At 49.0% G+C, this 143,790-nt stretch overlaps 1 protein-coding gene across 2 annotated transcripts; it reads left to right on the top strand.

Annotated features, from left to right (window-relative positions):
- Positions 1 to 4,261: 4,261 nt before the first annotated feature.
- SELENOI (selenoprotein I) lies at positions 4,262 to 64,485 on the top strand (the record flags this gene model as incomplete). 2 transcript variants are annotated; one of them, XM_084622360.1, is made up of 11 exons in its annotated part: positions 4,262 to 4,485; positions 33,269 to 33,339; positions 40,105 to 40,173; positions 40,528 to 40,636; positions 47,636 to 47,710; positions 48,261 to 48,523; positions 49,984 to 50,092; positions 51,545 to 51,593; positions 52,684 to 52,864; positions 53,811 to 53,993; positions 58,059 to 58,124. In XM_084622360.1, the coding sequence occupies exons 1-11, from the start codon at positions 4,389 to 4,391 to the stop codon at positions 58,122 to 58,124; spliced, it is 1,272 nt and encodes a 423-aa protein (XP_084478486.1). In that variant the 5' UTR covers positions 4,262 to 4,388. The 2 variants fall into 2 exon arrangements, with proteins under 2 accessions (XP_084478486.1, XP_084478487.1); XM_084622361.1 differs by lacking the exon at positions 33,269 to 33,339 and having other exon boundaries at positions 4,263 to 4,445; positions 58,059 to 64,485.
- Positions 64,486 to 143,790: the final 79,305 nt, after the last annotated feature.

The raw sequence follows: 143,790 nt of genomic DNA on the forward strand, positions 1-143,790 counted from the left end.
GCATTACCCTAGGGAAAGCACATTGCAGTGATCTAGATAGAGGTCACAACGGTCCAGATGATCACGGTCAGGTCTGAATCTGAGAGGAACAGCCAGCAAAAAATGAAGAAAGCCTCTGGCCATTGCCACTGTATGGGAGTCCAGAACAGACAAAAACCTAGGAGAAACCCAAGACCTCAGACTACTTTGACAATAGATAGGGCAGGGCCCTCAGCCGAGGGAGCAGGCTCAGGCTTTGGCAGTTCCACAAACTGCTTCCTCTTGCCAAACAGCATTGCTTCCCTTTTATCTGAGCCGATGCCAGCGTGTTTCCAGCCAGGTCCGCTTCTCTGCCGGACATTGACAAGGCAGGGAATTGGTCCCAGCCCAGATCCTGGGGAAGGAGCCGTAGAGCTGCATGTCCACCGAATAAGCACTGCAATATTTTATTTCATTTTCAGCCTTTTCCCAAAAATGTCTAATTGCCTTTTAGAGAGACAAGGTGGGTGAGGTGTTGTCTTCTGTTGGGCCAACTTTGGATGGTGAACAAGACAAGCTTTCGAGTTCTTCTTCAGGCAGTTGCCTTTTGTTAATGAGGTTCACGGGCCATTTATCAAGGTAAGCAGATGCTACAAGAAAATGGGAAAACGTTATGTAATGAGTGGTGATCATGTACCCACGTGTAAATCAGGAGTAAGTCCACTGAAGTAAATGAAGTTACACGGATGTAAAACAGCATGAGCGGGAGGAGAATCAAGCTCCTTTGGACAGGTATAAATCCGGAGTAACTCCACTGAGTTTGATTTACACAGTCGATCTGAGTTGACTGTACCCCACTGTATTGTCCCGGGAAAGGGACAAAGCCCAGAGGAGGAGGGGCTGGAGGGAGTTTCAGTTTGGGGCTGGCTGGGACATGGAGTGAAGTGCAGATGTGGTTGTCTGGCTCACTGCCCCCCAAAATGGACCCAGCTGAGGGGTCCTGTTCTCTGCACCTGCAAACTCTGTTTTAGATCATGTTCTTGTCGTCTAATAAACCTCTGTTTTACTGGCTGGCTGAGAGTCACGTCTGACTGCAGAGTTGGGGTGCTGGACCCTCTGGCTTCCCCAGGACCCTGCCTGGGCGGACTCACTGGGGGAAGTGCACGGAGGGGCAGAGGATGCTGAATGCTCCGAGGTCAGACCCAGGAAGGTGGAAGTTGTGTGAGCTGTGTGTCCTGCAGACAGGCTGCTCACAGAAAGGAGACTTCCCCAGAGTCCTGCCTGGCTTCGTGGGGAGCAGTTCCAGAGCATCGCCCAGGGACTCCGTGACAGGGGTGTGTTGCATGTGGTCTCTATGGGGAAGCTAAGCTGAAGATGTGTTGTACGTTTCGTCATGGAAGTGCTGAAGTCCATGGTTGTTCTGATGTAACCTGAAGGCAAGCTCCCCAGTTGTGGCCTAGCTGCTGGGAAAACTCACTTTCCATTTCTCAGAAGTGCATCGCCTGTTGAATCGTTGGCCTCTCCTGTGACTGTAAACAGTAACAATGATGGAATTTGTGCTGTGGACATTAATAAAGGGGTGGTACCCAGGAGACCTGGTAAGAGACTGGTTTTCACTTTCTTGGCCCCAGTCACCTGACAGAGTAGAGGCCAGCTCAGGTCACAGCCAGGTCAGTTCACTTGTGTATCAGTATAGATCAAAGCGATTGTTAAATGTATGAGTGCATTTGGCATTTAAACTGTATTAGCATAGATCAAAGCAATTGTTATATGTCTAAGTGTGTATTCAGATGTTTAAACTTCATGAAAACTAGTGGAATGTTATTTGTATTGTTTTCAGTAACGGTTCCTGTTGTAATCTAACAGCAAACATTGACATTATGTACCCCCCTGTATCTAAAAGGCCCCTCAAACGACAAAGAAGCCTTGTGAAATGCAAATGAAGAACTTTAGTGGTCAGGTTGCGTGGTGATAGGTTGTCAAAAGACTCCAAATTCCTTCCTCACTTTCCCTCACCAAAGGAAAAGCTCACGTGGGTAGAGACCCTGTCAACTTGTTTCCTGTCAGAAGAAGCTTTAAATGTGGATACCAGGAAAGATCTTTTTTCTCTGGACTGTTTTGGACTCTGACAGGGAAGTGTACCAGATGCAAAGTGGAGATCCCCAGAGAGTATCTGGGTTCCCTGAAAAGATTTTTGGAAAACTGGCAGTTTATTACATCTCTGCCACCATTTGGAATTACAAACTGTGATGCACCTATTAATATATTTCACCTGCTTTAACCTCTCAATAACTCTCATTTATTTTTCTTTTTTTAACTAATAAACTTTTAGTTAGTGTATTAGAGAATTGGCTGCCACTGTTGTCTTTCATGTAAAATCTGATTAGTAGCAATTAATCTGGGGTAAATGACTAGTCTCTTAGCACTAGCAGCAACCTGATGTGGTGTGATTTTTGGTTTGAGTTACCTTTTATTACACAGTCCAGTTTGTCTGGATGGCAAGATAGACTGGAGAGTCTGAGAAGACTATCTGTGATTCCATGGTGAGATTGTTACAGTGATCCAGGAGTTCATATTTTTCATGGGCGTGGTGAAATCTAAGCATAGTACACACCACCAGTTTGGGGTGTCTGCCCTGTTTTCTGCCAGTGGAACCTGAGAGAGGCATTCACAGTTGTGAGCCACTCCATCGAGCATGACACATAATTTGTTAGTCTCTAAGGTGCCACAAGTACTCCTTTTCTTTTTGCAAACAGTTAATACCTTTGTCATGTGGCAGGGGTCAGCATCCAATGGCTGTAGTTACAGACACCTACACTCCGACCATTGGAGTGAGACATCCCAATATAACCCACTAGCCAGCCACCAGATGAGAAAAAGTTTTAATCATTATCAACCCGGATTAGATTTGCACCGGTGACTCATAAGTGATAAACCCTATTATCTCATTAGTCTTCCTCTTAGCCCCTAGGACTTGCTATCTGATACAGCCTTTGAGAATGCCTGGTGCAACCACCCTGTTACCAAAGGTAACGATCACTGTCTATTTTTGAGCAATGTAGAACTGTGAGTGATGGATAGCAGCAGTTTACCGTGTTAGATCCTTTGAACTGAAGACTGCTTTACATTGACCAACAACCCCGACAGGTCATTTCACCAGCAGGAATCACCAGAGCACACGGACACACCCTTGTTTCCTTGGCCAAGCTGTCTGCAGCAGGGATTGTGGGGCGATGGTATACTGCCCCTACACCAGTCAGCAATTCCTCTACAGAAGGGAAAGGAGTACTTGCGGCACCTTAGAGACTAACAAATTTATTAGAGCATAAGCTTTCGTGAGCTACAGTTAGTCTCTAAGGTACCACAAGTACTCCTTTTCCTTTTACAGATAGAGACTAATACGGCTGCTACTCTGAAACCTGTCATTTTACAGAAGGGGAATCCTTAGCTGGGTTTATGGCTGCTTGGTGCGGGCCATAGTGGGTCTGACATCAAAGCACACAGAGGGAGCGTGAAGCGCAGCATGCAGCTGGCTCTCCCCAGCCTTGCAACGAGTGGGGATTTTGTTACTACCGTGGAGCTGCTGGGCCCAGTCCCACATCCAGGCTTTCCAGCCTCAGATGCGGTAAAGTGGCGTTGTCACCGATACCCGTGTCATTTTACAACCTCTGATTTACAAACGGCTACTTCCCCTCAAGGATTTATCTGTAAGGTCTCTAGGTCCAGTTGGCTCCCGCCGGCAGCCACGGCACCTCTGTGGCTGCAGCCTACGCGGACAGACCATCATAGAATATCAGGGTGGGAAGGGACCTCAGGAGGTCATCTCGTCCAACCCCCTGCTCAAAGCAGGGCCAATCCCCAATTTTTGCCCCATATCCCTAAATGGCCCCCTCAAGGATTGAACTCACAACCCTGGGTTTAGCAGGCCAAAGCTCAAACCACCGAGCTATCCCTCCCCCAGCCAAGCAGGGTCCCAGGCGCACAGCCCCCGGGCGCTACAGCACTGCAAGTCTCAGGGCTGGCCACAGGGGACCCCCACCACCCTTTCGCTAGGGTGCCTGGGATTCTGCCCCCATTGGCCCCCTTGCACCAAGGAGCTCCCTTCTCCCCCTGTAGGGGGCAGCCTTGCCAGGCCCCAGGGTGACCCTGCGTCAGGGCCACCTGCTGCATAGCTGGGAGGTGCCACGTGATCACAGGCAGGGCCTGCCCCTGCCTGTCCCAAGATGGCGGCAGCGGGAGGGCCGACGCGGTGACGTCAGCAGGCACGCCAGGTGGGCTGATGCCGAGCCCGGGGAGGGCCTGAGCGTGATTCGGGAGGCGGCTACGGCAGCCGGCGGGGGACAAGTCAGGTCCGCTCCGCGCCGCGCCGCCAGTCCCCTCGCGGCTGCTGCTGTCAGACCGGCCGCTTCCTCGCTCGCCCCGCCGCCGCCATGGCCGGCTACGAGTACGTGACCCCCGAGCAGCTGGCCGGCTTCGACAAGTACAAGGTGCCTGAGGGCTGGAGGGGGCGTGCGGGGAGCCCCGGAGGTGATGGGGGGGTCCGTGTGGGGAGCCCTGGGGGGGGGTTCATGGGGCGGGGAGCCCTGGGGGGGGGTTCATGGGGCGGGGGAGTCCGTGTGGGGAGTCCTGGGGGGGGTTCATGGGGCGGGGGGGTCCGTGTGGGGAGTCCTGGGGGGGGTTCATGGGGCGGGGGGGTCAGTGGGGAGCCCTGGGGCGGGGGGGTCCGTGTGGGGAGCCCTGGGGGGGTTCATGGGGCGGGGGGGGTCCGTGTGGGGAGCCCTGGGGGGGTTCATGGGGCGGGGAGCCCTGGGGGGGTTCATGGGGCGGGGAGCCCTGGGGGGGGGTTCATGGGGCGGGGGGGGTCCGTGTGGAGGGTTCATGGGGCGGGGGGGTCCGTGTGGGGAGCCCTGGGGGGGTTCATGGGGCGGGGAGCCCTGGGGCGGGGGGGTCCGTGTGGGGAGCCCGGGGGGGGTTCATGGCGGGGGGGTCCGTGTGGGGAGCCCGGGGGGGTTCATAGGGCGGGGGGGTCCGTGTGGGGAGCCCTGGGGGGTTCATGGGGCGGGGGGGTCAGTGGGGGGGTTCATGGGGCGGGGGGGTCCGTGGGGGGAGCCCTGGGGGGGATTCATGGGGCGGGGGGGTCCGTGTGGGGAGCCCTGGGGGGGTTCATGGGGCGGGGGGGTCCGTGTGGAGGGTTCATGGGGCGGGGGGGTCCGTGTGGGGAGCCCTGGGGGGGTTCATGGGGCGGGGGGGTCCGTGTGGAGGGTTCATGGGGCGGGGGGGTCCGTGTGGGGAGCCCTGGGGGGGTTCATGGGGCGGGGGGGTCCGTGTGGGGAGCCCTGGGGGGGGTTCATGGGGCGGGGGGGTCCGTGTGGAGGGTTCATGGGGCGGGGGGGTCCGTGTGGGGAGCCCTGGGGGGGATTCATGGGGCGGGGGGGTCCGTGTGGGGAGCCCTGGGGGGGTTCATGGGGCGGGGGGGTCCGTGTGGAGGGTTCATGGGGCGGGGGGGTCCGTGGGGGGAGCCCTGGGCGGGGACGGAGGGGGGGGTCCGTGTGGGGAGCCCTGGGGGGGGTTCATGGGGCGGGGGGGTCCGTGTGGAGGGTTCATGGGGCGGGGGGGTCCGTGTGGGGAGCCCTGGGGGGGGATTCATGGGGCGGGGGGGTCCGTGTGGGGAGCCCTGGGGGGGTTCATGGGGCGGGGGGGTCCGTGTGGAGGGTTCATGGGGCGGGGGGGTCCGTGGGGGGAGCCCCGGGCGGGGACGGAGGGGGGGGGGCTTTCACGAGGCAAGGCGCCTCAGGCGGCGGCCCGGCCCCTCCCCCCGCCGACGCACCCCGGGGCGCCGTGACAGGCGGGAGGCGCCCCGGGCACGCGCGCGGTGGGGGGCGTCGGTGCCTGCCGCGTGCACGGCGCCTTCCCCGCGCGCGGCTCGCGCCCCGCCCCGCCCGGCTCCTGCGGCTGCCGCCGGGGATCCGGGACGGCCCCGGGCGCGGGGCGGCGCGGCCGCGTGGAGCCGGCTGGAGCCGGCGCGGGGGGAGGTGCGATCCTCCGTCCGATCCGGGGGGCACGTGCCTCTGCATGAAGCCGGCCAAGTGTAATAGCCGCGGCCGGCTCCTTCGGCGTCCCCTGAAGGGCTCTTCCCATGTCCAACGTCGAGGGTGTGATTAAGGCATAACGGAGCCCCTGGGAAAAGCTTTCACCTTGATCGTGGTCGGGGCTGCTTTGCTCCTTTTAAACGGGTGTGGGTTTTTTGTTTTGTTTTTTGTTTTTTTTTAAAAAAAAGCTTTTGCTGCCTGACCCTCACTTTCTATGCAGTCTTTTCCCAGGCTGAGAAAATCCTTCTCTGCCTAATCCAGGGGTTTGCAAACCGGCGGTTGGGACCCATCAAGGGGTCCCAAGGTTATTACATGGGGGGGTCGCGAGCAGTCAGCCTCCACCCCAAACCCCACTTTGCCTCCAACATGTATAATGGTGTTAAATATATAAAAGCGTGCTTTTAATTTATAAGGGTGGGTCGCACTAGGAGGCTTGCTCTGTGAAAGGGGTCACCAGTACAAAAGTTTGAGAACTGCTGGTCTAATCAGACTCATTTGGGCAGCAGCAGCTTTTGTAACATGACTGAGTCAACTAGGGATGACACAGGATGGGGTTCTCGCACTATGTTCTGAATACAGCGGGTGTCTACACCTGGCTGTTTGTGTTCCAGTGTTGCTGACTGGGCTTGTGGCTTCCCACAGTAGGAGTGTGCTGTCAGCTTGGTGCATGGGGTCCGTTAATGGGAGTTGTGGGACTAGAGCTGTGTTCGGCTGCAAATACCTTTATGGCTTCAACCATGTTAAATACGTGGGTGCACGTTGCTGTTTATCGTGCAAAACTGATGGATGTTCTTATACAGAAGCTGATCCTCTGCTGTAGATAATACAGCTTAAAATGTATGGGAACAATGAGTAAGTCTACATCGATGAAACCTATTTAAGGAAATGATTGTAAATACAAGTAGACTTTTTGGGGGTATCCAAATTTCAGGTTACAGAAGCGGATGTTGTACCAAAACTTGTGGTCCCTTTTATAATGTTTTAGGGACACTTGAAATAAGAATCATATTAAAATAATATTTTCTTTATCTGTGGTACTAATAAAACTTCACTCAGATCAAAATAACTTTTAAAATTGGATTTTTTTTTTTATAATTGATATTCATGCCCCGGCTCCCCCCATCAATAGTGAAACTAGACTTGTTAACTTCACCTTCTGCTTAGTTTCGCTGTCTGTGCTCCTGTACTAGCATGGTATTATACCCCATTTAGGTTTTTTCATACAGCACTTATCACCATGGTATCTGAGCACCTTCAGGAGTTAAATCTAGTGATTAATACCAGTCAAGTGGGGTTCCTCTGTTCCTCACACAAGGGGAATGATTGTGTATGGATGCCTTTCCAAACCCATGGCACGTCAGGTTAATAGAAAAGCAAGGGGGAGGAACTGTGCTTTGTGCATGGGCTGGAAATGGTGGATAAGGGAGTGAGTGCCACAGTCTTGGGCCATCCCTCGTGAGAGCCAGGTCTCCTGAGCAAACCAGCAGCAGAGGACTCTTGTGCCCAAAGACCAGAATTGCTCTACGTATTGTAGGTACTTACATGGCTTCCATTATCCTAGCAATTGCTTATTTATTCTCACCATACCACGTGGAGAGAGGAGTGTTCTTATCCCCATTTTACAGATTAGGAACTGGGATAGACTGGTTTAAATCACTTGGTTTAAAAAAAAAAATCAAGTCCTGTTCAGGCTTTGAAAATTTGTGTTAATGCAACTTTATATTAAAATTTATTTGTTACATTTTAAATTGCTGTTTAAAAAAATGCCCCAGTGGTAGGGTATCTTCCTTGAATCTTCTAAAGCTGATATAGGCAAAAACCACATGATTGAAAATGTAGCCCGTGATCCTGCAAATACTTATTTAAGCAGACATGTAGCATTAATCATATGAATAGTCTCTGACTTCCTTGGGACTGCGCTCATGCATAAGTGTTTGCAGCTGAAGGGGCTAAAATTGTATCTTTATCTTAATTCCTCAGGTCTCCCGTTCCTATAGATTATGTCCCACAACCTTGAAATGTGCTTGTCTTTATAACACTCCTCTGAGGTAGGGCAATGGAGGGTAAAATGGAGATAATGATTCACTTCCCCAGGTTTGGAAGTTGGTGGCTGAAAACCAACTGGAAAACTGCATAGAACAGATGGCTACCTTTTTTTGCTGTTCTCTCCCAACTCTCCTGGCCAATGCTGTCTGTTGAGAGAGCAAATTCTTGGGTGGATATGGTGCCCACCTCAGTGATGCAGACAGTGGGACCTCAGTCTTGATTGGGCCTTTGGACACTACAGCAACTCTAATCACAGTAAATTTGAGTGGAGGTGGCAGGAGAAACGTGGCCTACTTTTTTTTAATCTTATTTCTAACTTCTGATTCTGCATATGTATCTCAGCATCCCATCTTGTGACACGTGTCGGTGTGCAAATTATTTCTGCTACTGAAAGGATGGAGGTTTGGAATCCAAAGTAAAGATTTCTTGTTCAAGGTCATGTGCAAGCCCAATGCTAATTTTACTGCATGTAAAATTCTATGAAGTACAGCCCTGTATTATTAAAGATGGCAAAGAAACCTGAAAAGTCTGAAGGATATAATATGGGGTCTGCTCAAGCACACTCATTTATTGCCTCCAGCATCCAGAGCACTATCTTGAAGGATGTATTCTGTTTAAAACTTTCTGCCATTGAAAGGAGAATAGTTGTGTAGGTACGATTCTCCAGAGGTACACAAGCTTACCAGCAAACAGTTGTTTAACCATAAGCATTGTTGTACGGGGCCATAGGCATACTTGGTGCTTCACAGTGATTGTAGACAAGGGCTCTGCCATGAGGTACTTAGTCTGGTTCCCTCCAATATTTTAGGGACGTATACAATGGGTGCAGGCTAAGAAGTGGTCTCAATGTGTACTCCAAATAGGGTGGATAGGTAAGAAAACACAAACAAATTACTACTTCAGGTCTTCGTGTTGGAGAGGCTTGAAGGAAACCCAGCCCTTCCTGCAATAACGTATTCACTACTTAGTTACAGTAATGCTGATCTCTTATATAATGCATGTTTTTCATCCATAGGCCTCAAAGCACTTTACACAGGCAGTTGGTATACTTGTTCCCATTTTACAGATGGGGAAATTGGGCAAGTCATTTCCCTGCGCTTCAAGGTCTCCCAGCAAAGAAATGGCAGAGCTGGAAATTGAACCTGAGTCGTCTGAGTCCCAGTCCTGTGCTCTGCCCAGGAGAGGGGAAAAAACGACCCAAGCCCTCTTCTTGTCAGCAAAGAAGGAAGTGAGAAATATTGTAACTTTTTACTCGTGGGAGCTACTTCGATATTGCAGTGATGGGGCCATATAAGTACCTAGACAGGGAATGCTGGTCGCTGGCAGGCTCAAAAATGAAAGCATACTGAGGAGTTCACCCCTATCATTTTGGGGTGTAATCTTGGTAATTTTTAATAAGCCAAAAGCAAAAGCTGGTTCTTAAAAAATGCCACAGTGGGTGGCTTTTTATAGCATAACTATTGGGTCATAAAATCTCCATCTTTAGCTTGCTTTTCTCTTGGAATTATCAATGACAAGTAGCTTTCTATTCATTCTCCTTCTACAGTCACTTCTTTCCTTATTCTTGAGACAAACAAAATAGTGCTGTGAATAAAGCATCCTAAGATTCAAAGTCTCACTATTAGTTATGTGAAAGCTTCATTCTGTTGTCTTGTAACACAGGTACCTTGGTTTTAGTTGATTTGTAAAGATGCAAAGTCCTGCTGGTTGTTAGTTTCTATGACTCCAAGCCTCCAGCTTGCAAAGAGCTTGCAGATTCCTGATCTGTGATCTTCAGCTTAGGCTCTAGAAGAACACTAACACGGCTGCTACTCTGAAACCTGCTTATTTCAGTTAGTCTGTATCCGCAAAAAGAACAGGAGTACTTGTGGCACCTTAGAGACTAACAAATGTATTTGAGCATAAGCTTTCATGGGCTACAGCCCACTTTATCGGATGCATAGAATGGAACATACAGTAAGAAGATATATATAAACACACACGCGCACACACACACAAAACATGAAAAGACGGAGTAAGAGGCGAATTAAGATGAGCTATTGTCAGCAGGAGAAAAAAACTTTTGAAGTGATAATCAAGATGGGCCATTTAGACAGTTGACAAGAAGGTGTGAGGATACTTAACATGGGGAAATAGATTCAATATGTGTAATGACCCAGCCACTCCCAGTCTCTATTCAAACCCAAGTTAATGGTATCTAGTTTGCATATTAATTCAAGCTCAGCAGTTTCTCCTTGGAGTCTGTTTCTGAAGCTTTTCTGTTGCAAAATTGCCACCTTTAAATCTGTTACTGAGTGGCCAGAGAGGTTGAAGTGTTCTCCTACGGGTTTTTGAATGTTATGATTCCTGATGTCAGATTTGTGTCCATTTATTCTTTTGCATAGAGACTGTCTGGTTTGGCCAATGTACATGGCAGAGGGGCATTGGTGGCACATGATGGCATATAGTACATTGGTAGATGTGCAGGTGAACAAGCCCCTGATGGCATGGCTAATGTGATTAGGTCCTATGATGGTGTCACTTGAATAAATATGTGGATAGAGTTGGCATTGGGTTTTGTTGCAAGGATAGGTTCCTGGGTTAGTGTTTTTGTTGTGTGGCTGCTGGAGAGTATTTGCTTCAGGTTGGGGGACTGTCTGTAAGCGAGGACTGGTCTGTCTCCCAAGATCTGTGAGAGTGAGGGATCATTTTTCAGGATAGGTTGTAGATCTTTGATGATGCGTTGGAGAGGTTTGTGTTGGGGGCTGAAGGTGACAGCTAGTGGCGTTCTGTTATTTTTTTTTGTTGGGCCTGTCCTGTAGAAGGTGGCTTCTGGGTACTCTTTTGGCTCTGTCAGTCTGTTTTTTCACTTCAGCAGGTGGGTATTGTAGTTTTAAGAATGCTTGATAGAGATCCTGTAAGTATTTGTCTCTGTCTGAGGGGTTGGAGCAAATGCGGTTGTATCGCAGAGCTTGGCTGTAGACAATGGATTGTGTGGTGTGTCCTGGATGGAAACTGGAGGCATGTAGGTAGGCATAGCAGTCAGTAGGTTTCCGGTGTAGGGTGGTGTTTATGTGACCATCGCTTATTAGCACAGTGGTGTCCAGGAAATGGACCCCTTGTGTGGATTGGTCTAGGCTGAGGTTGATGGTGGGATGGAAACTGTTGAAATCATGGTGGAATTCCTCAAGGGCTTCTTTTCCATGGGCCCAGATGTAATAAGCAGGAAGTTCTGCATGTACAGATGCTGCAGGCAGAATTAGATATTATGCATCAGGAAGTGCTGATTTTTCTGGAATCTCCCAGTTGCCATATGGCATATGGAGACTCAGTACTATCCTCCCACTGAGGATCTGTTATAAACAGGAAGGTAATACTGAGATCTGGGCAGGAGGCATTGTCTATCTTAAGCATTTCTAATGTGCTTATTATGATATCTGCTTGTTACATACAGTAACAATGAATTTGCCCATAAGAGAGCGTATTCATAGTCTTTCTTTGCTGCAGCTGGTGTTACTTAAATTCCTCCATCTTCTGCTTCTCATTCCTCCCCCTCCCCCATGAGAAATAAGTGTTCTTTAAAGCATATTATTGGGGAAGGGTGGAGAAAAAGGGGTTGGGGGGGTGTATCTTGCTTCATGCTTTGAAAATAAATGGGCCTGATCTCATTCTGGTTTGGTCTGGTTAGGAGCTGCAGTCAAAGGATCTCTGCAGAGCTTCACTCTGAGCAGATTCATCTGCAGCAGTATTCCTGTCAAGCACAATTGTCTTGTGGTATGAAACTGTGAGGTGGCTCACCAGAACAGAGGCTTTACCCCAACCAAGTCTTCACAGATTAGACACAAGGTATGGTTGGAAAGCATGGCATGGTTAGAATTTATTTAGACTTTATTTTTAAGACCTAATTAAAAACATTGGCCTGATCAAAACCACCCAGTGCAGAGAGAGCCATATCTTAGGCTGCACCCATGTGCTAAATTGATCTTGCATGTGAATATGCTATAGGCAGCTGTGGAACATCTGCATTACCTTGGTAGTATTGAGTAAGTTGACTTGTGTTGAATTTTCTAGCTACAGCACCTCTACTGTGACACAGTGCACCAGGTACTAGACGTCCAAATATTCTGTTGATTTTTTAATAGCATGTTAATGGGTGACAGTAGCAAAAATGATGTGGTTGAAGTCCAGAGATTAAAGGGTGCTGGGTGGATGTGGCAAACTGCTCCTAGAGGCCTATTACTATATTGGACAAATCAAGTGGTGGTTGCAACCCTTTTTGTCATTACACTTCACACTTTCTAGGTTCTTCTGGTCTCCAGAGTGCTTTTTAGATATTTTCTGGCTTTCTTTCCACGCAACCTTGGGCTGCTGATTTCTTAGCGTTGGCTTCAGAATGTGCTCTATTCCAGTCCTGAGCACTCCAGAATTCTCTAGGAGTCTGTAGACTAAAAATAATGTGTTCTCCATCATGTAGAATGCTGCTGTCATGAATTAATTGAAAGTGTCTGTGGCACACTCTCAGCTGCTGTTTCTGAAAACACAAGCTCCTCAGAAAATTAGGATTTGCTTTTCAGAATACTGATAGGGCTTAGTGTGCATTACTGACTGACTACAAGGTCTCATTTTTAAAAATTATCCCCCCAAAAGTTAAAAATTACTTCTTTATTTCTCCAACTCAGAGGACTTTCCAGTGCTTTTCAGTTGGTGCTAACAACTTGCATATCAGGTTTGAAGCCAAAGCAGTTGAATGGCCAGTTCCTACCACTCCCACGAAAATAGTCTGCATTCTTTTTCATTCTCCCTCAAGATGGAAGCTGTGGGTGTGTGGAGAAGGGGAAGCTTTGGCAGGATGTTCTTGAATCTCAAAGAGTGAGTTTAGTTAATCTCTGGAAAAATGGTGTAAGCATTTTAAAATACTGCAGTGTTGTTTTTTAAAGCGGAGTGGGGCATACCACCATTGTGATTAACAGGATTTTGTAACGAATGCTGTCAGACCTTTACAGCATTACTAATGGTCCTGCCTGTTACGACGATTGTAGGATAGAGTGACTAGTATCTGCCAACGCACATTATTTTTCTTATGTCCTTGTTGAAGGTCTAAACCTGTTTCCTAATAGATCTGCTGTGACATGTGCTACAGTATCTGTTACAGTCTTGTCGGACAGTGCAAGGTAGCTTTCTGAAATTTAGCCTGGGATAGCACGTTGCTCTCTGCTCCTTTTGGGTACCAAGTTTTTGAAATACCTGTCCAGTGTCTTCAACATGGCCCTATTGAACAGTGAACTTCCACAGCAGGCCAAATGACTGGCCTATTACAGATATGCTATACCTCCAGGGTGGGAAAAGGGTTGATGGCTACTTTCTAATCTAAGCAGTGAAGTGAGGTTAGGAGTTTTGGATTACTCTCCAGAAAAATTTCCAGAACACATTCGGCAGAGGCATATGCAGCTTACCTACTCGTTCAGTCCAGGTCTCTAACCTATTTGTGCCTTTAAGGGACAGCTGAGATCTTGCTAACAGTTTGCTGGTAGCTTATACCATTAAAGGCAAGCAGCTGGGTCTTGTGCATTGTGTTCTAAGCTATTCAAGTCTGAGCTGTCTCCAGCATGCCTAAGAACAAGGTCGCTTGGTGGCTTCTCATTGAATGTTGCTGCCAAACTGCATGTCTCCATTCATCTCTCTAAAAGGACATCTGGATGCTTGTAGACCTCTCGCTCTACTTGATTAGCGTTAGCTCTTGATAAGGCACTTCTCCATTTGGCTAAACCCTGACACTTTATACTCTAGTGGATCCTTCATTGCTTTCTAGAAGAACTGTCAAACCTTTTCCTCCAACTTCCGTACGAGAAAGTAACTCTTGCATTTCAAGATGTTTTAACTGTGGTTGGAGCTTTGCAGTATTTACTGTCATAGCAACAGATTGTCAGCGTGATTACAAAGGAGAGGTTACTGCTCTGTGCAGTACTAATCAAACTAAACAGATATGTTCATTGTAAAACTACCAACCTGTCATTTTCACGGCTACCAAATGACCTGTCTGTCCTGTGTAGTCATTTAGTATGGGCGACTTGGATTGTTTGTAACTGCATGGACCATGGCTAAGGTAGCAAATAGAATGACTGTCAGGGCTTGTCTACATTACCAGCTGGATCGACAGGCAGTGATTGATCCAGTGGGGGTTGATTTATCTTGTCTAGTCTAGACACAATAAATCAACCGCCGAGTGCTCTCCTGACCCTGGTACTCCACCAGGGCGAGAGATGCAGGCGGAGTTGACGGGGGAGCGTTGAAGACACCGCAGTAAGTAGATCTAAGTACGTTGAATTCAGCTATGTTATTCACGTAGCTGAAGTTGCGTAACTTAGATCAATTTCTCTTCTCTCCCCGCCCCTTCCCCCTCGGCCAGTGTAGACAAGGCCTCAGATTGCTGTTGCTGACTGTAATGGGTGTGTAGGTAGGCCTACACAAGAGAGGACAATTTACTGTTCGTGCTGAGAGCTTTACAGGGAAGATGGCCAAAGATGTTTCTGAACTCTCTGTAATTTACAGATGTAACTCACAGCACCTGGTATCCAGCGCGTGATTTAGATCTTTCTGTGCCAACAATTGGTATCACTCTATCTGTAGTAATGTTCTGGGGCTGAAGACTGCAGCCTTCTCTGTCCTTGTTCTTGGGCAGCTAACTACCCTGTTCCTTGTTTTTCATTTGATCGACCAGATAATTTTTGCCCCCCTCATAAATCGGAGTTCTGATTTTGGGTGACCTGAATTGATTGTGAAAAATCCTCTACTAGTGAGTGGGTAGCTTTCCCTTGCTAGAGTTGGTAGCTAAGCCACCAACTTCTGCAGAATATAAACTTTCATCTGATTAAATTATAACTAGCCCTAATGGCTGTGACGTTAACCTCTGGTGTAATTACACTGTTGTAGTTCTACTGGCATAACTCCCAATGTAGACGTTCTTATTCCAGAATTAGTGCTTCTTACTGGTTTAGTTTAAGTTGCTAAGAATGTTCACACAGGGATTTATGCTGGTATACCTCGTGGTCTGCTAATACAAATAACAATAGCATGCTGTAAATGATATGTGAGGCTGGTATAAGTGTACAGATAACCTTTTCTGTTTAGACAAGCTCTGAGCATGAAGAAAGTTGGTTCTGCCAAGGAGAGGCACTGGAGCCACAAGCAGCAGCAGTGTGAAATCAGGACATCTGGTCAGTTTTTCTGCTGCTATTTAGAAACCTGTGGGCAGCTGTGAAGCTGTCAAGAATAGTCCATTTCACACTAGTGCTCCTTAGGGATGCTGCGTGGAGCTATGGAATTAGGCACAGCAGTTATTCACAGGGTACTGAGGGAGAGGGGTGGAAACTACCCCCCATGTCTGCAGCAGCCGTTCAGACACCTTCATAATCACGTTCATAACCGGAGGATATGAAAGAGGATGCCTCCAAGTAGAGTCCATGCCAAAATCCTTATGCCCTCCCCAGTAGGTGTTTGGGGGGCAGGGTGAAAGCTGGGCTACTCAGCAGAGTCTTGCCCTAGCATCTCCCTGTTGGAGCCCCCACCTTCTTCATTTTACATTTCTGCCTCTGGGCTAGTAGGTTGGGTCCTCCGGCTGTTAGGTGTCTGGTAAATCTTCAAGCCCCACGCATGACGTGCATCTTGTAGAGTGTGTCTGCATTGCTCTGAAAGGGTGAAGGGCTAGCATGAGTTGTGTGCTTGTCATGAGCACTTCCTCTAGCCTATATGCAAGAGACATAAAACAGGGCTGGCTTTGTTTGTCTCTCGCTTTCAGAGCTGGCATTTAGATTCTTGTCGATTTGGGGTTTTGGGAGCTTCTATTGAAGAGGTTAGGTGACGTTCATAATTTAAACAGAAGGATAAACGGGTGAGAGAGTATCCATGTTGGTAGAAGACACACCCTCCTGTCACAGAGGAGCCTTCCTAGCATGGGGTAGCCTTCCAGCTACTTAAGAACTGATGGACTCAGAAGGGAGATCATTTGCTTCTCCTCCAGGAGGAGAATGGATTTAGCATGGCCCTCAGAGTAACAAAGGTATACAATCTTCACTGCAGAGTTTATGCAGGTTGGCTTAGCTCAGGTGTAAGCGGCTGTAGTCGAGTGTGTCCACTCCACTGCATCCATGCTAGTGCTTTACTGGGTTGTGTGAGGCGGTAGGACTTCTGGGGGGATATCCCAAGGTTCTAAGCACTACAGAAACCTGAGCTGCTCTGACTCCTTCTCAATGAATTGTGGGAGAACTTGACTGTCCTTTTGAGCACCCAGGGAGCAGGAGAGATGGAACAATTGGACGGCATTAGCAGGATTTACCAACCCTAGTGTAAGCAATGCTTGGGCTTTAGCCTATATCCCAGTATTTGCTGGCTAGGCAGCCCCACCATGCTCCAGTGAGACATCTGTGTGTGTGGATGGGAGCTGGGCTAGGGGCAACACCCAGAAAGGAGTCAGAGTTAACTTTGCAGCAAAGATATAGCCCTAAAGGGATGCTGGAAAAATGATTGCCACACTTGCAAAAGAATATTTTTTCAATTGTTATTTTATCCAAGGCTAGCAGCTCATGAAGAGTGGGTCTCCTCCTGTACACTCCCTCTGCTGCATAGTTGTTAGTGCATGAGATGCTCTGATCTCATGAAGTGTCCTTCCTCTCATAAGGCATTTAAGTCAGGAAATTACTGTAAGGAATTGGCCCTGTCAGCTTCACATGGAGGTTCCCAGAGGGATGCATTGTAATAGGGAAAATGACCTGTGTTCTGTTGACAGGTACGAGAAATTAGCACTCTGATCACCACACATGTTGAGTTTTTCTGATGGGATTAAAACTACGACAACAGCCTGTGGCTGTTTTGTATCTCTGCTACAATAAATCCCATTATCAATGTTCTCTGCTGACTAGCACTTGGTGCTTGGCTTGCTGGGACTGTTTGAAAAACTACTTCAGCTCATTATAGAAATCTAATTATTGTTTCCAGTCCCTGGCTCAGAAAATGGTTACACAATTAGGCCTTGCCCAGTTGACTTGGCTCAATGTACCACTATACTGTTTTGCTTTTTAGGAGTCTCAAGACTTTGCTTTGTGTAGGATACTTGTAAAGAATGCTGTTTAACTGTTATTTTCCCACACCTCTGCTAATGGAGAATGACTCAGAGTGAGCTGTAGCAGGGCTGGGAGGGGTGAACACACACAGTACAGCCCCAGCCTTGTCTGTACAACAGCATCTCTCTCCTTCAGATAAAGGCATTGCTTGAATTACAAGAGAATCTTCCTGCAGTTCCTGGCTCCTGCTGAAATCTTTCCTTGTGTTTGCTTTGGTAGATTTGTTTAAAAGAAGGTTCTGACTGTTTCCTCTTTGCATAATATAATGAGCTTCTCTTCTCTCATGTGGAATAATCAAGTGTTTTTTTTCTGGTTTTAAAAAAGAATTGACTCTGTGCAGAGGGTGTACTCAGTACTGTACTGTCCCTGCCCATAAGAGCTAATTAAGGCCTTGTCTACAGGGGAAGTTCGATCTAAGCTACACAATTTGGGTTACGTGAATAGTGTAACTCAAATTGACATAGCTTAGATCTACTCTACCGTGGGGTCCACACTACTCAATGTCAACGGGAGATGCTCTCCCACCAACTCCCCCCTATTCCTCTTGATCCGGTGGAGTGCAGGAGTCGACCAGAGAGTGAGCTGCGGTTGATTTAGCAGGTCTTCACTAGACCTGCTAAATCAACTACCGATGCATTGATCGCTGCTCATGATCCCCCAGTAAGTGTAGACATGCCCAAACAGTTCAGTATGTACTGGGAGACTCAGAGGAAAGTCGTGACTTACGGCATCTCCTCTTTCGCCTCTGTCTCTCTTTCCTTCAGCGTTTAAAAACTCTACCCCTGCTAACTGGAGTTGCAGCTAACAAGGGATGTGAAGGGTAACAAGAAGGGTTTCTACAAATATGTTAGCAACAAGAAAAAGGTCAGGGAAAGTGTGGGCCTCTTACTGAATGGGGGAGGCAACCTAGTGACCAGCTTTTTCCACATCAATGAAGTACTTGATGCTTTTTTTGCCTCAGTCTTCACAGACAAGGTCCCAGACTGCTGCACTGGGCAGCACAGTATGGGGAGGAGATGAGCAGCCCTCAGTGGTGAAAGAACAGGTTAAGGACTGTTTAGAAAAGCTGGACATACAGAAGTCCATGGGGCTGAATGCAATGCATCAGAGGGTGCTGAGGGAGTTGGCTGTTGTGATTGCAGAGCCATTGGCCATTATCTCTGAAAACTCATGGCGACCTGGGAAGGTCCCGGATGATTGCCTAGCTTTAAAAAAGGGAAGAAGGAGAATCCAGGGGAACTACAGACCAGTCAGCCTCACCTCAGTCCCTGGAAAAATCATGGAGCAGCTTCTTAAGGAAGCCATTTTGAAGCACTTGGAGAAGAGGGAGGTGATCAGGAACAGTCAGCATGGATTCACCAAGGGCAAGTCATGCCTGACCAACCTGATTGCCTTCTATGATGAGATAACTGGCTCTGTGGATATGGGGAAAACGGTGGACATGATATATCTTGACTTTAGCAAAGCTTTTGATACGGTCTCCGACAGTACTCTTACCGGCAAGTTAAAGAAGTATGGATTGGATGAATGGACTATAAGGTGGATAGAAAGCTGGTTAGATCATTGGGCTCAATGGGTAGTGATCAACGGCTCGATGTCTAGTTGGCAGCTGGTATCAAGCAGAGTGCCCCAGGGGTTGGTCTTAGTGCCGGTTTTGTTCAACATCTTCATTAATGACCTGGCTGATGGGATGGATTGCACCCTCAGCAAGTTTGCAGATGACACTAAGCTGGGGGAGAGGTTGATACGCTGGAGGGTAAGGATAGAGTCCAGAGTGACCTAGACAAATTATAGAGGATTGGGCCAAAAGAAATCTGCTGAGGTTCAACAAGGACAAGTGCAGAGTGCTGCACTTAGGACGGAAGAATCCCATGCACCGCTACAGACTAGGGACCGAATAGCTCGGTAGCAGTTCTGCAGAAAAGGACCTGGGGGTTACAGTGGACGAGAAGCTGGATAGGAGTCAGCAGTGTGCCCTTGTTGCCAAGAAGGCTAATGGCATATTGGGCTGTATTATTAGGAGCGTTGCCAGCAGATCAAGGGAAGTGATTATTCCTCTCTATTTGGCACTGGTGAGGCCACATCTGGAGTATTGCATCCAGTTTTGGGTCCCCCACTACAGAAAGGATGTGGACAAATTGGAGAGAGTCCAGCGGAGGGCAACGAAAATTATCAGGGGGCTAGGGCACATGAATTATGAGGAGAGGCTGAGGGAACTAGGCTTATTTAGTCTGCAGAAGAGAAGAGTGAGGGGGGATTTGATAGCAGCCTTCAGTACCTGAAGGGGGTTCCAAAGAGGATGGAGCTCGGCTGGTCTCAGTTGTGGCAGATGACAGAACAAGGAGCAATGGTCTCAAGTTGCAGTGGGGGAGGTCTAGGTTGGATATTAGGAAAAACTTTTTCACTAGGAGGGTGGTGAAGCACTGGAATGGGTTACCTAGGGAGGTGGTGGGATTTCTATCCTTAGAGGATTTTAAGGCCTGGCTTGCCAAAGCCCTGGCTGGGATGATTTAGTTGGGCTTTGAGCAGGGGGTTGGACTAGATGACCTCCTGAGGTCTTTTCCAACCCTAATCTTCTATGATTCTGTGCTATCCTGACATGCACAACTCCTTGTTCAGGCCTTAATCATCTCCCTCCTCAGCTATTACAGTCTCTTTCTCTTGGGTCTTGCTAAAACACTCTTGCTTCAACAGTGTCATTCACTTCCCCTTGCCCTTTTGTTTCTTATTTTTCTACACATCAAGTTCAGGCTTCTAATTCGTTCTTTCAGGGTACCCCATTTTGCAGCCCTTGCCTCCATCTCTGACCTGGTCTCATTTCATGTTCTTCCCTCATCCCCACACCCTGCAGGACCCACTCTAACAGTTGTGCTAACCTCTGTGCCCCTTTTGTAGCCTTCTGTCTGAGACATCTCTTGTTCTTATTCCATGCTTCTTCCTGTGCAGGATATGTTTTCTGAAATCTGTCAGTTTTCCACCTCTGCCTCATTCAGATGGCTACTAAAACCATAATTCTGCAGCATCACCAATACAAATATTTGCATTAAATATATATTGAGGAGGGAACAGCAAGCCATCAAAACACATAAATTTGTTAGTCTCTAAGTTGCCACAAGTACTCCTTTTCTTTTTGCGAATACAGACTAACACGGCTGCTACTCTGAAACCTACCTAATATGAGTTACTGAGACCATCTTTCTTTCATTCCCCTATGTCCCCTGCTGAGGTCTGATTATACCCCTGCCTGGCTGTTATGTTCATCACTTAGACTGTAAGCATCCTGGGGCTGGGACCAGTCATATACACTTTCTATAATGTGTCCAGCACGCATGAGGATGCCACAAAATAATTAAAACTAATGCTTAAGGATGGTGTGTGGCTTTTTTTGGGGGGGGGGTAAACTATTATTTCAAAGCACGAAATTATTTGGGCCATCTTGATTATCACTACAAAATTTTTTTTTCTCCTGCTGATAATAGCTCATCTTAATTAGCCTCTTACTCCACCTTTTCATGTTTTGTGTGTGTGTGTGTATTTATTTATTTATTTGGGCATAAGCTTCCGGGGGCTACAGCACACTTCATCGGATGCATAGAATGCAATATTGCAATGTAATATTCTTACTATATGTTCCATTCTATGCATCCGATGAAGTGGGCTGTAACCCCTGGAAGCTTATGCCCAAATAAATTTGTTAGTCTCTAAGGTGCCCCAAGTACTCTTCATTCTTTTAGTTTATAAATAGTTATAATAAAACCCCCCAACTTTTGATGTTTTTATCCTGTTTTTTTTTTTAAAAAAAAAAGATTTGTGATACATGCCCCAGGGAATCCTGATCCCAGACAGAAACTCTGAGGCCATAGTTAGTTTATTCCAGATTGCTTCTGTACAAAGGACTAAGGAGAAAACATTTTAGTTTAAGATTGGGATGAATCAAGAGGATGCAGCTGCATTTTACAAGTGCCTGTAAATCCAATTTACAGGTAAAGTAAACCAGCTAGCAGAGCCACGCCAAGACAAACAAGCCCATTTGCTCCATGTCCACATGGAAGTGGTGAGTTGGAAGCAACTTAGTACTTGTGCTTTTAAAGCTGGTACTTATTAACTTGGCCTTGTTTTCCCCTTTGCGCACTTTTTGTGCCATCAAAAAATAAGTTTACCACTTATCAATGATCTGCATCTCTTGTTCACCAGGGAAGGACTTACCAGTTCTGCTTCAACGTGAGTAGCACAGCACTGATAGTCCCTCATGAGTGTGATCTCCCAGCAGAGAGCACTGCGTGCAGGGAGGTTATTTTGGTGCGGGAGAGGGGAAGAAAGGCAACAGACTGGAAAGTAATAGTGTCTCCAGCCTGCCTGTCAGTGGCACAGCTTAGCCCTGCTGTGTCAAACCACCTTCCTTCTCTCCCCCCCCCCCCCGCCCCAACCTATTTTAAACAAAGTACCTACTGAATGGTGTTGAAGTGCCTTGCAACATGGGACACCTTGAAGAAGAATTTTAGGATAAATGCACCACAAAACCAGTGAAATCCCTGAGATACATCAACGATCTTTTCGTTCTCTGGACAGACGACTTAAACTCCCTCACAGATTTCTACCACTACATCCACCACCTGATCTGGTGGGTAGTGTAGACATACCCTTAGACACAGCTGCTTGTAAACTTATTTTAACCCACCTGCTAAAATAATGTAATTTTGTTTTAATCTCCACTTTGTAACAAGGTTCCATTGGGGCTTCTTTACTAACATTTATAATGCTCTGCCTCTGCTAATAAATGTCCAACATGCAATTTTGGAGGTACACCTCTATGAAAGAGTTAATGCCTTCAAGTACAGACTGCATTCTCCAGTTCCTGTTTAGAGGAGAAGGAAATATACTAAACTTTGTGAATTTATCTCAAATGGGCTTTGGGAATTAACTAATGACCAGTAAATAAGTGGAAAATTGTTTCTCTGAGGCACCATTGTTTTACCTCTGAATACTGATTTTCTCCTTCAGTGGGAAGTGGTTCAGAGCAGTGTTGTGAATATACTCTGTTCTAAGGAAAAGTTCCGTTTGTTCTTGCTGCTAGAAAATTGGCTTTGAGGTGAGGATTTTTTTCATAAGTAAAGTTATTAATGGTACCGCTAACCTTTTCCTGGTGATGCAGGTTTGTGAAGTTAGGGGACGTAATATTCAGATTAGATGTAAATGGGGAAGGAATAGCTTGGGCAGAACTACTTCACATTATTGGCAATATAATCACTAGTCTTGTGATTATCAGAATGCATTATCTGAGGTGTGGCCTACACTACGTGGTTAGGTTGACATAAGGCAGATTATGTTGGCCTAACTATGTCAGTGTACACACTACAGCCTTGCTCCCACAGATAAGTGCCCTACTCCCCAGAGGTGCAGGGGCTTATGGCGGTGTAGTTAGGGGGACGCAGTGCCCATGTAGATCCTGCATGCCTTACATCTGCTGTTGGCGGTCTTGTCAAGTTCAGGGCTCTGCTGGAGCCCTGAAATTGACAAGAAAGTCTAGCTCACCAACTAGGCTGCTGCTAGGGACCCCAGCTTCACGCTCCCCAGTGGGAGCCCTGCTGCACTGAGGCTCCCGTTTTTAAAAAACAAACACACACACAAAAACAGGTAACATACAGTCCAGTTTTCAAAGACAGTCTCTAATTCTGGGTGCCCAGCTTCAGACACTTAGGGTCTGATCTCTGGGGATACTAAACACCACAGCTCCATTTGAAGCCACGGGGAGCTACAGATGCTTACCACCTTTGAAAACCAGGCTCCTTCCCTCCCCCTTGTTTGCTGCGGGGAGCCCCTCACTAGTTGGTGGAAACGCTCTGGTGAGGACGTGTACCACTATCAGAATGAGGGTAGTCTGGACGTAAGCCACTGCCATAATTACTGTGGTGGCTGTAAATTGACCTAACATAGGTTGATTTGAGGTGGTAGTGTAGATATGCCCCAGAGTGACTTGTAACTGAATTCCTTCAGAGCAGCATTGGTTTTCTAGACATGGAAGCCATCCATAGAATCTGGACTATAAATCTCTATATCTTCCTACTCAAATACACAATCAGCTCCTCCTGAGATGTCCCTGTTGTGTGACGAAAAGAAGTGCTGTATGAGCCCTTCACTTCTCATTGTGAGCTAAAAACAGCAGTCAGTTAGGAATCCTGTACAGAGCTTGTTCTTGGCAGCTGAAACGCTGTCCATTGTCCTGTTAGCATGTGTTAAGTCAGTGAATGTGGGTTAGAGCATTTCACAAAAGGAAAAACACTACATCACTTGGGGACGTGGTTCAGCTTTTCCTCAGGTGCTTGTGAGCTGAGTTGATTCCTGGGATTTTGAAAATTTAGTTGTCTTCCTGTGTCAAATTGGAAGAATAACTTCTGATACTGTTTGTAACATAAGTGGCCCAGATGGGGTAATTTTTAAAAAACCACTTGAGACCAATAATTCTTTGACTTTTATTGTGCAAGTAATGAACATTGATAGGTGCTGACACACAATTTAAATGCACACTGACTTGCCTTGAAATGACTGAATTCTTCATCTTTAAAAACTTCTCCCTTCCTCTCTGAAGAAACTTTAAAGTTATAGGCTACCAATAAAAGTGGTGATTTCAAGTGTGCATTACCTTGAATGCACCTTCAAGGTGCATTATCTTGAAACTGGCCCAATGGTCCCTAATTCATTTGGTGGTGTGTCTGTACAGTCCAATTTAGGTTGTAGGCCCTTCAGGAAGGAATAGTCTTCCTCAGTATTGTAAGTGATCCCATTGCAGGTATTACTGTTTATTGTAGAAGTCTCACTTAAGCTAAATTGATAGCAGATACTCTTAAACTGATTTTAAGAATGTCTGTCCAAAGGAGTTGCACCAGTTTCAATTGGTTTCTAAATTGATTTAGTTTAATCAGTACAATGTTTGTGTCTAGACGAGGCCTAAGTATCTGTGTCTCATTCCTGCTCAGAGTAATGGCCTGATCACCAGAGATCCTCACTGGCACATCCAGCAGGCCTGCAAAACTGAGCCAAGTAGTAAAAAGCTCTTATCCCAGGGCTTGGATATTATAGTACCTTAGAAATCCTAAAATAGATTCCTTGCCTTCCCAGCCACGACTGTCCTATAATGCATCCGATGAAGTGAGCTGTAGCTCACGAAAGCTTATGCTCAAATAAATTTGTTAGTCTCTAAGGTGTCACAAGTCCTCCTTTTCTTTTTGCGAATACAGACTAGCACGGCTGCTACTCTGAAACCTGTCCTATAAGAATCTGCTGTATGTATGGGCAGGTGTACCTGATTTACAAACCATTAACCCCATCTTGTTAAATCTGGTTTGAAAAAAAGAAATTGTACCTGCAGAGTTGTCCACAACATTTGCACTAACCTGTTGAGGATTGGGGCAAGTTTTTTTTTCTTTTTCTTCAAAAGGGCCTTAACTTTGCAGAGCAAGCAATGGTAAGTGAGAAGGTGGTGGCAGCCATACAACAATTAAATATTGTAAGCACTCTGCTTTGTCTTGTATTGACAGGCTCACTCTCGGAATGTTTCTTCTTGAGAGAGAGAGAGAGAGAGAGAGCACTCCAGATTCTCTTTTAGGCTGGCTACTGTAGCATTTTTGGGAAATCTACCAACAGTGGGAGCACTAGTGTAGAAACAGGTAGGGTTAGAGGACTGTGTAGGGTTAGAGGATTGAGACCGTGCTGTGTCTACATTGTCGCTACCACCAGTAGGGCTGTGCTGGGGTAGATATCCCCCCAAAATGCTAGAGTATCAAAGGCCCTATTGTTCTTTTCCCTTTTGGTATGCTGCTGGAAGAAAGTGAAATGAACCAATGGTTGTGGTAAGTTCCACCATGGTGTGTGCATTGCAGGCATTGCAATGGAGTGGCAAGGAGAGACAAACTCAGAATGGGCAGTTTTAATATGAAAAGCGATTCTGTAAAAATGTCACTGAATTGCATTTTTGTTCTGATTTATAGTTTACTGTGATACAAATTTTATTTTATTTTTTTTAACTGCTAATCCTGGAAACACAGCCCGGGATCTTAGAGTCCTGCAGGCTCTTCCTTTTCATGAATACCTGTAACAAAAGGTGGCTGAGCCAAATTATGTTCTCATCGACACCTTTGCAGCCCCTCTGCCTTTTGTGGGTTTGCACAGGGGTAGCGGATTGGAACTTAGTCAATTCTGATGCACAAGAAGAAGCTGAATTATATTCCTTCTCTTAGCTGTGTTGGGTCTGCAGGACTAACAGGAGTGTAAAGCAGTGAAAACTTTAATTGCTAAGATCAGTCAAGATGATGGAATATATGCAGGAAGCAAACCTGTTCAGTCAAACGTTGAGTTTTAGCTTTGAACTCCACTTGAAAGTAGTAGTTTCCCAATCCATTTTTAGTTCCATGTAGACTTTCAAAGATAATGTTCCTATAAGTTGGATCAGTGGTTCTCAGTCAGGGGTACGCATACTCTGTGGGTACGCAGAGGTCTTCCAGGGGTACATCAACTCATCTAGATTTTGCCTAGTTTTACAACAGGCTACACAAAAAGCACTAGCAAAGTCAATACAAACTGAAATTTCATGTAGACAGTGATTTGTTTGTTTGAAATGTAAGTACAATATTTATATTACAATTGATTTATAATTATATGGTAAAAATGAGAAAGTAACCAATTTTTTAGTAGTAGTGTGCTGTGACGCTTCTGTATTTTTGTCTGATTTTGTAAGCAAATAGTTTTTAAGTGAGGTGAAACTTGGGGTCTGCAAGAGAAATCAGACTCCTGAAAGAGGTACAGTAGTCTGGAAAGGTTGAGAGCCACTGTGTTAGATTATTAGTGAAGCTACTATAACGCAAAAGAGTACAAGTGTATGAACTGTGGAACAGGAGTGAGTTGGTGCTTTTACCAAAGCAAGGCCTTCCCTTTGTTTCTTAATGTAAGAACAATCTGTAGTTTGTAAAACTCTCCTTGCTCTAGTATGTGAAATACGTATTTCTGTACAGGTAGAGCTAGGGTCAGCTGGTTTGTCTGTGACATTCTATTTCTATGCCACTTTTGTGTGCAACAATTATAAATAGATGAGAGTTTTGGTGTCGTTTCACTGGTGCTTCACATTGTGGGCCCAGTCTACAGCTTCACTGCTTGTGGGAGGGCTACATTCAGTTAAGATGCCTGCAGAATCAGTATGCAGCTCATAGGTGTCTGATGTAAACACTACTTCTGCTGCACAAAACATGCCTCCCCTCTCTGACATACAATGGCAAAACGTAATTGGCTAGTGTGTATGAGATGCAGTATCTCCTGTTTTCAGTCAGGGCGAGTCTCAGTGGATAGTTTGAAGGATAAATTAATGGGTATTAGAGTAGCAGCCATGTTAGTCTGTATCTGCAAAAAGAAAAGGAGGACTGTTGGCACCTTAGAGAGGAACAAATTTATTTGAGCATAAGCTTTCGTGAGCTACAGCTCACTTCATCGGATGCATTCAGTGGAAAATACAGTGGGGAGATCTATATACACAGAGAATGTGAAACAATGCGTGTTACCATACACACTGTAAGGAGAGTGATCAGGTAAGGTGAGCTATTACCAGCAGGAGGGGGGGGGGGAAGACCTTTTGTAGTGATAATCAAGGTGGGCCATTTCCAGCAGTTGACAAATTGCTGCTTCATAGGTGGGCTGCATTTCAGTCATTAGTGCAGTGATTATACCAACTACAGGAATCTAAAAATGCCTCTCTAATCTCCATGGTAATTATTAGGTTTTGTGACTGTTTTGAGTATTAATGTGCAGAAGGATCCAATTGCATGAAAGGTGCTATATTAAAACAGAATCACGATTACAAATATTTGTATGCTTGGAGTGAGAGTTTGCTGTGTGCGTGAGCTACTTGCCTTATATTTTACCCACCACTCATTTGCCCTGCCCTTGAAAGATGCTGGTGAACCATTGTCATAACTGGTGCTACTCATAATCTACAGAGCAGTACTTTGAAAGAGCAGGACTCTGAGGAGTGTAATTTGTGTTTGTTGCATATTAGTTTTTTGCACGTGGGCCCGGTGGTGTTGGAGGTCCTACTAACTTCCATCAAGAAGTAGCAGGATTGAAGTGACGGAATAGCAAGATTTTTAACAAGAGAAGAAGCTGGAATCTGAATCTTTTGGGCCTTAACAATTCTAAGAAAAAAATGGTGCTGGATTTAAACCTGCCACTCTTCATTTGCTTCACCGGTTATCAGGAGACACTGGAGCCAAGGAAGGCGATGCCTGAGACAGGCTGGCCAGATTACCCAATTGGAATACTTTTGTCAGTTAAGAATTATGTGCTAAACTGTAAGACGAAACGGTCTACTCTGGGATTGCAAAAGAAACGGGTTTAAATCTATGTGCCAGAAGAGCATGCTGTGTACTGTAGCTGTGTTCCAGATGTATCTTCCCAACGGCCCGCTTTCATTCAGAGTAGCTTGCAGTATGGAGTTAAGGTTACTTGTAAGCCATGAATTGTGGCGTCTGCTCCCTAGAGGTCCATCTGACTTTATGAATGGGGGGTAGCTCTTAAGTCTTCATCCTGGTGGAGATGTTAATTTACCAGAATGATATCTCAGTGCTTGGAAATGTGATCTCCAAAAAGCAACTTTACACACGCAGCCTGGCCTGGAGGCCTGATGATGTGAGTTCTTCCAGCCAAGAAAGATTGGATGAGGGCTCCTTCAAGCCATGGCTACTCACTCAACTAGACAAATTGTGTGCAGGTCGTTTACCTGGATCATCTGGTCCCTCCTAGTATCTGCCTGTGGCACATAATAATTTAGCGACCCGTAGGCTATAATACTTTGGTCTAACTTTGCTTGTTGGGTTTAGTGTGCGGGTGCTGGGTGGCATTAGTGGCCTGTGATCTATGGGCAGTCAGATGAGATGAACTGTTGGTCCCTTCTAAGTAGCTTATAACATGTGTTAGGGAGGTTGTCAGTGTGCCGAGACTAGCGCGTAGGCATTGCTGTAAATTTCCCACAGTGAGGAGAAGGAAGTCGTGTGTCAAAACACAGGCCTGGAATCCAGGAGTTCTGGGTTCTGTTCCCAGCTTGCAAACTGACTTCCTGTGTGACTTAGGGCAGGTTTGCTTATCACTGCTAGTTTCCCTGTCTGGAAAATGGAGATAATATTTGCCCCACCACTAGGGCTTTGAGATTTCATTGAAACTTGTAAAACACTTTGGGATCCTTTGGCTAAAAGGTGGCAGAGAAGTGTATGTAGTTGAAGCTGTCTAGAAAATTTTTCTACCTAGGGTGTGTCTCTTTTTGTCCCAAACTGTTTAGTTGCTTTCTAATTCCAAGTGGTTATGGGGATAATGAGATTGTTTGAATCTCTGTCTCCTTCTCTCCCCCCCGCCATCAGTTTAAATCTCATTCTCTCTTAAACCACTTGGAATTCCATGCTTTAAAATTACAGTAAGATGGGTGCTGAAACTCCTAGTAGTATAAGGAGATGAGATTTATGTTAGGGGGCTATTCCTTCACCCATTTACTTCCCTGGTCCTCCTTGCATGAACAGAGAGCAACAATACCCGAAGTCCAAAGATGCAAACAATTTGATGTTTATTGGGGTGAACTTCCAGCAAGCATGATTCCAATTTCCTTCCTTAGTGTCCCCCTTCCCAGCTCTGACACCACAGAGCCTTACACCTGTGTCCCTGTTTCCATTCCCCCCCCTTAGCAAAACATGATTCCATTTCCCTAACCCCATTCCCTGTTCCCATTTCCCCCACCCACACACCTATTTCCTGATTGACTGCAGACTATATAGTAAAACTTGAGTTCTGCTTAGCTATACCTTAACCAATCATTTTACTGAAATTTAACTAACCAATCCTAACATATTGTAACATGATTATTTAACCAATTATATCCCACCACCTTAATTAGTTTACACCCAGCAAAATTAATTATACAGCAAACAGAAACAATCACAGAACCAGACAGATTATGCAGGCAAACAATAGGGAAATGGGGACTACAGCGATAGAACAACAAAGATATTCTATTGTAAGGAGAGTGGTCAGTTTGGATGAGCTATTACCAGCAGGAGAGTGAGTTTGTGTGTGTGTGTGTGTGGGTGGGGGGGGGAACCTGGATTTGTGCTGGAAATGGCCCACCTTGATTTTCATACACATTGTAAGGAGAGTGATCACTTTAGATAAGCTATTACCAGCAGGAGAGTGGGATGGGAGGAGGTATTGTTTCATGGTCTCTGTGTATATAATGTCTTCTGCAGTTTCCCCAGTATGCATCCGATGAAGTGAGCTGTAGCTCACGAAAGCTGATACTCAAATAAATTAGTTAGCCTCTAAGGTGCCACAAGTACTCCTTTTCTTTTTTCGAATACAACTAACACGGCTGTTACTCTGAAAGAAATGAGGATTTCACATCCCAGCTATTGATAAGTGAGTTCTTGCCAGACAGGATGCTATCAAACTAAATTTCCTTTTACATCTTCTAGGCACTTCCCTTTCTCTGGAGGTGATAGGCATTATCAGGACAGGATTGTATCCTAACAGCCCAATAGCACCTTATTTCAATGTGACTAGTTTGGAATGGGAGGTGACCATTTGCTTCCCAGCTTATGGCTGCCTCTGCTGCTTAGCCAAAGGCCTTAGCCTAAGCACAGGGCCTCAGACTGTCACAGGGAGAGAAGGCCCTTACACCGACAGACAGTGATTTTGATTCTTTCTTTTATACCTCTAGAACTAGCCAAGTGAGAAGAATACACCTACATTCTTAGAGGCTGGGTCTTTACAGACAGGCCTGAATATCTATATCCGAACAATTTAAACCATCAGAGTTTAAGATTTTAATGCTGTGGCACAACTTTGCGAATTGTCTGGGGTCGTTGATAGCTATGGGCTTGGGGAAGTAAATACAGTATATCAGTTTGCTGAAAGCCACAGCTGTGTCCATCACAGAATGCAGAATAATCTGTCGTTGGGGTATGCAGCAACAATATTAAAGAAAAATAAATAGAAAATGGGATATTGAAATCTCCAAATAAAGAACTGGAGTCAGCTCTTATTTTAACATACTTTACATAGAAATAAATTATAATAGACAAGGTAGATGGATTTTCGCCCACCTGTTTGAGAAGGATCGTTTTCCAGTCTAATATTAAGGCCCTTTCTGCCTTCTCAGATTCCTGTTCTGTTAATCCTGGTATTTGCTCCCTCTCTTACAAGAGGCTTATGTAGGTTTGATTTGCGCCTCTTGTCACAAACTACCTTATTCGGGTGCACAAGCACGTTATCCCAAAACAAGTTTGTCTGGGCATGCCAGCATCTAATGAAAGAATAATTCTATTAGTTTTAGAGTAACAGCCGTGTTAGTCTGTATTCGGAAAAAGAAAAGGAGTACTTGTGGCACCTTAGAGACTAACCAATTTATTTGAGCATGAGCTTTCGTGAGCTACAGCTCACTTCATCGGATGCATACCGTGGAAACTGCAGAAGACATTATATACACACAGAGACCATGAAACAATACCTCCTCACACTCCACTGTCCTGCTGGTAATAGCTTATCTAAAGTGATCATCAAGTTGGGCCATTTCCAGCACAAATCCAGGTTTTCTCACCCTCCGCCCCCCCACACACAAACTCACTCTCCTGCTGGTAATAGCCCATCCAAGGTGACAACTCTCTTCACAATGTGTATGATAGTCAAGGTGGGCCATTTCCTGCACAAATCCCGGTTCTCTCACTCCCTCACCCCCCTCCAAAAACCACACACACAAACTCACTCTCCTGCTGGTAATAACTTATCCAAAGAGACCACTCTCCCTACAATGTGCATGATAATCAAGGTGGGCCATTTCCAGCACAAATCCAGGTTTTCTCACCCCTCCCACCCCCATACACACACAAACTCACTCTCCTGCTGGTAATAGCTTAATGGCATAACTTTACATTAACATATGCTCTGACGAATTCTGCATCTTTTCATAGACAGGTTAGTGTAAGACTTCTCATGGGTTGTCTGAGTCTCATCGCTGCAGAGTGCTGGGAGCATGGAAGAGACTGTATTATTTCGAAGCCATATCTGACACTTTGGTGTCTTGTCTCTGCCTCAGTTACTTCCAGTGATTCCCTGTCATCATCTTGTCCTTCATAACCTCCGCTTGTGTGTTCCTAGACTGTGTTCTCTCCTTGTGGAATACATTTTAATCAGGGAGTGAAAATAAATATCTTCTCCTGGTCAATAACTTGTGGGCTGGAGGTTCGAGACTGTCTTGTTTTGATGTCTGTAGCTGCCTTCTCTTTTCCTTGTTCCCCTCTATTTCTAAAAAGAAGGCAAATGGACATGGCTATTGTCTTCATTTGCAAATGCAGTAAAAGAGATCACTTAGAGTGGATGGCTTTTAGAAAGTGACTTTTCTTTGGTTGTAGTTGGAGAGGGGAGCTTTCCTTCGGGAGGGGGTAATTACCAGATGTGCTTGGTGTGTCCTGGGGGCACTTCACCGGGACGAAGCACATGGAATTATGAGCGGAACAATGAAATGACAGCCAAGTCACGCACTCTTCAGCACTAAGTAAGTCAGCCTAGGCATTTATATCCTCTGAATTTTTTCTTGGGATTGTATCAAAACGTCAACTTGGAGGAAGGACTTTATACAGGATAATCTTTGTACCTTTGTGCTGGATAATAGTTCTGTTTATGAGGTAGAGAGCAGATAATGTGCACTGTTATTTAGAATTAGATAGTGTCTGGCTTACTGATTTGTAAAGGAAGCATTTCCAGAGGATTTGAAAATTCCACTGGCCCCAGGAGAGTAGGGATTTTTCTAAAGAGAATACTAGCAACCTCTGCAGAACCTAAGCTTTAATTAAAGTTAAGTACACTTGAGGACCATGTCTCCTCATGTCCAAGCACTATCCTGCACTGATTAAAGAAGTGAGCATTGGGTGCTTTCACTGTGCTTGTTTCATTTCTGGAACTGTGCAGATTTCAACTCCAAAAGAAATGAGTCAGACCTTAGATATCTGGGTTTCAGGCAATTCATGACATCCCTGTCTTCAGGTAGCCTCTGTTAGAAGCTGCTGGGGTGAAGCCAGGTGGAAGCCATGGTGTCTGACCACAGCACACACAATTATTTCTCTTCATAAATCCTGCAGCCTCATAAAACTTCTTTCTCATGTGCCTGGGGTGAGTAGATGGGGTCTTGTTTAGACTGACATGGAAAACAATAGTTCTTGATCATGATGGTGGACGTGGAAGAGTGGCTTTTGTGCCTTTGCTTGTGTGGGACATTATCAGTGCCTGTCAAGTGAGAATTTCTGCTCCATTTATAATTCCTGGTTCTATGCCAACTTTGGTGTTGGCACACTTGGCTTTTTACAGTGTGCTGCACCAATAATAGCCTAAGGAAATTGAAGGGTTTGGTTCTTATACACTGTAGACCCATGGGGAAAGAATTGTAAATGTAGCCCATCTATACTGACTGCCTTCACACAGGTTTCCTTGTTGTATGTCTGGCTGAATACTAATACTGCACAGTACCTTATTTATGTTAACCCAGGCCAAGATTTTCAAGACCTACTAGTGTCTTGAGAGTGCAATTTGAGACACATTTAAGGGGCCTAATTTTCAGGGAGAGGGTGTTGTAAGATGTCTCAATTTGTGCATTAAGAAGTTCTAGTCAACTTTAAAAATCGTGTCCCTCTGCCTAGGAATTACCCTGCAGTAAACGGCTGATCTTTTACTAAGAGGACAGAAGCTACCCAGTGAATTGCTATTTAATGTATAATTTTTATATCCTCTGCATGGTTGTAATGAATGCACTGTCCAGTTGCCTAGAGCTCAGGGTCCTAACTATTGGGTGCCATATGACATTTTCTCTGTTTCCTCTGTTCTTTCGGACTGCAACACATAAGCTAGATCTGTTCATTGTTCTGAGACAGATTATAGGTGTGGTATTTTTTGTTGAGGGTTTTTTTTTTTTTTTTTTTTGACAACTGGTACAACTTCTAGCAAGTATACCCATATCCCTCCCCCCCCCCCCCCCCCCCGTTTTTTGCAATGTCATATTTCTCTTCGTAGATATATGGCAGTCTCTAATACATCAACCAGAAGAACAATCCAGTCTTGTACAAGTCCTGTCACTGAAGGAGGTAACTTTGTTTTAGATTTAAGGCATGTCTGTGGTCTTAACAGATCTAAAACTGCTTTGTTTAGACTACGTTCTTTTTGGGACAGGGCTGTGTCAGTATTTTAACTTACCGCTCCAAGCACATCATCAGCACTCAAATAGTTGTATACTAATAACTAATCTACTAAATGCTCAACATCTTGGCCTCCAATCTCTCACTACTGGGGGAATTTTGCGCTACTGCGCGTGCGTGTATGTAATGAGCCCTGCAGTTTTCTAATTTATTGGGCAGAAAAAAGCTTCTGGCCAAATGTTGCTTGCAGTTCCGCCTTTTGCCCACCAGAGAGCGCTGTGGCGCAAGAACAGCAGTAGCTCCCTGTCACTGAGGGAAGAGGGAGAGCTGCCTTCGCAGCAGGTGTCAGGCCAGGTCAGCAGACAGGGGCTGGGGTGATGGGTATGGGTGGGTGGGTGTGCGTGTGTCAGACAGGGGCTCACAGACACATGGGGGTAGGGGTGCAGAGCTACATAGGGACAGGGCAGTGGCTGGTTGAGGGCACAGACACACATGGGAGCAGGGGCAGATGTGCTTGTTTGAATGGGAGAGGCTAGGGGTCAGCCAGGGTCTGCATGGGGGAAGCTCTACTGTGGCTAATTTTCACACTTCCAGCTCGAGTGTAGACATATATCCCAAGTGTTTGTACAGTGCCTAGCACACCAGGGTCCTGGTCTGTGAAAGGGGTTCCTGGGTGCTATTGCAATACAAATAGTAATAATTATTCACTTTGCCTGTGGATGAGACACAATGAACTTCCACTCATGTCCCCCCACTTGTCGGCCATAATCAGGAGAGAGCAGGATTCTGTGTAGGAACTTGAAACTAATATTCATAGAAGCAAACCCCACAGGGCTAGAAGGGATTGCAAAGGTTATCTAGTCCGACACCACCACCCCCCCCCGGCTAACATGCAGGATTTGTTGTGTCTAAACCATCCAAGGCAGATGCTCTCCAGCCTCCTTCTGAAAACCTCCAGCGAAGAAGCTTCCACAGCCTCCCAAGGCGTCTGCTCCGTTGTCCTACTGTTCTTACAGTGAGGAAGCTTTTCCTGACATTTACTCTAAATCTGCCATGCTGAAGTTTGAACCCACTGCCTCTTGTCCTGCCCTCTGTGGCAAAAGAACAATTTTTCTCCATCTTTCTTATGGCAGCCTGTCAAATATCTGAAGACCACTATCATGCCTCCCCCCCCCCCATCTCCTCTTTTCCAAACTAAACATACCCCACTTCCTTCAGCCTTTGCTCATACGGCTTGTGTTCCATCCCTTTGATCATCTTTGTCGCTCACCTCTGGGTCCTTTCCAGTTTCTTCAACCTTTCCATACAGCGGTCACCAAAATTGGACACAGTCCTCCAGCTAAGGCCGAATCCGCATCCAGCAGAGGGGTGATGTATGTGCTGCTCCAGTAGCTTCCCAGCTGTCGCGCTCAGGCTGCCTGGCCTGTACTCCCCCAGCTCCTCCTCTTCCCCTTTTTGAAGACGGGCACCGTGTTAGCCCTTTTCCAGTATTCCGGGGCCTCACCTGCACGTAAGGGAATCATCCAGCGATCCATCCCCTGTCGCCCATTCCCATTCTGGCAGACAGAGGCTAGGGACACCATCCCTGCCCATCCCGGCTAATTGCCGTTGATGGGCCTATCCTCCATGAATTTATCTAGTTCTTTTTTGAACCCTGGTATGGTCTTGGCCTTCACAACCTCCTCTGGCAAGGAGTTCCACAGGTTGACCATTCGTTGTGTGAGGAAATACTTCCTTTTGTTTGTTTTAAACTAGCTGCCTATTCATTTCATTTGGTGACCCCTACCTAGTTCTTGGGTTTATGGGAAGGAGTAAATAATGCTGCTTTATTTACTTTCTCTACACCAGTCGTGATTTATAGATGTCTATCCTATCCCCCCTTAATAGTCTCTTTTCAAAGCTGAAAAGTCCCAGTCTTATCTCTCCATGTGGAAGCTGTTCCATACCCCTAATCATTTTTGTGGCCCTTTTCTGAGCCTTTTCCAATTCCAATAGATCTTTTTTGAGATGAGGTGACCACATCTGCACACAGTATTCAAGATGTGGGTGTACCATGGATTTATATAGAGGCAATATGCAGTGTTCCCTCTAATTTTTCCCATCCACGTACGGAATGAATTTTATGTGCACCAATAGGGAGTCCTATTGTTGCACATAACAAAATTCATGTGGTGCTGGGGGGAGGGGGGGCGGTGAGGGAGCTTAGGGCTAGGGCAGAGGGTTGGGGTGCAGGGGTGTGAAGGCCCCAGCTGGGGGTGTGGGCTCTGGGGTGGGGTCAGGGATGAGGGGCTCAGAGCTGGGGCAGAGGGTTGTGTTACCAGATTTGTCCATTACTTTGGGGTATGCTCCTTCATTAGGGTTACTGTTCTGGGGGAAGGGGGGGGGGGTCTGTACTTCTATCCATGTACTGCTTGTGTCACTTGTGTTCTCACATGGAGCTCTAATTCTCCCTTCTGCAAGTTCCCTCCCAATGGAGCTATCCTGCAGGACCGGTTCCCCAGGGCTAGGTTCCTCCAGCCCCAGTGTCAGACCAACACACACATTAACAGAGCACGTCTGAGAGGACCAGGTTAATCAGCGCTCCCAAGCTGATCCCTTATACGTCCCTGAACTCAGCAGACTGGGTTGAACAGCACTTCCAAGCTGCCACCCTCATACGTCCTAGGTTCAGCACATCCCTATCCCTACTTTCATGTTACAATTGTTCTAGTAATAACCCACTCAATGAGCAAACCCCTCAGGATTTTTGGGTACTGCAGGGATCTTTGCTTAGCTGCAGAGCAAATGGGGAAGCCAAAAAACACACATGGGGTGCGGGGGAGAGAGAAGCAACCAGCTTAACCATGAAAGTTATTTATTGCCAAGTAAACCATACAAGGGGAGCCAAACAAAACAGTTAAATTTAAGTTAGATTTAATATTATGATTACAAAAGTCAGGTTTAGAAAACTATAACTGATCACACAAGTCAGGGTCAGAAGGCTATACCTAGAGAGAGAGAGATAAGTTCTCACCACTCCATGAAGCTTGAATCGATCGGGTTCCCAGGTGGTGGTGGTGGTGGTTGAGGGTCCGGAGTGCTGGAGACAGGCAGAGCCCCCAGCACGATCAGTCAGGAGAAGATGAAGTCCCAATGGAACTGATGCAGATTTTGGATCCAGGCATCAGAACACTTACTTGAGCATGGGTAGGGGTTTTTGTAGGAAAGAACAATGGTTCAAGGGAGAACACCAGATTAGTTTGTGGGTAAACTGATGGCTCAAGGGAGTATACCAATGTTGTTTTGTTCAGGCTAGACAATAGGAGCTGATCATTCCTGGCTATGGGCGGTGTTCCTTCTAGGGAGCTCACAATGCAATTAGGCAGCTTTAGTATTTTGGATACCAATAAAGGATTTATTACTAGAATTGATAACTACTGAGCTGGGCAGGCTGGGTTCATTAAGCTTTGGAGCAGAGATTCCCCATCATGCAGTGCTTTTCTGGTCGCAAAGTTCAGTGCGGTTCTTGCCTTGGAATCTCTGTTCTCCATTCTGTATGCTAATGGAGATGCCTCCCTGTCCCATCTTTGATGCAAATGAGGCTAGGGGAGTTTCCTTAATCCCGTCACCCTTGTCCTGAGGGGTTTAGGTATGTCTTCCACTGCCTTTTCATTGATTTTTTTTGTAAGGCTTTCTTCTGATTGGCTTTGGTTCAAGCAGGGGGTGGGGGAGGTCTTTTGTGAGTCAGACTGGCTGGATACTGTGCCCTGGTTCCCCAAGAACACACAGCTGATAAGTAACAGTTGAGTACAAGGGGTGGGGGCTCCATCTGAGGGTGTGGGCTCTGAGGTGGGGCCAGGGATGAGGGGCTCAGGGCTCGGGCAGAGGATTGGGTGCAGGGGGTGAGGGCTCCAGCTGAGGGTATGGGCTCTGGCATGGGCTCAGAGGCTCAGGGCTGGGACAGAGGATTGGGTGCAGGGGTGCGGGCTCTGGGGTGGGGTCAGGGATGAGAGGTTGGGGGTGCAGGAGGGTGCTCCGGGGCTATGGTGGGAAGAGAGGTCTCTCTCCCTGCAGCAGCACCTGGGCTGGGGGGGAGAGGCGCCTCTCCCTTCTGCGGGAGCTCTGGGGCTGCAGGATAGGCACCCTTTCCCCAGCCCCAGCCGGTCCAGGCTGTGGGAGGGCCGCCCTGGCCACGCTTGGGTCTGGGCCGGGCTGCGCTGCCCTGGTCGCGGCTAGGTCTGGGCTGCCCTGGGGTCATGTCGCCCTGCCCCGGCCGCATCTGGGTCCAGGCTGCTCTGGGGTCAGGCCACACTGCGCCGGCAGATCCATGCTGCAGGCTGTGTTGGGGCTGGGGGAGGGGCACCCCAACTGCGGCACGTGCCTGGGCGGGTTCCCTGCGCGCCGGCGTGGCACTACACAGGCTGCTGTGTGGCCATGCTGTTCCCTGCACCCATTAGGGTACCCCATCTTTTCCCAGTCCGTAGGGCTCCAGGCAAAAAGCACCTACCCTTACCCAATTCGTGGGGTGAAGGGCCACATGTACAAATGGGTAGGGCTTAGGGTGTAACTAACCTGGTCAATTTAAGTACCCACGCCCTTTCCCAATACGTAGGGCTCCGGGTGTATACTGCTTCTGGGGGTGTGCAGGACCTTGTACCAGTGAAAGAGCCTTACACAGTAATGTACTATGTAACCTCTATTTATTAACACTCACCAAAAACAGACTGTACATGCTGCACATACAGTGCTCACCGCTCCCAATAAGACAGATGAACTTTTCTTGATGGCCAGTCAGGATCAGGTCCATCTGGGGGACTCCAGTTTCTGCACGGTGTCATTGGCAGAGTGTTGAGGTCTGGCCGCTCTGATCTTTGGGGCTGTGTCCTGGAGTTGGTTCCCAAAGAACTTCCTTTTGGACCCCAGTTTATGTAGAGAAATTTGAGTTCTTTTTAGCTGTACCTTAACCAATCATTATACTAAAATTTTACTCACCAATCCTATCCCACCACCTTAACTAATTTACACCTAGCAAAATTAATTATGTAACAGACCGAAACAATTAAAGAACCAGACAGAGACCATATGGATAAACAATAGGGAAGTGGGGACCATAATGACAAAACAATAAAGAAATGAGGATTTCACAAGCACAACTATTGATAAGTGGTTTCCTGCCAGACAGAATGCCATCAAACCAAGTTTTCTTTAACCATCTTAAGATCTGTTTCTTTATCTGGTGATCTTGGGGGCCATTAGGACGGGGTCTCCTTCTTAACAGCCTGATATTACATTGTTCTAATGTAATTTAGATGGAATGTGAGGATGTGACTTTCTGCTACAGATTTTTTTTAAATCTGGCTGCATACTAAGGCCTTAGGCTTTAGGCCTTACAATATGGTTGCAGACAAAGGCTTTATCCTTACAGCACAGCTTATAGGGAACTTAGGCAACATGATATTTTCTGTCTCATTATTTATCCCTTTCTTAATGATTCCAAACATTCTGTTCACTTTTTTTGGCTGCCGCTGCACATTGATTGGATGTTTTCAGAGAACTATTCACAATGACGCCAAGATCTCCTCCTTGAGGGGTAACAGTTAACTTAGATCCCCATCATTTTTATGTATATAGTTGGGATTGCTTTCCAATATGCATTTCTTTGCATTTATCAGCGTTGAATTTCATCTGTCATTTTGTTGCCCAGTCACCCAGTTTTGCGAGAGCCTTTTGTAGCTCTTCAGTCTGCTTTGGACTTAACTATCGCCATTCTGAAAACTGACCGTTTATTCCTACCCTTTGTTTCCTATCTTTTAGTCAGTTACGGACCAATGAGAGGGCCTTCCCTCTTATCCTATGACAGCTTACTTTGCTTAAGAGCCTTTGGTGAGGGACGTTGTCAAAGGCTTTCTGAACATCTAAGTACACTATCCACTGGATCACCCTTGTCCACATGCTTGCTGACCCCTTCAAAGAATTCTAGTAGACTGGTGAGGCATGATTTCCCTTTACAAAAGCCATGTTAACTCTTCCTTACAAATCATGTTCATCTATGTGTCTGATAATTCTGTTCTTTACTATAGTTTGAACCAGTTTGCCTGGTACTGAAGTACTGGGACTGTCATCCATGAGTTTGCAAATATTATTGCCAATGGCTTCGAGATTTCTTCAGCTAATTCCTTCCACACCTTGGAATGAATAGCATCAGGCCCTGCTGACTTGATTTCATTTAAATTAGTTAGAAGAAATCTCTGACGTGTTCTGTACTTATTCTGATCTGCATCCCTTCCCCTTTATTGTCTATGCCGCTAGTCGTCCGGTCACGTTATTTTTCATGTTATATTCATGGGGTTTTTTTGCAAAGGCGTCTTTAGGGGCCAGAGGGGTTGAGGTTTTGAAAATAAATTCAGTAGTCAGACTTTTCCTGAAATATGATAACTTCTGGGCAGGAGTTCCATGAGCATGGAGACTGCAGTGTTCCCAGCAAAGGTGGCAGAGTTTGCTTCAGATTTTCCCATTATCTTTAAAATGTTACTTTCCTATAGAGCAGGGAAACTATGACATCCTTCTCGGGTATGACATACGGTGACTTGTTATCTGACACGCAGCACTGTGAGAACCCCAGAACCAGGGGATGCTTGATCTCTTTGAGATAATTTGATAGTGTCTAGTCAGTATGTTTATAGGAGACCTGCTGGAGCATTCATTTAACCATATTTCTCTTCCTCTCCTTCACAGTACAGTGCGGTGGACAGCAATCCTCTCTCTCTCTATGTTATGCACCCGTTCTGGAATACTGTCGTGAAGGTGAGAATTCCTGCTGGTCATGTGGTTCTGTGCTGGAAGTAGAAGTGCTAATTTTCTGTCATGGCATAATCTCTTAGACAGGACTGCCTTTTGGTTGAAACAAACTCTGCTTTGTTAATTCCATGACAAATGCCAACCTTCGTCCTTCAAGAAGGACAATAACTGTGAGCGCGATTGCATATTGCATAACCGTCTAAAACTTTATGCTGCAGAATCATAAATGTCAAAAGCCTCTTATCACTGTCTAACACCAGTAAGTCATAACCTCCTCTCTGATGTAGTTAAAAGCAATGTGTAGTGCCTATTGCGTGCGCTAATGTGATTCCTTGTGTGTATTTTTGCCGCTTTCCATAGATTTTCCCTACATGGTTGGCTCCAAATCTGATAACATTTTCTGGCTTCCTGTTGCTTGTCTTCAACTTCTTCCTCATGGCATACTTTGACCCTGATTTTTATGCTTCCGGTAAGACTGCTTTTTTTTAAGTGTACATTTTAGAGCATGTGAGTAATAAAAGATCGGATTCTCATGTCTTCCTATACCATAGTTTTGCAATTTCATGTGCTGACTGATATGGCTTGCTTATCTACTGCTCTGGAGTGTTCTTTGGTTTTGAAATATCTATGTGGCAAGAAGTCAAGGACAGAAATCGCTGGGTGATACTACACTAACGCAACCAAAATGTGACTCAATCCTTCCAGTTTTGTGTGAGGGAATAGCCAATGTTAAAACCAAACCCCAAAATTTGAGTTCTTTGTACCTTTTAAAGTCAAGATGAACTTTGACACACACAGTCAAAAAAATATAAAACAACCCAAACAAACTCCCTTATGTTATTTATAGCCTCGAGGAAGAACAATAATACATTTGGGTGCCAATAACCTGCCTTGCTGATAAAATACCAATTTTAGGTTGCTGGCCTGCTTGTCTTTGTCCAGTTCATTTATTTTTACAGTGCTGTGTGTGCACCAGTGCTATATAACTAATCGTGTTCTTTAAAAAGGTAAAATTTGCCACTGGTACCTGTTTTTTGTTGGATTTAGAGTAATCTAAATTGGATTTAAATACACCCAAACACTACATGCTACATGTGTGTACCTTTATCTCCCTCTTCTGATGGATGACAGTTCAGTCTTTTCACAGTCTGTTACAGTCCTCCTTGTCATCATGCTAAAGGATGGGCAAGCAGACTTTATATCTGGGCTAGTAAATTTATATGGCAGTCTTGAAAGGCTGTTTTGACATTAAGGGCTGATCTGCACTGAAAACTTACATCAGCACAGGTACATCTCTCAGGTGTGTGAAAAATCCACACCTCTGGAGAAACGTAGCTATTCTGACTTAACCCCTGATGTAGAGGGGGCCAGGCTGATGGAAGGAAGAATTCTTCCCTTGACCTAGCTACCGCCTCTTGGGGAGGTGGCTTAACTACAGTGAGAGGAGAACTCTCTCCCATCGTAGTACTGAGCATCTACGCTGGAGTGCTGCAGCGGCACCCCGCTGCGCTCTGACGTGTAGACCAAGCCGACGTTTCTTTTGTCTGCATTTGTTCAAGAGAGAATCTAAAATGATTTGCTTTCTGGAAGTCTTTGTAGTATACCCCATAATCTCTACGGCAGGGCTTGCCTGTGTCTGTCCGGCATCCCATGTTGGAATGGCTCTTCCTAAACATCCGACTAAATACTTGATGAGAGAAAAGGCATAAGAAAGGAATAAGAAGGTCTGTAACCAAAAAAAAAAAGGAAGAAGTTTGGCCCTTTATCACTTGCCCTTGCACCTTTGTCTTGTCATAGATCTGGGTGTTGGCTCTAAAGCTGTGCAAATAATGAGGCTTAACAAACTGTGTGTTGTTCTGGGCACTTTTGTAACTTTAATAGTGTTCGAAGGCACAGAAGTGAAGGCTATGAGAATCTCCCCTTTGAAGGATGTGCAATCTCCCTTGAAGTGTTTTTGTCTTCCTATCCTGTAACAACCTTGCACTTGGCTTAAGTAAATGTAAAATGCTACCATTTTGATTTGGTGGTAGTGTTTTGCATCCGCATTGTACTAGGGTAAATGACTAGACACGTGCTGGGTCAGAGAATTGGACCCTGAATTAATACTGAACATTATTCATCTGAGGTCTAATTTGTGTGCCCAGTTACGTGCCATCATATAATCCCTTCTCATGGCTAATCTCGTGTAAAGAACAAAATGAGATGGCTGTTATTGATGACAGCAAATGTAATGTCTCTTCAGATTTTGTTTCACGTGTCAGCTAGCTAGGATCTTGTTGGAAAAAGCAATAGCTGTAATGGGTCAATCACCAAAATCCAGCTGGAGATCTGAGAAGCGCTAGTGAAGCTGCAATTATTAGCAGCTGAGAGGGAATTCTGCACATTTTGTTCCTTGGAGCAACTGGCAAATTTCACTAGCAAGAATACTTCTGTGCTGTAGTAATCATACACCGCCCTGGAAAGCTACAAATTTAAAAATGAATAACTCTTTTAAGATGGGGGCGCAATTCCCTGTTTCAACATTTGTCCAATCGCAGGTTCATGTTGGCTGCTTATGCAGGGAAGATACGTTGTGGTGTCCTCCATCTAGGAGAGCTAGTTATGTCAAGCTGTTGACTGCCCGAAAGGGCTTGGGGGCACAAAGTGCTGAACTAGCCTTTCATCTTGAAGACATGTACAAATGTTTGTGGTTTGCAAGTGAAATGAGCTCAGTGATCTCATCCCACTCCACAGAATTCTGTTAACGTTACTGCTGTACCGTTATTCTGTCCCCAGTAGGGAGTCAGCTGAATTTCAGAAAGGTCTGGTACTCGCCAAAAAACTCCTGTAACACTGGATTGCTAGGAGGAGGCGGTGCCAAACCATGGTACCTTTGGCATGGCCATCATCTTTCCTCTTCCCAGTGGATAGTTGTGACCGTAGGCAATAGAAGGTCTGCTTCCTTCTGCTCCCTTCTTCCAGCACTGCCCTCACTGCTCCCCTTTGTCTAATGGACTTTTGTATCAGACCTTCCTGCTTCCGTCATTGCAGTTTCCTTTCTCCCTCAGAGACTGAAGTCATGAAACGTGGCAGGCAGCAGGTTTGTCTCATTCCTCGGTCTTATGATCTGTTTTTCATAGTACCCGTGAATCATACAATCCAATGGAGAAGCCCCATCAGATCGTCCCGTCCATTTCCCTACTAGAGCAGGCTTGTCCTCTGCAGGACGTTCTCAAAGTGTTCAGGCCTAAAGTTCCAAAGGATGGGGTTTGCATCATCTCACTTGAGAAACTAGTGCATCGCCTGGGCATGATTCTTATGACTGGATCTTGTGCTCTGTGCTGAGAGACAGGCAGAACACCCCACAATCCAACCCTTTGGTCTGTAAGAGCAGTAGAAGTAGGTCAGGGTGTGAACCCACCAGGGGAAAGTTCTCGAGTTCCAAAGCTTCAGTCTCTGATTTATTTTCAGGATTTCATCAACTGCTATGACCAGTGAGGGAGGGAAGCTTCAAGCAATGTGCATGTGGCAGGATATGGTCTGTTGTAGATGACCAGATACACTGTCTCTTCTGCCTGGGCATCAGACATGCTAATGCTCTCAGCATATGTCCTTCCTGAATGGGTTTTTCCTTTAAATTACTCCAGGCCGGCCATAGGCCAGATTTATAGGGAAGGGTCTGTAAGTCAACCCCTGGATCATGTTGTTGAACGTCTCCTAACACCTTTTCACCTTTCTTATGTCTGTTCGGTAATGCAGTTCCTATAACTGATTTGCTGTACTGATTTGCCACTATCCACAAACTGTGACTCTTAATACAAACAAACAAGAACTCTCAGCAAAAGAGCTGCCAGAATTAGGTCTCTAAGACCAGAGTGTATAAGTCCACTTCTAGTTTTTTAGAAACTAATTAGTCATTTTATTAAAGTCATTCTTGACAGAATCAGTATAATTTCCGAAATATCATTGGAGAAAAAATGGAAAGAACACTTATGGCTTTGTATTGCAATTCCCATAAACCAGATATTTGATCTGCAGTGTTTCTTCTCATAATATGCAGCAGTAGCAAGTTTAAATTGGAGAAAAATAATATCTGTTAAGTTCACTATCCGTGTTAATATCCTGCTGAAATGAACGTTTAAATGTTTACTGGATCTGATATTTAGCTCCAGTCAAATGGGATTTCCAGGTATTTGGCCAAATACTAATAATACGTGGCACTTATGTATTGCTTTACATATTCAGAATACTTTTTGGATATTAATCACCAGATTACAGGGACAAAGAGAGACAGTGGTAGCAGGGCCCTAACTTATTCAGGAAGTGGTATATTGCTGCAGACAGGAGAATCAGGTGGACGGGGAGGGTGGTGTGGGTACCCCTACAACCTTATCTCAGATTTCATCTCTCCTGTCCTTGGCCAGAAACCATGCCCTGCAGGTGGAAGGCTGGTTGCTACCTCAGCTGTCTGTCTAGCACACATATAAAGCCAAATGCCAGCCTGAGCTGGTGGTGTTGGTCAGGATTTAGGTGCACTGGCAGAATGTGCGGTGTATGATAAACTTACACTGAGCTTGCTTCTAACTCTTGGTTTTCATCAGTGGCACTGATGGAGGTTGGGCATCACTTGAGGTCTAAATCACCAGAGGGTAAAATTCTGGCCCTATTGAAGGCAATGGCAAAGCTTCCATTGACTTTTTACCAAGATTTCACCCAGAATTTTTAGGGGAAATGGGCACATCCTACTTGGGCATGGTGTGGAAGAATGTCGTCCCTACTCTAGCTGCGGACTCTGGAGAGCATTGTGCTCCCTATGGAGTAACGTTCCATGTTGCAGGCGTGACTAACTGTTTAACGAGTTCTTAGAGATTAATAACCATAACTGCAACCCCCTGATCGTCTTACTGCTTAGAAAGTATGTCAGTCTGGTGTCCCCAGTTTGGAGTGAGGAGAACGGGTATACTTTAAGTGTAATCTCTGTTCATCCAGCAATTTAAACTATTTACAGGAAGCAGACTTTAAAATGCTCTTGCTATGATACCCCTAGAAAAAGTGTCCGGCATGTTTTAGGGCTGTGACTCATGGGGTAAGGTGAAGATTTTGTAATGGGTATTTTTAGTAGAAGTCATGGACAGGTCGCAGGCAATAAACACAAATTCATGGAAGTCCGTGACCTGTCCCCGGCTTTTACTAAATACCTGGGGAAGGAGTTCTAACAGGGATGTCAGCTGCTGCTCCAGCCCTGCCACTGTTTCTGCAGCAAGGGCCAACCACAGCTGCTCCAGCCCAGCACCTGGGGGGGGCTGCTCTGGTGGGGGCTGAAGTCATGGAATTCCATTAAAGTCAGAATCTGACACAATCCTATCGTTACTCAAGGGGTTTTGAAAAGTCCTTACTGGTCCTCTGTCATCCTAGTGAGGAGGGATAGCTCAGTGGTTTGAGCATTGGCCTGCTAAATCCAGGGTTGTGAGTTCAATGCTTGAGGGGGCCATTTAGCGATCTGAGGCAAAAAAAAATTGGGGATTGGTCCTGCTTTGAGCAGGGGGTTGGACTAGATGACCTCCTGAGGACCCTTCCAACCCTGATATTCTCTGATTCTATGATTTCGGCTGGGGAAAAGATAGTGAAAGTAAGGAACAGCGTACCTGGTGTGGAGGATATATATTGTCTGTCCAATGACTCCATATGTAAGAACAGCCTACCTTCTTTAGTTCCTAGAGGTATACATTTACATTGAGGTTAAATATAAATGTATACATCTAGGAACAAAGAATATAGGCCATACTTACAGCATGGGAGACTCTATCCTGGGAAGCAATGACTCTGAAAAAAGATGGGGGGGGGGGGGTTGTGCTGGATAATCCACTGAATTTGAGCTTCCACTGGGGCCAAAAGACCCTGGGAGGCATAAACGGGAATCTTGAGTTACAGCAGAGAGGTTATTTTAGCTCTGTATCTGGCCCTGGTGTGACTGCTGCTGGAATCCTGTGTCCAGTCCTGGTATCCACCGTCCAAGAAGGATGTTGATTGATTAAAGAGGGTTCAGAGAAGAGCCATGAGAACGATTAAAGGATTGGAAAAGCTGTCTTATAATGATAGACTCAAGGAGCTCAATCTATTGGACAAAGAGAAAGTTAAGGGGCAACTTGATTACAGTCTATATGAGTATCTACATGGGGAACAAATATTTTAATCATGGGCTCTTCAGTCTAGCAGAGAAATGTCTAACACGATCCAATGGCTGGAAGTCGAAGCTCAGCAAATTCAGACTGGAAATAAGGCCTAATTTTTTAACAGTGAGAGTAATTAACCATTAGAACAGTTTACCAAGAGCTGTGGTGAATTCTCACTGGCAATTTTTAAGTCAAGTTTGGATCTTTTTCTAAAAGCTCTACTCTAGGAATTATTTTGGGGCAGTTCTCTGGCCTGTGTTATACAGGAGGTCAGACTAGATGATCACAATGCTTCCTTCTGGCCTTGGAATCTATGAATCTGTGCATCCCCCCTGTTTTCAGGCAGTCCTGTCTCAGAATAGAATCATGCTTTGCAGCTGTTTTTGCTCAATTTTGTCATCAGTAAGTAAGCAGTTGGGAACTTCTATCTTTGCCCACCTCTGTTTCCATGACAGGAAAGCATCTTCGCTTTCAGTGACAGGATCGTGATTCCATGGCACGCGGCTCATGAACTCACCCTGTCCTGTCATCGCTCTTAACTTCTGTGACTGCAACCTGCCACAAAATAAATACGTTAAAAATGAAAGCTCCCCCATGTGGAGACAGAATTTCATCTTGCCCACAATGGTTTTCTCACAGCACAAAGATCTGGAACTCTTGCTCTGTGTCCCCCGTAAGGGTGAATGTGGGGGGGTGCAGAAGGCAACAAAGCCATCCTAGCAGTGAAATCCAGGATCATGGTGTACCGTAACTAGGTACTTTAAGTATCAGAGGGGTAGCCATGTTAGTCTAACTTTAAAGTTAGGTACTTTTAACTTTCATCCCAGGAAATGCAGATCTGTCTAATTACAATCTAGAATTTATCCTGTGCTCTAAAGTCTTCGACTTAAAATAGCGCATGAGTAAACATTTCAAAAGTGCCTAAGTTCCATTGAAAATGTTGCACGTTTTAGGGTGTGGGGAAAGGAGGCAGATGCTGTATTTGAGTGTGTGAAACTTGAGTGTGTGCCCAGATCTTTGACAAATTCAGCAAAAAGCGTGATCTTCAGGATCTACTGGATGCCTTGCGGAAAGAAGCGTAAGATAATGCTGGTAGGAACTGAGCAGGCGAAGGCTGATGTGATGCATCTCCTTTTGGTAGTAGAAGCACATTGAAAGAATTTAAAGGAGCCTCCTCATGACAGTGAGATGACCCACAGATTTGGATGGAATCTTGTTGCAATTAATTGCTAAAACGATTCTTGTTGAAAGCATCTCTTGTACCAAAGCATAACCTGCTGATGTGTCTGTACTCATCTTCTTTCCAATCTCGACAGCACCTGATCGTGAGCATGTTCCGAATCGAGTGTGGATCATGGTGGGTCTCCTCAACTTCGTGGCATATACACTTGGTAAGACTTAAGATTCTCATGATGTGTCTTGGATTTCTAATGTGCCTATCATCATAATGACTTTAATTAGTCAAGTGAACTGTTGTCATAGTTCTGTGTTTCCCAACCCCTTCCCTTCAGGCCCCCCCCCGCCCCCTCCCCCCAAAAAAAGGGACCAAAACTCTGATTCTGGGTAACTCCTCAGTTCCCTGCCACCCCTTGCTCTGGGGTGTTGTGAATGACGTATCGCTGGCTGAGATGCCTCTGGAAACTGCCACTCGTTCCAGGGAGGAACGTAAAAGTAGATGTCTCTTCCTATCAGAACTGACTTTATGGGGTTACTTGTGAAATATTGAATGCAGATTGTTGTTAAATATTTAACATAGACTCTTCCGAAGTCTTTTGTGTTTTTTATTTATTTATTCAGTCTGTGCACCCCCAGGGACAGTGCTGGATCCTGAAGCTGGTTGCTGACTTCTCAGCAGTGCACAAATTATCTGGCTGCTGCAGAGGAGTCCCTCGCTTTGCATGGGGATGTTTAACTTTGCCTCTCTGTGCACTTCCCTTCCAGATGGTGTTGATGGGAAGCAAGCGCGCCGAACGAACTCCAGCACTCCCTTGGGGGAGCTCTTTGACCATGGCCTGGACAGCTGGGCCTGCATGTTCTTCGTAGTGACCGTTTACTCCACCTTTGGGCGGGGATCCAATGGTGTCAGCGTCTTCATTCTCTATCTGCTCTTATGGGTGGTTTTGTTTTCCTTCATCCTCTCCCATTGGGAGAAATATAACACAGGGATTCTCTTCCTGCCCTGGGGATATGACATCAGCCAGGTGGTAAGTAGCCCTTCTGCCTCTTGATTTCAAAATACTAGTTTAGAAAACAGTGGGCAAGCTTTGGTGAATTGCCAGAACTATTTGCGTAGTGTGTGTAGGGGCCTGTGCTGCCCTGGCATCTTTCCCTTGGTGACCTCTGTCCAGGTAGTCATAAAGTGCCCGTCGCCAGACCTAAACCTAACCATATTCTGACTTCTTCAGGGGGGAGAACTTTCTGGCAGAGGACAGAGAGCTTGGTTGCAGGGTGCAATAGTGGGAACTGTATCATCAGTGCTGGTTTATGAAGCTCTGATTCAGCAAAGCAGACTGTTCACATGATTAAAGTAAGGTTTAATGAATCAAGGAACAAGGGAGGAAGTTATAATGAAACTTTTACTGCATAATTAGATTGGGACAGATCTAATTTCTCTTTAGCAGAGAGGTGATGTGTGTGACAAGTATCTTTATGTTGCCATAGGTTTTTGCATTAGCAGGAAATGAAATGTCTTTAAAAATTGGATACTAATAATTGTTGGTTGTCCAAAACTGACGGGGCCTGGGATTCTGTTGGGGCACTAGTGTAACAGTACCGACTTAGCGGTTTATACTTGTGTGCGATTGAATCGGGTCCAGTGGTTGTAGAAGCACTGATTGCCACGAGTTCAGGTATCTACTGAATCGTTGTACAACACTAGAAATTCCCTTGAAAGCTGCCCCTTCTGTCAGGAAAATCATGGTTTCTCTAGTCCTTTGCAATCAGTCATCCTCTGGCCTGTGTCTCCAGTTTCTCCTAACCTGGCACTAATCCATGGTGCATTTTCCTGATCATGCATCAAACAATTCTAAGATACCATTGTTTGGTTTGCTACAGGAGGCGGTTAGACATGGGTCTGGCGGCTGGTGCTGGGGTGCTGTTGAAGTACAACCATCCTCTGTTTGTGCTGGTCAATCCAGTAGTGGGGTGGGGCTATCCCCAGGTGCATGTGCAAACCCCATTGGCTGCAGATAGCTCGGGCAGGGGGGCAGGGCAGGGCATCACAGGCCCCTCTCCTTGCTATCCACTTTCCGGACTGGCCTTAAAACTCACAGTGACCAAGCAGCCTTTGCCTCACCCCAGGTCTCATTGACCTCCCTTTCCAGACTAGCAAAGAGGCTTCCTTGGTCATGTTGCCGGAAGCAGAGGTAGGGCTGGTTCCTGACATGCAGTCAGCGTAGGCACCTGGGAATGGGGGCATATGTTTGGGGCCCCAAGTAGTTCCGAAAGCTGCACTCGGGTACTGGGGTTGCATCTGACCTGGAGATACAGGCTTCGTCTTGTTTTAAAGCTAAAGCTGGGTAGTGAAAATCTGATTGGAAAGCAACGCTAGCAGCTCCTGGAGCTGCCTGGTGAGGAATGGTCACCCCGCCAAAAGCACATTTGGTCTGACCCGTCTTTCCAGCTGCTAATACTTGTCTGCGCTCTCTCTGCATTTCCTTTTCAGACCATTTCAGTTGTCTACATAGTGACAGCGATTGTGGGAGTTGAGGCCTGGTATGCACCTTTCCTGTTTAATTTCTTATATAGAGACCTATTCACTGCAATGATTATTGGTAAGAAGCTCCATGTTGAAGCCTATTTTTAACCACCTCCTCTTTACCAATAGCCAGTGTTTCACTTTAAAAACCCGTCCACATCTGTTTATATTTTTAGCAAAGAGAAACTTAGTAAAATATCTCTGTAGAAAACTTGCCTCAACGAGTCTTGATCTAGATTGAAAGCAACAAAATGCACAGGGTCTGATGCTAAGCCAGTTCTCACCAAAACCTCAATGGGACAAGTCGCCATGGGCTGCCTCTAACTTATATACAATAGAGAAGATTGCAGCCAACTTCCTCCTTTAATACAAACAAAGCTCCAGGAGGGAGGTGGTCCCAGTATGCAATGCTCCATGCTGCTTAGCTTAGTATGGAAGTAATACATGCTAGGACTTGTTTCCAATCTGCACCCTCTTACTAAACATCAAGGGTGGCTGTGAACGGCTCTGCGGCTGCAGTCTGTCCACCCCCTGAGCTAGATAATAGGTCTGTATTTAGAAGCCTCAGCCACTCTGGCATCTATCTAGCTGTTGCAGTAGATTGGTCTGTAGTTCCGCAAGAATGAGTCGAGCCTCGAGTGTGAGAAGATATAAATCTACAGCATTATTCTTCTCCACAGAGTTGTGTGTCAAACTTCCCCTTCACGTCAGCCTGAGAGCTGAAAAGCGTTCAGGTTGGCTGGCCCGGAAGGAATTGGGTGGCTTTACTGCTGTCTTGTTTTGAATGTATTTGTTTCACCCTTTGGAAAGAAAAGTAATTTGGTACCACTAGCCTTCAAAAGATGCCTTCTGAGGCAGCTTTCCTGCTGGGAGGTCATGGGCGAACTTCAGCTTTATTCTATTTAATCTCTTAGCTGCTGACCACCCTGGCAGCTTTCAAAGTGCGTTGGGGTTTCATGGAACTTTGGCCCTTCAGGGAGGTCCATGAAAGTTAGTCAAATGACTAAAGCTTTTGTTAATGGCAGTTCTCCATGTCCTAAATGGTGCTCATTAAATATAGGTAGTTTTTGTTTACATCTATCCTTATAATAACCTTACTGTGTCTGAAATATGTCCTCGCATGAAAAAGTGAAACCATTGATGATGCTTTCTCTGCTGCCCACTAGGTGTCTTGTTGGGAATTATGGTCAAAACGCAGATAAATATGTTTTCACTAAAATAAATGGTTATTTCCATAAATGCATTTATTGGCACTTCACTAACCAAGGCAGTGCTTTTCCTGAAGAGCTGAGTCAAATATACAAATCATGTTAGTGGCCATTAAAAAAATCTGAGCAGCAGTGGGGTGACAGTGGGTTTAAGTAAGCCTTTTAGCTACTGTAATGTTGCAAATGACTGTTAAAAAAAAAATAATAAAAAAATGCATGATGGTTAGGAGACTGTCACCACCAATGCTTATAAAGGAGTTTGGGGATTGCGTTGGACTCTGAATTACTACGCTGCCTGAACTTAGATCTTTCTCTTTCAGGGTGTGCGCTCACAGTGACTCTGCCTATGAGTTTGATTAACTTTTACAAGTAAGTTTTCCAAAAATCATGTGAACTAACTAATTCTGTAGGGTTTGAGGCACCGCATGGGATGATCCTCTTCTGCTAGGCGTTAGCCATGCAGAATACTACAGAAGGAAGTAGATGGAGAGCACGTTGTATTGGTGGCCCAGCACTGCCCAGGCTGTAATAGGAGAGCCAGGACTGGGTGTAGCTTTCTGTAAACTAGACTCCTTATAAACTTTCCTTACCTTCACTGGCAGCTTCCCTGGAGCCCCAAAGGCACTCCTGATTAAGATGGAGAAGCTGTTAAGTTGCCGCCCTTATGAATACACTAATACAACTTGCTGTGAGCACAGGTCCCTGCATGCAGGCCAAGCAGCTCAGATCAAGTGGAAGCAGTTCATTTTGGGATCTCTGGTCTCTGCTGCTGTATTAGCGGCATGTCTAGCTCTATAGTCAGAGAAGAACAGGGCAACCTGGGAAGTCGCCCCTTGGGGGATTGAGTTAGGGGGTGGATTCCAAAATGCAATCCTCCCCGCTCCCCACACTTTACTTATTTTAATAACAAAATCCTGCATTTCCCATACAGATTTCCTGATTTGCAGACGTTAACAGGTGACCCTGATAATGGCTGCTTTGAATATTGAACTAGCCATGAATCGCCTGGCATAAATCTGGATGATCTGATTCTTTGATCAACCTACTCTGACGATATAGCCTCTTACCGGCTCTGCAAGAAGGAAGTTGTGCAGGAAACCTTGTCTTTCTCATCTGAATTGTTTCCTGAACCCAGGCCCAGTGTCGTAGTCTGAACTCCATTTGGGAGCCCCTGTTCTCCCCTTTGTTACCAGCTCCCTAAAAGCTGCATCTGAGATTGGCCAGTTATTACTTCCATTTTGAAATCCATCGCCCATTTTCTCATACAACAGCTAAATTCCTACTGCTGGGCTCTGCTCAGCCTGTTGCATGCCTTACTCCACTTCAGGAAAGGTGCCCAAGGCTAGTTGGGCACTTACCTGGATTGGAGAGCTCCCTGAGGAAGGCTTGTGCCTGCCTCTGTTAGAAGCTGTGGCTTCCAAGAGTTTGACGTAAGATTTGTGTTCCTTTTGCCTTTCAGGGCCTATAAAAGTAACACTCTGAAGCACAGGTCAATGTATGAAATCATGCTGCCGTTCTTCTCGCCAGCATTGCTGTTCATTCTGTGCATGATCTGGATCTTCATGTCACCATCAGACATCCTGGAGGTCCATCCCAGGCTCTTCTACTTCATGGTTGGAACAGCCTTCGCCAACATTTCAGTAAGAGTGCTGTTTCTCCGCTAAAATGCATGTGAACGGGGGTCGCTGATTTGAATTAACACAATGGTGAGGCCTAGCAGTTTGTCAGGCAACATTGTATGAACTATCCAGTCTGCTCATGAGGTGGAAAGGCAAGTCACAAACCCAGAATGAAAATGCCAGGAATTGTGGATTGGATCCATTATAAGGGCAGGCACTGAAGTGGGCAGGAGAGAAACGCGGACTCCTTTAGAGGTGAAAAACGTTCCCTATAAACCAGATCTGACTTTTCCCAAACCAGAGAAATCCCAGCATGTGCTTTTTTTACCCCTCCCTGATACTAGATAACAATACACTTAACTGAGTTCCTGCTCTCTCAGCTTTAACATGGCCACTCGCAAGGTTCTTGGTGAAATTGGTTCAGCTGTGTGTTGTCACATCTGCCTGCGTACGTGAAAGCCCCCTGCCCTCATCCCCCCCAAATCATGACTACTGTTAAGCTGTGGAATCCGTGTCTTGCATGACAAACGGGCCGCCGTAGTGGTGGTGTTTAGGAAGACGTGCAGCTTTATTCATAGATCTGTCACTACCCTCGGACTGTGCCCAGAAGCAGGGCTTTCTGTCTTTCTCACTCTGCAGAGTTTTTTACTAACTTTCCAGATAAGTTTGGTCAGATTTGACCAGAATGGGCCAGTCAATGCAAATCAATCCTTGTGATGGTCTGCTCTTGATGTGGACTTCTCTGGTTATATGCACAAGAGGAATTCATGTCAAAATGGAAACTTTCTCAGTATTTGGGAAACTTTAGAGCAGATGATTGTCCATGATTTAATAAATATCGTTCTAGATAAGTACATGGCCCTCATTGCCATATTCTGAGTGAGTGATTCATGGGTTACAGAGGCTCGCGTTGGAAGGAAACCAAAGCATATCTAACAAACTTCTTTCCCCCTCCTGCCCCCACCAGTGCCAGTTGATCGTGTGTCAGATGAGTAGTACCCGGTGCCAGCCTCTCAACTGGATGCTGCTGCCATTAGCCCTGGTCATCTTTGTGGTGATCTCTGGAGTTGCACCCCATTGGGAAAATCATCTTCTATACCTACTGACTGCTCTCATTACCCTGGCGCACATCCACTATGGAGTAGGAGTGGTAAGTCTGCCTTTGGGCTTGGGGTTTCACTGTAGCGGCTCTGCTTGTAGAATTTACTGTGTTCCATTGCTGTTCAGTTTTGCAGGGGGTGTCGCATTTAAACCCTGGAATACTAGGTGGAATACCTCTGATCCAAAAGCATTTGCCAGGCAGATTGAGGCATTTATATAAAATGTGAAAGGAAGCTAAATAGGTGGCATCTGAAAGCTCTTATTTTGTATACCAGGAACCGACAGCCTGGCTGCAGCAGAAATTCTTCTAGTCGTTTAATTTAAAGACTGGGTCTGATCCAAACCCTGGATCCACATCCTGTTTTAGATCACAGTTTGCAGCTTAAAACATAGGAACCATACACTGGTGAAACATGGATTTAATGCTCCCAAATTCCAATGTAGTTACGGTTCTATTGGTCAGAAAAATGCCAAGATCATAGAATCATAGAATATCAGGGTTGGAAGGGACCCCAGAAGGTCATCTAGTCCAACCCCCTGCTCGAAGCAGGACCAATTCCCAGTTAAATCATCCCAGCCAGGGCTTTGTCAAGCCTGACCTTAAAAACCTCTAAGGAAGGAGATTCTACCACCTCCCTAGGTAACGCATTCCAGTGTTTCACCACCCTCTTAGTGAAAAAGTTTTTCCTAATATCCAATCTAAACCGCCCCCACTGCAACTTGAGACCATTACTCCTCGTTCTGTCATCTGCTACCATTGAGAACAGTCTAGAGCCATCCTCTTCGGAACCCCCTTTCAGGTAGTTGAAAGCAGCTATCAAATCCCCCCTCATTCTTCTCTTCTGCAGGCTAAACAATCCCAGCTCCCTCAGCCTCTCCTCATAACTCATGTGTCCCAGTCCCATAATCATTTTTGTTGTCAGAATGGGATCCAGAGACTGGGTTGGGCAAATCTCTAATTTTAAATAAATTATTCGGGGACTTAGCTAGGTACCATTCGCTTCCTAACATTTCACCTTACTTAGAACTTATTTTCTGTAGGCTGCAGCTGCTGGTGGGTAGCACATGACTGTACACTCGAATCAGTCTGACCCTGACTCCGGTAGGGGGCACTGCTTGGGCGGACAGCCTTAATGTGTTAACCCGAACACAGTGTTTCTGCCCTGTATACAGATTTATAATCTTTCCCATAGGTGTTAGCTGATTTTTTTCATACTGCGCCTTTTAAATATTGCTTTCAGATGCCCCAGGCATACTGTAGCTAGAACTCTGTCTGAAGTGCAGTGGTTATGTCTGGCTAACTAAAGAGTGAACAAAATTACTAAAGAACCTGAATCACTGATGTAGAACCTGCCATATTTCAAGCTTCTGGGAGGAGTTCATCTGCTGGGGAGAATCTGGGAAGGGAGAGCACCGTGGAATAGTCTCCCCTGTATACAGATGCCTTCAGGGATCAAGGAAGCACTGTAGCCAACTGTGGGAGACTGGCACTGTGTGAAGGAATTGGCAGGACACAGAACATCTAGGCAGTGGGAGTGCTGCTCAGTGGGAAAAGCCCAGTTGGGTTGTCCTAGGTCAACTGAACAGGAAAATGACCAGCTCGGCAGCCAGAGTGGGAACCCAAGCACTTGTTGCTTCAGGCCAGCTCAAAAATATGTACGCTAGCTGCTTACAAGATACGGGTTTGACGCAGGACTCAGTGGGTGACGTTCTTGGGCCTGTTACGCAGGAGGTTGGACTGATGGTCGTCATGGTCTCCTCTCGCCTTATACTCTATGAAAACCCCACCCATTTGAACCCCTTTGTAAGACACACGAGTGGGTGAGAGTGAGCCTGCAGTTTCTCCTCCTGAGTTGCGGGTGAGCAGGCCTTGGGTGATGTGGTTGCTTAGCTGCCATGCTGTATGTGTTGGTCGTTTCCTGCCAGCCGTATGAATGGCTTTAAAAACAACTCTGAAATTTCACAAAAAGAAAATTTGTTAGTCTCTAAGGTGCCACAAGTACTCCTTTTCTTTTTGCGGATACAGACTAACACGGCTGCTACTCTGAAATCTGAAATTTCAGCCAGCCTAATGACTTGACATAGCTCTCTGCATAATCACATCAAAAAGCAAATTTCCTGAATGCAGCCTTTAAGTCTGACGTGGCTTTCCGCTGTCTGTCGAGAGGAAACGAGCCCTTTCTGCCTTTTGAAGGTCACTGCGAGAGGAGGCTTCTCAAGGATAATTAAAAGCGGGTCTCCAAATCTCAGACATACTGTCTCTTGGCACAGTTACATACCAATGTCCTGTTTTTACTGTCATCTGGTGGGAGTGGCGAGGCAGGACAGTCTAGTGCCGGCACTGTTATGAGAGGGTGCTGTGTAGCTGCTTTCTGACTACCGCGCTCTGGAAGCGAGCTAGCCTCTGCTCTTTGTTTTTGCAGTTCATGTGTGACTAGTATTCAACTGAGTGACTTACATATGCCCTTGTTACTTTTTTAGCTAAAGGGGGCGCGGGGGGAGGGATAGCTCAGTGGTTTGAGCATTGGCCTGCTAAACCCATGGTTGAGAGTTCAATCCTTGAGGGGGCCATTTAGGGATCTGGGGCAAAAATTGGGGATTGGTCCTGCTTTGAGCAGGGGGTTGGACTAGATGTCCTCCTGAGGTCCCTTCCAACCCTGAGCTTCTATGATTCTATTCTACGATTCTATGAGCATCGGCTTCACAGCTCACAACAGGCCAGACGCATTCAAGAACAAGTGCATGTTCAGTGAGGAAAGGCAGTAAACTTAAAAACTGATCAAAGGAAATGCATTTGGTGTGCAATGTGCAATTAGCCTTAGAACTCACTGCCACAAGATACCATTTGAGACCAAGAGTGTAAGATTCCATAAAAAAGTGTAATGAAACTATCCAGCTACTTTGGGTAGGCTACAAATCTCTTGGTAAGGTGTAGAAACCTTAATGCTTCAGGGCTAAAACCAGCCACTAACAGGTGAGGAGGGTTAGGGCACAAATTTCCTTTGGAGAAGCCTGCCCAGAACTGATCCCCTTGGGGGTTTCTTGCGCTTGCCTCTGGTCATAGAATCATAGAATATCAGGGTTGGAAGGGACCTCAGGAGGTCATCTAGTCCAACCCCCTGCTCAAAGCAGGACCAATCCCCAATTAAATCAAATTGGTCGCCGTGCAGCAAAGCACAGCACTGCATTAGATGGACTGTTGGGAATTGCCAGACCAGAGAAGTATTTGATTAGTCACAACCTCTTAGACGGTCAAATGCTGGACCCCACAGTGCAAACCCCAGTGGCATGCTTTGAAGGAGCGTCAGTCTTCCCCCCATCTGGTGGAGTGCAGAGTTGGTGCAGCTGCTCCACCCCAGTCTGGACTAGTGGCTTGTGGGCTCTGTGTACCAGAGGCTTTGGCCTGGAGGGAGCCTGCCGGCATTATCACAATCCATCCTGTCAGTGGAGAGAGGGGTATTTCAGAGAAGTACTCCAGTTCGCGAAGTGTCCTGAGTGGCAGGCCTGGCCATGCACAGCAGGAACATGGTGTTCCTGTGAGACAGGTCTCGTGCACCCATGTGGGGTGATTCGGCCTTTTTAGCTGCACATGCGGCTTGCTTGGTCTGTCGTGTGGTGCATACGGTGATGTCTACACTGCAGTGAAACACTGGCAGCTGGCACGTCATCAGAGTCAGCTGATCCAGGCTCACGGGGGTTGGCCTGTGGGGCTATGAAATTGCAGTGTAGATGTTCAGAGTCTCTGAGACCCTCCCTCCTTCGTGGGGTCCAGGCTACAATGTGAGCCCAGAAGTCTACACCACAGTTTTACAGCCCCACAGCCCAACCCCTGCAAGCCAGAGTCAGTTTACCACTGTTTAAGCCCCAGTTTAGGGGCTTCTGTAAGGGAGTGACTAATAGCCCTGGCTGGGGATGAGCATAGTATGGGCAGGTACTATGCATCCTTCCCATACATACAGCACTCTGCCAAATCCCTATGGTCCTGGGCCCGAATGCTGAGCTGCTCCGTTTGTCCCCTGGATTGTTTGAGGCAGAGGTGGAAGGCATGTTGGCGGATGTATTGCTTGCAGTTGATGTCTGTCTCTCTCTCTCTCTCTCTCTCTCTTTCTCCCAGGTAAGCCAGCTGAGCAAACATTTCAACATCCGGCCTTTCTCGCTAAAGAAGCCCAGTACGGATTGACTGGAAGTAGAAGAAGAAAAAAGCAGCCTGCAGTCTGCACAAGTACTGTAAATACCTGCTGGAAATAGCCTGAACTTCAACCATCACCACAGACCTACATCGATCTTCTGGACAGACGCTGGGGCTGGTACTGGGGCTAGATCCCCAACTGCCATTGAGAAAACACATACCGCCCTATGGTGAAACCAGATGAGGGGAGTAGCCTTTCCAATTATTCCTGTATATTAGACTAGCTGAACACCCTCAAGCCCCAACTCTGCACTGGTAGAGCTGGTTTGGGAACATGGATGGCATCGCTCAGAACGCAGAGCGCCTAAACCTGTCATGGTCACCAAAAATAGTCTGGCAGCTGAGTTAGTAGCAGTGGCCTCAACACATCTGTAACGGAGACGTTTGAGCTGCAGGGTCGGTGAGGAACGTCTTCGTCGCACACGCGGCTGTCTAGTGTTAGACCCTGTCAGATGACCTTTCTCCCTTGATGCTAGAGCAGTTCCCCGGCGTGCAAGCACACGTCCATTCATGCAAAATGTTTGTTTAGAAGCTTCAAATGATATTCCACTAGGATGATTTGGAAATTGAGGGGTTTGACTAAGTGGTTAAGGCAGCTTTCCCCCCCATCCCCCATTTTTCCAGCTGTGGGTAACTGGGACCATATCTTGACAGTATCCTTCTTGTTAACCATACATTGGCCACATGCATTCTTTAATCACGAGTCCATGAAGGGAACTTGAGCTCTCAGGAGCAATGTTATTTTGGGGTGGAGGGTGGCTTATAATCACCTGCAAGAGCTAAAATAGCAGATGGCCAAATTCTCCCTTCTGATAAATCAGTGCAACCTCATTTAATGCAAGAGGGTTGGCTTGCAGGGGAAAGGGGGGTCATTACATGCTACATGGAGCTTGTCTCATTTCAGACTTGCGGTATGAACTACAAGTTGTGTGCACGTCCCTCTGAAGGGTGGGACGATCTCTATATACGCAGTCTCTCCGCTCCAGATAACTGCATTGTGGCGCATCCCACAGTTTGGAAAAGCACCTGAATAGTTCTTACAACAGCTGACATGCATATACACTTGTGGATATTTTATTTGGGGAAAAGTAGAGGTGATTTTTTTTTAATATATTCTCATTTAATTTAGGTCACACCTGTCCCGATGACTAGGCAACACATCTCATCCAGTGAGATCTTTCTGTTTACCATCTGTTAAGCCGTTTGTGTTCAGTGGTTTTATTTTTTTAATTCATTTAATTGAGTGGTGGTGAAGACTGAGTGCTGATTTTTCTTTTCTGTTCCTTGTATTTAATGAAGATTTGTGCTTGAATGAAGAGTGCAACCTAAACCCAGGCTCTGGACAGGCTGCACTCGGAAGCGAGCAAGCACAACGAATGTTCATATATAATGTATTGTGGGAACAAATTCATTCATACCTGGGGAGTAATATCTTGGTCATGGTGTATTCCTTCTGTGGGTGAAAAGTCTCCTGCACTAGGAAAACGTAACTGTAATTACTATTTAACGCTTTTCTTTTGTAAGTTTAAATCATTGTCATGCAAGTTGTATGAAACAAAACATCCAGAAGTCAGTTCACAGCATTTCTTGTAAATAGGTTGGTTTTAATTTGAATTCGAATTCTCACTGTGGTGTCCTGTACAAGATCATAAGTGACGGGTAGAGGTACACCCTGCAAGACACATGGGGGAGAATTTAATTTCAAGTGGGAAAATATCATCACTGCTTCCATCTCCAGGTGTTCCCATCATGTGTTTTGGCTGTGGGGGCGATTGGACTAACCACGTTTTAGTTGTTTTGTTAGTGTGTCATGACTGTATGTCAGGAACCGGAGGAAGGTGTTCATCTGGGAGAGGAAAAAACCTTTTATTCCCCCCTCGGAGTTTATTAAATAAGTAGCTTACTCTCTCTTATATATATAATACTGACATTGTACAGAAAAAGCTTAGGTGTACAGAGGAATTGGGTTGTGCTTGAAGTTTTGACACTCGTAACTGTTGAATTCAATATATAATTATGGGCAAATTAACTTAACTTGTAGTTCACAAGAAACATTAAGAATTTGAAACCAGCCGTTGAAAATGGGGCGCACAGTTTAACTATCTGTGGAACATTTTCCTACTGCAAAATCCACCTTTGTGGCAGCGATGTTGATGAGCTTGGGTTTTTCCGTTTGCATGCTGATGGATCATGGAATACTTGGGCCAGTTCCCCATGACTAGTCACGCGAAGACATTTCAGGGTCCCAAGCATGAAGCTGAATGTGATGCATTTCCTTTTATCGCAGGTGCCATTTCCTCTCCCCATCCCCACTCCCCCGGCAGCACTGCTGTGTTCGGACTTGGGTGGCATGAACATTGCGAGTGTTCAGACTGCAGTGGCTGCTCAGTTCCCTAATGCTCTCTTCCTCTGGCTGCAGAGTAGTACATTGAACTGTTCCTTTAGGTCGCGCATGGAAACAAACCCTGCAAAAAACACCCTGTCAGTTGTGTGGAGGCTGGCAGCTAGAGCAGGACTTGCAATCTAAACGCCTTCATGCATTTTATTGACATGTTCTTAGGCAGGATGTCTCAAAACCTGGAGCTGCCTTTTATGTGCACAGGCTTATCTTTGGGGAGTCATGGAATTTGGTGCCTTAACTTATTGCATGTTGGGGCTAGCAAATCATCTACTATCAAGGTGTGCTAGAAACAAGTTTTTGCTGCTCGAGTTCAGGCAGATGAGGGCAGGATGAACTCTAACCTGTCCGATTCTGCTCTCTGGGCACGTTCTGCCCCCCAACACAATAAACGGTTTTCATTTGCGCAGTTTTTATCTGAATGTAGTGACTGATGCGCTTGATGTCATGGATTCTGGGGAATTACATGTTCGATCAGAAACAGACAAAATCACAGTCACCCCACCAAAAGTGTGTGTGTGAGGGAGCAAATCTTTTGGGTTGGTTTATTTTTAAAGAAAACTGTTGTTTTCTCCTAATTCAGTCATTAAAGATAAACTCGTTCTCTAGTGAAGGGCTGGATTTGGTCATCCTTGTTCCAATCTCTGAAATACTCAGTGAGGTAAATTGTACCTTAGCCTGGGATATTGGCGGGAAGAGCTGAGACTTGGGGAATAACACCTCGAGGCTGCCCATGTGCCCGAGTCAGGCAGTGTACATAAGTGGCTTCAAAATGGACTGTTCCATGTCTTAACTCGGTTTGTCTTTAAATCTCCACAAGCCGGTTGCCATAATGTCCTGCTCCTGTTCCTGTGCTAGAGACTAGCCGGAGCACTGAAAATAGACCAGTGGCTTGCTGAAGACACTTGGACCCATCGCGTTCCTGCAATTAGGGGTCTTTGGTTGAAGTAAGTGTTGGAAGCCTTGGGAGCGGACACAAATGCCATCGCGTGGCTTCTTCCACTCAGGGAAAACGGTTCGTTACACATGCAGCTTCATTTCCATGCTGTTGTCTTGAGCGTGTGGAATGCAGGCTTGCACTTTGCCCCAAGCCTGCAGTCCCGTCCTGCCCAAATCCCATGCAAAGTTTTCTGCCAACCCCCAGAGTTCACCCTCATGACTGTAAAATCTGGCTCATGGGACATGCATTTAGCTGGGGTGCGTACGTGCAGGTTTAACAGCTCTCTGAAGTCACTGGTATGTTAATGAAAGTAGCTGTTGTGGTCCAAGTTAGCGTCCCTCACAAGCATTTCTGTTGCAGTTGGTCCATTGGGTGCAAACAATAGGGAAAGCAGGAACTGCAGTGTTGAGATTGTACCTGGCCTTCCCATGCCTGTTGTGCCCTGTATGGTGGCTGATCTGTGAATTTATCATGCTCGCTGCCTGATCTAGGGTACTGATGGGGAATCAGTCAACACAGAATCTCATGGCTTTTTTTGAAATGGATGACTAATGTAATTCATGCAGTTTGGGGGGGTTTGGTCACTATGGCAAAAATATTCAGATCTTGGGTTTCCAGAGTTAGGCTCCTGCAGTCCATACTGAAGTTCCTAGATAGAACTGGCCTCTAAAAATCCGGTGTCTTCTGTCTGGGCTCCTAAGCCTTAGCCCCCAGATGAGAATGTTTTGGCCTGTTGTGACTTTCCAAAGTGACCCATCAGATTTGTTGTATCTTTATAAATGTTGCATTTTTGGAAGCTGTGGCCCAGTGGAATTTTCCTACATGCTGAGGACTGGTCTACGCTACTGCTTAAGTTGATGTAACTTACATCGCTCAGGGGTGCGCAAAAGACACCCCCACCCCCGTGAGCAACACCAGTGACATCGACTTAAGCGCTGACCACTCTGGCGCTGTCAGTAGGAGACACTCTCCCGTCGGCATAGTGGGTCTTCCCCAGACGCGCTACAGCAGCTCGGCTGCATCGGTGTAGCCTCGTAACGTAGACTTGCCCTTCAAAGATACACTCAGCACTGCCGCTTCCTAGGCACGTACCTTGAACAGCTGTGAAGCTCTTGTGGTGAACAGTGGCATAAAAAAACAACTTGGATTTAGGTGATTTGGTTTGTTTGTAAAGGAGACCTGCTCCTCTTTCCTTGTGCTGCAGCACTGGGATGATGGTAAATCATCTGCCTGCTGAAAGCCACTGGAGAACCTTTCTCTGCCATGGGTGGTGTTCGTTTTATGTGGTGTGCCCGCTCACTGGGGGCATCTTGGGCTGGTGGGCTGAGATCAGCTGGGCTGTCTTAGAGCTTGTTTGCGCTTTGCTGAAATGCAGCTGGACAGCAAACCAGACAAGGGCTGTAGTAGCCAAGGGAAGCCTTTGCTAGTACCCTGCTTGCCTCATGTACCCAGTCTACCTCACAGCATTGTATTGGAGGTGGCAGCAGGCCGGGGCTGCGGCGACCGTGGTTTGTGTGTGCTGACTTGGAGCATGGTTGCCACAGAAGTTTGTTTAACCTCTTTGCTGCTGACCAAGGTCTTGATTAAATCAGAAAAATCCACCAGTGCAGCGGGACTTGTCAGTGCCACCTGTCTCCTGTCTTATGGCAGCAGCGAAAAAACGTAACAGAACAGGGAGGTATCACTTCGCATCACGTTCTTAGCAGACCTGTGTCCCAGAGGAAAGCTGTTTGCTACCTGTACCTCAGCCAGCCACCATCCTGGCGTCTTACGGAACATGCTCCAGGAATAAAGATCTATTAATAGGTAGTGCTAGTCGTTACTAACCCGTTAATTGTTCGGGTGCATTTGGTTTGGAGTGATGGTCTCGTTTCCAGATATAAATCTGCCTCATTCGCTCCATTCTGCCAGGACCTATTTGTTATTACTTGACAGCTGGTCAGACTGGTCCAGTGTGACATGCTTTTTGGGCAGCAAGAAGTTCTTTCTGACACCGCATCCCCTGCCAGGGCAGCCTTTAACTGAGTGCAGAGTCAACTAAACCGAATGGTGTGCTTTGGGGGCAGGTGGGCGGGAAGCCCGAGCTGAAAGTGCTCTGGAAGGGGACTCTGTAACAATGACGTTGTGGGCTCCGTGTTTGTATCTCCCAGGCTTCTAGATCAAATGGATCTTCTACCTGCCAGCCCTGCTCATTCAATCTGAGAGTCGAGCTGGGCTCTTCCCGGCTCATCCCCAGCAATGGAGACAGTGCAGGTCACACCCTATCCTCAGTTACGCCCATACAACGGAAGGCAAAGCAGAGCAGAATCCTCCTCGTTCGGGCTCTGCAGGGCTAATGGCGTTGGAATGGAAAAGGCTCACGCTAGTAGCTGTGGGTGGGATTTTCCAAAGTATCTGACTTTCATTGGGACTTGTCACTTAGGTGCAGGTCTGTTGAGTAAGAAGGGGGCATCTTAATTGACTCTTAGCATACAACTGCCTGCTCCTGCTCCCTTCACTCTTTGGGCTAAGGGGGAAGTAACCCCCATGACACTCCTCACCGCCCCGCCTACAGAAACAAACACTTCTGGGGCAAGTAACTGTAATGTGGACCCATCGTGCTTCCTGAGCCTGGCCCTGTGTGACTGGGGCCTGCTATCACTGCTCAGAGCGCCTCTGCGTGCCCTTTCACTGCAGTGAGTGGGTCTGCCAGCACATCCTGTCACATCCCACCCAGGTGAGCCCATAGCCTGGCCGGGACCAGTCACCGCTAAGCAGACTGATTGTACAGAGCTTTAACTAAACAGCAAAATACAGTATCAATATTGTCTTGTCAATGCAGAATTCTGCCAAACCTGCGTTTCTCATCAGGATCCGTGTCTGTCTCTCCCTCCCTCTCGTTGGGAGCTTAGAGTACTGCCGTGGATTTGAATGCCAACCTGTTAAAGGCGGTTGCTGATAAATATTTATTGTAAAAAATAAATAAATATTGAAAATAAAACTTCAGTAAAGAATAAAATTTTCCAAGCCTTTTAGTGGTTTTCTCGTCTGTTTTTGCTGGTTTCAGTAGAACCCGTTGTCCAATTGCCTTGAGAGAGGCGGTCTCATCCTTTTAACTGTAGAATCGGCTTGAGGGTCGTTCAGTCTGGTTGGGTCAGATCATGCACCCTCCGTGGGAGATGCTTCGTTGGGGCTGGCACAACATCAGACAGCCGGCGGAGGTTCCTAGGTGCACGTCTCCAGTGCATGCACGCCCTTGGAAGTGACCAAAGGAGCCAGCTGTCAAGTAACCGAACACACAGACACACACAGAAAACATGGGCCCAGCCCCCCGAAGCTCTCAATGAACCAATTCCACAGCGTGCTGTCCAGATGGAAGAAAGCGTTGCATGCTCCCAACTCATGATTTTGACTTGCGGCATATGCAGTCCAATGGTTCCATTCAGAAGGTGGGCGCCTTAGGCATGTCTCCAGCAAGTGCACGGAAACATCACACTTGTGAGAGCCTCAAAGGTGGTGGTGATGCAGTGCAACACGCTGCACGAAGCCTAGTTCTAGTGCAGTCCAGCTGCTATAAAATCCTGCAGTTCAAAAGTCAATTGCCCTAAAATTCCCCCAACCTCCCAGAACTTTAGCTGAAGAATGTGAGTCCTGTCCAGCTAGCTCGTATTACATGACCATTAAAGGTTCCCTAAAACACCCACGGCCGGTAAAGAAATGTATCCCTCTGTTGTGGGGGGAGACTGAGCCACAGAGGGTAAGGGACTTGCCCAGCTGTGTCACAGCAAGTCTAGGGTGAGATGAGAGCAGAATCCAGGAGTCCTGACTTGCCTCACTAATAACCCAATTACGCTGCTGCTTCTACATTCCCCATGTATGAGGCAAATTCTTCCTTTCCCGTCGCACGCATTACACCAGAGGAGAATGAATCCGCCCGCTGGATTTTCCTTCACCCTCGCTAATGTTTACTGTCAGAAAGCAGGCTTCCCCTCCTCCCCTCTGGGAACAAGAGCCAGGCTTGGGAGCAGACCTGACTGCCCCAGTTTGCTGAGTTCCAAACAGTGCCAGCAATAATCGGACTTGCCGTAATTAGAGATGCAAATGACTTTGTGCCTCGAGCACAGTCACCTGCAAAACTGGGTCTTAGCCCAAAGCCATTCACTCTTTACTGCTGCTGTTCTCTGCTTTTTCTACCCAGCTTCAGATCCTTTTCTCTTCCACCCTCCTGGCCTTGGCACTCCCCTCTGCACTGGCTTCCAGTTTGGGGTTCCGCCCTGATATTCAGAATGCTGTGAGCCACCGTACCCGTGCTGGGAGCCCGGCGGCCATGGAGCTCCTGACCCCAAGGAGATCCCCCAGAATGGGAGCTGGGCCTGGCCTGGGGGGAAGGAGAACCATGTCCCGTGAGAGGGGCGTTGATACCCTGCTCCCAGCCCCCTCGTGGCCAGGTTTTCCCGGCCACTGGCAGTGAAGCCTGATATTTTAAGCTGAAGTTCATGGTTGTATGTTAACTAGGTAATTTGCATAACACATCGGTGCAGGAGCAGCGAGCAACCCCAAGAGGTGGAGCACGGCTCGCTCCCTGGCTGCCACTATCAGCCACCAGCCGTGGTCTCTTCGGCTCCCCTGCCGGCAGGGGCAGGGTGTGGGTCCAAGGCGAGGGGCAGCAGCTCATCCAGGGCAGCTGCGGTGTTTCGGTGCAGAGGGCAAAGAGGCCTGGACCCAGGCCCATAACCAGCCACCCGCTCTGTGGAAGGAGCAGCTGGTGCAAACCAGGGAACAGAGCTGAGCGGTGGGGCCTAGTGCATAGAGAAATGGGCGACGGAAGACCTAGGTTCTGTTCCTAGGGTTGCCAACTATCTAACCGCACAAACCCAAACACCCTTGCCCTGGCCCTTCCCTCAGGCCAGGCCCTTTCTGTGAGGCCCCATCCCCAGCTTCCTCAGTCACTCGCTCTCTCCCACCCTCACTCACTTTCGCTGGGCTGGAGTGAGGGAGGGGGCTGCGGGCTGAGCCTGGGGCACGGGGTTTGGGGGCAGGGGTTGGGGTTGGGGTGCAGGAAGGGGTATGGGAGGGGGTTTGGGTGCAGGAGGGGCCTCAGGGCTGGGGCAGGGGGTTGGGGTGCAGGAAGGAGTGAGGGGTGCGGGCTCTGGCTGAGCAGTGTTTATCTCAGGCAGCTCCCGGAAGCGACCAGCTGGCTCGTAGGCTCAGCGGTGGCCATGGGGGCTCTGCGTGCTGCCCCTGCCTGCAGGCACCGCCCCCACAGCTCCCATTGGCCGTGGTTCCCGGCCAGCGGAAGCTGCGGAGTCCGTGCTTGGGGCGGGGGCAGCGTGTGGAGTTCCCTGGCTGCCCCTGTGCCTAGGAACCAGAGGGCTGTACCGGTCGCTTCTGGGAGCCATGCTGAGCCAGGGCAGGAATGGAGCCTGCATTAGCCCCTGGAACTTTTAGCCACCTATTAAAATCTCCCGGCTTGCTTTCAATAGCCACCGGGAGATCGAGGCCGATTCCGGGAGGCTCCTGCCAATCCAGGAGGGTTGGCAACCCTGTGACTGTTCCTGGCTCCCGCACTGACCTGCTGGCTGACCTTGGGCATGGAGGGCCACTCTCTGTGCCTCAGTTTCCCCATATGTATAATGGGAGTAATGATCCTGACCTCCTTTGTAAAGTGCTCTGAGAGCTATGGATGAAAATCCATGTGCAGCCAGGGGCTGAACACAGACCTCCCTGCAGCTGCTCTGAGCAGAGCTGGCGGAGGGGCAAACAAATGCCCTCCTCTCCTGCGAGCAACTAACTCCGCTCGGCGGCGGTGGCCCCACTCTGCCCAGGGCTGGCCTGAGGAGTGCGGGGAGGGCCAGTGCAAACAGAGGGTACAGCCACATGCTCCCTGCCCAGGGCTCCTTGCAGTAGGAGAAGTGCGCCCCTGGTGCTTGCCCTGGGAACTGCGTGGACGCTGACTGCTTCGCAAAGCTGCTGGGTTTTGTGGCCGTTTGGGTGAGTCTGAGTGCGGGGTGCTGCTGTTTCCTGTGAGAGGTGATGTGCAGGTACCTCGGGCGTTGTATGGTCCGTGACAGGGCAGTGCATGGACAAAAGCTGGCGTCGCACGGGGGCTGTGGAGGGGCAATGCACGAGCAGAGGGTGTCTGGCGTCGCACGGGGGCTGTGGCGCGGCAATGCACGAGCAGAGGGTGTCTGGCGTCGCACGGGGGCTGTGGAGGGGCAATGCACGAGCAGAGGGTGTCTGGCGTCGCACGGGGGCTGTGGCGCGGCAATGCACGAGCAGAGGGTGTCTGGCGTCGCACGGGGGCTGTGGAGCGGCAATGCACGAGCAGAGGGTGTCTGGCGTCGCCCGGGGGCTGTGGCGCGGCAATGCACGAGCAGAGGGTGTCTGGCGTCGCACGGGGGCTGTGGAGCGGCAATGCACGAGCAGAGGGTGTCTGGCGTCGCACGGGGGCTGTGGAGCGGCAATGCACGAGCAGAGGGTGTCTGGCGTCGCACGGGGGCTGTGGAGGGGCAATGCACGAGCAGAGGGTGTCTGGCGTCGCACGGGGGCTGTGGAGGGGCAATGCACGAGCAGAGGGTGTCTGGCGTCGCACGGGGGCTGTGGAGGGGCAATGCACGAGCAGAGGGTGTCTGGCGTCGCACGGGGGCTGTGGAGGGGCTTTGCACGAGCAGAGGGTGTCTGGCGTCGCACGGGGGCTGTGGAGGGGCAATGCACGAGCAGAGGGTGTCTGGCGTCGCACGGGGGCTGTGGAGGGGCAATGCACGAGCAGAGGGTGTCTGGCGTCGCACGGGGGCTGTGGAGCGGCAATGCACGAGCAGAGGGTGTCTGGCGTCGCACGGGGGCTGTGGAGGGGCAATGCACGAGCAGAGGGTGTCTGGCGTCGCACGGGGGCTGTGGAGGGGCTTTGCACGAGCAGAGGGTGTCTGGCGTCGCACGGGGGCTGTGGAGGGGCAATGCACGAGCAGAGGGTGTCTGGCGTCGCACGGGGGCTGTGGAGGGGCTTTGCACGAGCAGAGGCTGGCTGGCGTCGCACGGGGGCTGTGGAGGGGCAATGCACGAGCAGAGGGTGTCTGGCGTCGCACGGGGGCTGTGGAGGGGCTTTGCACGAGCAGAGGCTGGCTGGCGTCGCACGGGGGCTGTGGAGGGGCAATGCACGAGCAGAGGGTGTCTGGCGTCGCACGGGGGCTGTGGAGGGGCTTTGCACGAGCAGAGGCTGGCTGGCGTCGCACGGGGGCTGTGGAGGGGCAATGCACGAGCAGAGGGTGTCTGGCGTTGCACGGGGGCTGTGGAGCGGCAATGCACGAGCAGAGGGTGTCTGGCGTTGCACGGGGGCTGTGGAGGGGCAATGCACGAGCAGAGGGTGTCTGGCGTTGCACGGGGGCTGTGGAGGGGCTTTGCACGAGCAGAGGGTGTCTGGCGTTGCACGGGGGCTGTGGAGGGGCAATGCACGAGCAGAGGGTGTCTGGCGTTGCACGGGGGCTGTGGAGGGGCAATGCACGAGCAGAGGGTGTCTGGCGTCGCACGGGGGCTGTGGAGGGGCAATGCACGAGCAGAGGGTGTCTGGCGTTGCACGGGGGCTGTGGAGGGGCTTTGCACGAGCAGAGGCTGGCTGGCGTCGCACGGGGGCTGTGGAGGGGCAATGCACGAGCAGAGGGTGTCTGGCGTTGCACGGGGGCTGTGGAGCGGCAATGCACGAGCAGAGGGTGTCTGGCGTCGCACGGAGTCTGTGGAGGGGCAATGCACGAGCAGAGGGTGTCTGGCGTTGCACGGGGGCTGTGGAGGGGCAATGCACGAGCAGAGGGTGTCTGGCGTTGCACGGGGGCTGTGGAGGGGCTTTGCACGAGCAGAGGCTGGCTGGCGTTGCACGGGGGCTGTGGAGGGGCTTTGCACAGCCGTGCAAGGCTGGACGCTCTGTCTGCCCCCCCCCAGAATCACGCTCGCTGCTCAAGTGCAAAGGCTTCGCTTCTGCCGCGGTTGCTCCGCCCTCCCCCGGGAAAGGGATCTGGGGCCGGGGGGGCAGGAGCAGGGGCCGCCCAGCCGCGGGCTGTATTTGCAGGGGAAGGGAGAGCGGAGGAGTTTGGGGCCCCTGCAGCCCCTTGCTCCCAGCCCCCCGGGAAAGAGACCGTGCGCCCCGGGGGTGCCCCTTGCAGCCAGGGCCTGCGGAGGTAGGTCCCTTGGGTGGTGGAGCCGGGGGGGGTGGGCTGCGGCTTGGGGCCCCTGCAAGGAGCTTTGAATCTGCGTTTGCAACGTGCCCCGGGCAGGCTGGCCCCGCTTGCCTTGGGCCTGACCAGGTCCCCCGGAGAAGCCCCGTCAGGGCCATGCCAGCCCCCCAGCAAGCAGCCCCCCCCCCCCCCAGTGTCGTGGCAATTAGGACGGGGTGCTGGGAGGACGTTTACCCCAAACCCGCAGGGAGTCCCGCAGGTGCGGGGAGGCACTAGCAGAGGCAGAAATACTCTCCAAGAAAACAAGAGCCGGTGCAAAGAGCCCTGTTGAGCGCGGGTGGGGGAGCAAGGGGGGGCATTGCAATGTAAGGACCCCCCTCCTTGCAGAACAGACCCCCCTCCTTGCAGAACAGACCCCCCGGGGAGAGCTGGCTGGGGGTTATAAAAGGCTTGTGCTAGTTGCAGAGAATCCCGGGGAGCACCTATTGCTGGGGGGGGGGGGTTGCCCCCACTGAACTTAGATTAAAAACAACAAAAGTTTGTTCCAGGAATAGCTGCTGCAATTGTATTGGGCACATGCTCAATTCCCAGCTTCTGTAGCCCAACCTCTGGTGGGTTTTTGTAGGGGTCCCCTAGGGCCCCGCGCTCCCGGATTCAGAGGTCGGCACTAGTGACAGTCCGGTCCCTTGACGGGATCGCGGATTGGGCCTCCCAAAATCACCTGGCCACGTGACAGGTTAGGCCTTGTACAGGGTGAATTGATTTTAAATCCAAGCAGTTGAAAGCACCAATTCTGATTAGAGTTTAAATCAACAAGCAGGGAACTTTGTTTTAAATCACTGATTTTAATCTTGGTTTGCATTAGGGACTTCAGTTATTTTTCCTACGGGCAAATTGATTAAACCATTAAAACGTGTGGATTTGCAATTAAATAGAGCCTTTACACTAAATTTGGTCCTTTTTTTGCTACCCTTGTATCTACACACATTTATTTAAGGATTTACGTAGCTTACATTTGTTCAATTCATAGTGTTTATATCTTTTATTACATTAGGAAAATGATGAATGGTGCATTTCTTCTTTACTAGATGATTGTATTATTTGGGTTTGTTTCAAGCTCTATTTGGATGGAAATTGGAATTCTATTACAAATGTGCAAAACCAGCATGTAAATTATATTTGGTCTTATTAGTTAAATAAAACGACCTCAGATGTGCCGGACACCTCAGAAAAAGAGAATATCAAACCACATTTTACATTTAAAACTAACAGATTTATTAAACAAAAGAATATTATCTTCAGTTAGTGAATGGAACTGTTTCTGGTCGTCCTGTGTGTCCAGATTTTAGAACTAGTGGTTCTCATCCTCTCACAGCGAGTTGTTAGTCATAGGTTGGAAGAGGAAAACAACTCCCCAGTGCGTAACTTTGCATGAACTAGTCACTGAACTTCCCTTGTTGGCTGAACTAAAATGAAGGAAATATTCTCTTTGCACTAGCAGAAGAGGCTACTGCTGTCAAAAGTTGGGGTTTAGCACGTCGACAAACTCTAGTTCCCGATGCTCAGACAGCGACTTCCATCAGTTCAGTGATTTCACTGTCTCTAAACATTCGGTAGCAAACCCTGTAGGGCCTAACGTTAATTGTTTTTAATTTAATGTAAATGATTTGAATAGACTGTCGTAAGTTTGTGCCAAATGGGTTTATTTTAAAACAGATGCATTTAATTTAAATACAAAAATCCAAATGAACTACAAATCTGATTTATTTTTTAAACATAGATTTTTGTCCACTCTGCCGGTGGGGCTTTGGACACCAGCCAGGAATGAGTGTGTACATGTAAGTCAAAGAGTTGTTATAGTTGTTGATGTTTAAAATCAGTGGAAAGGAGACCAGGCTTTAGGCAACCTGGAAAATAAATGAGGGTGGAATGTTATGGGAGAGACAAGGTGGTGAACTGTTATCTTTTACTGGACCACATTCTGCTGGAGGAAGGTGCAAGGTTTCGAACTACTCACAGCTCCTCTCCAGGTGTGGGGAAAGAAATCGGGGTGTTTGCACTCAGTATGGGTTGGGACAGATACTTCAGCACAAGGGTTAGGCTGGTATGCAAAAGGGGTTTCAGGTGGGCCCTCTGCAGGCTGGTGTCTATTATGAGAGTGGCTTGTAGCCAGGGGGAGTTCAGCTCGTGCTTCCTGTATTGATCACAGGCTTTGAAATTCAGCGGGGAACAATTGTGGGGAGAGCAGCTCTGCACAGAAGAGGCCTGGGATTCTGCGTGTTAGGAGCTTTCATTGCAGAAGGAGCTGGTCAGGCCTTGGGCCGGTGGGGGGTGTGGTTCAGGTGCCACCTTTGATTGTCTGTGATGTGAGACCTGGTGGTGGTGGTGTCTGGTGACGTGACCCTTGGATTGTGACCAGGGCAGTTGAGAGAAGAGGGGCTGATGCAGAACAATCTGCTTCTGAGCTGCTGGTTCTCTTGGAGCTTTACGCGGAATTGGAGTCCCATCCTGGGTCTAGGCTGCATGCCCAGGTTTGCTCCTGGACTGTGTCCTGAGTGCCATGGCGGATGTTATAGTCGCTTAAAAGCCCTGATTGCTTGTATTCAGTTTCAGGAGACAGCATGCAGGGCTCAGCGAGGTCTCCGGGCTTTGCTTTTCACTCTAGAATACAGACTCCAAGGAGGTCTGTGCACAGTTGGCTGTGAAAGGCCCATTGAACAATCCCTTGTCCTGAGTGTCTGCTTGGAAATGCCATGGGTGGACCAAGAGATCAGGCAAAAGATTGCAAGGCTGACTTTCCAGATCTGTACTGTGGCACTGCTGAGCCTGGCTGCCTCTACTAATCCTTTTGCCAATACATTTTAATCTAGTTCATTCGTTCATGTTGCTCATTCCCTGGGCCTCAGTTTCCCCAGTAGAAAAAACCCACCTTTATGGAGGAAGTGTGGGTAGATTGGGTAAAGTTTGCACTTTCCTTTGGAAAAGCTCATTGCTAGGATTCTGAATTTGGGTTCTATCTCTGAATGCCCAAAGCATGTTATGTGCTGCCTGCAAAACAAGTTAAAGACACGATAGGTGCCCTGGGAAGAGTAATTGAAATTGCCTGTTTTCTCCAGACTGAAGGAGCTCGAAGGCTTGTTGCTTCCTCCAACAGAAGTTGGTCCAATGAAAAATATTATGTCCCCCAGCTTGTCTCTCTCTAAAATTACTGCCCCTTTCTATTCCAGGAGGACCTTCAGATGTTAACATAAGAACGGCCATACTGGGTCAGACCGAAGGTCTATCTAGCCCAGTGTCCTGTTTCCCCACAGTGGCCAATGCCAGGTGCCCCAGAGGGAATGAACGGGCCAGGGAATCATCAAGTGATCCATCCCCTGTCACCCATTCCCAGCTCCTGGCAAACAGAGGCTAGCGACACCATCCCTGCCCAGCCTGGCTGATAGCCATTGATGGACCTGTCCTCCATGAACTTATCTAGTTCTTTTTTGAACCCTTATTAATATCTTGGTCTTCACAACATCCTCTGACAAGGAGTTCCACAGGTTGACGGTGCGTTGTGTGAAGAAATACTTCCTTTTGTTTGTTTTAAATCTGCTGTCCATTCATTTCATTGGGTGACCTCTAGCTCTTGTGTTATGAGGAGGAATAAATAACACTTCCTTATTTACTTTCCCCACACCAGTCATTATTTTACAGACCTCTATAATATCCCCCCTTAGTTGTCTCTTTTCCAAGCTGAAGAGTCCCAATCTTCTTAATCTCTCCTCACACAGGAGCCGTTCCATACCCCTAATAATTTTTGTTCCCCTTTTCTGTACCTTTTCCAGTTCTAATATAACCATGTCTCATTGTGCCAGGCACTGCCATAAAAATACAGACACAATGTCAAGCTGTCTAGAGCTCATGAATATGAGTGCCAACCTCAGAGCAGACTGCAACGAACCAGGGCACAAACCCCAACTAGCTGTGTTTTTTTGTACTTAGATTTCACCAACCATCACATGTGAGCTCCTGGAGCCCTATAACAGCCTAACCATGGAGCCCCAGACAGTCCCCCTGGGAATCGGGTCTATCATGCCACCCAGTGAGCCTGCCTTTGTGATAGATGGTCCCTTACATCAAGAATCACAGCAATATTCAGGTCAAGTATTTCTTCACACAACACACAGTCAGCCTGTGGAACTCCTTGCCAGAGGATGTTGTGAAGGCCAAGACTATAACAGGGTTCAAAAAAGAACTAGATACATTCATGGAGGGTAGGTCCATCAATAGCTATTAGCCAGGCTGGGCAGGGATGGTGTCCCTAGCCTCTGTTTGCCAGAAGCTGGGTGACAGGGGATGGATCACTTGATGATTCCCTGTTCTGTGCATTCCCTCTGGGGCACTGGCCACTGTTGGAAGTCAAGATAGTGGGCTAGATGGACCGCCGGTCTGACTGAGTACGGCTGTTTTTATGGCCTTTGGGGCTAACTGAAGGTAAACAGACAGGGATCTCTTGCTTCTGCTTAGAAGTCTTACCCACTCCCTGAAGTCCTGCAGTGTAGGAATAACAATGTCTTCTTGACAGGGATTTTTATTCCCTTCCCCCCAGAGCTCACGCTGATGGGACGAGTGTTTGTGCGGGTCTCCTCTTCGTGGGTGTGGTGGGAGCAATCAACCAAGTCCTCGGCCCACTGGTGGTCCACAATGGCTTGCCTAGTGTCTGTGGCCTTCTTGTGATGGAGAAGAGATGACACCTCTTCTGGTAAGCTAGCACTTCACACTTGGGAATGCTTCTCTCCTGCCCGGGGGCGGGGGGGGGATTCATAGTTTTAGAGCAAACACGTAAATATTCACTTACAGCGTGGGATACAGAGATCATGAGCGAGATTAATACAGGCAGCCGCTCACAAGCATTTCAGAAACACTAACCACATTGTTATAACCCTAATACCTGGTTTAGCAATGCTAACAAACAGGAGAGCCAGACTGGTTTCCAGCTCTGCATTTCAGTGTGGCCAAGGGGCCTTGGCATCAGCTGGCACCTGGTCTTCCAGCGTCACAAGCAGTCCTGGCCCCGACGAGTTTGCCATCTGTAGATGGAGGGTGGGGAGGAAGGATTGCAACGGACAAAGGATTGGTCGGGGGTTGTTTGGCTCATGGCATGATGGGTCCATGGTGTGGTTCTGTGGTTGGGGGTTTTGTTGTGTTCCCCACCCACCCCCTGTCCTGATCAGATCCTGCGGCTTTGTGCCTCTGTGCTTTTGCTGCAGAAATTTGGAGACAGTCTCAGAATTGTTAGTCAATTTCCCTCCCAGGCACTGTTAGGACCGAGGGGAATTGGGAACAGCTCGGGCATTGGCTTTTGTTTTTTTAAGAACAGATGTCGAGTCTGACCCTGAAGAAGAACCAGAAGCCGGAGTCCCTGTCCCAGGGGCCTACAATCCGACCGGCACAGATGGGACCTGCTGGGGAGCCCGAAGGAGGGAAGAAGTGAGTCTTCAGGGGGGACTGAGCTGCAGGGACGGCGTTTGGGGGTGGGAGGCGTAGAAAAGCCCGCAGGAGTGGGAGAAGGAGGCGAGTGGAGCATGGAGGAAGAGCAGAGTGCAGAAAGCCAGCGTCGGGGGCGCGAGATGAGAGACGGGGCGGGAGATGAAGACCACAGGGCAGGATGCCTTTGGTTGGCGTTCCCAGGTTTAAGGAGGAAGAGGCAGTTGCTCTCCTCCCATTGTACGTGCGTGTGGCCTAGACAGACACGGGCGGGACGCTCCAGTTCACGGACACATGTTTGTCTGCGTTTAACTTACATTGAAAAACCAGTCAGGTGTGCAGGCCCGTGGTGGGGTTGGTTTGCCTCGGGCTCAGTATCTGCCTAAGCAGGCCAGCCCATTGGAGAAACCCAAATGTTAGAAACTTGGCCCTGATCACAAGAATTGATCCTTAGGCTTAGAACGGCACTTAAAGCATTTGCCCTTATTACAGAAACCGGTTTAATTGGGCCTGGAGAGAAGATGCAAGGCTGCTTTTCGCCAGGCTTCTGTCCACACGGGATCAGACATGGCACTTTCAGGCTTCACTGTCAGGGCCCCCAACTTTAAGGGTCAGATGCTGCCTCCCTCCTGGAACTGGCAGCCTTGGGTTACTGGTGAAGCCCATTTCTCTCCAGCGTCTGCTCCTCACTGAACCACTGTGTGCAGAGACACTCCACCTGGATGCTCTCATGAGGCTGAGACGGCAGAGGGTTGGGCTGAGAGCCCGAAGGGGGTCGCCCACAGAGGGGAAGGGAGAGGAGGCCCACAGCCCTGACTGAGCTCTCTGCAGCGAGGAACCGGAGCTGAGACGTCTGTGCCCCGGTCATGCCAAACCCACAAAAAGATGCAGGAATTGGGCTGTTTTTTAGCTTAATTGGCTTGTGAGTTGCTTGTTGGCTAGTTTTTGGCTTGTGGCTTTTTGCTTGTTTGGCTTGTAGCTTGTTGCTTCTGTTTTTTTGATCGGTTCCCGGCAAGGAGGGGCAAGTGGGGGAGAGAGTCGGGGTGCACAGCGGGCCCACCACAGTCCCAGACTGCAGGCCGGGGGGATCTAGCTACACAGGGTGTTGGGGTTCTCAGGGATTGCCTTGTTCTGAAATGGGATTAGCTTGTATTTTGGCTTATTGTGAAAGTCGGGGTGCTTATTTGCTGCGTGTGCTGTGCCCCCGGGAGCGCAGGGTAGCCCATGCCTCCTGGGTGCCATCAGGGAAGTGACAGAAGTGCTTCTCAGCCACTGCTGGCCATCGTGGCTAGCTGTAGGTCACATGCAGCGGGGGAGTGGGTGGCCGACAGAGCCCTGCATCAGTCGCATGCCCTGGTGGTGGCGGTGCTCTGGGGGCAGGTTAGGAACTCTTCCAGCACGCCTGGAGGTTGTGGGGGATTAGCACAGTGTACAGATGCCTGCCTGACCCCCAGCTCAGCGAGCGCGTGGGGTTCTGGAGCGCTGCATGAGGCCTGGTGAAGGGGCCGGCCATTGGCAGCGATTAGCCAGGGACCGGACCCTTCTCCCAAGCCTGAGCAGGGCAGTTCCCTAGCCTGCAGCCCCAGTTCTTTGCTTGCTCTTCAGCACCGTGGCCAGAGGCAGGTGGGGTGGGCTGGGCTCATGCAGATGGGCCTGGAGGGCTGAGATGGGATGGACGGGCAAGGTGTCAGAGCTGCCTTGTCCCTCATACCTTGGGCCCAACACGGCTATACCTACGCTGCAAACGACAATGGCAGGCAGCCTGTTTCTGAAGTCAGCTCCATCGGGTGCTTTGTAAAGCTACGTAGCTAAATAGCGGGGCAGTTCTTGCATTTGGGGGCTGCTCGCTAGGTTCTCCTGCCTGCACTGCTGGGTCGGATGGCCCTGGCTGGGCTGACTCTGTGTACGAGACCCTTGGTAGCCGGATGCACCAGTGCATCCTCTTGGATGCCTGGCTAAGTCTCTCATGAGCCATGTGATTTTTCCCAACCCCCTCCTGCGTGCGGGAGATGTACAGAGAGGTAGCTGCAAGATGGGGCTTTGCTGAGCTGACAACGGGCTGCGGGACACCATCTCCCCCGGCGCACTCCCAGGGCAGAGGCTGGAGAGCAGACCGGGAGCAGCGGGGTTTGTGGAGAGACTTGGAGGAGTCCAGGGAGGATGCCCGCTAGATAGGTGGGACCATCCCACACCTGTGGGGTTGGCATGGAATAGATGCAAAGCCAGGAGTGGGAGGAGGCAGCCAAGGAGACAGGATGTGAAGGAGAAGCCGGAGGGGCACGGCGTGAGCTGTGATGGGGAGTCCCTATTCGTTCAGACCCGGGGGGGAGAAGGTTGATGTCAGCGTACAGGAAAGGGGTGAGGCTGTGTATCAGTGAGATGTTGGGGATCCAGAAGGGGAGGAGGTTACGAGAGTCCTGGGGAGCAATGAGCAAGGCTCGTGAAGGAAGGAGAGTCCCAGGAGTTGGCCATGCCTAGATGGTGGGGGGCAGAGGTGGAGAGGGGTCAGAGTGTGCTTCAGTCCAGTACCTCCCATTCCTCTGATACAAGCACACAGACATGCCATTTATTGCAGGATCCCTGCCTGCAGCAGGACAGAGCAGCCTCCCGGAGGGGAACGGACCGGGCTCAGCAGCGCCGTGGGAGAACCGTGAGATAAGGACTGTCTAATAGCATTGTGTGTCGGCCATCTGTGGGGTGCGGAGCTGGGGCAGAGGCAGCGAGAGCCCTCTATCCAGGACAGCCGGGATGGCAGCTCCTGCGTGGCTACGTTCGAAGAGCTCAGTCGGACGAGAGGGGTTGAACCGGAGCATCAGGGAGGGTTCTCAGGGGAGAGGCTGCTCTCTCCTGGAGGGAGGGGAGAATGGAGGAGTATGAGCAAGGCAGGGTCACCCTATAGCTGCCCTTCATTCAGAGGGAGGAAGGGGAAGCCAACGTGGGATACGGCTATTTCTTAGCTGTCCTGTTGCCATAACACTTTGCTGCTAATCACCTGATACAGGTACCACAGAATGCTCACAACCCTCTGTGAAGCAGCAGGTAGATGCATGCTGTCTGTTGTACAGGCAGGGAAACTGAGGCACGGTGACTTGGGGGTGGGGCTGGGAACAGAACACAGGAGTCCTGGAGCTCAGTCCTCTGCTCTAACTTGCTTCTTGCTCAAATGTAGCCTTTTTAAACAAGCCCCCAAAATGTACTAACCGTGTCTCAGGGCCTTTTTCTAAAGTGTGTGTGATGCATGAAAGGGATCGTTAATAATGTAAATGATGATAGCATTTCCGTAGCACTTTGCATGTTCAAAGCACTTGGCAGACATTAACTAATTAGTCCTCAGAGCACCCCTGTGAGGAAGGTAGATTTGTATCCTCATTATACAGATGGGGAAACTGAGGCACATACTTGCCCCAGGTGCATCAATGTCAGAATCGGCTATGACGTGACACAGAAGAGTGCAGGTAAGAGGCTGAATTTTATTTACTGTCCTTAGTAAAAGGACCCGATTCAGGGAGACGAAAAGTCCGTATTTTGGTCACCTGAGGGGGTTGGTATATGCTGCTTCCAGAAGTTGCTGTTACAGCTTCAGGCTTTTTGGGATGTTCAGTGCAAATAAAGTATCATGCAAGCGCTTAATGAACCCTGTAGCAGTAGTCTATGGTGGAGGTTGGGGGAGGCAGGTTGGACCCTCTGAGAGGAGGTTATTCCGTCTGTTCCTGTACGTCTGCCTGTGTCTGCCGCCTCCGAGCCTTTCCGGTTACACAGCCGCTTGTTCTCACGGTGGGTCTGTGGCAGGAGCTTGTCTGCTGCTGAGGTGGGTCTGTCACCTGGACCCTGTGCTGGACTCCTGGTGTTCTTTGTCAGTGACTACGCGTGTCTTCTCCGAGCACATAGGTCCTCTCAGCCCTTGTGCTTAGGCTTAATTGGAGGTCTTCTGTCCTTCGTGTAGGGCTGACCCTGGGGGTGGGTAGGATCCATATGACCTCAGTGCATACTTAGTAATTGGGGTAGCTGGCCACTTTGTCCTAGGACTGTGGAAGAGCACCAGCTGTCTCGGATGGACCCTTCCACTAGCTGCCCCCGGGCGTGTACCACAGCTCTGCCCCAGCCCTGATGAGGCTCAGCGGCGTCCCTAACAATCTCAGGATTCATGTTCTAGCACGTGGAAAAACCAGTCCTGCTACAGAAAACACAACTGCATATTGCCTGGACCGGCTGCGAAACTTCCAAAAGCAGCCCCTTAGACCAGTGGGTCTCAACCAGGGGTACACATACCCCTGGGGGCACGCAGAGCTCTTCCAGGGGTACATCAACTCAGCTAGAGATTTGCCTAGTTTTACAACAGGCTACATAAAAAGCACTAGGGAAGCTGGTACAAACTGAAATTTCATACAGACAAATGAGAAAGTCGGCAATTTTTCAGGAACAGTGGGCTGTGTTACTTTCGTATTTTTATGTCTGATTTTGTAAACAAGTAGATTTTAAGTGAGGGGTAACTTGGGGTTACGCAAGACAAATCAGGCTCCTGAAAGGGGCACGGTACTCTGGAAAGGTTAAGAGCCGCTACCTTAGACCAAACAGGATGCAGGTGGAGAGCAGTAACATACGCAGTTCTCAGAAGTGGCCCAAGGATGGGACTAGAGCCCTGTGCTGGGCTGTTTTTTAATCCTGCTCCAGTCTTGCCCTGCAATACCCCTGCCCCCCGCTCCTGTGTTGTTCCGTGCATTTTTATCCTGCTCCCACCTCCCAGAAAAACCCAGTTACTGTTGACCTGAATTTATGGGCTAGTGTATTACGGCTCGCCAGTGATCTGACCAGAAGATATTTAGGTTCTTGTCTCAATTCGGGCTAAAGGATTAGGGAACTCGGAGAGTTCAGTGTCCTGAGTAGACCCTCGGGGTGTGTGGCAAGGACACTTATCCTCAGGACAATACCAACGTTTCAAGATCTTTATTAAAATGAATGAAAGAATAATCAAAGAGATAAAACATGGAGTCACAAAGAAGTAAACAATTCTATGGTCCCTGGTCCCTTATTCTAAAAGACTATTGAGGCCTGGTCTGCACTAGCGGGGATGGTGAGCTAAGTCGGTCCAAGTTACGCAACTTCAGCTACAAAAATAGCGTAGCTGAAGTCGATGTACTTAGAGCTACTTACCGCGGCGTCTTCACTGCGGTAGGTGGAGTGCTGACGCTCCCCTGTTGACTCCGCCTACGCTTCGCCTACACTTCTCGCTTCGGTGGAGTACCGGGGTCGACGGGAGAGCGCTCGGCGGTCGATTTATCGCATCTTCACTAGACGTGATAATTCGACCCCTGATGGATCGATCGCTCCAGAGGTAAGTGTAGACATGCCTGTAAACTAGCATGCTCACACCCTTCCCGGAGACTTGGTAGTGAGAGTCAGGACCAGCCTCGTCTCTGGTGTGTCCAATGAATTCGATGGTCCAGGCTCCCCAGGTTGGTAAAGATCAGGTTGGAGTGTGGCATAGCTAAGCTATATTGCCAAAGTGGAGATTGGCCGACCCCTCATGCATTCGGCCAAGCGATGTACAGCTGCGAGGGCTTCCTGAACGGCCTAGTCCGCTCCAGGTAAAAAGTCAGAGCCTGTCTCCCATCCAGCATGTGGAGGCGGCAGTCCTCACTGGACGCACGGGGCTTGGACAGAGCACCAGCAGGAAAATTTCCTGGCCCAGTGATGAGCTGCCAAAATCTTAACAACTGGTTCCCTCCTCACCCCCCCACCCCGGGACCCTTGCCCCATCCACCCCCCTCCTCTGTCCCCTGACTGCCCCTGGAACCAGGCAGGAGGGTCTTGTGGGCCACCATAGTGGGTGCCCACCACGCCCCGCCTCTAAGAGCCAGAGGGACCTGCCGGGGGGTGAGGTGGGGAGTCCTGGCGGTGCTTACTTGGGGAGGCTCCCAGGAAGCATCCAGCAGGTCCCTCTGGCTCCTGGGGCCGGGGTAGTGAAGCTGGGGGCGGGGCGGCTGCTCTCCCCACTGATTACGTCAAAAGTTGCACCTTAGGCACCGACTCCGTGGGTGCTCCGGGGCAGGTGGCAGCTTCGCACTCAGGCCTAGGGAGGCGGAGGTGAGCTGGGGCCAGGAGCGGTTCCCCTGTGCCCCCCACTCCCCCGGGTTACCTGCTGCGGCGCGGGCGGCCCTCCTCGCACCCCCCTCCCCGCCCGAGCTCACCTCCGCTCCGCCTCCCTGGGCCTGAGTGCGAAGTTGCCACCTGCTTCTCAGCTCCTCGGTTTCCCACGCCAACAGCTGATTCGCGGGAAGCCGGGGGGGGGGGGGGAGAAGCAGAGCGGGGCGGAATGTAACTCAGGGGTGGAGGCGGAGCAGAGGTGAGCTGGGGCCGGGCGTGGGGTGGGGAGCTGCTGGTGGGTGTTCTGCACCCACCAAATTTTCCCCATGGGTGCTCCAGCCCTGGAGCACCCACGGAGTCGGCATCTAAGGCGCCACCTTTGGCTGGTTGTTAACTTTAGAAGCCCTTTTAAAACCGGTTCTCCATTGTGGGACAACCAGTTCTAAAAGGGCTTCTAAACTTAACCACCGGTTCTAGTGAACCAGTGCGAACCGGCTCCAGCTCACCACTGTCCTGACCCGTATGGTAGGCGGAGACCACCTTGAGGGAGGAACGAAGGATGTGGTTGGAGCTGGACCTTATCCTTATGGAATACCGTGGATGGGGGCTCAGAGCCTGGCACTCCGAGACCCTTCTGGCAGACATGAGCGCCACCAGGAGGGCTACCTTCCACGAGAGGTGCAACCAGGAGCATGTAGCTAGCGGTTCAAACGAGGGACCAGTCAACCTGGTCAGCACCCAGTTCAGGTCCCACTGCGGGACTGGGGGCCTAAAAATGGGAAGAGATGATCCAAACCCTTAAGGAATCAGCCAGTCATGGCATGGGGGAACACTGTGTGGCCCTGCGCCGGCGGATGGAAGGCCGATATGGCCGCCAAGTGCACATTGATGGATGAGGGCACCAGGCCCTGGGCTCTAAGGTGAAGGAGGTAGTCCAAAATGAGCTGAATCGGAGCAGCCACAGGCGAAACACCCCCATCAGCTGCCCACCAGGAAAACCAAGACCACTTTGACAGGTAGGCCCGAGTCGCAAACAGGTCCGCCTGGGGAGCGCCCCACGTTTGGAAAAGCCTGTGTGTCACTCCTGGGTGAAGAGACCACTCGTGCTGAGAGGAGAAGTGTAAGCAAATGTCGTGGGCTATACAGAAATCCCACAGCCTGAGGGCTTCCTGGCAGAGGGCTGAGGAACAGGCCCTGCCTTGCCTGCTGATGTAGAACATTGAGGCCGTGTTGTCCGTGAGAAGCCTGACATACTCTGCTCTCCAGGTGCAAGTGGAAGGCCGCGCATGCCAGACGGACCGCCCTGAGCTCTTGACGTTTATATGCAGGGCAAGGTCCTGCGTGGGCCACAGACCTTGGGTCGGAACATTCCCCACATGGGCTCCCCACCCCAGATCCGACGCGTCGGACACCAGCTCTACGGATGGGGGCCGGCCCCTGAACGGGACCTCATGGAGCATGTTCCCCAGGGAGGACCACCATCGCAGAGAGGCGATCACCGGTTCGGGCACAGTGACGACTTTGTCCATCCTGTCTCTGGACTGGGAGAACACTGAGGCCAACCAGAGCTGGAGGGGCTGCATCCTGAGTCTGGTGTGGTGAACCACATATGTGCACGCCGACATATGACCCAGGAGGTGGAGGCATGCTCTGGCTGTGGTTACGGGGAACCTTCTGACTGTGCTGATGAGCTCCTTAGGGTCTCGAACCTGTCCGGTGCGAGGGAGGCCCTGGCCGATGTCACGTCCAGAACTGCCCCAATAAACTCTATGTGCTGCACTGGGACTAACGTGGACTTGGTGTTGTTTACCAACAGGCCCAGAGTGGCACATGTGGACAGGAGGAGTGCCACGTGATCCTGCACCTGCGACCTGGAGCTGCCCTCGATCAGCCAGCCGTCGAGATAGGGGAAGATCTGGATTCCCCGATGTCTGAAGTAGGCCGCTGCCACAGACATACACTTTGTGAATACCCTGGGACCAGTGGGCAGACCAGATGGGAGGACTGTAAATTGGTAGGTTTCCTGTCCAACCGTGAAATGGAGGAAATGTCTGTGTCCCTCCAATATATGAATGTGGAAGTTCGCGTCCTGCAGATTGAGGGCAGCGTACCAGTCCCCGGGATCCAGGGAGGGGACGATGGAGGCCAGAGAAACCATGCGGAACTTGAGCTGCACCATGTACTGGTTCAGGCCTCGCAGGTCCAGGATGGGCCTGAGCCCCCCCTTTGGCCTTCGGGGTAAGGAAGTAGCGGGAGTAGAACCCCTTGCGCCCGAACTCCACTGGCACCACTTCCACCTCTCCTAGGCCAAGGAGCTGTCCCACCTCCTGCTTGAGCAGGGTCTCGTGAGAGGGGTCCCCCAGGAGGGACGGGGAGGGAGGGTGGGCGGGCGGGCGGGGTAGAGGTAAACTGGAGGGTGTAGCCCCGGGAGATGGTCTTGAGGACCCTTCGGTCCGAGATCAGCCGCGACCACTCTGGGAGGGAAGCACGCAACCGGCCGGTGAAGGGAAGCTTTATTGCGGGTGGATCCCTGGTGTGACCTGTTAAGTCGCCCCTGGGCATCCCGTCTAAACGGATGTTTTCCAGCCTGTTTACCCTTGGAGGGTCCAGGCTGGGGCGCAGACCGGGACTGCCTCTGCAGGCGTTTCTTGTAGTCCCTTGACTTTTTATAAGGGGGAATGGGTGGCCTGGGTGGGAGTCTGCTGTGGTTTAAACTTGGTCCTGGCTGGGACATAGAGAGCAAGGGTCTTAAGCGTCGTACGGGAATCTTTCAGGCTGTGCAGTTTCTCATCCGTTCTGCAAACAAAGCCATGCCATTGAGTGAAAGGTCCAGTAACGAGTTCTGCGCCTCGCTGGGCAACCCAGACAGCAGGAGCCACGACGCCCTCTTCATGGACACCGCGGAGGCCATGGACCTTGCAGTGGTATCCGCAATATCGAAGGCTGCTTGAAGGGCAGCCCTGGCAGCAGCTGTACCCTTTTCCACCAGAGCCTTGAACTGCTTTTTGTCACGCTTTTGAGAAAAGTCCTTGAGTTTGGGCACACGGCCTGACAAATTGAACCCCAGGAGAGCTTGGTGGTTCGCCACCCTTAGTTGGAAACTGGAGGATGAATAAACTTTTCTACCAGCTGGATCCAGCCTCCTTGAGCCTTTATTTTTAGGGGCTGGTTGGACCTGCCTTTCCCTGTGGTTGACCAACTTGACCACCAGGGAGTTGAGGGCAGGGTGGGTGTGCAGGAATTCATGCCCCTTGGCGAGTACAAAGTATTTCCATTTTGTCCTCTTAGAAATGGGGGGCAAAGAAGCCAGGGTTTGCCACAATGTGTCGTAAACTTTTGCCACCCCTTCATGGAGTGGAAGAGCCACCCTGCCCGGAGCCGAAGCTGAGAGGACGTTGAAGAGGGAGTCCAAGGGTTCCTCCACCTCCTCGGCTTGAAAGTTGAGGCTTGATGCCACCCTTTTCAGCGATTCTTGGGATTTAGAGTCCTCCTGTGGGACAGGTGGAGGAGGGACTGTGATTTCCTCATCCGGGGAGGATGAGGGTGCTGTACTCTCTACCCACTGGTGCCGCAGGTTCCACCACTGGGTCCCCTTCTGGGCATGGGACCAGGGATGAGCACCCCACCAACTCCTTCCTGGGAGACTGTGATAGAGAGGCCGTCAGCCTTTCCGAGGCTCTGGCCACAGAGTGAGCCACCACCAGGGACTGCATCAGGGGCCACGGGGCCCAGTGGTACCACGGTGCTGGCCAAGGAGTCCAGTGCTACTGCACCAGGGGAGCAGGCTGTCCAGCCTGACTAGCCTGTCCCAATGACTGACTATTGCGAAGGGAGGCCGGGCTGGCATACGACCTGCTGCTATCCTGGGATCAGGAAGAGTGGTGGCATTGGGAGCGGTGCGGACCATGATCCTGGCGTGGAGGAGCAGGCATACCGCTGGTAGCAGCTGCTCTGCGATCGGCTCCGGCGGGCAGATCCGTGATGGCGAGGTGCCGGCGATGGACGCCTGGGACTGCGGGAGCGGTGCCACAAGGGGGACCTCGAGCGAGATGAAGAACGGGAACGGTGTTGATGCCCATACCGTGATGGGCTATGGTAGCCTCCCAGAGACGAGGACCTCCGGTGCCGACTGTCCCGGTGTCGGCAGGACATGCTCTTCTCACGAGGTCTATGGTCCCTCGAGGCAGAGCAGTGCCTGGAACCCCTGACAGTTGGTACCCAGCCAGACAACCTGGTGGGGATTGACAAGGACCAGCACAGACTGCGCACGGGGCGGTCGCTGAGCGGGGAACGATGGCGGGAACCTTCCCTAGACTGTGAGCGGTACCGACCAGGCGACGACTGCGGGGGTCTGAGCGGTGTTGCCTCTGGACCAGGGAGCCAACGGTGGCAGTGTCCCTGGTACCGGCAGAGACATAATGTCCCGGGCCGCCTGCAGGGCCTCCGGTGTGGAGGGCACACGGACATCCAGGGAGGTTGGCTCAGTGTGGGCCGGGCTACTCCGCTCAGCTTGAGTCAAAAGCTGGGAGGCCAGTGAGGACCAAGAACTGCCCAGCGCGGGTCTAGTCTCTTCCCTGGTCTTGCTCCGGTGTCTCGGCGGAGAAGACCTCTTCTTAGCCTTCTTGGAATGCCCTATGGACGGGGAGCGGTGCCGGCTGGTGGAGGGCACCGAAGGGTTGCCACGCACCAACGCTGTGGTGCTCGGTGCCGACTCGGAGTGATGCCAGAGTCAGGGCCGACTCCGTCAGAATAGCTCGGAGCCGAATGTCCCGCTCCTTCTTGGTGCGAGGCTTGAAGGATCTGCAAATCTTGCAGCGAGTGGTCTCTCCCAGACTGTGTAAACAGTCCGCGTGCGGCTCACTCACTGGCATTGGACGTTTGCACGTGTCGCACGACTTAAAGCCCGGGGCGCACTAAACTAACCCTGAACCAACCCAAACCAACTTTGACTATAGGTACTCCTAGCTATGAACTAGCAAAGCCCAAGGGGGAAGCTACGGCGAAGCTGGAGCAGGGCAGTCCCGATGCACCTTCGCTGGCGGCAAGAAGGAACTGAGGGTGCGGGGAGCACGCAGGGCCCCTTACTCCGCATCATGGCTGCGCCACTCCAGGGTCTCTAGGGGCACTCCCCTATGGGTACCTCTAGGGGAAAAACTTCCGGGACCACTGCACGTGGCGAGCACGCACACCTATTGTGGAACACACGTGATCAATCACTGGAAGAAGAACTGTCTGTTACGTGACATAATTCCACTCTTCCTGTTACCTTCACATGTGCATAATGAGTCCCTAGTACATGGGGGAAAGTTATTACCTGACTCCTTCATGAGGACAATTGCTATTTGTCTTCTAAACACGGTATTAGCTTCTTGTGGTGTTCCTACCGTACTGACGTCTTTCTGCTGCAAAGACGTTTCTGCAAAGTAACGCTTGTCTTTAGAGAAAGCATCGTAGGAACCAGAGGTGAAAGTGGGCCGGTCCAGTGTGCCGGTAAGAACCGGGCACCTGCCCGAACGCGTCTGACGTTACAGTGGTGCTATGGCAGTGCTTTATGCTTTAATATCGCTGCCCCCTCTACCTCCCCCTGCTTCAGCGGCCCTGCCATGGGGTCCGGCGGCGCTGCTGGATGATACTGGCAGGGCTGCCGACAGTGGGGGAGCAAAAGGGGCAACTGCTCTGGGGGCCGGCGATTTACAAGAGCCTGGTGCTCCTGGCCACCGCAGCAGCAGCTGTCAGGAAGGGCTGGCTGGGGGAATCTGGCCTCCCCGCACCTTCTGCCCGAGACCCCACCCTTTCTGGTGGCCCAGAGCCCACCCCACACACCTTGGCAAGGATGCCGGCGCAGGGCATACTGGTAATCTCCGGCATTTACTTTCACCCCTGATAATTACACAGAAATAACAAATGATAATGGCAATTTGGAATTCAATATCTTTAAGGTGAGTGATCTGCAGTTGTGGTCATCGCTTTGTCTGGTATGCTGAATCTCCAATCAGATGAGGATTTGCTAATTAATTGTTGGATGAAGTATCTGAAATTCGTAAAGAGTACAGTAGTGGACTGTATCAATGAGCTTTTCTTTCCTTTTTATATTTTACAGTTTCTGTACGAGCTTAGAAATCCTTTCTCTCTCTATTTAATGAATGATTGCCATGTCTTATTGCTCATATATAAACACACTTGCTTTCATATTATTGTCTCGCTCTTACGCTGTGTATCACCTGCTGTGCTGTGCCCCATGTTGCTAATAACACCTTCGCCCTCATGCAACGTGCTACTGTTTCGTGTCCGCGTTCTGTGACGTTGTTAGCCAGACTCCGATCACACAAGTTCACTCAAAGTCCATCAGGAAGCATATTCAGTACCAGTACCCGCTGTTTTCGTTTTTCTTTGTAGCTAACAGGAAGGTATAAGTCTCATTGTTGTTACATTTCCTGAAAATATTTTCACAGTAACCGTTATTAACAGTTCTTTTGTTTTCATCGGTGCTGTCTGTAAGTGTAAATATATGTACAAATTCTATTGGTAATGGGATGATTTCAACAATTTTACAATGATTTCTCCAAAAACATTCCATTGCCATATTCTCATTTCTAGTGTCTCACTAACACACCAGAGAAAAGCGTATTGTGAATTCATTGATCAAATCATTACGGCATTTCACAGTCTTCGCAGTAGCATTTTATTTTTTAAAACTCAGTTCTTGGCATGTCAAGAGTTACCTTCACATTCCACTTTCCTTTGCATGCGCGGAACTCTCTGAAAACCCACAAAATGGAAAATTATATCCCTGCTTCCCACAGGGCCGGCCCACAACATTTTGGCACCTGAGGCGGGGAGCTCAAATGACACCCCCATACCTCCTTGCCTGGGCCAAAGCTTTGAAAGTTCTCAATTCTGCCTTCTTCCTGTTCTACTCCTCTCATGGTACGGCTCTGCTACCTGCCCCAGTAAAGGAGAACTAACCACTTCAAATGCCTTGTTCAAACATTTTAAGTAACACTTAACTTTCAAACGCCTGAAAAGCAAATATAACTTTTCTTGTCTGCATAGTAAACATTGGCATTTGTATCTGTTTGAATAATCAAAGTGGTGCTTTCCCTGCCTTCTTGGTTGCAAAGATTTGAACTGCTTCCTGCTGAAGGTCCACAGTCTGGGCCAGCTCATGCTCCGGTGAGATGGTTGCAAGGCCGACCACCCTCTCCTGTGTCACTGTGGAGCGTAGATGTGATTTTATTAACTTCAGCTTGGAGAAGCTGCGTTCTCCACTGGCAACTGTTACAGGAAGTGTTAGAAGTGTGCAAAGAGCAACAAAAGAGGGTGGTCATCTTATTTGTGCACATATATTCCAGAACAGCCTTTGGAGTTGATTCTGCTGAAATGTGTCTTGAAAGGGTTTTCAGTTCATCACCTAAATCACTCCCATCAATATTGCCCGTGTCATCAAGTGTCAACACTGTCTCTAGTGCCCTGCATTGCTGGTGTAGGTCATCTTCAGGTATAGTGATGAGTTTTGGAATATCATACAACATCCCAAATATACTGCTGTGTTCCTTGAGCTGCATGAAACGTTCTTCAACTGACTGTATTGCACAATCTAGCACCTGGTTAAAGAATTCAACTTTGAATTGTTGTTTGGGGTCTCTTATGGGATTATCCCGTGCCTCATAATCAAAATGTCGTCTTCTTCGGTGACTCTTGTATTCTTGAATGGGTTGGAAAATAGCTTCAGTGTGAAGTTCCTCTGTCAATTTGTGTGCAGTCTTCAGAATGTTTTGAAATCCCTCATCTGACCAGTAAGACCATAGGTGTGACTCTGCTCTGTCCAGTTGTTCCATTGCTCCAGATATATCAAGGTCAACACCTTGGAATCCCTTGCTTACAACATTTATTTCAAACAGTATGTAATGCCTCTACACTAGGCCTTTAGGTCGAATTTAGCAGCGTTAAATTGATGTAAACCTGCACCCATGCACACAATGAAGCCCTTTATTTCGACTTAAAGGGCTCTTAAAATCGATTTCCTTACTCCACCCCTGACAAGTGGATTAGCGCTTAAATCGGCCTTGCCATGTCGAATTTGGGGTATTGTGGACACAATTCAACGGTATTGGCCTCCGGGAGCTATCCCAGAGTGCTCCATTGTGACTGCTCTGGACAGCACTCTCAACTCAGATGCACTGGCCAGGTAGACAGGAAAAGAACTGCGAACTTTTGAATCTCATTTCCTGTTTGGCCAGCGTGGCAAGCTGCAGGTGACCATGCAGAGCTCATCGGCAGAGGTGACCATGATGGAGCCCCAGAATTGCTAAAGAGCTCCAGCATGGACCGAACGGGAGGTATGGGATCTGATCGCTGTTTGGGGAGAGGAATCTGTGCTATCAGAACTCTGTTTCAGTTTTCGAAATGCCAAAACCTTTGTGAAAATCTCCCAGGGCATGAAGGACAGAGGCCATAACAGGGATCCGAAGCAGTGCTGCGTGAAACTTAAGGAGCTGAGGCAAGCCTACCAGAAAACCAGAGGGGCGAACAGCCGCTCCGGGTCAGAGCCCCAAACATGCCACTTTTATGATGAGCTGCATGCCATTTTAGGGGGTTCAGCCACCACTACCCCAGCCGTGTTGTTTGACTCCTTCAATGGAGATGGAGGCAACATGGAAGCAGGTTTTGGGGACGAAGGAGATGACGATGAGGATGATGATGAGGTTGTAGATAGCTCACAGCAAGCAAGCGGAGAAACTGGTTTTCCCGACAGCCAGGAACTGTTTCTCACCCTGGACCTGGAGCCAGTACCCCCCGAACCCACCCAAGGCTGCCTCCTGGACCCGGCAGGTGGAGAAGGGACCTCCGGTGAGTGTACCTTTTAAAATACTATACATGGTTTAAAAGCAAGCATGTGAAAGGATTAATTTGCCCTGGCATTTGCGGCTCTCCTGGATGTACTCCCAAAGCCTTTGCAAAAGGTTTCTGGGGAGGGCAGCCTTATTGCGTCCTTCATGGTAGGACACTTTACCACTCCAGGCCAGTAACACGTTCTCGGGAATCATTGTAGAACAAAGCATTGCAGTGTATGTTTGCTGGCATTCAAACAACATCCGTTTTTTATCTCTCTGTGTTATCCTCAGGAGAGTGAGATATCATTCATGGTCACCTAGTTGAAATAGGGTGCTTCTCTTCAGGGGACACTCAGAGGAGCCCGTTCCTGCTGGGCTGTTTGCCTGTGGCTGAACAGAAATGTTCCCCGCTGTTAGCCACGGGGAGGGGGGAGGGTTGAGGGGAACAGAAATGTTCCCCGCTGTTAGCCACGCGGTGGGGGGAGGCAAAATGCGACCTTGTAACGAAAGCACATGTGCTATGTATGTGATGTTAACAGCAAGGTTTACCCTGAAAGAGTGTAGCCACTGTTTTATAAAATGTCTTTTTAAATACCGCTGTCCCTTTTTTTTTCTCCACCAGCTGCATGTGTTTCAATGATCACAGGATCTTCTCCTTCCCAGAGGCTAGTGAAGATTAGAAAGAAAAAAAAAACGCACTCGTTATGAAATGTTCTCTGAGCTCATGCTGTCCTCCCACACTGACAGAGCACAGACAAATGCGTGGAGGCAAATAATGTCAGAGTGCAGGAAAGCACAAAACGACCGGGAGGAGAGGTGGCGGGCTGAAGAGAGTAAGTGGCGGGCTGAAGAGAATAAGTGGCGGGCTGAAGACAGGGCTGAAGCTCAAATGTGGCAGCAGCGTGATGAGGAGGCAGGATTCAATGCTGAGGCTGCTGAAGGACCAAACCAGTATGCTCCAGTGTATGGTTGAGCTGCAGCAAAGGCAGCTGGAGCACAGACTGCCACTGCTGCCCCTCTGTAACCAACCGCCCTCCTCCCCAAGTTCCATAGCCTCCATGCCCAGACGCCCAAGAACGCGGTGGGGGGGCCACTGGCCAACCAGCCACTCTGCCACAGGGGATTGCCCCAAAAAAAGAAGGCTGGCATTCAATAAATTTTAAAGTTGTAAACTTTTAAAGTGCTGTGTGGCATTTTCCTTCCCTCCTCCACCACCCCTCCTGGGCTACCTTGGTAGTCATCCCCCTATTTGTGTGATGAATGAATAAAGAATGCATGAATGTGAAGCAACAATGACTTTATTGCCTCTGCAAGCGGTGATTGAAGGGAGGAGGGGCGGGTGGTTAGCTTACAGGGAAGTAGAGTGAACCAAGGGGCGGGGGGTTTCATCAAGGAGAAACAAACAGAACTTTCACACCGTAGCCTGGCCAGTCATGAAACCGGTTTTCAAAGCTTCCCTGATGCGTACCGCGCCCTCCTGTGCTCTAACCGCCCTGGTGTCTGGCTGCGCGTAACCAGCAGCCAGGCGATTTGCCTCAACCTCCCACCCCGCCATAAACGTCTCCCCCTTACTCTCACAGATATTGTGGAGCACACAGCAAGCAGTAATAACAGTGGGAATATTGGTTTTGGTGAGGTCTAAGCGAGTCAGTAAACTGCGCCAGCGCGCCTTTAAACGTCCAAATGCACATTCTACCACCATTCTGCACTTGCTCAGCCTGTAGTTGAACAGCTCCTGACTACTGTCCAGGCTGCCTGTGTACGGCTTCATGAGCCATGGCATTAAGGGGTAGGCTGGGTCCCCAAGGATACATATAGGCATTTCATCGTCCCCAACAGTTATTTTCTGGTCTGGGAATAAAGTCCCTTCCTGCAGCTTTTGAAACAGACCAGAGTTCCTGAAGATGCAAGCGTCATGTACCTTTCCCGGCCATCCCACGTTGATGTTGGTGAAAAGTCCCTTGTGATCCACCAGAGCTTGCAGCACTATTGAAAAGTACCCCTTGCGGTTTATGTACTCGCCGGCTTGGTGCTCTGGTGCCAAGATAGGGATATGGGTTCCGTCTATGGCCCCACCACAGTTAGGGAATCCCATTGCAGCAAAGCCATCCACTATGACCTGCACATTTCCCAGGGTCACTACCCTTGATATCAGCAGATCTTTGATTGCGTTGGCTACTTGCATCACAGCAACCCCCACAGCAGATTTGCCCACTCTAAATTGATTCCCAACTGACCGGTAGCTGTCTGGCGTTGCAAGCTTCCACAGGGCTATCACCACTCGCTTCTCAACTGTGAGGGCTGCTCTCATCTTGGTATTCATGCGCTTCAGGGCAGGGGAAAGCAAGTCACAAAGTTCCATGAAAGTGCCCTTACACATGCGAAAGTTTCGCAGCCACTGGGAATCATCCCAGACCTGCAACACTATGCGGTCCCACCAGTCTGTGCTTGTTTCCCGAGCCCAGAATCGGTGTTCCACAGCATGAACTTGCCCTATTAGCACCATGATGCATGCATTGGCAGGGCCCATGCTTTCAGAGAAATCTGTGTCCATGTCCTGATCACTCATGTGACCGCGCTGACGTTGCCTCCTCGCCCGGTATTGCTCTGCCAGGTTCTGGTGCTGCATATACTGCTGGATAAGGCGTGTGGTGTTTAATGTGCTCCTAATTGCCAAAGTGAGCTGAGCAGCCTCCATGCTTGCCTTGGTATGGCGTCCACACAGAAAAAAGGCGCAGAACAATTGTCTGCCGTTGCTCTGATGGAGGGAGGGGCGACTGACGACACGGCTTACAGGGTTGGCTTCAGGGAGCTAAAATCAACAAAGGGGGTGGCTTTACATCAAGGAGTATTTCAGGCAGGACTTCACGGAGGGTTCCAATAAGAAATGGTGCACCTAAGTTATTGTTCTTATTGGAACAAGGAGGTTAGTCTGGCCTCTGATTGATAACATGGCTAGATTTACCTCGCTGCACCTTCTCTATGAGTGACTGCAGTGTGACCTAGAGGAATGAGTCCCCTAGACAGGGGACGGGGGGGGGAAGCAAATGAGTACAAAACAAATCTGGTCTATTTCTTGGTTTGATCCACTCCATCTATCTTTTACATCTTTGGCTGGCAGCAGACGGTGCAGAAGGACTGCATGCCATCCACATCTCATGGCTGCCCGGCAGAAGATGATGCAGTAGGACTGCTAGCAATCCGTATTGCCTGCCTGCTCACCATAAGATGGTTCAATAGGACTGACTGCAGGACGAAAGAGAACGACCTGGTCAAGTCACTCCAAATTTAGTCCCTGCGCCCATGTCTGCCCAGGCGCTCCTGGCCAACGTGGCCAGGAGCACCTCGGACATGACGATGACGGCTACCAGTCATACTGTACCGTCTGCTGCCACAAGGCAAGGGGTTGCTGCTGCTGTGTAGCAATGCAGTACCACGTCTGCCAGCACCCAGGAGACATAGGGTGACGGTTACCTGAGCGGGCTCCATGCTTGCCGTGGTATGGCGTCTGCACAGGTAACTCAGGAAAAAAGGCGCGAAATGATTGTCTGCCCTTGCTTTCACGGAGGGAGGGAGGGAACGGGGGCCTGACGATATGTACCCAGAACCACCCGCAACAATGTTTTAGCCCCATCAGAGTGCTCCATTGTGACTGCTCTGGACAGCACTCTCAACTCAGATGCACGATTGTTTGCCGTTGCTCTGACGCAGGGCGGGGCGACTGAGGACACGTCTTACAGGGTTGGCTTCAGGGAGCTAAAATCAACAAAGGGGGTGGCTTTACATCAAGGAGTATTTCAGGCAGGACTTCACGGAGGGTTCCAATAAGAAATGGTGCACCTAAGTTATTGTTCTTATTGGAACAAGGAGGTTAGTTTGGCCTCTGATTGATTATGGCTAGATTTACCTCGCTGCACCTTCCCTGTGAGTGACTACAGTGTGACCTAGAGGAATGAGTCCCCTAGACAGGGGGGGAAGCAAATAAGTACAAAACAAATCTGGTCTGTTTCTTGGTTTGATCCACTCCATCTATCTTTTACATCTTTGGCTGGCAGCAGACGATGCAGAAGAACTGCATGCCATCCACATCTCATGGCTGCCCGGCAGAAGATGATGCAATACGACTGCTAGCCATCCTCATCTCTTGCCTGCACGGCAGAAGATGGTACAATACGACTGCTAGCAATCCGTGTCGCCTGCCTGCTCACCATAAGATGGTTCAATAGGACTGACTGCAGGACGAAAGAAAATGACCTGGTCAAGTCACTCCAAATTTAGTCCCTGCGCCCATGTCTGCCCAGGCGCTCCTGGCCAATGTGGCCAGGAGCACCTCGGACATGACAATGACGGCTACCAGTCGTACTGTACCGTCTGCTGCCACGAGGCAAGGGGTTGCTGCTGCTGTGTAGCAATGCAGTACCACGTCTGCCAGCACTCAGGAGACATAGGGTGACGGTTACCTGAGCGGGCTCCATGCTTGCCGTGGTATGGCGTCTGCACAGGTAACTCAGGAAAAAAGGCGCGAAACGATTGTCTGCCCTTGCTTTCACGGAGGGAGGGAGGGAAGGGGGGGCCTGACGATGTGTACCCAGAACCACCCGCGACAATGTTTTAGCCCCATCAGGCATTGGGATCTCAACCCAGAATTCCAATGGGCAGCGGAGACTGCGGGAACTGTGGGATAGCTACCCACAGTGCAGCACTCCGGAAGTCGACGCTTGCCTCGATACTGTGGAAGTTAATGCACTTAATGCACTTAGAGCATTTTCTGTGGGGACACACACACTCGAATATATAAAACCGACTTCTAAAAAACCGACTTCTATAAATTCGACCTATTTCCGTAGTGTAGACATACCCTAAGCCACACAGAAATTTGAAATTGTTTGTTTCTGATGGTTCCATTTCCCTCTGCTACTGTTCTCCCACAAACAGTTCCTGTCCTAGCATTATCCTCCGTATTGGCAACTATGGCATCATCTAGCTTCCCAATTTGGTGTTCAATAGGCTTTATCGCCTCCACTCGACTTTCCCATCGTGTGGCACTCAGTGGTTTCAGTGTCAGAGAGGATGTTCCCAGATGTTGCTTCAAAATTTGCCATTGATGAGTTGATGCAGAGAAGAATACAGAGATGCTTTGAATTACATTAGAAAATTCAGCAGCCTCACGAGAAGCTGATGCTGCATCACTGACCCCCAAGTTCAATGAATGAGAACTGCAAGGGATAAAAAAAGCTCAAGCGTTTAACTCTCGTATCCATGTCTGCACTGCTCTGTTCTTTCCTCTCATGTTGGCACCGTTATCGTAGCCCTGACCTCTCCTGTCAGCGATCGCAATTCCCGTCTCTTCCGGCTTTTTAAGAAGCACATTTGTCATACCAGCTCCTGTAGTATCATCAATGTCAATAAAGTCTAGAAAATGCTCTCGGACCGTCACCACTGCAGGGACATTTTCACTAGGCTCTGTTGTTGTTACAAAATGCACCATTAAAGTCATTTGTTCCGTATGGCTGATGTCAGGTGTGCCGTCCAGAATAACAGAGTCATATCTTGCTGACTTCAGATCTGCCACAATCTGCTGTTTGACTTTTGTTGCCAGGAACTGTATGATCTCATTTTGAATTGTTTTTCCAAGGTGGTGGGGTGTGTACATATTTTGGTTGGTGACTCTTCTTAGATGCTCCTGGAGCACAGCATCAAACTCAGCCATCAGCTCCACAGTTTTAAGGAAGTTTCCATTGTTTGGCACATACAGCTGATCTGAAGTGCCACGCAGGGCTAGGTTTTGGGTCGCAAGCATTCTCACCATGGCAACGAGCCTTTTCAGAACATTTTGCCAGTAAAGAGACTCTGAATCTTCTCTTGATGCTGATGATCTGTGGTGGCCTTTAACCTTAGTCTCATCTCAAGCTCTTTCCACCTATGGGATGCTCTCTGGTGATTTGCTGCCTTCTCATGGCATGCCAGATTTCTAGCCAGATTTTTCGAGTCCTTTGTTCCTGTAGAACCCAATGTGGCGGGAACATTAGACTGGAAGAGTTTGCAACAAAAACAGTATGCAGCATTCTGGGTTTTTGAGTACATAAGCCAGGCCTCTCCACTTTGTCCCCATTTGGGATTTCACGCCAGTAATGTGTTGGATGGAAACTTCTGTTTTCATTGTCTTTGGGGAACATGAAGTTTTTCACTTGCTGTGGCCCATGCAGTACAAGGAGGTGCCTCAGGCTACTGCTCAAGTGGGTCCACAGTCCTGGATCATCTAGACTTAAGGAACTAAACTCAACAGCCGCTGTTTCTTGCACCTCCACCACACTCTTCTCTGATCTACACTCTTCTTCGGGAATGTGCATGGCTACATCCATTTGAGATGGAGATATGGATGCTGCAGTAGCTGCCAGGTCACCGCTCTCTGACTGACTGGAAGATCAGGCCTCTCCTCACCACTCACATCCTCCCTGGGGCGGGAAGGCTCACCGTGAACATTTGTGTCTGTCTCTCAGGAGAGCTCCTTCCTGCTTAGACAGGAAAGCTTCCTTTGCTTGCTTTCTTTTTCTGAATGCTGCCCCCAAGGGGCGTTTTCTTCTTTCACTCCTGGCTGCTGTTCTGTGCCCGCAATAGTGGGTGTCAACACTCAGTTGAAGGGGACAAATAGGCAGGCTGGTAGCAGGGCCTGAGCGAGGGAAGATGTCAGCGTCTTAAGGGCCTAACTGGCTCCTACTACTTCAGCTGACGGCCTGTTCTCCTCAAGTGGGTTCAGGGAAGCAGCAGGACACAGGAAGCTCCCTGAGAAGCTGGAGTTAACAGTCCAGGCTCCTGCGGGTGCTAGCGAGGTACATAAGAGGCTCCTCCTCCTCTCTCTCCCTGCAGCTCCTGCTGCTTTCTATGATTCTCTCCCCTTTTCTCCTGCTTGCCTGTTCCGGCTCTTGTGCCCTCCTCCCTCCAGCCCAGCACTCCCCCCTCTCTGTGCGTCTAGAGCAGAGAGAATCCAGATGCACCAGCAGCAAAGACAATTTTCTACATTCTGGGTGCTAGTGTGGCCCTTAGAGGTTTTTAAGGTCCGTCTTGACAAAGCCTTGGCTGGGATGATTTAGTTGGTGTTGGTCCTGCTTTGAGCAGGGGGTTGGACTAGATCAGGGGTCTCAAACACGCAGCCCGCGAGGCTATTTCCTGTGCCCCCCCCCGGCGGCCTGCACGCCGCCCTCCCGGCCTACCTCCAAGCCAGGGGTGGGCAGCCCATGGGCCGCATCCGGCCAGCGGGATTGCCCCCCGTGGCCCCACGAGCCCTGCACCGCTCCCTGAAGCGGCTGGCATCACGTCCCTGTGGCCGGGGAGGGGCAGAGGACAGTTTGTGTGTTGCCCTGGTTTCCAGGCACCACCCCTCCCGCTCCCACCCCCCCCCGCAGCTCCTGTTGGCCGGGAACGGGGAACCGTGGCCAATGGGAGCTTCGGGGAGGTACCTGGAGGAGCGGCAAGCAGCGCACGGAGCCCTGTGGCTCCCCGCCAGGAGCCGCAGGGACATGGTTCCAGCTGCTTCCCGGAGCGGCGTGGGGACAGAGCCAGGGCGGGCAGGCAGGGAGTCTGCCCTGGCCCTGGTGCACAGTGCTGCCACCCCAGAGCCACTCTAGGTAAGCAATGCCGGGGCAGAGCCCGAACCCCTCCTGCACCCCAACTCCCTGCCCTGAGCCCCCTGCTGCACCCTGACCTCCTGCCGTACCCCTCACCACAGCCCAACCCCCTGCCCTGAGCCCCCTGCTGCACCTTGCACCTCAACTCCCTGCCCTGAGCCCCTGCCACACCCTGCACCCCTCCTGCACCCTCTGGGAGCAGGGGGGGCGGAGTTGGGGTGGGGACTTAGGGGAAGGGGTTGGAATGGGGGCAGGGAAGGGGTGGGAAGAGGCGGGGCGGGGTTAGGGCCTTATGGAAGGGGTGGAGTGGGGACGGGGCTGGGGGCAGTGATGGGGGGTGTCAGTGATGCGGCCCTCGGGCCAATGAACGAGTCCTCATGTGGCCCTCGTGGTCATTTGAGTTTCAGACCCTTGGACTAGATGACCTCCTGATGGTTCTTCCAACCCTAAACTTCTATGATTCTATGAAAACTTAGCCTTACTCAGAAATATTGCTATGGAAATGTAAGAAAGTTGTAAGAGACAAGAGTCTGAAACCCAGTAACACTACTTTGTTGTTCTCTGACTGCAGAGGTGTTAACAGGGCATTGCACATGAAATGATCTTTAACAATATGTTGTGACTACTTCCATTAAAGAAATCCATTCCACCTTGGTTTAGGAGAGAGACCGCGGATTGACCAATAAGAATCTGGCGTTGCAGGTCCCCATAGTGCAGTCTATATTTGCTTCTCCATTGTCAGTGCAGGTTTTATTTTGGTGAGTTTTTCCTGCACAGATGCAGGAATGTGGCCTTGCGCAGCCAAAAGTTCTGCGGCCACTGCTCATGAGCTCAAGCCTTCATTGTTGCAGGAGATTTTTGCCCTGGGGAAGGATGTAAGATGACACCAGATAGTACACTTACTGGATATTTGTGAATCCGCTTCTACACGCAAGCAATGACGTGTGAACATGGGACACTGAGGGCTGGATTCACAGGCAAGATAAGTGCAGCAAAAAGCAGTCCTCATTGGTGGATCAAATGCAAAGGAATTGTTGAAAACAGGACAGGAAACCAGTCATACCGGAAGTCACATGACCCAACAAAATAAACTTGTGCTATAAAAAGCTTCTGGTCAATCTGTTCCGCTCCAGCTTTCTTTTCTCTCTCTGCAGCAGTTTGTCTTTGGTTTCTTCATGCACCGCTACAGACTAGTGACCGAATGGCTTGGCAGCAGTTCGGCAGAAAAGGACCTAGGGGTGACAGTGGACGAGAAGCTGGATATGAGTCAGCAGTGTGCCCTTGTTGCCAAGAAGGCCAATGGCATTTTGGGGTAGATAAGTAGGGGCATTGCCAGCAGATCGAGGGACGTGATCGTTCCCCTCTATTCGACATTGGTGAGGCCTCATCTGGAGTACTGTGTCCAGTTTTGGGCCCCACACTACAAGAAGGATGTGGAAAAATTGGAAAGAGTCCAGCAGAGGGCAACAAAAGTGATTAGGAGACTGGAACACATGACTTGTGAGGAGAGGCTGAGGGAACTGGAATTGTTTAGTCTGCAGAAGAGAAGAATGAGGGGGGATTTGATAGCTGCTTTCAATTACCTGAGAGGTGGTTCCAGAGAGGATGGATCTAGACTGTTCTCAGTGGTGGCAGATGACAGAACGAGGAGTAATGGTCTCAAGTTGCAGTGGGGGAGGTTTAGGTTGGATATTAGGAAAAACTTTTTCACTAGGAGGGTGGTGAAGTACTGGAATGGGTTCCCTAGGGAGGTGGTGGAATCGCTTTCCTTAGATATTTTTAAGGTCCGGCTTGACAAAGCCCTGGCTGGGATGATTTAATTGGGGATTGGTCCTGCTTTGAGCAGGGGGTTGGACTAGATGAGCTCCTGAGGTCCCTTCCAACCCTGAGATTCTATGATTCTATGATTCTCTTGCGGTCTCTTCCTGCACGGCTCCCTTCTTCTCAGATGCAGCTTCTGGACTCCAAAATTGGTGCTGCCGGCAGCTGGCCTTTTCTCTCTCTCTCTGTACCTTCCTATAGCTGCGGTTACCTCACTCGCATGTGCGCCATCTTGACCATTACCTCAGCATTCTGATTGACAGGTCTGACCTTTAAAACAACGTGTGACTGGTATGAGTGGTTCTGACCAGCAAGAGGCTTAACTAGTGACCTGTCACCCCTTCCTTTACTGCAAATGCTCAGGAGTATTATACTGTTGGCTGTCAGGTCTTTGCCTGGGCATGTTCGAAACCGAAAGTGGTCTTTTAAAGCTTTTTAGCTCTGTGCACATGCGCACAGCAGAGGATTGCGCAACTGAGAGCCAATCATGCTCTCCAGTGGGAAATTATCGTTCGGTCTTTGCCAAGGGTTGCCAAGTCTCACAAGATAATAAAGCTGCACTGCCTTTCAAAACAAGCCAGTCCCATTTCAGTTGGTACCCTGTCCACCCCGCCAGGTGAGACTCGGTGGGGAACCTTCTTCTCGTCCCCTTACTCCAGCATCGCTTGTTCTGGACCAAACAATCAGTGCTCCTCCGGCGATACCAGGCTTTTAAAAATACAAGAACATAGACAGTACCAAACAGCAATCCTTACCTATTTTGTGAAAATACTCTGACCCGTAGCTGAATTTTAATGCACTATTCCATAAACATAACGTCTATTAAATGTTTCAGTAAAGAATCTCTCTAAAAATCATACTTGCCAAAGAAAATCCTGTACAAGCTTATGTTTAGACAGACTTTGATGGCTAACTGGGTCTTTAGGGAATCCATTTTAGCAAACAAGGTAGAGTACCAATCTTTAATATTCATTTCACATACCCTGGCCACCCCGCCAGGCAAGCCTCCCCCATCACTGCCCTTGGACTTTTCCCCCTTGCATGCTTGCACCGGGGTGTGCAGGAACCGCTTTGGCCTGGTAAATCATGAAGAGCTGGGCCGGGAAGGGAAAAGCAAACTATGGGAGATCAGCGAGGATGCGTAGAGTGATGGGACGCCAACTTCAGTTAACGGACTTCCTCGTTCTCTTCATCATCTGTTGCCTCACTGTGGTACATTCCCGTGTGAAACGGTTGAAGCATATCCTGGGTTGGAACAAAATCCTTACAGTACGGCCCCAGGCTTCTTAACTGGTACCGGATATGCAGTATGCTGCTCAGAGTCTTGTGACCCATCCTGTTCCGGTGCTTGGACTTCACTATGTGCATCTGAGAGAACACTCGTTCCACATCAGCACTACTCAGAGGCATGACAAGTAGGGAAGGCACAAACAGGGCTAGCTCTTTAAAGCACCGTTTACTGCTGCTGGCTTCAAAATTGTAAACCTCCACCCAGAACTGCTCTCTGTGTGTTTGTCCTCCATTTCTGGCAGCTGATGGCTTGATACTGGTTATCAAAGGCCCCCAAGTGACCTTTGAAAATTTTCATCATGGAGATGTTCACTGCTTGAGGTTTTGCCAACGGATGGACTGAACACTGACATAGAGTTCCACAGATTAATATTTGCTGGTAGTCTCGACTGCACTTGTTTAGCAGCTTCAAGAAGGAAGTCTCGGCATCTAGTCTTTGTAGTCTCTTCAACAGCTTTGTCAACCTTTGCATCTCCTAAAGCGATAGTGAACATGGCGCCGAAGTTAACCGCACACAGCAGCAGGTGGCTGGCTGGGTCACTCAAATCGACTTCAAGGAGTTTAGCGTCCGATACAGCGATCCTTGTGGAAACAATACTCCAGATAAAAGAGTACGAAAGAAAGACTGGAGGGTGTCCAGCATCTTGAAGGCATTACCACCAGATTACAGTTGGAACAGTTTGTTGATTCTGGAGCAGGGGTCGGCAGCCTTTCAGAAGCGGTGTGCCAAGTCTTCATTTATTCACTGTAATTTAAGGTTTCACGTGCCAGTCATACATTTTAACCTTTTTAGAAGGTCTCTCTCTATAAAGTACTGTTGTATGTAAAGTAAACAGGGCTTTGGAGCTGTGCTCCAGCTCCAGGCAAAAACCTGCAGCTCCACTGCTCCGGGCTCCAGCTCCGGGCTCTGCTCCAAAGCCCTGAAAGTAAACAAAGTTTTTAAAATATTTAAGAAGCTTCATTTAAAATTAAATTAAAATGCAGATCTTATCAGTTTAGTGTGATCCTTGCCCTTGCTTTTCCTTGCTGAGTTTTCTAGTGTCTGGCACACGTTTGGATACCTTAAGCTGCACACAGGCTTCTGAGTGATCCGTTGTTAACCGGCTCCAAGAGGGACAGAGGACAGATTTCATGTGTGAAAATACCTGTTCACACAGGTATGTGGATCCAAATGCTGAAAGCATTGCAAACGCAATTTTCTTCAAACAGTTAAATTTCACTGGCAGGGACGTCCAGCAGGTCAGAATAGAGGCCCCATGATCTCTCTCGGTAGCTTCACATGCACTCTGTCCACAATTCTGAGCTCTTTAACTGAATGAGCTGCATTTTGAAATCTTCAGCACCCATCCACTGAAATAAAGTCGCTTTCGTTGAACTTTTCAGGTTAAATTAGAAAAGAAAGCATTGGGCCAAATCGCTGGAAATCTTGAAATCTGTCAGAAAATTCTGATTCCAGTTCTTGCACGTACATTCTAATCTCATCGACACGGACAGTGCAACGTGTCGACAGCACTTTTATGTGTTGGAAGTAGCGGAGAATTGAAGTTCGAATATCCCAAGAAAAAACTGCTAATTTTACAACAAATGCCTTCCAGGCTTCATAAAGATCCAGAACCGTTTGCCCTGCACCCTGGAGACAGAGGTTGAGTTCGTTTAGGTGAGCAGTGATGTCAGTTAGAAACATGAGCTCACACAGCCATTTGTCATCATCCAGTTCGGGGTAGTTTTGTCCCTTTTCTGACAAAAAAGCCTTGATTGCATCAAAACAGTTTACAAAGTGCACCAAAATCTTGCCATGACTTAGCCACCGACTGTTGCTGTGAAGTGGAATGTCATTATCAGCACTGTCCATCTTTTCTAGGTGTGCTTGAAACTGTCTGGGAGTCAAAGCAGATCAAGCAACAAGGAAATTCACAGTTTGCACCACTGTATTCATTACATTATTAAGCTCTGAATTAGAAATTTTAGCACACAGGTTTTCTTGATGGATGTATACAGTGAAATTTGACTGTCAGGCAGCCAATTTGATCTTCAGGTAACTTTACAAATCCCTTCTGTCACCCCACCATGGCCGGAGCACCATCTGTTGTCACACAAAATATTTTTCTGATGTCAACTCCTTGTTCTTCAAAATGGTTTACAAAACTTTCCACTATATCTTCCCCCTTTGTTGTGCCAGGCAGGGGTTTTAAGCAATAAAGTTCCTCTTAGATTTCATCGGAAGCACAATGTAACCTTTCTGCCTTTTTAAGGTAGGGGTGCTGAGTTGCGCCCCCTCTTGCCCCTGTCTTGACCCCTCACTGCTAGGGCCAGTGGCCCAGAGCTGGGGGTGGCTGCAGAGCTCCGGGCTGAGGCCAGGAGCAGAGCCCCTGGCTGGTATCCCAGGCCGGCAGCGGGCTAAGCAGGCCTGGCGGCCAGGACTCCAGGCCAGCAGCGGGGCTGAGCAGGGCTGGCGGGGCGGCCGGGACCCTGGCTGGCAAGGGGCCGGTGGCCGGGACCCTAGACCAGCAGCAGAGTGCCACGGAAAATCAGCTTGCGTGCCACCTTTGGCACGTGTGCCATAGGTTGCTAACTCCTGTTCTAGAGAATTCCTGCAGAATTGGTGTTAGAAACTGTAAATACAATTTATTCACAGGCCTGGGCACCAGGTTTGTATCATATTTGGTGGTGCCCAGAACAGGGCCAAGTCCTGCCCCCCACACCTTCCTTGTAAACCTATATGTATTTTTTTAAATAATGTAAGAACGGACTGGAAACAGTAAGCGTGTAACAGTTTCTCTATATTGCACAATATCACTATCATAAGAAAACTTTATTTAACTAAGAATATCAACTGAAAGGGGAACTGTCAGGGTGGAGGGAGGTTACCAGTGGAGTTCCTCAGGGATTGGTTTTGGGACCAATCTTAGTTAATCTTTTTATTACTGACCTCGGCACAAAAAGTGGGAGTGTGCTAATAAAGTTTGTGGATGATACAAAGCTGGGAGGTATTGCCAATTTAGAGAAGGACCAGGAGATCATACAGGAGGATCTGGATGACCTTGTAAACTGGAGTAATAGTAATAGGATGAAATTTAATAGTGAGAAGTGTAAGGTCATGCATTTAGGGATTAAATAACAAGAATTTTTGTTATAAACTGGGGACTCGTCAGTTGGAAGTAACAGAGGAGGAGAAGGACCTCGGAGTATTGGTTTATCACAGGATGACTATGAGCTGCCAATGTGATATTGTAGGCATATTTCTAATATTTGTAATTCTGTTTATAATATTTGTAATTGTCCTATTTGAAATAATTGTAATTCTGCAATATTGATTTGCGGCTCTCCATAGGTGTTGACGGTGTCTGTGTTAAAGCTTGCAAACCGTCAATTGACTCTAAGTACCTTGTAAGTCGTTAATTAACTCTAAGTGGTACTATGTGATTAAGATGGACACTTGCAAACCTAAACCGCTCAATTAACTCTACTCTCTCTCTAAACTGATACTTTTGTTTGTAAACTGATACCTTGTTACTGAGATTGACACTTATAAACCTAAACCGCTCAATTGACTCTACTCTCTCTGAGTTGATACTTTCTCTTGCTTGTTATTGAGATTGACGCTTATGAACGTAAACCACTCAATTAACTTTACTTTCTCAAATGGATCTGCTCAATTGACTGTACTCTGTAAACTGATACTTTGTAATGGAGATTGACGTGTTTTTTGTAACAACCGCGGAAAGCCGTTAATTGGCACGACGCTCATAGAAATATCACATCAAGACTCCCACCCCCTATAGTTTGTATCAGGAATGTTAAAAAAGAATGTTAAAAGACAGGGAGTCACAAATAATATAACACCTCTATATTAGAAAGATTAAAGGAATGTTAAGAGACAGGGAGTTTCAAATAAATAACAATACTCAGTGAAATGATAAATGTGTTTTTATCAAAAGTAAAGAATGTATGTGAATGAATTATTGGTTTTGAATAATCAGGGAAGTGCTAGCCTAGGAATTTGGTGTCAATCGGCTGAAGAAGGCGCCAGGTGGAAACAACCAGAGAACCCCCGGAGGGCAAACTGGAATCCACCCGAACGATTCAAAGGATGAAGAAAGCTGATGAACACCTGACAGCTGTCCTGGAGCCGTCATGACTAACAATGTGATGAAGCAATTTCCATGGACTGGCATAGGCATAAATTCCTATAAAAATGGACTCTAAGAACTGAGAACTTTGAGTCTCCAGTTCATAGAATATAGAATCTCAGGGTTGGAAGGGACCTCAGGAGGTCATCTAGTCCAACCCCCTGCTCAAAGCAGGACCAATCCCCAATTTTTGCCCCAGATCCCAAATGGATTGAACTCACAACCCTGGGTTTAGCAGGCCAATGCTCAAACCACTGAGCTATCCCTCCCCCCCCCAAATATTATAAATATTGAGATTGGCCTAGAATATGACCTAGAATCATAGAATCTCGGGGTTGGAAGGGACCTCAGGAGGTCATCTAGTCCAACCCCCTGCTCAAAGCAGGACCAATCCCCACTTTTTGCCCCATAGCCCTAAATGGCTCCCTCAAGGATTGAACTCACAACCCTGGGTTTAGCAGGCGAAAGCTCAAACCACTAAGCTATCCCTCCCACCCAGTTCTGCCACCACCCTCCAGGAGCATCGGATGAGCATCTAACACGGACTCGGCTCCACTCTCGTCTACAGGCTACCTGGCCAGTACTCTGTCATGAGCAACTTCTAGGCTGCTAACTATAACCCCTATGTAGAACTTGTATGAATGAATGTGTATATCTATAGATAAGTAAGGAATAAGTAGTGACACGACAGTGTGAGTTTTTTATATATATATTTTTATTATATTTACAATAAATGTGGCATTTTGCCTTGTCCCTTTAATGAGACCCTGCTGGTTTTTATTTTCTTGGTATAACAATGTGGCCATGAAAAAAGCGAATGAGGTCTTGGGTTGCATCAGGCGAGGTATTTCCAGTGGAGATAAGGAGGTTTTAGTACCGTTATACAAGGCAGTGGTGAGACCTCATCTGGAATACTGTGTGCAGTTCTCGTCTCCCATGTTTAAGAAGGATGAATTCAGACTGGAACTGGAACAGAGAAGGGCAACTAGGATGATCCGAGGAATGGAAAACTTGTCTTATGAAAGGAGACTCAAGGAGCTTGGCTTGTTTAGCCTAACCAAAAGAAGGCTGAGGGGAGATATGATTGCTCTCTACAAATATATCAGAGGGATAAATACCAGGGAGGGAGAGGAATTATTCAAGCTCAGTACCAATGTGGACACAAGAACAAATGGATATAAACTGGCCATCAGGAAGTTTAGACTTGAAATTAGACGAATTATTAAATTAGATGGTTTCTAACCATCCGAGGAGTGTAGTTCTGGAATAACCTTTGAAGAGGAGCAGTGAGGGCAAAAGACATATCTGGTTTCAGGACTAAGCTTGATAAGTTTATGGAGGGGATGGTATTACGGGATAGCCTAATTTTTGCAATTAATTGCCGTTTGACTATTAGTGGTAAAAATGCCGAGTGACCTGTGATGGGATGTTAGATGGGGTGGGATCTGAGTTACCCAGGAAAGAATTCTCTATAGTATCTAGCTCGTGAGTCTTGCCCACATGTTCAGGGTTTAGCTGATTGCCATATTTGGGGTCGGGAAGGAATTTTCCTCCAGGGCAGATTGGCAGAGGCCCTGCGGATTTTTCGTCTTCCTCTGCAGCGTGGGGCATGGGGTCACTTGCTGGAGGATTCTCTGCACCTTGAAGCCTTTAAACCACGATTTGAGGACTTCAGTTGCTCAGATATAGGTTAGGGGTTTATTACAGGAGTGGGTGGGTGAGATTCTGTGGCCTGTGTTGTGCAGGAGGTCAGACTAGGCGATCATAATGGTCCCTTCTGACCTTAAAGTCTATGACTGTATTGTTCCTGTCTATACATGATAATGACCCAGCTCTTTTGAATATGGAAACAACCAAGCACTCTTGGATCAATAACCCTCAAAAGCAAATATTTTCTAAAATTAAAACAAAATATAGCCCCTTCTTTTGCGATGTTCTTCTAAGGCCTGGTCTACACTACGAGTTTATGTTGGTTTTAGCAGCGTTAAATCCGAATTAACCCTGCACCCGTCCACACAACGAAGCCATTTTTTCGACATAAAGGGCTCTTAAAACAGATTTCTGTACTCCTCAATGAGGGGATTAGCGCTGAAATCGACATTGCCGTTTTGAATTAGGGTTAGTGTGGACGCAATTCGAAGGTATGCAAGATAGCTATTGGCCTCCAGGAGCTATCCCACATTGTGACCGCTCTGGACAGCACCCCAAACTTGGATGCACTGGCCAGGTGTACAGGAAAAGCCCCGGGAACTTTTGAATCTCATTTCCTGTTTAGCCAGGCCAGCTCATCAGCACAGGTCACCATGCAGTCCCAGAATCGAAAAAGAGCTCCAGCGTGGACCGAACGGGAGGTACTGGATCTGATCGCTGTATGGGGAGAGGAATCCGTGCTATCGAACTACGTGCCAAAAGATGAAATGCCAAAACATTTCAAAAAATCTCCGAGGCCATGAGGGACAGAAGCTACAGCAGGGCCGCATCACAGTGCCGAGTGAAACCTAAGGAGCTCAGACAAGCGTACCAGAAAACCAAAGAATCAAACGGATGCTCCGGGATAGAGCCCCAGACATACTGCTTCTACGCTGAGTTGCATATGATTCTAGGGGGGGCGGCCACCACTACCCCACCCCCGTCCGTGGACTCCGATGATGGGGTACTCTCCGCCATGCCTGAGGATTTTGAAGATGGGGAAGATGAGGAGGATTAGGACGAGCTTGGGGAGAGCACACAGTGCACCGTTCTCCCTGACCGCCAGGATCTTTTTATCACCCTGACTGAAATACCCTCCCAACCCAACGAAGCCGGAGAAGGGACCTCTGGTGAGTGTACCTTTTTAAATATAATACATGTTATAAAAGCAAGTGTTTTTTAATGATTAAGTAGCCCTGAGGTCTTGGGATATATTCGTGGCCATTAATACTACTGGAAAAGTCTGTTAACGTGTCTGGGAATGGAGCGGAAATCCTCCAGCGACATCTCCATGAAGCTCTCCTGGAGGTACTCTAAAAGGCTTTGCAGAAGGTTTCTGGGGAGAGCAGCCTTATTCCGTTCTCCATGGTAGGACACTTTACCACGCCATGCTAGTAGCAAGTAATCTGATATCATTGCATGAGAAGGCCTGGCAGCGTATGGTCCCGGTGTTTGCTGGCATTCAAGCAACATCCGTTCTTTCTCTCTCTGTGTTTTCCTCAGGAGAGTGATATCATTCATGGTAACCTGGTTGAAATAGGGGAATTTGATTAAGGGGACATTCAGAGGTGCCCGTTCCTACTAAGCTGTTTGCCTGTGGCTGAAAAGAAATCTTCTCTGCAGTTAGCCATGCTGCGGGCAGTGGGGGGGTGGGTGGGCATTGGCCCTGAGCTGTTCGCGTTTGGCTAGCAGGGATCTTCCCTGATACCAACCAGGTGGTGGGGGGAGGGGAAGAGCGATCATCCCAGAGAATTGGATGGAGGGGGGTAGTTTGGTTTCTGCTGCTGCACGTTAACAGGAAAACTGCAGCTGTAAATGGCCAACTCAACGGGCTTTGCTTGGTATGGGAGAGGAGGGCGCTGCTGTTATGAAGGTTGCAGAAGCTGAAAGACTATGGCTTACCTTGGCCGCCTGCAAGCCAAATTCTGTTGCCTGGCCCTGCATGCGTGATCTCTAACACCAAAGCTGTAGGCACTCAATATAAGATGCAAAATCACATGTGCTATGTAATGTGAATAGTGTTGTTCACCGTGAAAGAGTATAGCCATTGTTCTGTAAAATGTATCTTTTTAAACACTTCACTCCCTTTTTTTCCTCGCACAGCTGCAAATGTTTCAAGCCTCCCTCCTCCGTCCCAAAGGCTCTCTCAGATAAGGCGGCAAAAAAAACGCACGCGCGATGACATGTTCTCTGAGCTCATGCAGTCGTCCGGCACTGACAGATCTCAGCAGAATGTGTGGAGGGACACAGTAGCAGAGTACAGGATGGTGGCCAATGAACGTGAGGAGAGGTGGTGGCAGGAAGATCAGAGGAGGCATGAGGCAATGCTGTGGCTACTGCGGGATCAAACGGACATGCTCTGGCGTCTGGTGGAGGTTCATGAACGGCAGCAGGATCACAGACTGCTGCTGCAGCCCCTGTTTAACCACACTCCCTCCTCCCCAAGCTCAATAGCCTCCTCACCCAGACGCCCAAGAACGCGGGGTGGGGGGAGGCTCCAGGCACCCAACCACTCCACCCCAGAAGGCTGGCATTCAACAAGTTTGAAAGTGCTCTTTTCCTTCCCTCCTACCCTCCTCCCACACCCCACCCAGGCTACCTTGTGAGTTATCTCCCTATTTTTATACATCAATTATTAAAAAATACATGTTTTTTAAACGATAGTGACTTTATTTCCTTTGCAAGCAAGCTGTGATCGAAGGGGGGAGGGCGGGTGGCTTACAGGGAATTTAGAGGCAACCAAGGAGGCGGGTTTTCATCAAGGAGAAACAAAACAGAAATGTCACACAGTACCCTGGCCAGTCATGAAACTGGTTTTCAGAGCTTCTCTGATGTGCAGTGCTTCCTGCTGTGCTCTTCTAACCACCCTCGTGTCTGGCTGCACATATTCAGCGGCCAAGCGATTTGCATCAACCTCCCACTCCGCCATAAATGTCTCCCCCTTACTCTGGCAGAGATTGTGGAGCACACAGCAAGCAGCAATAACAATGGGAATATTGTTTTCGCTGAGGTCTGAGCGAGTCAGTAAACTGCGCTAGCGACCCTTTAAACGTCCAAATGCACATTCTACCACCATTCTGCACTTGCTCAGCCTGTAGTTGAACAGCTCCTTACTACTGTCCAGGCTGCCTGCGTACGGCTTCATGAGCCATGGCATTAAGGGGTAGGCTGGGTCCCCAAGGATAACTATAGGCATTTCAACGTCCCCAACAGTTATTTTCTGGTCTGGGCAGTAAATCCCTTCCTGCAGCCGTTTAAACAGACCAGAGTTCCTGAAGACGTGAGCGTCATGCACCTTTCCCGGCCATCCGACGTTCGTGTTGGTGAAACGTCCCTTGTGATCCACCAGTGCTTGCAGCACCCACTGAAAAGTGCCCCTTGCGGTTTATGTACTGGCTGCCCTGGTGGTCCGGTCTCAAGACAGGGATATGCGTTCCATTTATAGCGCCACCACGGTTAGGGAATCCCATTGCAGCAAAGCCATCCACTATGACCTGCACATTTCCCAAAGTCGCTACCTTTGATAGTAGCAGCTCAATGATTGTGTTGGCTACTTGCATCACAGCAACCCCCACAGTAGATTTGCCAACTCCAATTTGATTACCGACTGACCGGTAGCTGTCTGGTGTTGCAAGCTTCCTCAGGGCTATTGCCACTCGCTTGTGAACTGTGAGGGCTGCTCTCAGCTTGGTATCCTTGCGCTTCAGGGCAGGGGAAAGCAAGTCACAAAGTTCCATGAAAGTGCCCTTATGCATGCGAAAGTTTCGGAGCCACTGGGAATCATCCCAGACCCGCAACATTATGCAGTCCCACCAGTCTGTGCTTGTTTCCCAGGCCCAGAATCGGCGTTCCACATCATTAGCCTGTCTCCAAATTGCGGGGGAACGCGGTTTTAGAGAAAAGTGTGTTCATGTCCTCATCACCGCGCTTCCATTGCCTCCTCGCCTGGTTTTTCAGGTGCTGGTTCTGCATAATCTGCACGGTAATGCGCAAGGTGTTTACAGTGGTCATAACTGCTGCGGTGAGCTGAACGGGCTCCATGCTTTCTGTGCTATGGCGTCTGCTCCTCCTCGGGCAATCCAGGGAAAAGGGCGCGAAACGATTGTTTGCCGTTGCTCTGACGGCGGGAGAGGCGACCGACAACATGGCTTACAGGGTTGCCTTACAGGGAATTAAAATCAACAAAGGGGGTGGCTTTGCGAGAAACAGAATGGACTCATCAAGGATAGAATTCTAAACCTCAAGGATAGAACTCAAAACTGGGTTTAGCAGGCCATTGATTTCACGGAGGGATGGAGGAAGGGAGGAGAAAATGAATACAAAACAAATCTGGTCTATTTCTTGTTTTGATCCACTTCATCCATCTTTATACATCTTGCTGGCAGCAGACTGTGCTGTACGTCCGCTAGCCATTGTTATCTCCTGGGTTCTCAGCAGAAGACAGTTCAGTATGACTGCTGGCCATTGTCTTCTCCTGACTGCTCTTTAAAAGTCGGTGCACTAGGACTGCCGATAGGACTGAATCGCCATGAGACGAAACTTAAAAGGGTAATGACCTGGCTGAGCCACTCCCATGTTTGCCCAGGCACCCCTGACCTCATCGAGGTCGGTTAAAAGAGCACCCTGGACTACGTTAATGTTAGCTACCAGTCATACCGCACTGTCTGCTGCCAAAAGGCAATGAGCTGCTGCTGTGTAGCAATGCAGTACCGCGTCTGCCAGCACCCAGGAGACATATGGTGACGGTTAGCTGAGCGGGCTCCATGCTTGCCGTGGTATGGTATCTGCACAGGGAACCCAGAAAAAAAGGCGTGCCGTTGCTTTCATGGAGGGAGGGAGGGAGGGAAGGGGGGGCCTGACAATATGTACCCAGAATCGCCCGCAACAATGTTTTAGCCCCATCAGGCATTGGGATTTCTACCCAGAATTCAAATGGGCAGCGGAGACTGCAGGAACTGTGGGATAGCCACCCACAGTGCAACGCTCCAATAGTGGACGGTTGCTTCGGTACTGTGGACACACTCCGCCGACTACATGCACTTGGAGCATTTGTGTGGGGACACACACAATCGACTGTATAAAAACGATTTCTACAAAACCGACTTCTATAAATTCCACCTAAGTTCGTAGTGTAGACAAGGCCTTTTAGTTTTCAGGTAAAATGACACAGTTCTGTGCCTGGCTGCACTGACTGTGCAAATTCTGGATTTAAATCATTAAACTAGCATTTAAGTGCAAAACAACCAGGAGCATTAACAGTATTTAGAGCAGCAACAAAGACAGACCATGAAATGAATTATATGATATACAATAATGAATGGCAGTTATAGCCCCATAAATAAAAAGAATAAAAGCAATAAATAAAATGAATAATATGTGAATAAATTAAATGAGCGACTGCATATAAACGTGGCATATGATCAGATACAGCTTGAAAGTGTACACCAAAAGAATTTAACTTGCATGCAGACAAAATTTTAACTCCAAAATGCACACTAATATTATAAAGCACATGAATAAAGCTCGTATATTTCAGCAGAAATACAATTTAGCACTCGGGGCAGCAAACACTTTTCATCGTTGTTCGGTTCTTGAGATTTGCAATGTCCAGTTCAGAGGTAGAGTTCTTATGAGTGTGCAGAAAGGTCAAGTGATCTATACGTTCTTGGCTCATTGTCGTTCGCAAACAAACTTTCAGTCTGCGCAGACACCGGAGTGATGGCTCAGCGGTGCCGGTTGTAGTCGGAATTCTGTAAAACAATTTCAGGGGAATCGTAACTTCTCACAACGTGTCACTCAGGCCTTCGGTTTTTTTTCAGAAATTGCTTCACTTCACTCAATTGCTTCACCAATTAAGCTGGCCATTTCTCGATCTGCAAATATCACTCAGCATTTCTAAATGAAGAGAGAGCCTCTCCGTGTTAATGTCACCATGGAAAGCTTCACTTATTGGGACGATGTCCTGTGTCGAGCCGTTTACTCCATTAGTTACATGCTTCTCCAATTCTATGGCGAATGTACAGCTGTCAGTTGAAAACCTCTGTTCAGTGGCAGCTTTGCAAGCATCAATGATCCCGACATACATTTGATGAAAATACTCTTTGGGGTCACTGTAGGTGTGAGAACGGCTTCCGCGGTCGAGCCGTCTCCGTGGCTTGCGTTTTCTTGGGAGTGTAGGATCATCCAAATAAAGATTTCTTGCCTTCTCTACTCTACCACGGTGTCAGTGAGCTGAGCTGAGTGCACTGCACGCTTGCCGTGGTCTGGCATCTGCACGAAGAAAAGGCATGAAACGATTGTCTGCCGTTGCTTGCACGGAGGGAGGGGCGACTGATGACATGTACACAAAACCACCTGCGACAATGTTTTTGCCCCATCAAGCATTGGGAGCTTAACCCAGAATTCCAGTGGGCAGCAGAGACTGCGGGAACTGTGGAATAGCTACCGATAGTGCACCGATCTGTAAGTCGATGCTAACCAGGATAGTGAGGATGCACGCCGCCGACTTAATGCGCTTAGTGTGGACATATGCAATCGACTGTATAAAATCGACTTCTAAAAATCAATTTCTATAATATCGACCTAATTTCGTACTGTAGACATACTCTGAGAATGTTTCTCCATCAATTGATATAGAAATTCACGCGCGCTGCACATCAGAAGTTTCACATGATAGAGAAGAAAACTCAATTTTTGTTTTTACCCCTCTAATTGGAAGAAAGTGGCTCACGAGAACAGGGAATAGCTTTTGGTCCTTTTGGTTTGATGCATCCACGCTAAGCGTGATAAACGAGCACTTCTCTACATCACACTGCAGTTCTTCTGTTGATAATGGAGCTAATACATTGCAGATTATTCCCTCAATTTTTGTGTGCGCAGACGAAAACTTGGGTTGGTAAAGTTTTTTAATCAATTGTGAGGTACAATCACTAGATCTGAAACTGTGTCCTTGGTGCACAGAATGGTAAGTAAACAGTCCCTCACTTGCATGTATTTGATCAGCTTCTGTGTTTTGCTTAACAAAAAATTCGGAAACACTTGGAGTTGCACTTAGTTCGTTCGGCGCCCGTGTGTTTTTTTGTTTGGAGATGCTGAGTAATGTCATTACGGCTACCGTGAGCAATGGAAAACTCGGCTCCGCATGTCTGACCTATAACCTGACTGTTGTCAGCTACTGAAGTCTTTATTTCAAAGACATGAATTGTTTTTGTAGGTCATCAGTAAAAGAACATACACACTTCTGTGACATTTCTGGAGTAAAGATCGAACTAACTTCCCATGGCTGCAGTCTAGCCCTGTTTCAGGTTGCTCAGAGCAATTGCCACCACCGCTCCCTGTCGTAAATTTGACTGCAGAAGAATGTTCTTGTGAGCACAGTAAGATTTTGTAGTGTACGTGGGTTGCAAAATCTTAATCTACCCCATGTTTACCTTTAGTTTTGTTTCAGAAAGAGAAGTCATTTGGAGAGGCAGGGGGGTAGGTAGGGGTTGTGTGCGGGCAGGGGGTAGCTCAGGGTGCAGGCAGGGGGGCACCGAGGGGCTGTGTGCGGGCAGGGGGTAGCTCAGGGTGCAGGGAGAGGGGTCGCTAGGGGCTGTGTGCCAGGAGGGCTCTCCTGTGGTCCCTGTTCCCTGAGGGCTCTGCTAGCCCTGGAGCCGGGTCCCCCAACCCGGCAGCTCTTACCGGCTGCTTGAGCAAAGGGGCTGGGAGCTAGGAGCACCACGGCTGCCTGCTCCATGGCTCCAGCCAGAGGAGCAGCTACCCTGCATGCACAGCCTGGCACCAGCTTCTTGCCTCTGATCTGGTGGGTGGGAGGAGAGAAGGAGCAGTGTGTGTGTGTGCGGGGGGGTGGAGCTGCCCCCTGGACTTCCCTGCACTTGCAGTGCAGCTTGGGGGGTGAGCAATTCTGCCTGGGGGAGCACCAGGGATCCAAGATTTAGCCCTGGCTCTTGGCTTCAAGTCCCACCGCTCATGGCTTGGGTGGGGTCAAGGATCAGGGTTTCAGCCCCGGGATCTGGGCTTCAGCTGGCGGTGGGGGTGCTAGGGATGGGGATTCAGCCGGGGAGGCAGTGCTGGGGCTTCAACCCCGCAGCAGGCTGCAGGGATGGAGACTTCAACCTGAGGGGGTAGGGTTAGGAAAAACTTTTTCACTAGGAGGGTGGTGAAACACTGGAATGCGTTACCTAGGGAGGTGGTGGAATCTCCTTCCTTAGAAGTTTTTTTAAGGTCAGGCTTGACAAAGCCCTGGCTGGGATGATTTAGTTGGGGATTGGTCCTGCTTTGAGCAAGGGGTTGGACTAGATCCTGAGGTCCCTTCCAACCCTGAGATTCTATGATTCTATGGTGCAGGGGCTTCAGCGGGGGGTGGCGCCGGGGAAGGCCTTAGCCCCACATGCGGGAAGGGGCACCTGGACTCGGGGCTTCAGCCCCACAGCCTGAAAGGGCTGGCAGTGGTGAACCCCATTGAGAAACCCAGCTTTAGGTTTCACAGGGGGAGGGGTGACATACACCCCTTCCCTGCCCCCTACAACCCCTTACCCCTCTATCCCACAGGGCTGCCTCTCCTACCTGGCATTCATAGAATCATAGAATCATAGAATATCAGGGTTGGAAGGGACCCCAGAAGGTCATCTAGTCCAACCCCCTGCTCAAAGCAGGACCAATTCCCAGTTAAATCATCCCAGCCAGGGCTTTGTCAAGCCTGACCTTAAAAACCTCTAAGGAAGGAGATTCTACCACCTCCCTAGGTAACGCATTCCAGTGTTTCACCACCCTCTTAGTGAAAAAGTTTTTCCTAATATCCAATCTAAACCTCCCCCACTGCAACTTGAGACCATTACTCCTCGTTCTGTCATCTGCTACCATTGAGAACAGTCTAGAGCCATCCTCTTTGGAACCCCCTTTCAGGTAGTGGAAAGCAGCTATCAAATCCCCCCTCATTCTTCTCTTCTGCAGGCTAAACAATCCCAGCTCCCTCAGCCTCTCCTCATAAGTCATGTGTTCCAGTCCCCTAATCATTTTTGTTGCCCTTCGCTGGATTCTCTCCAATTTATCCACATCCTTCTTGAAGTGTGGGGCCCAAAACTGGACACAGTACTCCAGATGAGGCCTCACCAATGTCGAATAGAGGGGAACGATCACGTCCCTCGATCTGCTCGCTATGCCCCTACTTATACATCCCAAAATGCCATTGGCCTTCTTGGCAACAAGGGCACACTGCTGACTCATATCCAGCTTCTCGTCCACTGTCACCCCTAGGTCCTTTTCCGCAGAACTGCTGCCTAGCCATTTGGTCCCTAGTCTGTAGCTGTGCATTGGATTCTTCCGTCCTAAGTGCAGGACCCTGCACTTATCCTTATTGAACCTCATCAGATTCCTTTTGGCCCAATCTTCCAATTGGTCTAGGTCCTTCTGTATCCTATCCCTCCCCTCCAGCGTATCTACCACTCCTCCCAGTTTAGTATCATCCACAAATTTGCTGAGAGTGCAATCCACACCATCCTCCAGATCATTTATGAAGATATTGAACAAAACCGGCCCCAGGACCGACCCTTGGGGTACTCCACTTGATACCGGCTGCCAACTAGACATGGAGCCATTGATCACTACCCGTTGAGCCCGACAATCTAGCCAGCTTTCTACCCACCTTATAGTGCATTCATCCAGCCCATACTTCCTTAACTTGCTGACAAGAATACTGTGGGAGACCGTGTCAAAAGCTTTGCTAAAGTCAAGAATCAATACATCCACTGCTTTCCCTTCATCCACAGAACCAGTAATCTCATCATAAAAGGCGATTAGATTAGTCAGGCATGACCTTCCCCTGGTGAATCCATGCTGGCTGTTCCTGATCACTTTCCTCTCATGCATTGTGCCTTCCCGCCTCTGCACGCGGCCTGAGGATACCACGTGCTCACCCGCCAGCCAGCCGCAAACAGAAGGCAGCTGGTGCTGCGCAAACCACTGACAGACCGGCAGGGGGAGCGGAAAATATGGGACAGCTTGCCCATTTTTTAAGAAGAGGCGGGGCCCTCTCAAGAGAGCTTAAATAAGGGACTGTCCCGTTAAAAACGAGACTGATGGTCACCCTCCCTCTGCCCACCCTTCTGCAAGGGGTGTGTGTGTGGGGGTCCTGCAAACTATTTCCCTGCACCAGCCCCCCACGTTTCAGTGTCTGGTACACAGGGCAGTGTCACCAAGCCATTCATTGTCCGTATGAAACTGTAGTTTGTAGAGACGTCACTCGAGCTTTCTGGGTAGCCTGTTGGAAAACGAGGCAGCCAGGCAGGCGTGCCAGCGTCTGGAGAGGGTGGACGGACCGAGCTGCGGGGCGGGGTGGGGGAGCTGCTCCAGCTCGGTAACTGCTCCGGAGCTGGGGTGCCCCTCCTCCCCCACTGCCCTGCTCCATTGCCGTCTGCAGCCCCCGCGGCTCCTGCCTCCCCGCAGCCCCTGGAGCCGCCCCCGGCTTCTGTCTGATGTGCGGGGGTGGGGGTGCTGATGTTGGGGTGTCCCCCTCCCCCCACCCGTGGACCCGGTCTCTGCTGAGCTGGGGTGGGGGTCAGGGGGAGCATGTCTGTGCTGGTGCCTCTGGGTCTGGGGTGGGGGCTCCTGAATGCCCTTAAAGAGACAGCGCGCTGACATGCTCACTCAGGCGCACACACACTCCCCCCAAACAGGGCCAGTGCAAGGATCTTTTGTGCCCTAGGCGTGTACGGTAACCCCCACTGTTTCATGTTCTGTGTGTATATAAATCTCCCCACTGTATTTTCCACTGAATGCATCCGATGAGGTGAGCTGTAGCTCACGAAAGCTCATGCTCAAATAAACTGGTTAGTCTCTAAGGTGCCACAAGTCCTCCTTTTCTTTTTGTATAGTCTCTGTTAAGCTAGCTTCTGCTTCTTCAGGATACTTGTACTGTTTTTGAGGTGCAGGATCCGGTGCGGTGATAAGAACCTCTGCCGCAATTTTTCCACGCTCAATTTTACTGGTAGCCCAAACATCCTTGTGCTTTTAGGCTATTTCTAATATTTCTGCAGGCCATTTGAGCCATTTTATTTCTTCAGCAGCCTTGAAGGCAGCTAACAAATACCCAGCTTCAATAATAATCAGCTTCTTTACATAGTGTACTATAAAGATCTGGAGGCATTTTCCATAATACTTTATTTACTAAATTGACTGTTACTTAGAGGTCTTTTAGTACCTCCATTCCTACAATACCATTATCATTTACCTCTATTAGACCAGTGGCTCTCAACCTTTCCAAACTCCTGTCCCCCTTTCAGGAGTCTGATTTGTCTTGTATACCCCAAATTTCACCTCATTTAAAAACTACTTACGAATAAACTGCTTACGAATAAAAATAGAAAAGTGTCTCAGCACACTATTCCTGGGAAATTGCTTTTACTTTCTCATTTTACCATATAATTATAAAATAAATCAGCTGGGATATAAATATTGTACTCACATTTCAGTGTATAGCGTATAGAGCAGTACAAACAAGTCACTGTCTGTATGACTTTTTAGTTTGTACTGACTTCAATAGTGCTTTTTATGTAGCCTGTTGTAAAACTAGGCAAATATCTAGATAAGGTGATGTACCCCCTGGACTACCTCTGTGGACCCCCAGGGGTACACGTACCCCTGGTTGAGAACCACTGTATTAGACCAAACTGCTCTATTCCTTGTTTTGTCCCTCTCCAAAATTGAATTGGAGGGCTAAATGGGACTTTGCTTTCTGCCTCATTAAATCCTTGCGACATTTTTGTTGTTGCAGATAGTCCAAACAAATTCTGGTTCTTAGTGCTAATTAATGAATACGTGGCACCTGTATCCACCATCTTTTGTCCCAATGCTCCCTTATTAAACTCCACATAAACTGTGGGTCTTCCCCAGGTATCTTGATCTAAATGTGTCATCAAACCAGCAGGATTTCGTGCTGATGCTGGGGAAACTGAGAGCGCCCAGCCTCCCTAATCTGAATCTTTAGGAGGTGCAGGAGCCCTAGGTACCGTCCCCTCATGACTTGCCAATTCTTGGAGCAGTTCTGTGGTAGGCAGCCGGTTCCCCTGATCCCTAGGCTCATATTGCAGCAATTCTCTCCACAGCCAATTCCTGCCTGGGTCAAAAGCTTTTCTCTGTTCATTGCGATAGGGGACAACATTGGTACCTTTCCCGTCCTCCTTATTTTGTCTGTCCCCTTTCTGTCTACCCCGCTGACCCCTTTTCCCTTTGGACCATCGCTCGAGACGGTCACTGCTGACGCCGTCTCAGGGTTTTTCTTTGGGGGAGAGCTCGCTCTCTTTCTGTGTTTCGTAATCATGGGCGCCAACTCCGTGGGTGCTCAGGGACTGGGGGCAAACAGGGGTACAGGCAGCTTCTCTGGCTGCAGGGGGTGGGGGTGGGGGTGGGGCTGAGGCAGCTTCTCCGGCTGCAGGGGGCACAGAAAGTGCCCCCCTCCAAAAGCAGCCAAATTTCTGTGAGCATGGAGCTGCTCGGTGCTGCCTGGGTGGGGGCAGGTCTGTCCTTCCACACTGTGCCTCTCCCCCTGCATCTTTCTGGCTCACTCAGTCCCTCCCCCCTGCATGAGGGTCGCTGCCTCCTGCAGGGCTGGGGGGAAGTAGTGGGGAAGGGGGAAGCCATTTCTCTTCTCCCCCAGCCCCTTTGCTTTGGAGACCCACTGGATGGGTGAGGCCGGGGGGGGGCAGCTCACTTTTATTTAAAACCTCACCATTCTCCAGCGAGGCAGAGGGATTGCAAGGCTAGAAGGGGCAGAGAGATGGTATCTGCCAGGATCTGAGCTTGCCTTCCAGCTCTCACTCTCGCTTCAGCCTCTGAGCATCCATGGAGTCGGCGCTTACGATGCTGAAAATTGCAAAACTGGCAGAACCCCCCCCCACCACACACCTCGCTCTTAAGGCAGGAGGGGGCAGAAAGGCACGAGTAAGTGGGCAGGAGGCGTTCAGGGGAGAGGGGCTAGGGGGAGGGGGCAGAGTGGTGGGCGGGAAGAGGTGGAGTGGGGACAGGGCCTCAGGGGAGGAGGCAGACCCGGGGTGGGACACCCGCGGGCAGAACCAAAAGTCAGCATTTATGTTTCGTATACGTTCTTTGCTTTCTCTACTGTGTCACGAAAAGAAGTAATAGGGTGATCAGAGCCTTTCTTATAACTGGATTGAATCCTACCTCTTAAACTGCCTCCATCATACACTTGTCTGCCTATCTGAGTGAGCCCCAAATGTTTATACACTAGATTTTTCCTGGTTCTGGTCATTCCCCTGGTCCTTGTTTTTCCCTCTGAAACCACATTACAGGGTTTTCATTTGCAAAGAAAAGCCTGAACACCCTTTGTTCTATGTTGTTATTAATTATTATTACTTTATTTCTTTCTCACCCAACCTGAATTGCATAGGGGAGTCTGGAAAAATCCCCTGGGCTCATTCACTCTTCAGTCATAGCTGCAGTATCTGCCCCTGGCATTCCAGGCGTACTGGGTGAGTTGCCAGCACTCACAAGATTAAAAAAAGTAAAACAAGCCCAAAAATCATGCCCAAAATGAGCTTGCATCACCAACAACAAACAAGCCCCAAACAAGCCCATTCCCTTTTTGGTTGGCACTGCCCACTCCCAACAAACAAGCCCCAAACAAGCCACACTTCAAAAGGGGTGTTTAAAAAAGATTCTGTAATTTATTTGTAACCCTTCTGCCTGTCAGAGTTGGCAGCAACAAGGGCCGGGTTCAGGATCTAGGGGTTCCATTCCAATAACACGACGCAAAACCGTCTTGAGCCCCCACCCAGTGACCTGGGACAAATATATACCACCCCCGCCGGGTGCCTCCAGGAGGCAATACTTCCCCTCTCGCAAACACATAGTCTGAGTGTAGCAAAAAGCCTTTTAATAACAGAAACCATGTGGCATTATGCTGGGGAAACACCACCAACAGGATTCATAACACAACCATGAGCAAAAAACACACCCCAAGCAAATTGGGGCATGCCCTTTTCCCTTTGGTTCTTGAGTCCAGCAACCCAAAATCACCCAAAGTCCCAAAAGTCCAACGACCCAAAAGTCTCTGTCCCTGGTCAGGGTAGCCCCAGAGTTCAAAAGTTTATCTGCAGAGTTTTACCTCCCAACCTGGGTGGAGATGGGGGGGGGGGGGTTTCAGGGGCACCTTACGTGGTCTAAAGCGGATGGCCCCACCTCTCCATGGGGCTCCGCTCTGCCAGCCGCCCCATGGGCTGCTCTGAGCATCCAACAAATGGCTCTGCTCCCCCAGCCGCTCTGCTCTGCTCGCCGTCCCGCAAACTGCTCTGCTCCCGCAGCCGCTCCGCTCGCCGTCCCGCAAACTGCTCTGCTCCCGCAGCCGCTCCGCTCGCCGTCCCGCAAACTGCTCTGCTCCCGCAGCCGCTCCGCTCCGCTCGCCGTCCCGCAAACTGCTCTGCTCCCGCAGCCGCTCCGCTCGCCGTCCCGCAAACTGCTCTGCTCCCGCAGCCGCTCCGCTCGCTGTCCCGCAAACTGCTCTGCTCCCGCAGCCGCTCCGCTCCGCTCGCCGTCCCGCAAACTGCTCTGCTCCCGCAGCCGCTCCGCTCGCCGTCCCGCAAACTGCTCTGCTCCCGCAGCCGCTCCGCTCGCCGTCCCGCAAACTGCTCTGCTCCCGCAGCCGCTCCGCTCGCTGTCCCGCAAACTGCTCTGCTCCCGCAGCCGCTCCGCTCCGCTCGCCGTCCCGCAAACTGCTCTGCTCCCGCAGCCGCTCCGCTCGCTGTCCCGCAAACTGCTCTGCTCCCGCAGCCGCTCTGCTCGCTGTCCCGCAAACTGCTCCCCCATATAGCTTCAGGCTCCCCCGCTGCTTAACACAAAGTGATTTCAGCTCTTAGTCAGTTCAGCTCTTTTGTGATTTCAGCTTGTACTAGGGGAGCCTCAGGGCTGGTGCACCATTAGCCCAAAGTGAATTCAGCTCAGCAGCCTGTAACCAGACTCCTAACAGTGGAGAGAAGAGAGGCCTTAGCATGGAAGGCCCTCACTGGGGAGCCCATGCCACCAAATATTAATACCTGTCCCCAGCCTCTCTCAATTCACAGAGTTTTGGAACCCATGACCCTTGCCTAGCGAGTGCTACTAAGTTGATGGCGAGTCCCTCCATCATAACAAAAGGCCAAGTGCAGTTCCACTGTCCTAGATTCCCATAATCAGGGTAATAACAATTTATTCTTCCTGCCCTAATAACAGAGTCACTGGGGATCCCACAGAAGCCAAAGTGACCATTTGGGCAGCTATGGCCTCATTCTAGGTGGGGTGGGTGTGCCTATGCAAATGAGATCAGCCCCTGAAGTTTTTTTCCACAACTTGCCACACCTCACCACCAGATGTCAGGGTGGAGCTCATCCTGACTCTGCTTACGTATTGTTAGCAATAATGTAGAGTACACACAACGAAAGAGTATATTATAACTTGTAACCGTGCCCGATAGAGACTGCAGAAAACAGGGACAGGTTCAATCATAGAATCATAGAATATCAGGGTTGGAAGGGACCTCAGGAGGTCATCTAGTCCAACCCCCTGCTCAAAGCAGGACCAATCCCCAACTAAATCATCCCAGCCAGGGCTTTGTCAAGCCTGACCTTAAAAACTTCTAAGGAAGGAGATTGTACCACCTCCCTAGGTAACCCATTCCAGTGTTTCACCACCCTCCTAGTGAAAAAGTTTTTCCTAATATCCAACCTAAACCTCCTCCACTGCATCTTGAGACCATTACTCCTTGTTCTGTCATCTGCCACCACTGAGAACAGTCTAGAGCCATCCTCTCTGGAACCACCTCTCAGGTAGTTGAAAGCAGCTATCAAATCCCCCCTCATTCTTCTCTTCCGCACACTAAACAATCCCAGTTCCCTCAGCCTCTCCTCATAAGTCATGTGTTCGAGACCCCTAATAATTTTTGTTGTCCTCTGCTGGACATTTTCCAATTTTTCCACATCCTTCTTGTAGTGTGGGGCCCAAAACTGGACACAGTACTCCAGATGAGGCCTCACCAATGTCGAATAGAGGGGAACGATCACGTCCCTCGATCTGCTGGCTATGCCCCTACTTATACATCCCAAAATGCCATTGGCCTTCTTGGCAACAATGGCACACTGTTGACTCATATCCAGCTTCTCGTCCACTGTCACCCCTAGGTCCTTTTCTGCAGAACTGCTGCCGAGCCATTCGGTCCCTAGTCTGCAGCGGTGCATTGGATTCTTCCGTCCTAAGTGCAGGACTCTGCACTTGTCTTTGTTGAACCTCATCATATTTCTTTTGGCCCAATCCTCCAATTTGTCTAGGTCCCTCTGTATCCTATCCCTACCCTCCAGTGTATCTATCAGTCCTCCTAGTTTTAGTATCATCCACAACTTTGCAGAGGGTGCAATCCACACCATTCTCCAGATCATTTATGAAGATATTGAACAAAACCGGCCCCAGGACCGACCCTTGGGGCACTCCACTTGATACTGGCTGCCATCTAGACATGGAGCCATTGATCACTACCTGTTGAGCCCGACAATCTAGCCAACTTTCTACCCACCTTATAGTGCATTCATCCAGCCCATACTTCTTTAACTTGCTGACAAGAATACTGTGGGAGACCATGTCAAAAGCTTTGCTAAAGTCAAGAAACAATACATCCACTGCTTTCCTTTCATCCACAGAACCAGTAATCTCATCAAAGAAGGTGATTAGATTAGTCAGGCATGACCTTCCCTTGGTGAATCCATGCTGACTGTTCCTGATCACTTTCCTCTCGTGTAAGTGCTTCAGGATTGATTCCTTGAGGACTTGCTCCATGATTTTTCCAGGGACTGAGTTGAGGCTGACTGGCCTGTAGTTCCCAGGATCCTCCTTCTTCGCTTTTTTAAAGGCTACATTAGCCTTTTTCCAGTCGTCCAGGACTTCCCCCGATCGCCATGAGTTTTCAAAGATAATGGCCAATGGCTCTGCAATCACATCCGCCAACTCCTTTAGCACTCTCGGATGCAACGCATCTGGCCCCATGGACTAGTGCACGTCCAGCTTTTCTAAATAGTCCCGAACCACATTTTCCTCCACAGAGGGCTGGCCACGTACTCCCCATGCTGTGTTGCCCAGCGCAGCAGTCTGGGAGCTGACCTTGTTTGTGAAGACAGAGGCAAAAAAAGCATTGAGTACATTAGCTTTATCCACTTCCTCTGTCACTAGGTTGCCTCCCTCATTCAGTACGGGGCCCACACTTTCCTTGGCTTTCTTCTTGTTGCCAACATACCTGAAGTAACCCTTCTTGTTACGCTTAACATCTCTTGCTAGCTGCATCTCCAGGTGCGATTTGGCCCTCCTGATTTCATTTCTGCATGCCCGAGCAACATTTTTATATTCTTCCCTGGTCATTTGTCCAATCTTCCACTTCTTGTAAGTTTCTTTTTTATGTTTAAGATCCGCAAGGATGTCACTGTTAAGCCAAGCTGGTCGCCTGCCATATTTACTATTCTTTCGACACATCGGGATGGTTTGTCCCTGTAACCTCAACAGGGATTCTTTGAAATAGAGCCAGCTCTCCTGGACTCCTTTCCCCCTCATGTTATTCCCCCAGGGGATCCTACCCATCAGTTCCCTGAGGGAGTTGAAGTCTGCTTTCCTGAAGTCCAGGGTCTGTATTCTGCTGCATACCTTTCTTCTCTGTGTCAGGATCCTGAACTCAACCAACTCATGGTCACTGCCTCCCAGATTCCCGTCCACTTTTACTTCCCCCACTAATTCTTCCCGGTTTGTGAGCAGCAGGTCAAGAGAAGCTCTCCCCCTAGTTGGTTCCTCCAGCACTTGCACCAGGAAATTGACCCCTACGTTTTCCAAAAACTTCCTGGATTGTCTGTGCACCGCTGTATTGCTCTCCCAGCAGATATCAGGATGATTAAAGTTGCTCATGAGAACCAGGGTGTGCGATCTAGTAGCTTCTGCGAGTTGCCGGAAGAAAGCCTCATCCACCTCATCCCCCTGGTCCGGTGGTCTATAGCAGACTCCCACCACTACATCACTCTTGTTGCTCACACTTCTAAACTTAATCCAGAGACAGGTTTTTCTGCAGTTTCGTACCGGAGCTCTGAGCAGTCATACTGCTCTTTTACATACAGTGCAACTCCCCCACCTTTTCTGCCCTGCCTGTCCTTCCTGAACAGTTTATATCCATCCATGACAGCCATCCAGTCATGTGAGTTATCCCGCCAAGTCTCTGTTATTCCAATCACGTCATAATTCCTTGTCTTCACAAGGACCTCCAGTTCTCCCTGCTTGTTTCCAAGGCTTTGTGCATTTGTATATAGGCACTTGAGATAACCTGCTGATCGTCCCTCTTTCTCAGTATGAGGCAGGAGCCCTCCCGTCTCACACACTCCTGCTCGTGCTTCCTCCCGGTATCTCACTTCGCCACTTACTTCAGGGCTTTGGTCTCCTTCCCCCGGTGAACCTAGTTTAAAGCCCTCCTCACTAGGTTAGCCATCCTGCTCGCAAAGATGCTCTTCCCTGTCTTTGTTAGGTGGAGCCCGTCTCTGCCCAGCACTCCTCCTTCATGGAACACCATCCCATGGTCAAAGAATCCAAAGCCTTCTCTCTGACACCACCTGCCTAGCCATTGGTTGACTTCCACGATTCGACGGTCCCTACCCCAGCCTTATCCTTTCACGGGGAGGATGGACGAGAAGACCACTTGCGCCTCAAATTCCTTTATCCTTCTTCCCAGAGCCACGTAGTCCGCAGTGATCCGCTCAAGGTCATTCTTGGCAGTATCATTGGTGCCCACATGGAGAAGCAGGAAGGGGTAGCGATCCGAGGGCTTGATGAGTCTTGGCAGTCTCTCCATCACATCGCGAATCTTAGCCCCTGGCAAGCAGCAGACTTCTCTGTTTTCCTGGTCAGGGCGGCAGATAGATGACTCAGTCCCCCTGAGGAGAGAGTCACCGACCACCATCACCCACCTCCTTCTCTTGGGAGTGGTGGTCGTGGAACCCCCAACCTCAGGACAGCACATCTCATGCCTTCCAACCAACGGAGTCTCCTTCTGCTTTCTGCCCCCAGATGTATCGTCTGGTCCACTCTCCGCAATGGTACCTGTGGAGAGAACATGAAAATGGTTACTTACCTGTGTCTGCGTTGCTGGTACCCGGACATTCCTCCTTCTTCTTCTGGAGGTCACATGTTGCCAAGCTTCTTCACTGGCCTCTTGGCTCCGCTGCGCAACCTGCTCTAAATCTTTAGAGCTTTGTGCCCGTAGAAGCATATCCTGACTTCTGTCCAGGAAATCCTCAGCTTCTCATATGCAACGCAGGGTCGATATCTGTTGCTCCAGACCTTCAATCTTCTCTTCCAATCTGGATACCAGCTTGCACTTTGTACAGACAAAGTCGCTTCTGTCCTGTGGAAGAAAGACAAACATGGCACATCCAGTGCAGGTCACAATAGCTGAACACCCCCCCTCCATATCACCTTGCTACTATGAGGTTCCTCAGCGAAGCTGGAAGATATAAGCCTCACTGGGCTCAGCCCAGGCGAACTCCCAGGCAAACTCCTGCTGTGTGCTGCTCAGCTGTTCCCCGCCGCTCAGCTGGTTCAAGGAGCTCTGGCTATTTTTAAACAGCCAGGCTTCCCTGAAACATACAAACAGACACCCCCAATATCCGCCCCCTGCAGGCTACCACCCAATCAGGCACTTGCTCAGGCTTTCAAACTGCCCTCCCAGCAAACACACACTCGGATACTCACTCAGCAAACACACACTCAGATACTCACCAGTCCCAGGCAAACTCCTGCTGTGTGCTGCTCTGCTGTTCCCCGCTGCTCAGCTGGTTCGCGGAGCAATATATAGGGTTATTTTTTTCCTTCAACAACACTTATGGTGGGAAATTATACATCTATATGTATAAAATAAAACATTTTGAGTGAGTTTCAAGGATTTACAGAGAAAAACCCAACCCTTTAAGAGACTGGCTGTGAGATTGCTCTAGCTTTTCTACAACATCCAGCTCCGCCACCCCCACCATCACTTCCAATTACACAAAGGCAGAAGATAAGTTTTCTCAAATGTAAGATGACGAGTAACGCACTGAAGTGTCAGGTCACAAATGCAAGGAGTTCATAAAATAACCAAGAGGAGCTGGAGCTTATGCTGAATGATGGAGACTAAAACCATGTGGCCATGACAGTGAGAGGTTGATTTTAACAACTGATTGTTAATATAGATGTGCAATTTATACCGCAGTGGCCGGGGCGGTGAGTTATATGGGCCCGTGGTGCCCGGTCTCCAGCAATATTCAGGGTCCGAGGGCCCGGCTCCACCAATGTTTGGGGCTGGGTCTCTCCCGCGGCCCCGCCTGCCGCCCCCATGCGCCTCCCCCATGTGTCCCCTTGTAACGATGCTGGTTCTGGTCGGACCCCACTGAGAGTGCCAATTCAGGACAAATTGCTTAAAGCAGGGCAGTTACAGCCCAAGGCTGCGGTTTCTATGCACACCAAGGCAAACCAAACCAGCCCAACAGAGAAGACTTTGGTTTTACCCCACTGGCTAACCACAAGTCACACAAGCAATTCCCTTAAACACTCCAGTTTCCCAGAATCACTACCAGAGCCACTCGTTATGGGGATGAATAGTTATGAAAACCAATACCCCAGTAAAAGAGAAAAGGTTCTCTCGATCCCAAAGGACCAAACCCCAGACCCAGGTCAATAAAGAAATCAGATCTTACCCACAGATCACGCTGTTGCCAATCCTTTAGAATCTAAAATCTAAAGGTTTATTCATAAAAGGAAAAGATAGAGATGAGAGCTAGAATGGGTTCAATGGAATCACTGACACACAGCAGTGGCAGAGTGCTTGGTTCAGACTTGCAGCCGTGATGGAATAAACGGCAGGTTCAGATCAAGTCTCTGGAGAACATCCCCAGCTGGGATGGGTCATTCAGTCCTTGGTTCAGAGCTTCAGTGTAGCCAAGTCCCTCCAGAGGTCGGAAGCAGGACTGAAGACAAGATGGAGGAGCTGTAGTAACTTTTTACAGTCTCTTGCCATGTGGCGTCTCTTTCTGTGTCCCAAGGACAAGCTGCCCCTCACATGGCCTGGAAACACCTCAGCGTTCAGTCCCTAGGCAGGTCCCTGCACACCTGGCTGAGTCCCCAGGCGTGTCTGCCTTCTCTCAGTGGGTCAGTTGTGTCGCTGATGGTCCTTAATGGGCTAGGCAGAGCTGACACCAGCTTGTCTAGGGTGTCCCCCAGAAGCAGAGCACAAGTTTGGAATACAGACAGTCTAGAGCCAATACTTATAACTTTAAATACAAAAATGGTACATGCCCAGAGACAGCCTAATCCTAACCAGCCAACCAGAACCTCGTCTGAGACGCCTTATTTGACCCCCTTTGTACAAGATTTGGTGCCACTACAGGACCTTGGTTGCAACAATGATCTGTACGGTCCCAGTTTATGTCAGTAACGTCACACGCCTGGCCCCCACTTGCTACCCCCTGAGCGCCTCCCCCTGGCCCCGGAGCATCCCTGCCTCAAGCGGGTGGCTGCCCCCTGCAGCCCCACGCTGCCTCTGCTCTGCTGGCTCCTGGCATCAGCTGCCACCGCAGGGTCCTAGTGTCCCCCCCATCCACTAGTGCCAGGGCAGGCTGACCCTGCCCCTGCCGTTGCATCTGGGACCCTTCCCTTTTCTGGCGGGATCCTCCACCAGCACAGGGGCCCCCCCAGCCCGCAGTCACTGCTCCCGCCCCACACTGGGCAAGGGGCAGCCCCAGCCCCCACCGCCAGCGAGGTTACAGTGCGGGGCAGCAGCAGGGGAGGAGGCGCGCGTGTGATGGTAGCCGCCCCCCTGGCACCCACCGCAGGGGACAGGGCCGTCCTTAGACATAGTGGTGCCCTGCGCAGCCCCCCCACGGGGAGGCAGGCTGGCCCCAGGCCTCCGCGGGGAGGGAGTGTCCCCAGGGCTCCAAGGTCTGTGGGGGGGCAGGAGCAGGCTTGCGGGGAGGGGGGAACCGCCGCCCAGCACGAGCCGGCGGGTGCAGGGTGAGCAGTCCCCTGGGACGTAGCTCGGGGAAGGGGTGGAGTGGGGGTGGGGCCGGGGCGGAGCAGGGGCGGGGGCTATGGGGAAGAGGCAGAGCAGGGGCGGGGGCAGCTTTCCTGGCCGGCTCAGCCCCAAATTTTCTGGTGCCCTGCGCAGCTGTGTAGTTTGCGTGTGGGTAAGGATGGCCCTGGCAGGGGAGGTGAGGGGGCTTCCTCGACCTGAGGGGGCCCGAGGAGCGTGTGCAGTGAGAGTGGTGCGAGGTGAGCGTGCTGCCCCTCCCCCGGAACTCGCTGCTGCTGGCGGGGAGAGGCCCCGGGGCAGCCTGCCTGCACCCCAAACTCCTCATCCCCAGCCCCCCCGCACCCCAGCCCTCTGCCTTAGCCCTGAGCCCCTCCCACACTCCAAACCCCTCATCCCCAGCCAGAGCCGTCACATTTTTACATTATTTTAAAATATATATGCATCCGTTTACAAAGCAGGTGTAGGTGGGTGGGTGGGTGGGGGGAGACGGGGACTTGGACCTGGTCTGGGCGCGAGCAAAAATTATACAAACCTGCCGCCCCTGGCAGTGGCAGAAAGGGAAGAGGAGATGGAGGAGTTTCGCGCTTTACAACAAAGGAATCTATAATGTCCGCAGGGTGCAATTTGACAGTGAAGTGTGCATTGTCAAAGTTCTATAAATGACATTTTATAGCCAGCCAGCCAGTCAATTACTGTGCTCTTATTTAAGGGATCCATGGATTTACCCAGATGCTCTAATTCGCTCTGGAATGTAAGGTCTTTACTCTGTCCTTTCCTCCTGTCCACCGTGATTGACCTCCACAGTCGTTTTAGTGACTGTGGTGGTGGTTATTGGAGCCGTGAGAGGTGGTCTTTGTAATTCCTCTAATTGTTCTCTACGCAGACCATAAGAGCCTAAGAGAAACTCCTTGGAATATTCGTAACAAGGGGGATCCAGATCTAGTAGATTCTCATCACCTGTCCCCATTTCTTTACTAATTCAATGACTGTTTCCAGATTTTACGGCTGCTATCACTGCCTTGGTTAGTTTTAACTCAGTTTTTAAGGCACATGTCTGGCACCTGTCCCCTGTGTCCGTAGGTAGAGCCCTCACTTCAGCTTGCCCATCTGATGCCTTTTGCTTCCATTCTACAACTTCTTGAGTTACCTTTTCCCGTTCTTTTTTCTCTTCATCTACCTCCTTCTGTGAATCAACAATTTGAGCTGCCTGTATCAGATTAACAGCTCTTAAAGTGTCCTCCCTGCCTTCACATTAATTAATCCTTTGTCCCTCTCTTCTTTTTCTTCTTTTAACCTTTGCACCCCTGCTTTTAGCCTATCTGTTTCTGTATCCAGAACAATTACTACCATTTGCAAGCCCTGCAAAGCAGCCTGCTTCTTTGCCTTTTCACATGGAACCACTAAAAAAATTGGTTTTTCTTTAGGCTGAATCCATTGTTCCCATTGCTTTGCAGGCTGTAATAGACGCTGTAACAAAGGTAAAGAGATTTTACCAGACAGCTGGTACCCAGTGAATTGCAAAGTGGATGTACTGTTTCCTCCATTGAAGAGACAGTCTTATCAGTGGAGCTGTCATCCCCTGCACCAGATGCTGAAATCTACAGCATCATGGGACGGGGATGTAGCTGAAGTACCTACAGTCTCCTCTGGAGAAGTTTGAAAAACGGTTGTTCTTTGAGATGTGTTGCTCAAATCCATTCCCATGTGTGTGCGTGCCGCGTGCACCATCGCCGGAAGGTTTTTCCCTCAGTGGTGTCCGTCGGGTCGGCTCCGGTGCCCCCTGGAGTCACGCTCTCAGGGTGCTGAATATAGGGGCCTGCCGATCCACTGCCCCTTCAGTTCCTTCTTTCCGGCAACTCCCAACAGGAGGGCGGGTTTGGGAACGGACATGAGAAACACATCTCGAAGAACAACAGTTATGGAAAGGTTAGTAACTGGTTTTTCTTTTTCGAGTGCTTGCTCATGTCCATTCCCACGGAGGTGGTTCCCAAGTCAAATCAGGAGGTGGTTCAGAGTTCAATGACAAGCAATTTTAATACTGCTCTGCCAAAACCCGCATTGTCCCTGGCCTGCTGAGTGACGGTGTAATGGGTTGCGAATGTGTGTAGCGAAGAGTCTTGCCACTCTACAGATATCCTGGATGGGGATCTGTGCTGTGAAAGCTGCTGAAGACACCTGAGACCTTGTGTAATGTGCCTTCAAAGCCGATGCTGGGATCCCCGGTAGGTCATAACACGTGCGAGTCCAAGAAGTAATCCAGGAGGAAATGCTCTGTGTTGAGACCAGGAGGCCCTTCGTCGTATCAGCAATTGCTACAAAGAGCTGCGTAGTCTTCCTGAGTGGTTTGTTCCTTTCGACGTAGAGAGCCAGCGCTCACCTGATGTCTAGCAAATGAAGTCTTTGCTCCCGGTCAGTGTCATGCGGCTTTGGGAAGAAGACGGGGAGGAAAATGTCCTGGTTGTTGTGGAATTGTGACATCACCTTAGGAGGAAGGTTGGGTGAGGGCACAGCTGGACCTTGTCCTTGAAGAAGACGGTGTATGGGGGTTCTGAAGTAAGAGCCCTGATTTCTTGTGACTGTCCAATCTCCCTTCTGCACTGAATGTGTTTGTTATAGGGCTACATTAACCAAACACCCAGGGATGTTACCCCAAAAACAGGCTTTGGGTTGCCCTAGAATAACCTGCCTATCGCCCCCTTAATCTGTCCCTCCTTGGGTATGGGTCTCCAGGGTAGTTAAGGAATACTTCAAGGACACAGATACACCTTCCAATAAGTGACTGACACAGGCAGTATTCTTTCCAAAACAAAGTATCTTTTTATTAATGTAACTAATAATCCCTAATACAATATAATCCAAAAACACGAATTAGACACAAATCCCTTATTATAAATTACACAGCACTTGATAGTATATTGCCTTATACAGGCAGTCCTCAGACTTCCAACACAATTGGTTCCTGAAAATTGCATCTTAAGTCAAAATGTCACAACTCGATTTTCCCCTAGGAACAATGTCGGATCGAGTATCGTAAAGTCAAAACCAACGTTGTAAACTTTTTCACTAGGAGGGTGGTGAAGCGCTGGAATGCGTTACCTAGGGAGGTGGTGGAATCTCCTTCCTTGGAGGTTTTTAAGGTCAGGCTTGATAAAGCCCTGGCTGGGATGATTTAGTTGGGGATCGGTCCTGCTTTGAGCAGGGGGTTGGACTAGATGACCTCCTGAGGTCCCTTCCAGCCCTGATCTTCTATGACTCTAAAGTTAAAACCGATGTCATAAAGTCGAAACAGGATGTCAATGTATAAACATCGTAAGTACCGTTCATCGTAACTCGAACGTCATAAAGTTGAGGGCTACCTCTAGTTCAAAATGATTGTAAGTGGTTGCGGTCTATTACAGGTGGCCAGTCTGCAACAGATTGCTGACAGCACTTCTTAAATTATACTTCGTTTTACACAGGTAAATTACAATTAACACACACATCTCAAACATACACGTACTATACTGTAGTATAATGAGGCGTAGCAGGCTTCTGCTGTCTGTTGGTTGTTGTCGTTGGTTGCTGGTGTTGCTTCTGTCGGCGCTCAGCTTGGTCAGGTCTCTTCAGCAGCTGTACGCGTCTTCTGTCCTCTCGGAACTGTCCCTCTCAGCTTCCTTAACTGCCTGTCTTTTATAGCTGTCCTGTTGGCTCTTACGCCTCTACTGAGCGTGTTCGCTTTCTGCTAAACATTACCTCATCCTTCGCTACCAGAAAAAAACGCCTTAAACCGGCCCAGGCCGGAGCTGTTTGACTTCTCCTTACCCTTGTATCACACGTGTTCACTTGGGTTGTTTTACCTCAAAGTCGTGATTACCTCATCCGACCTTACTGCCCATGCTCCAGATCTGACCTACTTCATGGCTGTATCTCATTTTACTCCTACTCTGTGGGGTTACCCCCAGGGGCGTAGCTAGGAGTGGAAATTTGGCCCCGACTTTCAGGTGGACGGGCAATGACAGACTGTGCTAGCTCATAGACGCCGACTTCTGCTGGCGCCCGTGGGTGCTCGACCCCCCTCTGCCCCCGGCCCCGCCCCTACTCCACCCCTGCCCAGGGAACTTGTAACCATTCTGCCCGATAGAGAGTGCAGCAAACAGGGACAGGTTAAATATGGAGGGGGTTTTTTCTTCAGCAGCGCTTTGGTGGAAAACTATAAATATATCTGTATAAAATAAAACATTTTGAGTGCGTTTGAAGGATTTACAGAGACACAATCCCCCCCCCAACCTCAACCCCTCCCCAAACTAACAGGCCACCCCCCTGTACCAGAGGCAGGGGCACATCACGTGGCAAGCTGAGGCACAGGGGCAGGCAGCTGTCAGCAAGAAAACATGCAATTCCCCCCCCCCCCAAAAAAAACAAACCCTGGCCTGTATCCACCAAACCAGCCCCCCCCATCACAACCCCCCTCCCCCCCACTTCCCCTAGTAATAATAGTAGCTCCCCAGGCAGGAGAGAAGGAGCATGGGACATAACAGATAGCTCTTCTTACTGGCACAATTCCTCACCATCCTTGATTCTCACTGAAGTCACACTTCCTTGTCTGCCATTACAGTGTCTCTTAAGGCTTGGGGACGGTACATGCTTTAGTTGCCTAAGTTTCTGCCTAGTCCAGCGTACCAAGACAAAAAGCATAATTTGCCATTACAACTTGAAATGCCAAGACTATCACAACAGGTTGTAAAATTGTATTAAAGAATCCTGCCGCTGTAGGAGACCATCTCACCAACTATGTTTCGTGTCACCTTTTATACGCTCAGTTGTTTGCTCAGATTTCTTAGTGGAGTGGTGAACAGTAATCATAACCTTTTGTGCATTTTCCTGAGCTTTTTGTAGTTGTCTTTGCCATTCAGAATGATCCATCAATTGCTTAACTAAACTTATATTTAGTCCCAAAGCTATTGGGTCAATCTTTGTAGATATTTGATACAGATCTCTAATTTCCTCATTACCAATTGCTGGTAGCATGAATTTGAAATCTCAACCAATCATTGAGGAAATATTAAAAAAAAAACATTTGTTTTCAGAAGGATTATGAGTTATGTTGAACATGTGATTAACTTTAAATAATTTACACCAGCTTCTAACACATTAACACTTCATACACATTTATTTCCAATATATACAACAACTGATCCATTAAATGGGAAAAGATCTAATTGATAATGGCATTTTTCTCCTTCTTCATTTAAAGATACATTTTATGGCAGGTTTGCATCACTATTACAAATATATCAAATTCCATGTTCTTCCATACAAGCCTCAAGTTGCAGTTTTCCATGTAAAGTTTTGTCTTATGGCCCATAGTTTATGTTCTATTGGTTGCATTACACGGTTGTTAACATTTAAACCCAGTACTACAATAGGAGATATCCATTCACTTTGGGCATCAGACACTGTGACTGTGTATGTGGGAATTTGATTTAGTTGAGGATTGTATGTGAAATTTACCATTTTCCACCAGGATTATAACTTTTGTTCAGCCCTAGTGGCATGTTTCCACATTATACTTAGAATCATAGAATATCAGGGTTGGAAGGGACCTCAGGAGGTCATCGAGTCCAACCCCCTGCTCAAAGCAGGACCAATCCCCAGTTAAATCATCCCAGCCAGGGCTTTGTCAAGCCTGACCTTAAAAACTTCTAAGGAAGGAGATTCCACCATCTCCCTTGGTAACGCATTCCAGTGTTTCACCACCCTCCTAGTGAAAAAGTTTTTCCTAATATCCAACCTAAATCTCTCCCTCTGCAACTTGAGACCATTACTCCCTGTCCTGTCATCCGCTACCACTGAAAATAGCCTAGATCCGTCCTCTTTGGAACCCCCTTTAGGTAGTTGAAAGCAGCTATCAAATCCCCCCTCATTCTTCTCTTCTGCAGACTAAACAATCCCAGTTCCCTCAGCCTCTCCTCATAACTCATGTGTTCCAGACCCCTAATCATTTTTGTTGCCCTCCTCTGGACTCTCTCCAATTTTTCCACATTCTTCTTGTAGTGTGGGGCCCAAAACTGGACACAGTACTCCAGATGAGGCCTCACCAATGTCTAATAGAGGGAAACGATCACATCCCTCGATCTGCTGGCAATACCCCTACGTATACATCCCAAAATGCCATTGGCCATCTTGGCTACAAGGGCACACTGTTGACTCATATCCAGCTTCTCGTCCACTGTCACCCCTAGGTCCTTTTCTGCAGAACTGCTGCCGAGCCATTCGGTCCCTAGTCTGTAGCGGTGCATTGGGTTCTTCTGTCCTAAGTGCAGGACCCTGCACTGATCCTTGTTGAACCTCATCAGATTTCTTTTGGCCCAATCCTCCAGTTTGTCTAGGTCCCCCTGTATCCTATCCCTGCCCTCCAGCGTATCTACCACTCCTCCCAGTTTAGTATCATCCACAAATTTGCTGAGAGTGCAATCCACACCATCCTCCAGATCATTTATGAAGATATTGAACAAAACCGGCCCCAGGATCAACCCTTGGGGTACTCCACTTGATACCGGTGCCATCTAGACATGGAGCCATTGATCACTACCCGTTGAGCCCGACAATCTAGCCAACTTTCTGCCCACCTTATAGTGCATTCATCCAGCCCATACTTCTTTAACTTGCTGACAAGAATACTGTGGGAGACCGTGTCAAAGCTTTGCTAAAGTCAAGAAACAATACATCCACTGCTTTCCCTTCATCCACAGAACCAGTAATCTCATCAAAGAAGGCGATTAGATTAGTCAGCCATGACCTTCCCTTGGTGAATCCATGCTGACTGTTCCTGATCACTTTCCTCTCGTGTAAGTGCTTCAGGATTGATTCCTTGAGGACTTGCTCCATGATTTTTCCAGGGACTGAGGTGAGGCTGACTGACCTGTAGTTCCCCGGATGCTCTTTCTTCCCTTTTTTAAAGATGGGCACTACATTAGCCTTTTTCCAGTCGTCCGGGACTTCCCCCGATCGCCATGAGTTTTCAGAGATAATGGCCAATGGCTCTGCAATCACATCCGCCAACTCCTTTAGCACTCTCGGATGCAACACATCCTGCCCCATGGACTTGTGCACGTCCAGCTTTTCTAAATAGTCCCTAACCACTTGTTTCTCCACAGAGGGCTGGCCACCTACTCCCCATGCTATGTTGCCCAGCGCAGCAGTCTGGGAGCTGACCTTGTTTGTGAAGACAGAGGCAAAAAAAGCATTGAGTACATTAGCTTTTTCCACATCCTCTGTCACTAGCTTGCCTTTCTCATTCATTAAGGGGCCCACACTTTCCTTGACCTTCTTCTTGTTGCCAACGTACCTGAAGAAACCCTTCTTGTTACTCTTAACATCTCTTGCTAGCTGCAGCTCCAGGTGCGATTTGGCCCTCCTGATTTCATTCCTACATGCCCGAGCAACATTTTTATATTCTTCCGTGGTCATTTGTCCAATCTTCCACTTCTTGTAAGCTTCTTTTTTATGTTTAAGATCCGCAAGGATTTCACTGTTAAGCCAAGCTGGTCGCCTGCCATATTTACTATGCTTTCGACACATCGGGATGGTTTGTCCCTGTAACCTCAATAGGGATTCTTTGAAATACAGCCAGCTCTCCTGGACTCCTTTCCCCCTCATGTTATTCCCCCAGAGGATCCTACCCATCAGTTCCCTGAGGGAGCTGAAGTCTGCTTTCCTGAAGTCCAGGGTCTGTATTCTGCTGCTTTCCTTTCTTCCTTGTGTCAGGATCCTGAACTTGACCAACTCATGGTCACTGCCTCCCAGATTCCCATCCACTTTTGCTTCCCCCACTAATTCTTCCCGGTTTGTGTGCAGCAGGTCAAGAAGAGCTCTGCCCCTAGTTGGCTCCTCCAGCACTTGCACCAGGAAATTGACCCCTACGTTTTCCAAAAACTTCCTGGATTGTCTGTGCACCGCTATATTGCTCTCCCAGCAGATATCAGGATGATTAAAGTCTTCCATGAGAACCAGGGCCTGCGATCTAGTAGCTTCTGCGAGTTGCCGGAAGAAAGCCTCATCCACCTCATCCCCCTGGTCCGGTGGTCTATAGCAGACTCCCACCACTACATCACTCCTGTTGCTCACACTTCTAAACTTAATCCAGAGACTCTCAGGTTTTTCTGCAGTTTCGTACCGGAGCTCTGAGCAGTCATACTGCTCTCTTACATACAGTGCTACTCCCCCACCTTTTCTGCCCTGCCTGTCCTTCCTGAACAGTTTATAACCATCCATGACAGTACTCCAGTCATGTGAGTTATCCCACCAAGACTCTGTTATTCCAATCATGTCATAATTCCTTGCCTTCACCAGGACCTCCAGTTCTCCCTGCTTGTTTCCCGGGCTTTGTGCATTTGTATATAGGCACTTGAGATAACCTGCTGATCTCCCCTCATTCTCAGTATGAGGCAGGAGCCCTCCCCTCACAGACGTTCCTGCCTGTGCTTCCTCCCGGTATCCTGCTTGCCCACTTACCTCAGGGCTTTGGTCTCTTTCCCCCGGTGAACCTAGTTTAAAGCCCTCCTCACTAGGTTAGCCATCCTGCTCGCAAAGATGCTCTTCCCTGTCTTTGTTAGGTGGAGCCTGTCTCTGCCCAGCACTCCTCCTTCATGGAACACCATCCCATGGTCGAAGAATCCAAAGCCTTCTCTCCGACACCACCTGCGTAGCCATTGGTTGACTTCCACGATTCAACGGTCCCTACCCCGGCCTTTTCCTTCCTTGGGGAGGATGGACGAGAAGACCACTTGCACCTCAAACTCCTTTATCCTTCTTCCCAGAGCCATATAGTCTGCAGTGATCCGCTCAAGGACATTCTTGGCAGTATCATTGGTGCCCACGTGGAGAAGCAGGAAGGGGTAGCGATCCGAGGGCTTGATGAGTCTCTGTAGTCTCTCCATCACATCGCGAATCTTAGCCCCTGGCAAGCAGCAGACTTCTCTGTTTTCCTGGTCAGGGCGGCAGATAGATGACTCAGTCTCCCTGAGGAGAGTCCCTGACCACCACCACCCGCCTCCTTCTCTTGGGAGTGGTGGTCGTGGAACCCCCAACCTCAGGACAGCGCATCCCATGCCTTCCAACCAGCAGAGTCTCCTTCTGCTTTCTCCCCCCAGACGTATCATCTGGTCCACTCTCCGCAATGGTACCTGTGGAGAGAACATGAAAACGGTTACTTACCTGTGTCTGCGTTGCTGGTACCCGGACATTCCTCCTTCTTCTTCTGGAGGTCACATGTTGCCAAGCTTCTTCACTGGTCTCTTGACTCCGCTGCGCAATCTGCTCTAAATCTTTAGAGCTTTGTGCCCGTAGAAGCATATCCTGACTTCTGTCCAGGAAATCCTCAGATTCTCATATGCAACGCAGGGTTGATATCTGTTGCTCCAGACCTTCAATATTGTCTTCCAATCTGGATACCAGCTTGCACTTTGTACAGACAAAGTCGCTTCTGTCCTGTGGAAGAAAGACAAACATGGCACATCCAGTGCAGGTCACAATAGCTGAACACCCCCCCTCCATATCACCTTGCTACTATGAGGTTCCTCAGTGAAGCTGGAAGATATAAGCCTCACTGGGCTCAGCCCAGGCGAACTCCCAGGCAAACTCCTGCTGTGTGCTGCTCAGCTGGTTCCCCGCCGCTCAGCTGGTTCAAGGAGCTCTGGCTATTTTTAAACAGCCAGGCTTCCCTGAAACAAACAAACAGACACCCCCAATATCCGCCCTCTGCAGGCTACCACCCAATCAGGTACTTGCTCAGGCTTTCAAACTGCCCTCCCAGCAAACACACACTCGGATCCTCATTCAGCAAACACACACTCAGATACTCACCAGTCCCAGGCAAACTCCTGCTGTGTGCTGCTCTGCTGTTCCCCGCTGCTCAGCTGGTCCGCCGCTGCTGAGCAAATTAATGGTTACTTTTATTTGTTCGCTTCCCCCATTTTGTTCTCGTCAATTTGTCTAACTTTTACTCATGTGCATTCCATAGTACCCTACTATTTATTTAATCAATCAGACATTCCGGCATTTTTTTGACATCTATCCTGATAACTCCCTGGCCATTAACCTCTAAATTTACTAGGTCAAACCTTACATGATTTTCTTGTCTTATTCCTATATTTATGGCTAGAGGGACCCTTAACAGAATGTGTATTTATTCCCCCAATACTCCTGTAGTTACATACGTATCTTCTGATAAATACTGTATGATATCTGCATCTGTTGGTGTATTTAACAATGAAATTGTAGATTCAGTATCTACATAGCAGAGCATTTCAATTTCTGCTGTATTAATACGGACCGGGACTAACGGTCTTTTATATTGATCAAGAAATATTTGAGATATCAGTATTGAGGTGGGGGTTTCTCCCTCAAGCTCCTCAATTCCATTGTTTCTTCCTCTGCTCAGCTAATCTTATGAGCTCGTCTTTTGGCATATCTATACTCATTACATTTCTTATCTCCCTTTTATCCATTAAATTTTCCATTTCCTCTTCATCCATATCTGGCATTTCCTCCAATCACGCTGCCACCTTATTTCTCTATTCTTTTTCCCCTTTTCTGTTTCTATTGAATTTGAAAATAAAAGCAGTTTTACTGTTTATACACACACACACACGTATGTGTGTATTTATCCTAATGCCCACAAGATGTTTCTTTCAAGATCTGTTGAGCATCGTAATACCTTGGGAATATCTACCCCTACTATCCCAAGTCCATTTACCCCTAGTTCCATCATTCCGAACTACGCATACTTCACTTCTTCATTTCCTATGTCAACTATTAGTGGAATACTTAGTGGAATTTTGCTTCTAATTCCCTGCACTCCCCATATTTCTTGAGAGATATATGGGAGAAAGTCTGTCGGATTATTATATATTATTCATACGACTACATTTTAGTCATGGGTAATTTTAGTATAAGTCCTGGACAGGTCACGGGCAGTAAACAAAAATTCACATCCTGTGACCTGTCCATGACTTGTACTATACCCCTGACTAAATATTGGGAGAGCCACAGTTGGGGGGGGGAACAGGTGCTTGGGGGGGTGGCGCCCCGGGGGGCACTGCAGGTGCTTGGCGGGACCCGCAGGTGCTTGAGGGGATAGTCCGGGGGCGCCATGGCTACTCGGGTGGGAGCAGCCCGGGACCTCTGCTGATACTGGGGTCGGGGGTGTTGGTGGGGCTGGCAGGCTCCCTACCTGGCTTCTCAGAAGTGGCGACATATCTCTCCCTTAGCCAATGGGAGCTGCGGGGGTGGTGCCTATGGGCGGAGACAGCGCACGGAGCTGGGAGCTGAGGGAGCGACATGTTGTCGCTTCCAGGGAGCCCGCCAAGGTAAGTGCCACCCAGAGCCTTCACCCCTTCCAGCGCCCCAGCCCTGAGTCCCCCACCCAAACTCCTGCTACTGCTGTGGTGGTGGGGAGAGCAGTGGCCCGAGACTGCTTGGGCAGCCCCGGAGCCAGCCGCACTGGATGCTGCAGAAGTCACGGAGGTCACACAAAGCACAGAATCCGTTACTTCCGTGACAGATTTGCAGCCTTAATTATTCAGTACTGAATATGTGGATCCCATGTTTAAATAGCATAGTTAACAGATCTTTCCGTTATCTATGCTTATGTTAGCTATTGGTCTTCCATATTAGTCCTTCCATAAAGGAGTTATCATTTACGGTGGTTTCTCCACTATCTGATTGATGGGTGCTATTGTTTGAGATGGTTGGTCTACCATTGGATTCAGGTTAGTTGTTTCCACAACAGGTAGACTTTCAGAGAAGTCATTGAGATCTTTTTCTGTAAACTCTGGGAGTTCATACCGTGCTCTTTCATCCCATATTTCTTTTTGCACTCCTCCTTTCTGCATTTTTCTATCGGATTCTTTTTTTTCCTGTGAGAGAGACATTATTATTACTATTTTGATTCTCCCTTCCACGTTTTTAATAGTGACAAATGGAAGCACTTGGATATCTTTCTTTTCCCTTGTCAGATAGCTAATTGATACACGGTAGGACTCACGTTATGAACTGTTCTTACTGGTCCTATCCATATTGGGCTAAGCACATGACCCTTCTTTTTAACTTGTCTGTACATCACCTATTTGCCATTCCTGTGGGTGCAGGATTGGTCCAATTTTCCTATCCATTTGCTGGTTATTTGCTTTAAGTCCAAGTGCGACTTGTCTGTGCATCTCAGCAATGGATCTTAACAATTGTTGCATCCATTGATCGGTTAGCACTTTAGGTTGCAACCAGGGATGAGCTGCCAGAAGCTGAAGAACCGGTTCCTTCAGTTGCTCCGGGTCTTCGGTGGCTGTTTGGCGGCATGTCCTTCAGTCGCTCTGGGTCTTCGGCGGCTGTTCGGCAGCATGTCCTTCAGTCGCTCCAGGTCTTCGGCGGCATGTCCTTCAGTCGCTCCGGGCCTTCGGTGGCTGTTTGGCGGCATGTCCTTCAGTCGCTCCGGGTCTTCGGTGGCTGTTCGGCGGCATGTCCTTCAGTCGCTCTGGGCCTTCGGCAGCTCTTCGGCGGCATGTCCTTCAGTCGCTCCAGGTCTTCAGCGGCACTGAAGACCCAGAGCGAGTGAATGACATGCCGCCAAAGTGCTGCCAAAGACCTGGAGTGACCTGGAGCAACTGAAGGACCTGCCGCTGAAGTGCTGCCGAAGGACTGCAGGGCCGCCGGGTGAGTAGAAATTCTCAGGGGAGCCTCCCCAGCTGAGAGCTCAGGCGGGACGGACAAGACGGTCCCGTGGGGCGCATGTGGCCCACGGCCGGAGTTTGCTGAACCCCTTTAACAACCCGTTCTAAACCAGCTGCAAAATTTAACAACCAGTTTGCGTGAGCCGGTGCGAACCGGCTCCCGCTCACCACTGGTTGCAACCCATCTGGAGGTTTTCCAACCACCCACCATTATCCAGGCAATCTCAGATCTTGCCCAGTCATGACTTTATATTGAGTTACTCCATGTGATGCTACCCTCAGAGGGTCAGGTGGCAACCTGGAAGTATAAAAGCTCGCCCTCAGAGCTCACTGGGGGGCCCAGCCGCCGGGGAGGCCAGATGCCTCCAACCTGGCTTGCAACCGGGGGCCCCCCACGGCCCAAGGTGCCCGCCAGGACTGGCCCTACTTGCCCTGCGGCCGCTATCCTGAGGAGTTGCCGGACCTGCCCTGCGCCTGCTACCCTGAGGAACCCATGGTGCTGGACGCCCCAGAGGACGCAGCCTGGACCTAGGTCCTCCAAGAGGGGGAATCAGGGAGTAGCCCGGGGGCAGCCGACCATAGTCTGTAACACTGCCGGAGCCCATGTCAGTGTGTTGCGGCCAGGAGCCCCACTGACACAGCAGCGGGTCCTCTACTGCTGCTAGGGCCCTGGGCTGGGACGCAGTGGAGTGGAAAGGCCTTCGTCCCCCCTGCCACCCAACTTGTGGTGGCCGTCTGCTCCTCCCCCAGGTCCTTTAGAGGTCTGGGCCTACTAACATTGAACCGTTTGCTCAGCTCCTGCCTGAGGGCCTGAGCTACTGATCTGGTTGTCCCGCCCTGACCCAGGGCCTGGGCCTATTTCTGTACACTGCTTGCTAGTGCTCAGCCCCTGCCGGAGGGCCTGAACACCTGACTTATTGTTGCCCCGCCCTGACCTAGGGCCCGGGCTTACAGTGCTTGTTTCAGTTGCCACAAGGTCCGCCGAGGGAGACTCCCGCGACTGGACTAATTTCCCCAAACGTTATCTGTGTGTCGTGAGCCGGTGCGGCTCCCCACCGCCCCGGAGAGGGTCGAGCTCCGGCTAGCCGCTTTAAGGTTCTGTTTAGTTCTTTCTACTTGTCTGAACTCTGGGGATGTCCAGCTACATGCAGTCTTTGCTTGATACCAAAAGCTTGACATAATCCCTTTGTAATTTCCCCTTTAAAGTGTGGCCCCTGATCTGAATCTCTCTCTTTAGGGATCGCCCACCTTGTAATAGCCTGATCAGCCAAACCTCTGGCTGTAGCTAAGGCAGCAATATTTCTCGTGGGCATCTCGACCCATTTAGTAAAAGGCTTTACTATCACCAGGCAATATTGATTTCCCTTTGCAGTTTTTGCAAGTGGACCAATGAAATCAGCGTGCAACCTGCCCCATGGACCCTCTATCAATTGGTGCCCTAATGGTCCTTTCACTACTTTAGTATCTGCATTGTTAGCTGCACGGGGTAAGCAATGGTTCACGTGTTGTTCCACATCTGCTCTTAGATTTGGTCACCATCCTGCCATTTGTAGCCTATTAAGAGTTTTGTCTACTCTGAAATGTCCATTATCATGAACTAAAGGTAAAGCTGTCATTTCAGATCTAATCTCTGTTGGAAGCACCTAAACAGACACCTTATTATCCGTTTTAGTAGCTAACGCCAATCCTGTCTCATGCTGCCAAATTTTCCATCCCTGGTACCTTTCTTTTGACACTGACTTCTTTATCTGAGGGCTGGTCTTCACTACGGGGAGATTGTCACTGTTGCAGTTGATGCAGCAGGGATCGGTTTAGCGGCTCTAGTGAAGATCCGCTAAATCGACGGCAGAGCGCTCTCCAGTTGACCCCGGTACTCCAGCTCTCCGAGAAGAGTAAGGGAAGTCGACTAGAGAGTGTCTCCCATCGACGCAGCGTAGTGAAGACACCGGGGTAAGTTGACCTAAGCTACGTCGACTCCAGCTATTCCTGTAGTGGGAGTAGCATAACTTAGGTCGACTTACCCCCGCAGTGCGGACAAGTCCTCAGGATCTTTTCTGTGTCACGCTACTAAATCAATGTGTTCTATCTTACCTTCCTCTACTGTAGTTATTGGGGCTGATTGAAATTGTGGTCGCCATACTGTCCCCTCCTTGGCTCCTTTTTCATCCTGTTCATCGGCCTTACTGTTCTCCTGAGCTCCCGCTGCATTTTTGTTATGAGCTTTTACTTTGCCCATCAATACAGGCTGTGCTCTTCGCAGGACTGGTGCAAGGATGTTTTGCGTCCTAGGCGAAACTTCTACCTTGCGCCGCCCCGCCCCCCGGAGCCCTGCGGCAGCTCCCCACCCCCCCTTTCCGCCCTGAGGTGCCCCCCCCTCCCGCGGCAGCTCCCAGCTGCCGCCCCCTCCGCTCCCCTTTCCTCGGCCCAGGGAGCCACGCTTGGCCACTCCCTGCCGTCCCCTCCCTCCCC

Source organism: Lepidochelys olivacea, assembly GCF_965140295.1.
Source record: "Lepidochelys olivacea isolate rLepOli2 genome assembly, chromosome: 3".
Classification (NCBI taxonomy): domain Eukaryota; kingdom Metazoa; phylum Chordata; order Testudines; family Cheloniidae; genus Lepidochelys; species Lepidochelys olivacea.